This window comes from Cydia fagiglandana, chromosome 26, assembly GCF_963556715.1.
Source record: "Cydia fagiglandana chromosome 26, ilCydFagi1.1, whole genome shotgun sequence".
Classification (NCBI taxonomy): domain Eukaryota; kingdom Metazoa; phylum Arthropoda; class Insecta; order Lepidoptera; family Tortricidae; genus Cydia; species Cydia fagiglandana.
In genome coordinates, this window is record NC_085957.1 from 691,287 (window position 1) to 827,415 (window position 136,129).

At 40.0% G+C, this 136,129-nt stretch overlaps 7 protein-coding genes across 7 annotated transcripts; 4 read left to right on the forward strand and 3 right to left on the reverse strand.

Annotated features, from left to right (window-relative positions):
* Window positions 1-1,874: 1,874 nt before the first annotated feature.
* On the forward strand, window positions 1,875-22,566 carry LOC134677252 (leucine-rich repeat-containing protein 15-like). Its single transcript, XM_063535684.1, has 5 exons — window positions 1,875-1,879; window positions 11,502-11,650; window positions 17,168-17,651; window positions 17,764-17,969; window positions 21,740-22,566. Exons 1-5 carry the CDS (start codon window positions 1,875-1,877, stop codon window positions 22,564-22,566), a joined length of 1,671 nt encoding a protein of 556 aa, XP_063391754.1.
* Window positions 22,567-30,726: 8,160 nt separating this feature from the next.
* Window positions 30,727-31,371, reverse strand: LOC134677253 (uncharacterized). The gene has a single exon (XM_063535685.1). It carries the CDS (start codon window positions 31,369-31,371, stop codon window positions 30,727-30,729), a length of 645 nt encoding a protein of 214 aa, XP_063391755.1.
* A 3,132-nt stretch (window positions 31,372-34,503) lies between these two features.
* On the reverse strand, window positions 34,504-66,669 carry LOC134677537 (zinc finger protein ZFP2-like). The gene is made up of 17 exons (XM_063536004.1): window positions 66,437-66,669; window positions 65,258-65,392; window positions 63,166-63,288; window positions 62,562-62,744; window positions 52,990-53,121; window positions 52,206-52,334; window positions 50,111-50,238; window positions 45,448-45,522; window positions 44,494-44,623; window positions 43,188-43,297; window positions 42,559-42,655; window positions 38,972-39,034; window positions 38,582-38,674; window positions 37,820-37,921; window positions 36,831-36,914; window positions 36,082-36,177; window positions 34,504-35,514 (listed from the first exon to the last, which is right to left on the reverse strand). The coding sequence occupies exons 1-17, from the start codon at window positions 66,569-66,571 to the stop codon at window positions 35,368-35,370; spliced, it is 1,962 nt and encodes a 653-aa protein (XP_063392074.1). The 5' UTR covers window positions 66,572-66,669; the 3' UTR covers window positions 34,504-35,367.
* Window positions 66,670-67,407: 738 nt separating this feature from the next.
* LOC134677254 (uncharacterized) lies at window positions 67,408-70,319 on the forward strand. Its single transcript, XM_063535686.1, has 5 exons — window positions 67,408-67,584; window positions 68,557-68,691; window positions 69,267-69,590; window positions 69,672-69,797; window positions 70,143-70,319. The coding sequence occupies exons 1-5, from the start codon at window positions 67,456-67,458 to the stop codon at window positions 70,317-70,319; spliced, it is 891 nt and encodes a 296-aa protein (XP_063391756.1). The 5' UTR covers window positions 67,408-67,455.
* A 1-nt stretch (window position 70,320) lies between these two features.
* On the forward strand, window positions 70,321-79,739 carry LOC134677255 (zinc finger protein 771-like). The gene is made up of 11 exons (XM_063535687.1): window positions 70,321-70,468; window positions 73,790-73,923; window positions 74,426-74,500; window positions 76,851-76,980; window positions 77,439-77,531; window positions 78,270-78,506; window positions 78,652-78,738; window positions 78,876-78,962; window positions 79,100-79,186; window positions 79,321-79,407; window positions 79,545-79,739. Exons 1-11 carry the CDS (start codon window positions 70,352-70,354, stop codon window positions 79,737-79,739), a joined length of 1,329 nt encoding a protein of 442 aa, XP_063391757.1. The 5' UTR covers window positions 70,321-70,351.
* Window positions 79,740-84,183: 4,444 nt separating this feature from the next.
* Window positions 84,184-87,059, reverse strand: LOC134677626 (gastrula zinc finger protein XlCGF57.1-like). Its single transcript, XM_063536087.1, has one exon. It carries the CDS (start codon window positions 87,031-87,033, stop codon window positions 85,273-85,275), a length of 1,761 nt encoding a protein of 586 aa, XP_063392157.1. The 5' UTR covers window positions 87,034-87,059; the 3' UTR covers window positions 84,184-85,272.
* A 13,545-nt stretch (window positions 87,060-100,604) lies between these two features.
* Window positions 100,605-103,321, forward strand: LOC134677541 (gastrula zinc finger protein XlCGF57.1-like). The gene has a single exon (XM_063536007.1). It carries the CDS (start codon window positions 100,632-100,634, stop codon window positions 102,537-102,539), a length of 1,908 nt encoding a protein of 635 aa, XP_063392077.1. The 5' UTR covers window positions 100,605-100,631; the 3' UTR covers window positions 102,540-103,321.
* The last annotated feature ends 32,808 nt before the right edge of the window (window positions 103,322-136,129 follow it).

The window sequence follows — 136,129 nt, forward strand, 5'->3', positions numbered from 1 at the left end:
TTACTTACAAAAATATTAAATATCCGGCAAGCTTCCAAATGTATCTCCTGACTTAGAATAAAGAAAGTGTTTAATAATTATCAAAACTTAATTTAAACATGAGACGTTTTTTACTGTATTGCGAGACAAAAATAGACTTTACCTATTTTGTTTTAAGGTTAAATAAATTAATAAGATTGACCGTAGCTCCTCTCCTTTTATGTCGCCACCTGTAGCTCGTCCCCTGGGTGACGCACCAGTCTCCCCGGGGGACAGCAGCCATTAGCGAGTGTCTGCTGAGTTACAATAGAACATACTAGCTACTTAGTTTTAGTGGCCTTCCCTTTGTTGTATTGTGTTATTCTGAACAAGGATTTCATCGCACTGATTTAGACTTTCACGATTATTAAACATTATCAAACTGCACAACGGGACTTAATCGCGTATTTAAGTTTTAAGATTCCAGAGGTTTTTAGATTTTGAGGTTGTCTTCTCCGAGACCACGGGGACAACGCCGTCCTCGAATCGTCGGAGATAAATCTTAAAACTTAAATACGCGATAAAGTCCCGTTGTGCAGTTTGATAAGGATTTCATCGGCCGTAATGTGGGTGTGGTGTGTACAGATTTGCTTAATTGTCGGTAGTGTCAGTATGTTATTTAAATGTTCTACATTTTATTAAATTAATAATATAGGACTAATACTTATTTAGAACATACAAGCGAATCACAACTCAACTATTTACTTAGACTCTGAAAAGAACAGAAATGCAGATATTTGCGACAATATCTCGCCCGCGAGATATACTACCCTAATTACTTACTGTATTAACTAATTAGATAGGGAAGAAACGCTGGTGGCCTAGCCTAGCGGTAAGAGCGTGCGACTTTCAATCCGGAGGTCGCGGGTTCAAACCCCGACTCGTACCAATGAGTTTCTCGGAACTTATGTACGAAATATCATTTGATATTTAAATACCAGTTGCTTTGCGGTGAAGGAAAACATCGTGAGGAAACCGGACTAATCCTAATAAGGCCTAGTTTCTCCTCTGGGTTGGAAGGTCAGATGGCAGTTGCTTTCGTAAAAACTAGCGCCTACGTCAATTCTTGGGATTAGTTGTCAAGCGGACCCCAGGCTCTCATAAGCCGTGGCAAAATGCCGGGATAACGCGAGGGAGAAGAAGATTAATTCAATAAAGTAAAATTTGGTAAAAAGCTGCGTAGTTGGCCCATCGAATAGAGGAGCCATTATCCATTCAACGCTAATTTTATTTTATTTTTTATTATTTTATTTATTTCAACACAAGTCTAATCACAACACGTTGTCGTTTTGCCTCTACTAAGCATTGTCGCGACATACCGGCAAACCCGTGTTATCTGCTACGACTACGACTTAGCGCCACAACCGTAGCTCAGCGGTGAATGTGTTAGAGCTAACTGTCCGTATTAGGTACCTACTCAATTTGGCACCGATTGGAAAAAAGGAAAGTGATTAAGATTATAAACGTAATACATATATCCATAGAAATTGGACATTAAGAATGACATTACCACACTTTGTCACTGCAAATCCCTTGCAGAGTTAGCTTGTTCTCTAAGACCATTGTAAACTTATTACCATGCTATGAAATATTTCTGATTCTGATTTCCCGTTTAAGCTGCTAATACGCCAAATAATTAGCCATAATATACACAAACTTAACCCTTTCCCTGCAGCCGCTAATCCCCGGAGCGCGCACCTAACCCCCCCGCTGCAATATTGATGCAGCTATTAACCGGCGGCGTTGAGAGGATTAACCCGTTCTCATTACAAACAATCTCGGTTCAACTGACCCCGTTCAGGTACACCGCTTTAAGGTTTATCATCATCATTTATATTATCTACATATACCGTACAATGGGGTGAGTAGGGTCAAAACTGAAATTCAAACCTAGATAACATTTTATTTTTACATATGAAAACTGAATGGTGTATATAATAAGTGTTCCGGACGTTTGTATTTTAGTTTTTATTTTATTTTGTGTAGTTCCTTTTCATAACTTTGACGATAAAGAGGAAAACCCACCTCACCCCGTAGTGCCTCGTATTTGGGGTGAGACGGGTTTACAAACAAAGGTGATTTTGGAAGATTGTTGGATCGATTTTTTTTTAATTATGCGTATTACTATAGCTCCATTTTAAATTGGAATACATTATTTTTGTAGCAGTAGCTTTAAAATCCCTTCTCACCCCTCTCTCAAACCTTCTCTCCCCGTTCATAACCCACCTCTCCCCGCGAAACCTACTCACCCCGTTTTACAATACACGGTGGCTAAAAAATAAGTGCATTTTCGTTGCCAGGTTGGGAGTATACTGAGCAACTTTTACTATTGGACCAACCTCGAAATTACGAAAAAAATTACCCTCCCATAAAAAATTAACCAGCTAAAATGTATGAAACAGCCAAATTTTTTTTTCCGCGTTTCGCTTTTTCGGTTTCGCTTTCGGTGTAAATACCTGCTAGAAAATGCCCTATCTATAGCATCAAGTCCAAGCTCAATCTTCAGCCGTCGACAAACAGTAATGTTAGCAGCCGATTTGCAGCTTAATTAATAAAACAGCCGTCTCGGGCTCCCCGGAGGCCCCGGGCCCGGGCCCCTAGTCGAGGGCTCTCCCGATCCAAAACCTTGTATATTACTTTTTTGAAATGCTTTTCTTGCTGGCGTCTGTTTTGTTTTATTTCTTTTACATGTGTGCAGCACATACTCACAAAGTATATAAGTACTTATTGGCAACCGTATTGTGATATGTATAATAAAAATCCGCCAAGAGCATGTCGGGCTATGCTCAGTGTATGGTTCACAATTTAGAGTGGGGATAGATGGTAAAAAAAAATTTGTTGTTTTATTTTACCGTTCTGTCACCATGAATGATTTAAGTATATCCAATGTAAAATTGAAGCTCTCTAGCAACTAATAATCACGGAGCAAACCCACGGACGGACAGACAGACGGATATGGCGGAACTACATAATATGGTTCCTAGTTGACTACGGGACCCTAAAACCCTGTATGAATTTTCTTAAACTCCCTCTCTAATCTTAAAGATGACATATAGTTTATAGACATACAGTGACGGGCACTCGCAATTCTTTCAACGACTGTTACCTGGTTTTAGTTTCAGTCAGCCGCTTGTGCCCCAAAGTCCCGGAATCCCGGGCTGCGCTTATTGGCGCCGGCAAATATCCCGCGGGTAATGGATACTGTACTTAACAACCCCTTGTTCGACGCTCAAATATTTATGCAGGGGCGGGGACGCTTTGTTTTGCAAACTTCATATTGATATCTTGATTATATTCATAATAACTATCGGTACAAAGTACGTAAAGTCGGTAACCATTTAGAGATTTAACAGCAATACAGGATACAGATCTTAAGGACGACTCGTGCTAGACCGGGCCGGGGCCGGGACGGAGCTTCCGGCGCTTCGTTTTCTATGAAAAGCACCACGTGATCTTCAATCAGCCGTCATAGAATATGATATGTGACTCAATTTTGTTGGTCGAGCTAATCTTCAGCCAGTGGCGGATTTGCAGTCTTTGCCCTAGGCCCCAAGCCTTGTAGCCGCCCCTTTCTCAGCATCAGCACCCATCATATTGAGTACATTTAGATCAGGCAACGAAAAGATATAGGTATTATAGAGGGAAATGCTTGGGACACATTTTTTACTTAGTAACGTTTTTGGACTCGTTAGGTGGTGAACATTTCAAAAGTAGGGGGGTTTGGTTTGAAGGTCACATTTTTCGGTTTTTCGCTTATTATATCTCAGAAACTATAGGTACGTCCTTGTGACATGATCATAGGAACATAGGTTTTACGAAAAAAATAAGCAAATACTTATTCATTTTAAGTGACAGTTTTACCAATAACATTGACTTTTATGTACCTACAAAAGCATACAAATAATCTAAAAAAGAAACATAAGAAAAAAATTTTTTTTTGCCTATTTTCTTGAATAACTGCTAATGCTAAACTATTTATCCTAAAATTACTAAAAAAAATATATTTGAGATTCTTACACAATGAGCTCTTTGATTTGATACACGATATATAGTTTGAAAAACTTTATTTTTAATTTTTCTCATTTACCCCCGAAAAATGGCCTCCATATTTAAAATTCATTTATTTACGTTACACGTTCATCTTTGGGTCACAAACTTACATATGTGTGCCAAATTTCATCTTAATTGGTCCAGCAGTTTCGGAGAAAATAGGCTGTGACAAACGGACAGCCAGACGCACGAGTATAAGGGTTCCGTTTTTTCCTTTTGAGGTACGGAACCCTATAAACGGGGAACAAGGCGCGAAGGCGTCAACAATATGCGAAATCGACGCCATAGTCGCGTTCGCGGCTTCGCGCCGCGATTCGCGCACAAGTGTGGAGGCCCCCAGAGCCCTCCAGATATCGTAAAAATTGTAGCTTGTAGCAAATTTAACCAACTTTCACTTTGTATAATGATCATGTCGTTAGAACGCATAGTTTCCGAGATATAAGTGAAAAACTGAAAAATGTGACCTTCAAACCTCTCTTCCCCCGGCTCAAGGGCTACGGCCGGGGACCTTTGATATGTTCACCTCCTAGATAGCCCAAATAAAGTGAGGTACAAAGTCAAAAATTGTGTTTCAAGCATTTCCCTCTATAGGTACCTTTTTTTGAGAATTCGTTGCCTGGCCTAATTTTGTGTTATTTTTTGTTATCATCAGCGAATTTTTTGTCACAATTTGCCGCCCCTAATATCTCGCCGCCCTAGGCCCGGGCCTACTGTGCCTTATGGGAAATCCGCCACTGTCTTCAGCGGCGTTTTTGATGGCATTGAGTGTGCAACTGATATTTTTTACGTCAAACTTCTATGAAATTATGACGTTTAAAATAACACATGCACTACCTCTACCTTCCATAACATGCACACTCTGTGCTATATATCAAAAACGCTGCAAGTAAGCTTAGCGTAACCAGAGATATATATAACTTCGTATAAGATAAATAAAGTCTAAGAAATAAACGTGCCTCGGAAATCAAGAAAAAGTCATTCTCGGATAGATGCCGAACACACCTTTGGCCTATCCTCGGCTAGATGGCGTGAGGACATCGTTTGATATTTAACAATTTTAACACATATCACTATCAGTGAAGGAACATGGGTCAGTATGGAACAATAAAAATTAAAAATCATTTATCCGTAAACATATTTTGATTAATTTACTTAGATGGCAGTAAATGTACCGTGACTACAAAATCTACTTTGGCAATAGCCCTCTATACTGTCTATTCTCTTTGGCGTAACTATGATCAAGAGTTTATATATACAGTATTTTTTGTATAAATCACAATGTGCGAATGATGACATACTAAATAGGATTTCAAAGAAGTACAGAATCCGTCTTAGCTAATATAGGAGTATTGTATTCATTGTAATTTCTATGCGAAATTAGTTTGGCCTGTCTAATGTCTGCCTTGAATGACAGACCAAATTAAATGAAAATAGGTACAATCACGGATTTTAATTGTTGAGCCATTACAGCGTTTACTTTACATTGGACATCATACCGATAGTATTGACAACCAAATTAGCTTGAACCTTATACATATAGCTAAACAAATAAAGTCTGTGACCGTACAATACTACCTATACCTAGTTCGGTTTTTTTAGCATTAGAAATAAGGTAAACAATCTTGATTTATCTTTTAATTGAAAAACACATTTTAAAAATAAGTTACGGCAAATATGTAACAATTATGAATCTAATACGATAATTTATATTCTTCTGCTTTCATAAGTAATATTTGTTGATTTTTAAAAAGCGTATTTCAATTAGAAGACTTGTCGATCTTCGCTTACCTTCTTTCAAGTTCTTTCTAATGCTAAGAAAAGCGAACTATAGAAGTTTCAACTGACTTCAATTATTTTTTTATCAAATAAATAATAATTCTAACCGAAAAGTCGCCGCCAGAAGCGAGATAATAGTTAAATGTTGTTATTGTTAGTGAGTAACACCGCACGTCGCTACAGGTGGCCAGTCCTCGGCCCCCTGCGTGCCCTCATTATGTTATTGCCCGAGTGTTGACACTCAGGGGTGACAATTTGACCTAAAGGGATGATCGGGACTTTCACTAGTTAATGGGTAAACTAGTTTCCTATTTTAGACGTATTAAATTGCTTCGCAGCAATCAACTAGACTTATTCATAATAATTATAATAATAATGGCTCACGAGATAACCGCCATGTGGGATGTTGATTCGACGATCATTGTCCCGATAGTCGTTTCAGTGGACGGTTTATTAGCAAAGAGTCTCGACCAACATCTTGAGAGACTCTCGCTAGGTGGTTGAATCAAGGGACAGATGCAGAAGGCGGTGATCTTGGACACGGCGCGGATAGTCCGCCGGTTCCTCTCTCTGCAGCCCTGACCACCGGTAGCTTGGGCCTTGCCCCGCTGCTGGCGGCACCCTAGGTTAGGTTTTTTATAATGTGTTTATATGTATTTTTTATTGTTTTGTAACTGTTTTTATATTTTACTTTTATATGCATATTATAAAAACCTAACCTAAGAAAAATGATGAATAAAGGAAAAAAAAGAATAATATTAATAATACATGAAAAAGTGAGGTAAATATGTATTATGTTTTAATAAAGAAAGTTAAAACTAGGAACGAACAGCCACACAATTAGTATCTGTAGGTAAGATAAACGTACTAGTGTTCGATATGCTAATGCCCAGTAGATGACACCTTGCGGTCACCTCTATTTGACAATGTAACTGGCAAACACATAATATAGTAGAACGTAACTTTCTCATTTACCTAGTAGAGATATACAGGGTGTTTGGTACATCGTTTGCCAAATTAAAACGGCAGATAGGTTGAGTCATTTGCTATCTTCTCATGCCTGGAAAAACAAAATTGGCCATGGTTTTTTATTACTACTACGCACGTAAAAATTTGAAATTTACGAAAAACTGGCATTGAAGTGCAAAAATAATTTGCGCCAAATTAAAAATTTCTAGGCACGAGAAGATAGCAAATTACTCAACCTATCTGCCGTTTTAATTTTGCAAACGATGTATCAAACATCCTGTATATGTTTATATTTCTCAGTGTATTTTAATTTCGTTAACCTCTCAACCTGTTCAGCATAATATTCGTCTTTGATCGTTTTTCAATCTTTGCCCGCCATATTTAATACGCTAGCATTTGCGAGCGACAGTTCATTCGCGTGTCGCCCGCCCGTCGCCCGTCGCCTGTCGCTCGCCTGTCGCCGCCACAAAGCACACCTGCCGAGGCTCTTTGATGCCGCCCTATCTTACACGACAACCGTCTTTGCGGCTCGACGACCCCTCTTCTTATAATGTAAACCTTATGATAGTAGTTATAAGATCACGATTAGAGTATTTTTACTGAGCAGCCGCATTGATAAAGTGGTAGATATTGCGACATCGATTTAATTTGCGGTTGGGAAAATGGTGGTTAGCGTTTATTATAATGTATTAGGGTATATTTCTGTATAAATTTTGGTGTTGTAGCTGTTTTCGAGCGTGGTAAGATAGTAGCAAATTATTTGGGAAAATTGCACTGACAATAAAGATCTTATTAATGTTATAATTATGAAAAATCGTATTTAGAGTAGGTATGATGAGGTCAATAGATTTTTCACCTCAGCAGCTCGAACAAGGGTACTTTGCTTCTTAAAAACAGTGAGCAAAATGCGATTTTGCTCACTGAGTGAGACAAAATGACTCAGTGAGCAAAATCGCATTTTGCTCACTTAGTGAGACAGTATGAGTGAGCAAAATCGTACTTTGCTCACTGAGTGAGACAATAGTAGATTGTTAACCAAGGGTTGAAAGGCACCCATTTCTGTCGAGGTAGTTTGGCGCTCGAACGCAGTGAGAGCGCCAATAGTCCGAGACAGAAATGGTGCCTTTCACCCGAGTTAAACACTCTACTTTTCATATCGAATGCGAGGAAACCAAACAAGACAAGGCAATGTCGCAAAATCAGTAATGGAAGTACCTAATAGATCTACGGCCATGATTTATTTTCCTTAGGACTTATACTTGCAATCGGAGACTTTACATGCGTGAAGATTAATAACCCCTAGCGAAAATCATTTAGATTGCAATATTTACGAAAACAGAAATTTTTTAACAAACTGCAGTAATTTTAAGATGATTTGTTCATTATAGTATGAAAATCAGCGGGATTGCCCCTTACTTTTTAATTTTATACTTTTTCGTTCTAAAAGCCCCAACAGACTGTCGGACCGCACCGCGACCTTGGTGCGCCGCGCCACGTAATTACATAATAAAAGTATTTTAAATATTAAATAACAATTTAATTAATAATATAAGTGATTTTTATCTTGTATTTTATTTTATTTTCATGAATATAGTGCTAAATAACATTAAAAATCAATTTAATATCGTACAAACGTTTAAATGTGGCTGTATAAGATTCTGCCTTTGCTCATTTACGCAAGTGTACGGTTTAAAAATATTTTTTGGTGTATTCCTTTTGGTTCCCGCCCTATGAAATCGAGTAAATAGAATTCAACGAAAGAAATCAAGAATAATTTGTTTTTAACAATTCACTAGCCACAAGTAACCAAGCAGGTGCGGCGGCTAAAGCGGCCGAAAAGCTAAAATCCCAGAAGTACAGGGGTCTCGGCCCCGAGTATATTTTTATGCCATTTGGGGTTGAGACCCTTGGCCCGTGGGGTCCTAATGCTGTACAGCTTTTTAAAGAGCTCACAAAAAGGCTTAAAGACTTCACTGGTGACCGAAGAGCTGGCAGCTTTCTCGCTCAACGTATTAGCTTAGCAATACAGCGAGGAAATGCTGCCAGCGTCCTCGGCACCATGCCAAAGGGGCCCAATTTCCTAGACATTTTTTAATTATATTTTATTTTATTTAGTTTTAGTTTTTAGTTTTAATTTAGGTTTATTTTATAGATAAGTTAGTTTATTTTTATTTTTAACGTTTGTATCTGCCACAATTCACTTACATCATTTTTTTATAAAAATAGGATCAACGTGGGATTAGTAAAATTAAACAATTACCAATTGTTCCAGGCGAGGAAATAAATACACTATTTTTCCATTTTGTTTCCACCCAGTTGTTCGTGGGACGGGGACGCAGAGGAGTACAACACTTTTCTGCACTAGAGCATAAACGTATCACTTTCTGCGCACCTTTTAGAACAACAACGACCCACTTTCAGAGCATGAAATATGAAAAATGTCATTCAAGTGACTTTTATAGTCAAATGTCATTTCAACATGAAAAATGTCATTCAAGTGACTTTTATAGTCAAATGTCATTTCAACATGCGGGGTCTAATACAAGTTCGATATACTTGGGTTCTATTATCTCTGTCCCTCTAGGTATGTTCTCACTGCTTAGGGTGAAAAATTTTGTGTACTACACGAGATCAAAGTTATTTATATCTCGTGCGCTTTTGAATCCCTGTAATCGTAGTAATACGATCAAGATTTTTAATCTTTCGCTTGCACGGGACTCAAAATAAGCACTCGAAGAAATATCAAACTTTGATCTTTTGTTGAACAAATAACTATTAAAATCGGTTAACTAAAAATAACTTAATACTATTATAATCTATGTTACCATTTACTCAATAATAAAACACATGCGTTGGTTGTACTCGTATAGTCAAGTGTAAAAATATGGGTGTAGACAATTTACTCAAAATTATTATTATGGTTTTTTTATTTTAAAAAATGTTGTTTCCCATAAAGTTTTAAGTCATAATGTATTGTTTTGTTTGTTATATTATCGTTAGTCATAACATAAAACTGAAACCGTTAACTTTTCAGGATTTTCGTTATGTTATTCTACGAGCCCCGATGCATATGTTTTCGTCAGGTGACCCCATTTTTTGAGGTTCTCGCGTTTGTTCAAAAATAATGTTTTTGTTTAAAAATTACTAATATTTAATGCTTATACTAATGTAATTTAATTTTATATGGTAATACTCTGCAATAACTAAATCCAAATACAAGAAATACCGTTTGTATTGAAAGAAAAAAATAATGATTTTTTTTTTGACGGGTAGTATTACAACATATGTGAAAAGTGCCATTACCAGGGAAAGCAATAGGGCTCTGCCAATGTACTGACAATTTTGTTTCGAGCCCATGCATGCAGCAGTGCTGTAAGAGAGGACAATATGATTTGGACAACGTTTTTGAAAAGTCCTTTTTTTCAGCAATAAAAGTCTCATGCAATTTTATTATACGATCAAAATAAACTACATTAAACATTGCTATTATGGTTCCCATTACTGGGTCATTATATGATCATGTGCAAAATTTATTAAAATAAAAAAAATTGTTGCGCGTAACTAGACGAAATCATTTGCATCGGGGCTCGTATAGATAGGTTAGGTTAGGTTTGTTTTATGGCAATCCTGAAAAGCTTCACGTTTCTGAGAAAAACCAATTATGACTAACGAAAATTCAGACAAACAATACATTATGACTTAAAACTATTTGAGAAACAATAGAGACCCCCCCATTAGTACTGATTTAAACTTTCACGATTATTTAACATTATGAAACTACACAACCAAGACCTAGTGCGGGTAGTTCGAAAAACTCGCGCGGCTAGAAGATGTTGATGTCAACTTAAGCCAGTTTTCTCCGAGACCACGGGGACAACGCCGTCCTCGAAACGTCGGAGGTAAATCTTAAAACTTAAATACGCGATTAAGTCCCGTTGTGTAGCCCCCCATAAGTAGTTCTTAATTCACTGACGTATGAGCTACGGGACGTATTTTGAGTATATTTGTGCACCCATATATATAAGCTCAGCTCCGATATATCTTATGGGGATCATGGTGACTGTTTATCCCTTCGGGTGGCAGCACCTTCGGTTGACCGGCGGAAGAAATGGCGCGGCCATTTTTTTAAATATGCCTTTGCGTGGCAGAGGCCGCGAGAAGGTTCGGTCATAACAAGCCCGTAATTGGCAGAGACCGTCTCGCGGCATCTGTGCGACGCTGCATTTCGCGCCTAAAATAAAACCGTTAAAACTATGCCTTGCTTGCTCACTCTTGCAAGATGCATTCGTCAATAAACAAGGATAGTATTCCCTAACGGTCGAATTCCCGAGTAAAACAAAGTCACGCGCCAAATTTGCGATAATCACCCGTTGAGGCCCCGCCACCTGACGTATATTTTTCCAAAATGGCTGCGCCACTCAACCGGCTTGTCATATCTGTCCGTCTCGCGGCCACTGCCACTTACCGTAGAGACCTCGAGGAGGACAATGCCACTCGAAGGGTTATTTGAATTGAATTGAATTATCACAATCCAATTCAATTTCGCAAAATCGTAGCTCGTTTACTGAAGATATATTTTTTCCTGTATGTGAAAAAGACTTACCACGATTTCTCCGTGAGCGTTTTCACACCACTACACTTTGTCACTTATCACTTGTCACTTATCGTATCACTATCACTTGTCACAGACGTCCGTTCACCCGAGCGGGCGGGGAGGCTCTGCGCGCGGAGGCGTGGCCAGCGGACGAGGGGCGTGGCTTGAATAGCTGGGGCGTGGCCATGGTGGGAGGGGCGGGGCTGCTTAAATATTTATCCGACATAATGGAAGAGGGTTTTGGTACCGAGGGAGTTTTGACGAGATTTAGTGACATGCATTCGCCGCTAAAATTTTCACGGAAATGTGAGTTTTCGCTGTTTACATAATAATATAAATACTTAGATTAGAGATAGATAAAGGCAGGGACAGACTTATCCCACGTACGCAACGTTATGCAATGCATTATGACATCTGAACCCTGAAATTTGTATGTACCTGACAAAATTGACATGAATCATATTTTTCCTGACATTCATATTTTTGACAATGACGGGGGTGACGGGGGACGGACTAGCCGTTAGCGATAGCGTCACGGCCCTAAAAGCATGAGTAAAGAAGTTAATTAATAATTACGAAGTTATTGATAAGTTAAGGGGATCTCATACTTATTATTTTTTTACAATGTTTTTGGATTAATTTAAAACAGTACTTTATATCAATTCAAAAAATTCCTGACATTTGCGTGTTCCGTCCACATTCCTGACAAAAGGCCAAAATTCCTGACATGTCAGGAAAATTCCTGTCATCTGGTAACCCTAGGTAAGACGGTACCTAGCGGTCAGTTTGTTTACGTTCTTTGTCTTGTCTCTTTCGGCCTTACTCTGCGTGCTCAGTTGGATAAAGATAAGATAAGATAAAGATAAAAAATAGTTTATTCAAGTAGGCATATTACAATGCGCTTATGAACGTCAAATAAATTTACCGGCTCCAACCGTACACCTCTGCCCCGAGAAGATTTAAATCCCCCCTCAATTGGAGGAGGGTATCCCAATATGGGACCGGCAACAAACTCGGCGGGACACATCTTTTCAAAACATTATTACATCTTATAATTAACATGCATTACGAGTAATTAAGAAAAATACAATTTAAATTACTATAGAATTCTTGCAATTATACTCAGTGAGTACATAACTTTATAGAATTTGATATAAAAAATAAACATATATGTACATGAAATCACAAATACGTAACTCTTTCAGAAAACAAATCAAATCTTACAAAAGGAAAAGAAAATAAAATCAATAAAAGAAATGAGAATACATATTATATGAATCTAACTGATTGTTATGAGATGCTTTCATACAATTTGATGTGCTTTCTTACCTGAGCTGAGTCACCTATAAACCAGCTGAGATATAAACCAACAGCCCTATTCAGACTTATCAACTTGTTATGCTTTTGATTGACCGAAGCGTTAGCGAAGGTCTCCGTTTTGACACGGGCAAACTAGTTTTGTATGTCCGGATGTTCTCCTCTATTATTTTTCATTTCTCATGCTCTGAAAGAGGGTCTTTGTTGTTCTAAAAGGTGTGCAGAAAATGATACGTTTTCTGCACAGCATTTTAGGGTCCAAGTACGATTTTATTAATTTTATACGATAAGCAATTGAAATTTGGGTATAAATGGATTTGTTATAAGTACAATTTCCATTCTGATATTTGACTCCCCATTCCATAAATAACGATACTTTTGCCTAATTTGTTAATTGAAAGTACCTACCCTAAAAAATACTATAAAAATGTATACTTTCATGTTTAAAAAAAACACATGCATTTTATACTTTCCTCCTATTCGGAACGAAAAGTAGAGAGTTTAACTCGGATGAAAGGCGTCATACCAGCCTCGGACCAGCCAAACTACCTCGGCAGAAATGGGTGCCTTTCAACCCCTGGTCACAGAATAATTAATAGTACTGCCGTACAGAAAGGAAACTTCCTACAAAAACGAAGTTTGATAGCGGTTCAGGGTCGAATCATGCTGTCTCTTTCTAATATATGGCACTATCCCTTTCGGCTATTTAGGGTTGTCAAAAATCAAGTGATTATCTTATCTGTGGTCGTGCAGGCAAAAGGAAGTCAAGTGGTGCCAACCCTAATAATTGCTCGGAGCAATGCTGAGCCGAGCGGAGCCGAGTTTGGCCGAAGTCAGGAGTTTCGCACCCCTGCCTTGGTTAACTGTCTACTATATTTATAACGCGAGGTCTACAGCTCATAGAGCCACTAGTCATACTTAATAAGACGTAAGATGCTCGCCAATCACCAAGACGTTCGTCAAGGTACAGAATAAATAATAGTACTAGGTACAGAAGACTCACTCTCTAACAAAACGCGTCTGTTACGATCAGGACAGATATGGCCGCTAGGTGGCGACAGCGCCACGCGCGGATTATGGCCAGCCACCAAAATTGGTGTGGAACGGATGTACTTGTAGCTACTTGTTAAGCAGGCCACTGACGAGCCTTCCAAATGGATGCCGTTACAATGGATTCATCCAAATGGAAGGCATCCTAATATTAAACATTGTACGTTTTTGACATTCACGGACCGATTTTGGATTGCAGCCACGCTATTTAGACTGTTGGAAGGCTCGTCAGTGGCCACCTTTACAAAGCGACGAAATCGCGGAGTGAGCCACGCCTGGTCAAGGTCGTGATAAAACCGGATCAAAACAAGTTCAAAACGACAACAAATTGTTAAAGAAATTGGAATTCTCTGTTTATCTTAAAGTTGACCTTGCGTGAACTATAACTACACCCAAACAATTCTCGCGAAATTATCACTATCACGAATACTTACCTACAGTCTACAGTTAATTATAAAAACCGGGCAAGTGCGAGTCGGACTCGCGCACGTAGGGTTCCGTACCATAATGCAAAAAAAAAGAAGAAAAAAAGCAAAAACAAAACGGTCACCCATCCAAGTACTGACCACTCCCGACGTTGCTTAACTTCGGTCAAAAATCACGTTTGCTGTATGGGAGCCCCACTTAAATCTTTATTTTATTCTGTTTTTAGTATTTGTTGTTATAGCGGCAACAGAAATACATCATCTGTGAAAATTTCAACTGTCTAGCTATCACGGTTCGTGAGATACAGCCTGGTGACAGACGGACGGACGGACAGCAGAGTCTTAGTAATAGGGTCCCGTTTTACCCTTTGGGTACGGAACCCTAATAAAAACAACATGCCAGTTCGAACCAAATATTTGATATCAAGAATTATGTCATTTTATTATCATTCGCCTGTGCGTCTCGCTCGCTCCAATACATGTACGAACGCGCCATCACACGCGCAAATGATATGTATTTGACATCATATCAAAAGTAAGATCGAATGGGCTTCGGGCCAGGCCCTGGTTAATGGTTATATTATATACTGTCACGCCCAAACTGTCTCGGTCAGTTGGATGTCGGCATTCAGCTGCATAGGGTCGAGTTCGTTTATAATTGTTTATTTCCAAAACCATTGTTAGGATGCGAGCTGTGTCTACTCTAATAGGTGAGTTTAATCATATGTTTGCTAGTATCTTTTCTGGTAGTGAAGAAATTTAGTTATAGCCCAGTCAAATTAGACCCAAAAAAGCGTTATGAGTAATTAATTCCCAGTTCAGCATCCGTTTGTTTGCAACATCCAAGGAGGTGTGGATACATTTTGAGAGCCTTGGGAGACACATTTTACCATGGATTGACAAACCACTCGATACAATGTAGAAGGAACGCACCATCAATTACAATGCCACTACCAGCAAAGTTGTTGTGGATCAGAAACTAGTGAAAAAAATCGGATTTTAACACGATTAAATAATACCCAATAAAAGAAATTTAAAGTGGCGGCCATTTTTTACAATATTTGACTACGAATTCATATTAATAAGATATATACAATGTGGAAAGATAAGTCGGGCCCTGGAGGGAAATTACCTTAAATCCTTAAGCTGGCTCATTTTACTTAAGGGAGACATTCCTTTATTTTTAAAAAGAAACAACACTGCATTCAAAGATTTTCTAAAACTCGCTTACCTAGCCCGGGACTCGAACCGACTAAAAATTCCAAAAAATAAAAACTTGCAATTTTATTCTACTAGTCGATACAGTTAATGTTAATGATAAAATTTCTCAAAGAAAAATTAGGTCTCACACTCGTATGTCGTACAAAATATCCATAAAATCTAATATTTAGTACTCAAGATTTTTTTCGACAAGCCAAATTGAAGAAAAGAATAAAAATACTTTTTAGTGCAGTTTTGTTTCTTTAAAAAAATAAAGGAATGTCTCCTTTAAGTAAAATGAGCCAGCTTAAGGATTTAAGGTAGTTTACCTCCAGGGCCCGACTAATCTTTCCACACTGTATATCCTATTTATTATCCTGTTGTAAATCCAGTCATATTGCGTATAATCATTTTACAACTATTCGTAGCTTTTCGGAGCGTTTCCTTACACTTTTTGTAGCCGAGTGTATATAAATCTAAATTTGCGTTGAGCCTAGCTGTAGTATAGAAAAGGACCCAGAGCAATGAAAAATCTCATAGAAAAAGCATAACTTCTAAGAATGTTTTGTGGGCAAACAATATCTTTGCGTCTGTTGTTAGTATATTCAGTGCTGTAAAGGGTTGCAGCTTGCTGTTTTAAAACAATTTAGAACCAAATGAACATATTAAGACGATTTCCAGCTTGCTGGGAATTAATTCCTAGAAAAAATCTGATTTGACTGGCCTATTAGTTACATGAAGGATAATATTCAATGCAGTGTGTAAATCCAATACGGGCGAATATTTAAACGGTGGTTAGCATAGGACCTAAACAAGTAGAATATTGAGATTAAGTTTGCTTAGAAATACAATAAAAATATTAACCATGCAAAATAATTCATACCGAAATGTAAAGCAACACACAAGTTACGAGATACGAGCTTATTTAAAGTTACTGTCAACACTTGTTGACAGTTACAGTAGTTAGTTTTAGTTTTTGTGTTTAAGTGTTTTTTTGAAATTGAAATTGAAATATGTTTATTGTGAGAACATAGTGTGTATTGTATGGAACTGGAAAGAATAACAAAGCAAATAAAGAATTTACCATATCGGTTCGGGCATGTTCAAGTAATCGGGAAACATACGTTAAATAAGTTTTTGGCAAAAATTTCATTTTTGGTAGGTACAAGCTTTTATCTCTAACTATACTTTTCTTACGACAGACAACTACTTAATACTCATTGAGGCAATATTAAAAACCCCTAACACAATTAGGTTTGCGTTGTTTAATCACAGAGTTCCTATGGCCACCTCCTGTCTACATCATCAGATCAGCTCGATGGTACCATAATATTGCATTGTCATCCGATTTATACACGCAAATTTAAGCTCAATCGGAAACCGGGATGTGGATTAAATTTAACTTGCAAGATTTGATTACAGACAGACAGACAACGGTCAGGTGGATGTAAATAAAAGCTTGTAAAAAAGATTCCAACGAATTGAAAACATCCTCCTTTTTGAAGTCGGTAAAAATTATAAAATAACAAAAGATCCGAAAATTTCACGGTCTTTCAAGTACAATTTGTAATGTCCCTATAGGCTTTCGAGGTCAGACACTTGCATTTAACAATATCATGTTGTCACTTTTTAACCGACTTCAAAAAGGAGGTTCTAGATTCGTCGGAATCTTTTTTAACAATCACCGATTATAACATAAAAAATAACGTACTCTTATTTAGGCTCAGCCCTTATTTCAACGCGTTATAAAGTGGTGTGTCGGTAGCAGGGTTGGCGTCAGCATTGCTGCTGGTGGTGCGGCTCGGCGCGTTCGATGATATCGTCATCACGGAGCGCTGCCAATATGACTTCGTATTTTACCGACTCCGGAGATACCCCGTCGACGACGCCATCGGCTTAATTATGAGCCAATGCGGACTAACCGAGTTAAACCCTATCGACATAGCTAATCTGACGAGACTAAAGATGTTGGTTATAGACGACAACGCGATTGATTACATAGACCCCGCTATATTCCGTTCTTTGCCAACATTAAAAACTCTGAGAATTAGTAATAATAAGATACGCGAGCTGCCGATCTTCCCCGTGGACTCCTGTCCCAGCTTGTTCATCTTAGACTTAAGCGAGAACCAGCTCACGGGAATAAACGACCCGAGGACGTTTGCGGCATGCACGAGGTTAACGGACCTTGACTTGTCATCTAATAAAATATCGTACATCCACCCGGACGTATTTCACATATTTAATGTTAGGTAACAACAAACTGACATTTATTCCGGAGAACATGTTTGCTCAGAACCCGCTTGAAAGTCTACATCTTTATAACAACAGCTTAACTCATTTGCCGCATGATTTCGTTGGCAGTCTCAAGCGTCGCAACAACGGGTTTCATTTTTTTTACTTCTACGACAACCCCTGGCACTGCGCTTGTCTGCTAGAGCTGCTGGTCGACGTGCGCAGAGCGAACTTTTACTATACAAATGCACTGTATGAGTATGACGGCAAAGTGCCGATGTGTGTGTACAGTGGCCCGTATCCGTGCCACCGCGCGCGCCCCTCTAGGCTGTTGCGTTTGTAGATTAGGTATGTGCTATGCCTCACTCGTATGCATAGCTAAAATATATGTATTTGGAGTTTTTGAAAAAAATAGAAAAAATACTCGTGCAAAAGTTAAGTTAGTAAAGTGAAATAAATAAAAGTTTAAAAAAATATTGCAGGTTATATTTAATTAATTCACACATTTTCATGATAGATTATGGCAATTTTGTAGATTTCATATATTTTTGCTATTTAATGTTTGAGAAAAACATAATTTATCTACACACATATCATAAACTGTCTATGATGCCTTCAAAATTCGTAAATAATGGCCCACATTACGATAAACTATTTTGTTACAGCAAATTTCTTATCTGTGAAAATGTGGTAATAGCTTCATTACTATATCAAAATCGATTTGGTAATGCATTTCAAATTTCGAACATCTCTGAAAAAAAAGCAATTTGATTGGACCCCTATTTTCATATCAGTTGAGATGACGTTTTATTCGAAATCAAATGACAATTGCATACAATATTGACAAATCTCGCATGTAAGTTGGTATCGGACGATATGGTAATCGACCCCGACTCTAGTTTGTCTTTGAATTAAAAAAAACTACGGATGCGTGACGTGCGTGAAAAAAGTTTTCATTTGCCGCCATTTGACGTACAGTTTATCTTTTAATTAGTTAATAAGTAAAAAATAATTTGTTTTGTTGTTTTTAAAAGAACTATAACAAATGTTTCGTGTAAAATGTGCGATAAAGATATTTGGGAGACGCCATCGCATATCCGCGAGTTCCGCCAGAGAGCGAGAGAGGCTGTAGTATGAAGTTAGTGAATATATCATAGAAAGTTTATAATATGTGTGTAGATAAAGCAGTGTATGTAACTGTACATAATTAGGCATTAAAACACTCGTGTGATACTATTATGAAACTCATTTCATTCGTTTCATAAACCCACACTCGTATTTTAATGCCTTTCATTATGTAGCAGTCACATAAACTACTATTATAGATCCATGCATTCAAGATTATATTGTAATCTTATTAAATAAATAAAGAAATACATGTATATATTCCATTATTTGTAATATTCCTAATTATATGGTAATTCGCCAGTAACTGGCCGGTTTTAGTAGGTAACTGGCAGCTCTAAACTAAAAAGGTTTCAATCAAATATTCTAAAATTAATTATATTTATAGGTGAATAGATTTCATTTTTAGTTTCGGGCGGCCAGTTACTGGCGAATTAACCTAAATCCAAACAATTCTCGCGAAATTATCATTATCACCTACCTACGGTTAATTATGAAAACAACTTCAGATATTTTTTATCTTTGGTCGCGAGTGTCGCGACCCGAACAGGAGGCCAGTTCAAACCTAATTTTTGGTATCAAAAATTATGTAATTTTGATATCATTCGCCTGTGCGTCTCGCTCGCTCCAATACAAGTACGAACGCGCCATTACACAAATGATTAAGTATTTGATATCATTTAGATATCAAAAGTAAGATCGAATGGGCCTTCGGGCTAGGTCCTGGTTATATCGGATATATACTGCCTCGCCCAAACTGTCTCGGTCAGTTGGACGTCGGCCTTCAGCTGCATAGGGTCGAGTTTGTTTATAATTGTCATTTCCATAACTGAAGTTAGGATGCGAGCTGTGTCTACTCTGCTAGGTGAGTTTAATCATACGTTTGTTAGTATTTTTTCTGGTAGTGAATAAATTTAGTCAGTTACATGAAGGAAAAATTAAATAGGTAGGTATATTAAACCGCATACATCTGCGAAGAAATTCAAAGGTGTATGTGAAGTCCCCAATCCGCATTGGGCTAGCGTGGGGACTATAGCCCAAGCCCTCTCGCGCTCGAGAGGAGGCCTGTGCCCAGCAGTGGGACGTATATAGGCTGAGATGATGATGATGATGATATTAAACCGAGTCACTCACGTATTTTAAGTCGACATGTTTCGACATGTTTCGCTCCGTAACGAGGGCCAGGTTTAATATTATTTGCACCACACTAGCTCGGAAAGGCTTACTTTGCACTTCAAAAACTGATAGCAAAGTTGCATTTTATTCACATGAGAGGCAAAGTAATCAAATGCAAATTTTGAGTTGTTTTCTTATGTTTGCTGGTAGAATTGAGTTATAAATGATGATTTTGGATGATAAATATGTAATAACATTCATTTGGATTTGATTTTGTTTGATATGTTACATTTAATATTTGCTTCGGGTTGGTGTGGTGAAAAATTTTCTGTTTTACAAGGGGGCAAAGTTGGCAAGGGGGCAAAGGTGACAAATTGCACCGGACCCATTTGATTTAGGTACCTACACGTTAACATTTGACAACCTGTCTGGCCTCTAGTATACAGTGGGTAGTGATAATATTCTTAAAGATGGAATGTAAGCGAGCTGTCACTGTTACCACTTTTGTTTCATGTACGATTAACAATGTGAATCCACCTGGCTGTGGCCATGTCGATAAAGTCATATCGATAAACTATCGACATTTCTTGCAATTTTAATTTTACTTCAAAAGTTTAAACTAATCGACATTTCATGCAATTTTAATTTTACTTCAAAAGTTTTCGATACCTAAAATGAACAAAAACGCTTTTATTCTATTGTGGTTATCAGATCATGATTTTATCGTCACGCCCCAGCAGGGAACGCAGGTACAGTTCAGGTTTTTAATTACAATACATAAATACCTACTACAATATGTGCTCCGCAATAATTGAATTATATTATAATATACATATTCATTATCCATTAGCATTTCAATTATGTTTATTTTTAACGAAGATATCGAAGCTTTAACTAATCGCTATTTCGTTTCGCTGTGTAGCGTTTATCGATATATAACATGATTAAAATCGACTTTTCACATCCCTAAAAGAGCACGCATACACGTTTTTACGCACACATACACAACTTGACACCAGCAAAAACGGTAACACTTTGATTTAAAGTTCATCTTGTCAACAGTATGGTTGTCCTTTTTTGACAAAAGAGATTTTTAAAAGAGAGAGGAGAGAGAAGTGATACTAGTTGCTGCGCCGTCAAAGAGAACAGACAACGTTGGGGCCTTGGTAGTACCCAGCCTACGAAGCTATGGTCCTGGTCCTGTGATAAAGACATTCCTGAGTCGTGGGGTTTTGTATGCATCTAAGTAAAAAAAAAAGTAAAAAAAAAAGTAAAAGTAAAAGTGCATCAAAAGGATATATCGTCGCCTTAGTGCAGTCACCTGCAATAATATGTTCAACAACGAAAGCCGCACAAATATCTGACACGATCTTATTGTAGAGCCATAAGAGCGTGTCACATATTTTTGCGGCCTTCGAAGAGTAACATATAATTGCAGGTGACTGTACCCGTAGTACAAGCTTTGCTTATAAATCATCATCATGATTTATAAGCAAAGCTTACAACCCGTACCCGTACCCGTAGTACAAGCTTTGCTTATAAATACTACATAAAAAAGAATTTACCAAATCGGTTCAGGCGCCTTCGAGTAGGTAAGGGTAGGTACGTGAACATACACAAAAAAAGATTCAAACGAATTGAGAATCTCCTTTTCTTAAGTCGGTTAAAAATGGGCAAATAACAAAAAATCCGAAAATGTTCATGGTCGTTTTAAGTATTTGTAACGGGTGGTCTTTCGAGGTCGGACACAAGAACTCAGCAATACGAGTAGCATGATGTCACTTTTAACATAAAGAAAATAATGGAGTCTTATTTGGGATTACCCCTTATTTCAACGTGTTATAAAGTGGTGTGTCGGTTGCAGGGTTGGCGTCAGCTTTGCTGCTGGTGGTGCAGCTCCGCGCGTACCCGGACGTCGTATCCACGCAGCGCTGTCTTAATAGCACCTTTATGCGACTCCGGAGCTACCCCATCGACGACAACGCCACCCACTTATTTCTAGGCGACTGCGGATTAACCGAGTTAAACCCTATCGACATAGCTAATCTGACGCGACTAGAGGTGTTGCATTTGGACGGCAACGCCATTGATTACATAGACCCCTATATGTTCCGTTCTTTGCCAACATTAAAATCTCTGAGTATTAGTAAAAATAAATTACACGAGGTTCCGATCTTCCCCGTGGACTCGTGTTCCCGCTTTATCGACTTAGACTTAAGCAAGAACCGGCTCACTGGAATAAACGACCCGAGGACGTTAGCGGCATGCACGAGGTTAATTTGGCTAAGCTTGTCATCTAATAAAATATCGTACATCCACCCGGACGTATTTCACTCCTTAACTAGTTTGATAACTTTAATCTTAAATAACAATCAACTGAAGTTTATTCCGGACCACATGTTTGCTCAGACCCCGATTAGCTTTCTACTTCTTAATGAGAACAGCTTAACTCATTTGCCGCATGATTTTGTTGGCAGTCTTAAACGTCGCAATAATGGGTTTAATGATTTTTACTTCCACGACAACCCCTGGCACTGCGCTTGTCTGCTAGAGCTGCTGGCCGACGTGCGCAGAGCGGACGTTTTCAATACAAATGCAGATTATGAGTATACCGGCAAAGTGCCGAAGTGTGTGTACAGCGGCCCGTATCCGTGCCACCGCTCGCGCCCCTCTGGGCTGTTTCGTTTGTAAGTATGTGCTATGGCCTCACACACATACCTATACCTAAGCATAGAGTCAGACAAAGTATGTATTTGGAATTTTTTGGAGAAAACTTTTGGGGATAAATATTAGGTGCGGCCTAAAAAAGTGTAAGTTGAGTTATACTTCATTAACAAGTTTTCTTGATACATGACGATGCTTAAATATAGAATTGGGAGAGACAATTTATTGTTTTATAAATAAATTGTTTACTATGTACCTAACGTTTAAGAAAAACTTAATTTTTACATCAATGCAAGTTCATATGTAATTTTATTAATAATAAATAATGAGATTATCTCTATTGCATTATATTCATATTCCTAATTATTGTACTAAATCATGAATGTAAATAGGTATATGTATAGTTATGAGTGAAAATACAACATGTTCGTTGATTATTTATTTCCTTACAATTCCTTATAAATATCTTTGTACAATCAAATATAAATACTTAGGCTAATTCAGTTATCTTATCAAATATCCCGAAGTGGCATGTAAATACTAATTTTAGAAATAATCTAACAGAATTTACAGAAATCTGTCTCGCGCAGCCCACAGCGGTGCACGCTCCCCACTGTCGGCATCAAATAGATAGTGACGGCCAAATTTAGTAATATAGCTGGCTTAAACCGGCGAAGGGTAAGTTGTATGTCAGTAGTGCGTATGTCAGTCGGGCTTGTCGCGCTTGCCGCGGTTGCGCGGCGGCGCGGGCAGCTTCTTGTGCACGTACTTGACGTGCGTGTGCACGGAGCCGGACTGCGTGAACGCCTTGCCGCATATGGTTTCGCACCTGTGTGTACCTGCGCAGATTAAGTTTAGTTAAGACTTCTGTTAATAGAAATGACTTGTGATATCACAATTGGCATCACAAAGTAAATAAATAGTCAAAATTCAGTTCAAAACTCGATACATTTCAGAAGTTTGTAGCGATACGATAAGCCTACAGACAATACACAGACATATTATACTACTCACGTACTCAAGCCAGCGATGTGCATGTAATATATGTATGTATGTGATGTGTATGCCCGCCTGATGGTAAGCAGTACGGCTAGCACCTGATGGGCGCGACGGTCGACAGGCGACAAAACGCCGCGACATAGAGCTCTCTCGCGAATCAGTAGCATAAGGTAAACGGCCCCAAGTTCGTGTTAGTACGTTATTTCGTTAGTTTTATTTTCTGGCGCAAATAATAAGGAATTCAAATATCTTTTATTCAAATTATACATATGAAAAAAATCTGTATTATTTAATCTCTTCAATAAAATGATAACCAATATTTTAGTGATTAAACTAAGAGTAATACGACGGTCGAAACTGTTAGACGGCCGCGAATAGCTGTGTTGTATGCGTGCACTTTTTTTAGGCGTAAGGTGCGCGCTCTCACTTGTTAAGCTTATAGGAAGGAAAAGCTAAACCCATTCGAATAAAAGTTTTTGGGAGTGTTTCTGTGGGTTCCTTAGTAATTGATTTGATAAGAAAAAAGATTAAATATATGCATAGAAATAACATAAAATTGCAATAAATCGACTCACGAAATAGCGGTCATTTTATCTTACGTGTGTCTCCTATTTCGTGCCACTAACGAATCAAGGATTTTCTAGATACATTTTGAGTGCTTGTTTTTAAATATAACAATAAAGATAATTAAAAAATAAATTAGAAAACAATTAATGTATTTCATGAAGTTTCGTATGAGCGAAATTCGGTATATGTTTTTTTCACTAGAATTCTCATAAAACGAGATTGAATGTGACCCGAGTTAAACATTTTAAGGTATGTTCCACGTATATTCTCATATTAACTACTAGCACAATTTTATTTATTATTGAAATTTGATTTATTTTTGTGTATGTTTATTTTTAACGTATAGTAAATTATTTTTTGTAAATATTTTTTTTTTTATTATTTTTTATTTATTTTATTTTATTTTTTTATTTTTTATTTAAATTAAATAGTTTGACTTAATCAAGTATTAAAGTACCCATATGGTTTACCTAAGTCTTAATTCAACCATTAAAGTCGACGAGTACAAAAAACTCAATTTAACATTTTTTTTTATTATTATTTTTAATTTGACCTTACAATTATTCGTAAGTAGGTAAGACCGTTAAATATTCAAAATGATTATCAGCAAATTATCAATTTATCACCAATTACTCTAAGAAAACTTTATGCCGAAACAGGGGACACGAATTCACGAATTTAGGAGCTGACCTAAATTTGTATCACGAAATGGGAGCCAAATAAGAGGTTCACGAAAAAATTTATATAAAAAAAATTTTCAACTAAAACCCTACAGTTTATACATTAAATTATTAACAAAGAACTAATATAACATATTCAAAAGCTTTCAAGGTATTGATATGCTTAGTAATATTAAAAAAAATACACAAACTCTCAACTCACTCTCAAGAGCCTTAACCTGCCGAAACAGGGGCCCTTTACCTTAAGAGCCGCACGACAACCCGCTGTCTCGCGGACAAATGTCAAAGCGACTTAATTTTGTCGCTTGACAGTTCCACGCGGGATACTATCGAAAATTATTAGTATCTCGAAAATAATTAATAGACATTTTTGATTTTGATTATCCCGCGTGTAATCATGTGCCAGCCGTACAGTTGGGATCTGCTCTAGATCTAGACCTCAACAGCTTGTTATACTTTTGATCATAATAAGATACGACTTTGAAGATCGCTCACGCTGTTTGGTGCATGTGCAATGAAGCGAAGGTCGTGCGTGAGACGCGCGCCAACCACCAACACGATCGTCTAGATCGTAACAAAACCTGAGAACCTACCGGGAACCACTTCCGACGTGTTGCCTCTCTGTCGCACATGTAAATTCGTACGTAAGTGTGATATAGGCAACACGTCGAACGCGGTTAGCGGTAGGCCCACAGATCAAACCCATATCAAATTGTTACATTGGAATCGACTCAAATGGGGGACAAATGTTACTCGCGTCCGCAGGAAGTACCCACCACTACCCTGCACGTGTCCCCTGGGTGGTGCTAAATGAGTAACGCCTTTTTAAAGGCAACAAGGCAATCAGAGGCTATCAGAAACGACCTACACAATGGCGAATACATGCGATATTTCTACACCGAGAAGATGCTCTACCCAGAGCCCTCAGACAAGGGATGTCGGACCCTCAGTACGCATTCTGCAACTAAATATAGAAGGTATAAGTTTAGCCAAAAGTGACTACCTGTCAAAGGTACTAAAGGAGTGTAGAATTGACGTTGTTAACATCCAGGAGACACACACAAAGGATGACGCGGATCTTGAGAGAAGAGCAAAATTACCCGGGTACGCCTTAGTTAAAGCCATACACCATCCCAAACATGGCATATCCACCTTTGTCAGGTCAACCATCTCAGATGTGCGGTTTGTCACCGCCGGCGCTGAGGACTGTGTCTACTACATCGTCATATTGGTGGAAAACATCTCTATAACAAATGTTTACAAATCCCCGAATGCTTCATGGCCTACGGTACTACTTCCTGTCCAACCACATCCGTCCGTGTACGTCGGCGACTTTAACAGCCACCACACAAGCTGGCGATATGCAACAATAGACGCGAATGGTGAACGCGTAGTTCAATGGGCTGACATGCACAATTTGCACTTGATCTTTGACGCTAAGGATAAAGGCACTTTCCATTCTGCTAGGTGGAAAAAGGACTACAATCCGGATTTGGTGTTTGTGTCCAGGGATCACCTCGACCGTCCACTCCCCTGTAGCCGCTCAGTATTGTCGAATTTTCCCAACAGCCAGCACAGGCCCGTGTTCGTGGAGATTGGTGCAAAGATACCTCTAAAACGCTCGATGCCCCTACCGAGATGGAATTTCTCTCGGGCGGACTGGAACAAATTTAAGGAACACTTAGACCTGAATCTGTCCTCTGCTAATTTGGATCCGGTAGCCTCCAACTACAGCTTTTTCAGTGAACTCACTTTCAAGGCGGCAAAAAGTAGCATACCGAGGGGTTTTCGGAAAGAATACATTCCAGGCTGGAGCCCTACAAGCGAAGACCTCTACAATGAGTTTCAGACTTCAGGCCTCCCTACCACTGGCGCCAAACTCCTTGCTTCCTTAGACGAGAGTCGTAAAGCTAAATGGGAAGCTGCTGTGGAAGGCATGGATTTTAAGCGGTCCAGCAGAAAGGCCTGGAGAACTCTGAACAGCCTCACTGGAAAGCACGCGCCTAATGGCACAGTATGCCCGAGTGTTCATCCAGATTCCATTGCATCCAGAATGGTTGAGCTCACGCGAGCAAAACGTGATGATGTCTTCACTAAAAAAATTCGGAAAGAACTCACAACGCTCAAGAAGAGCTCACCACTAAACCATGAACTGGCTGGACCCTTCAGCATAGACGAAACCATCAATGCCATCAAGCAACTCAAGAACAATAAAGCTGCTGGCCCTGACAAGATGTTCAATGAGTTTTTAAAGCATATGGGACCTGTCGCAGTTAGCTGGCTTGCAGCTATGTTCTCAAACGTCCTGGAAAATAATATCCTGCCAAAGGAGTTTAAACTAGCAAAAGTGGTCGCAATGCTCAAACCAGGTAAACCTGATCACCTTACCGAAAGCTACCGACCTATTGCTCTTCTTAGCTGTACGTTCAAGCTGCTGGAACGCCTTATCTTAACACGGATAGAACCTTTCGTGGAGCCTGTAATTCCACCTGACCAAGCTGGTTTTCGAAAAGGCAGAAGCTGCGTCGACCAGGTCTTGTCACTCACTAACCACATAGAAGCCGGTTTCCAAAAACGCCTAAAGTGTAGTGCAGTCTTTATCGACCTCACAGCTGCCTACGACACCGTGTGGAGGCAGGGTTTAATCTACAAGATGCTAACAGTAATTCCTAGCAGACAAGTGGTCAACCTAATTTCCAATATGCTGTCTGAAAGAGTTTTCGAGGTTTTCCTGGGTAGCAAAAAGAGCCGAAAACGCAAGCTTAACAACGGCCTCCCACAAGGCTCAGTCTTGGCACCAATACTCTTCAATCTGTATATCTCTGACCTTCCACGTACAGACTCTGCCAGGTTTATATATGCCGACGACATCGCACTCGTTACCCAGAGCAAAGACTTCGAGTCGGGAGCCCAAACATTGACATCGGACTTAAGAGCCCTGGCCGCGTATTTTAGCGCATGGAGACTCATGCCAAGCACGTCTAAGACCGAGGTGTCCTGTTTCCATCTCAGTAACCAGCTGGCCGGCTATCAGCCAACAGTTTATATGAATGGCAAAGCTCTTAAATACAACCCCTGCCCCAAGTACTTAGGCGTCACCTTGGATAGGTCATTGACATTTAAACACCACCTATCAAAACTCTCTCAGAAGGTCGCCACGAGGAACAATCTTCTCCACAAACTATGCGGCACGAGCTGGGGAGCTTCAGCTGATTGTCTACGCACCTCCGCAATCGCGCTTGTGTACTCGGCAGCAGAATACTGCGCACCAGTGTGGCTTGAAAGTGCACATACCCATACAGTGGATGTTAAGCTCAACGAGACCATGCGTTGCATCTCTGGCACTATCCGACCCACACCCGTCCACTGGCTGCCGACATTGAGTCACATTGCCCCTCCTCACCTACGGCGACTCCAGGCGCTGAAGAGGGAGGCGGAGAAGATCACTAATAATCCCGCAATGCCTGTCCACGAGGAATTCTGCCGCCCACCCCCTAGGCGACTGAAGTCCCGGAACCCACCCTGTGCCGCAGCTGAGAGCCTAAGCAGCTTTAACGTTTCGGATAGGTGGAAAGCGGAATGGTCTGCTTCGGCAACCCTGAATAGCCTTATATCTGATCCGACTAAAAAACCTAAAGGATTTGACCTTCCTCGAAAAATCTGGTGCCGCCTGAACAGGCTGAGAACTGGACATGGCCGCTGCAATTCAGCCACACACAAATGGGGATGGACGGCATCCCCACTTTGCGAATGCGGAGAGGAAGAGCAGACCACCGAACATATCTTTCAACGCTGCCCACTCCACTCATACCCTGGGCCTGCTGAGGATCTGAACACCGTAACGCCTGACTTGGTTGCTTGGCTTGGCAACCTCAAGGCTACACTTTGATTGCCCTTAATGCACAAAATTGCCATACGATTAAATAAAACTCACGTACCTATAGATAGGTACACGGTTGATTAAAAAAACAACAGATATTTTTATCTTTGGTCGCGACCCGAACAGGAGGTCAGTTCAAACCTAATTTTTGGCATCAAAAATTTTGTAATTTTGATATCATTCGCCTGTGCATCTCACTCGCTCCAATTCATTCGCCATCACACGCGCAAATGATAAGTATTTGAAATCATTTAGATACCAAAAGTATGATCGAATGGGCTTTCGGGCCAGGCCCTGGTTATATACTGTCACGCCCAAACTGTCTCGGTCAGTTGGACGTCCAGGCTTTCAGCTGCATAGGGTCAAGTTTGTTTATAGTTTTCTATTTCCAAAACCGAAGTTAGGATGCGAGCTGTGTCTACTCTACTAGGTGAGTTTAATCATACGTTTGTTAGTATTTTTTCTAGCAGTGAATAAATTTAGTTAGTTACAGCGAAGATACATTGATTGAGTAAGATGCGTAAAATCGAATGGTTACATGAAGGAATGTAGGTAAAACTAGTTATTAAAATATAATGAAGGAAAATCTAAAAAAATCCTCACTTCCTTATCTCCGCAGTTTGCACCCAAACAACTGATTACACCTGTACTGTTTACATTTGACGATTTGGCCTGTCTGGCCTAGTGGGTAGTGACCCTGTCTATGAAGCTGATGGTCTCTGGTTCGAATCCCGGTAAGGGCATTTATTTGTGTGATGAAGACATTTGTTCCTGAGTGGGTGTTTTGCATGTATCTAAGTATGTATTTATCTAATCTATCTTAATACAGAACAAAAAATAATTTACCAAATCGGTTCCGGCATCTTTGACTAATCGGGAAACATACGTTAAAAAACGATTACGACGAATTGAGAACCTCCTCCTTTTTGAAGTAGGTAAAAAATTGTAAAATAACAAAATCCGAAAATTTCACGGCCTTTCAAGTATTATGTAATGTACCGGTGGCCTTATTCGAGGTCAGACACTTGAATTTAACAATAGCATGTTATACTTACTTAATACTTAATTTTAATAATAGTTTGTATAAGTTTTGTTATTAAATTTGATATACGGTGAAAAAACAATAGCATGTTGTCACTTTTAACACTAGTTCGTTGAGCCCTTATAACATTTATAACAGTGAACGCACAATGGGCTTCAGCGCCACAGACCGTATACGTGCTTAAGTACCAATTTCCAACTTTTAAAAAAATCCACAAACTAAATCAATTAAAAGAAACCTGGCAAGTGCGAGTCGGACTCGCGCACGAAGGGTTCCGTACCATAATGCAAAAAAGCCAAAAAAAAAACGGTCACCCATCCAAGTACTGACCCCGCCCGACTTGCTTTACTTCGGTCAAAAATCACGTTTGTTATATGGGAGCCCCACTTAAATCTTTATTTTATTATGTTTTTAGTATTTGTTGTTATAGCGGCAACAGCAGTACATCATCTGTGAAAATTTCAACTGTCTAGCTATCACGGTTCTTGAGATACAGCCTGGTGACAGACGGACGGACGGACAGCGAAATCTTAGTAATAGGGTCCTGTCCCTTTGGGTACGGAACCCTAAAAAAACTCTATTTCATCATACAATCTGACCACAAAATTTCACTAGAATCGGTTAAGAATTTCGACCTGTAGATCTAGAGGACAATATCCGGACATACGAAAGCAAAAATTGCCAGTGACTAAACGGAGACGCTTCGGTTAATTAACGGACTCCTTATTTGGGATCACCCCTTATTTCAACGTGTTAAAAAAGTAGGGTGTCGGTTGCAGGGTTGACGTCAGCTTTGCTAGTGGTGGTGCAGCTCGGCGCGTGCTCGGACATCGTAACCACGCACCACTGTCATTATAAATTAAATTAAATTAAATTAAATTAGATTTATTTAAGACCAACAAAGGATCAATTTCGTTAGTGACACATTTTAATCTTACAATTAATGTTAGTAGGTATACACACACAACTTATTGACTATCTATTACATATATATTTACATAATAATATAATTAATTAATTTAATTTAAGCACATGTGGAGTGCACCACAGTGGTTCAGGTAGGCCCCATCAAACCTATCTGCATACATGGCCAGGATGCTGTTGGTGCTGTTCCTCACTCTGCATAACAGTGAAGTGGCTCTTTTGCGCATAATGGCAGCAAAACTATCCACGCGCGCCTCCGCAAACATTGTTGACGCGCTGCAGTAGCGAGGGAGCCCCATCAGCACCCTAAACGCATTATTATACTGTACGCGCAGGGCACTGTACTGTTTTTGCGTGTAGTTCACCCACAGACTACTGGTGTAAAAAGATGTACAAAAGGCTCGGAACAACGTAATCTTTACTGCCGGTGAGCTACACGCAAACCTGCGGGCAATCATGTTCGCCCTTACAGCCAGTGCCCTGCGCTCCCTTTCGACGTCGGAACCGTCCTTGAGGTCAGAGGTAATCATATGTCCCAGGTATTTAAAATTGTCTACCAACTTAAGCGGGTTATTGTTTAGTTGTAATACTGGGACTGTTGATGGACATTTACCTCTGACTCCAAACACCATCATTTCGCTCTTTACAGAGTTGTATTTAAGACCGTGTGCGGCAGCGTACTGCTCGCAGACCGTTATAAGCCTCGCGAGACCACAGGGTGACGCGCTCAACAGCACCATGTCGTCCGCGTAGCTAATGTTGTTAATGCAAACGCCCTGCACATGGCAACCGACATGTGTGCTGCTGAGCTCGGCAATAAGTCCATTTACGTATAGATTGAAGAGCTTCGGGGAGGTTAGCCCTCCCTGCCTTACCCCGCACTCCAAACTATACGGTTCCGACAACGCTCCCGCCCATCGAACGCTATTGACCTGTCTTGTGTACCAAAATTTGAAAATGGATATAAGATCTGGAGGTACCTCCATCTCCTCAAGCTTTCTCCATAGTATATCATAACAGACCAGGTCAAAAGCCCTCGACAGGTCGAGAAAGCATGCGTAAACAGGTGTGTCTCTATCAGTATAATACCTAACAGTCTGCTTTAAACACAATATAGCACTTTCAGTCGACAATCCGGGCCTAAACCCGAACTGATTGTCGTGCAGCTGTATATACTTATCTAGTTGTGTATTAAGCAGACTGTCAAGTATTTTTGCAACAACAGTGGCAAGTGAAATTGGCCTGTAGTTGGTCTTGTCCGACGTATCTCCAGTCTTGTTTTTAACAATCGGAACAACAACGGTTTTCATTAGTTCGGCCGGTAAATACGAATGCCCCAGACATAATGTATATAACATTGCCAGCACTCGAGGTAGGTGTGGGCCCGCACATTGCAGGTGTTCGATGCTGAGACCATCGTGACCCGGGGATTTGCCTCCAGACATTTTCTTTATCGTTTTAGTGACCTCCTCGGCGGTTATTTTAGTCCCGATCGTAATGGTCTCAGCCTCGCACCCTGCATGTGATGGTCCTAGTGGTGAGCGAACCAAAAATTGATCTTTAAAAAGTTCAGCAATCTGTTTGGGGTCACTTATACCATCGACACTCGCGGGACGACCAGGTTTAGTATTCATTCGATTCGTACACTTCCAAAATTGCTTAAAGTCTTTTTTAGAGTGAAATGATGCCATCCTATCAAGCTTAATTTGATCCTGGTTTTTTTGGCACCATTTCAATCGGGATTTAAACAACTTTCTGCTCTCGATCATGGACTCGTATACTGGACCCGAATTAGGTCTATTGTACCACACCCATGCTTTAAACATACGTCTGGCCTCCCCGTGAGCCTCGCGGACATGTTTATTCCACCCTATAACAACTTTATTTCTATTACACTTCGTATTAGAGCTACTAATTACAGCCGAACGTCTCAAGGCTTCTATGATATTCATATACAAGTTATCGATAGCAGCCTTATGCTCATAATTTGTACATAATTTATTTGCAAAAGCACATTCATGGAAACAAGCAGGAAGATCTATGCTACTTAATCGCTTATGACATTCACTTGTGAACAAGTCCCTCTGTTTCACATCCCTGTTACCCCAAATCACCTTATCTTTAACTATTATATCAAAAGACTGGATGTTTAAAACATTAAAATCGCATTCAATGATGAGCGGGTAGTGGTCCGACCATAACACGATTATGATAGCACCTTTACCCGACTCCGGAGCTACCCCGTCGACGACAACGCCTCCGTCTTATATATAAACGACTGCGGATTAACCGAGTTAAACCCTATCGACATAGCTAATCTGCCGCGACTAAAGGTGTTGTTTCTAGACAACAACGCCATTGATTACATAGACCCCGCTATGTTCCGTTCTTTGCCAACATTACAAAATATTAGAATTTGTAGTAATAAGTTACGCGAGCTGCCGATCTTCCCCGTGGACTCCTGTCCCAGCTTGTTGGACTTAAACTTAAGCAAGAACCAGCTCACGGGAATAAACGACCCGAGGACGTTAGCGGCATGCACGAGGTTAACGGACCTTGACTTGTCATCTAATAAAATATCGTACATCCACCCGGACGTATTTCACTCCTTAGCTAGTTTGTCATTTCTACATATAGCTAACAACAAACTGACATTTATTCCGGAGAACATGCTATTTACTCAGAACAAGCTTGCATTTCTATATCTTAATAACAACAGCTTAACTCATTTGCCGCATGATTTCGTTGGCAGTCTTAAAAGTCGCAACAAAGGGTTGTATTTTTTTTACTTCTATGCCAACCCCTGGCACTGCGCTTGTCTGCTAGAGCTGCTGGCCGAGGTGCGGCGAGTGGACCATTTGCATACAAATGCAGATTATGAGTATGACTATGACGGCACGAAGCCGAGGTGTGTGTACAGCGGCCCGTATCCGTGCCACCGCTCGCGCCCCACTGGGATGTTGCGTTTGTAGAGTGTGCTAATATCGCACACACATATACCTAAGCCACAGAATAAGTAATACTAGGAACAGAAGACTCACTCTCTAACAAACCGCGTCTGTTACGATCAGGACAGATATGGCCGCTAGGTGGCGACAGCGCCACGCGCGGCTTATGGCTGACCAAAATTGGTGTGGAACGGATATACTTTTAGCTACCTGTAGCAAAGCGACGAAATCGCGGAGTGAGCCACGCCTGCCTAAGCATAGAGTTAGACCAAGTATGTATTTGGATTTTTCGGGGAAACTTTTAAATAGGTGCTGCCTGTAAAGGTGTAACTTGAGTTTCTTATCGACACGTATACGTACGTACGGTATACTTCATCAACACGTTTTGTTGACACATGATTATGCCTATATATAGCCTTGGAAGATACAATTTATTGTTTCTATAAATTGTTTACTATGTACCTATAGTTCGTTTTTTTAGCATTAGATAGAACTTACAAGAAGGTAAGCGATATTGACATGTCTTTTAATTAAAAACGCTTTTTGAAAATCCGTAACTATTACTTATGAAAGCAGAAGAATATGAATTATCGTATTAGATTCATAATTGTTACATATTTGCCGTAACTTATTTTTAAAATGTGTTTATCAATTAAAAGACACATCAAGATTCCTTAGAGACCTTATTTCTAATGCTAAAAAAACGAACTATAACTAATGTTTATGAAAAACTAAATTTTTACATCAATGCAAGTTCATACTGTATTTTTATTAATAAGAAATAAAAAGATTATATATCTATTGCATTATATTCGATATTCCTAATTATTGTACTAAATGATGAATGTAAAATGTAAATACATATATTTACGAGTAAAAACAACATGTTTCTTTGATTATTTATTTCCTTACAATTCCTTACAAATAACTTTGTACAATCAAATATAAATAAATACTTAGGCTAATTCAGTTGTCATGTATGGTATTAAATATCCCGAACTTACATGTAAATAAAAAATTTAGGATTAAGCTTAATATTTACAGAAAACTGTATAGTCATTGATAAATATGTACCTACGCATAAATTGCTCACTCATCAGTTTTCTTACTTAATAATTATTAAGTTGTATGGGAGGTATGCCTAATACTTAATAATTATTAAGTTGTATGGGAGGTATACCTAATACTTAATAATTATTAAGTTGTATGGGAGGTATGCCTAATACTTAATAATTATTAAGTTGTATGGGAGGTATGCCTAATACTTAATAATTATTAAGTTGTATGGGAGGTATGCTTAATTCTTATTAAGCTTAAATATTATAAATAAGTTTTCGCAAAGCTCGGTTAAAACTTCTCATAAATAGGTTTTTATCTTTGTATGGAGTGAGCACTTTATTGTTACTTATTTCTCTACGGTCTAGCACAGTCCGCAGCTGCTTCAAATATATAGTGACGGGCAAAGTGGCCAAATATATGACACGTCTTAATTTCTATAGCCCCCCAAGTCCCACAAGCTTAAGATTTGTATTTTAATTTAAAACTGTGTTATTTAATAAAAGTTTCAATTCAATTGTCCTTGTGGAATAAGTCCTTTATAAAGGCCTCTGGGACTCAGGAGGATAGTAACAGGTATGTTGGTGTGTGTGGTTAGATAAATCGCAAAAGTATGTCAGTCGGCCTATTTAAATACAGCGCTATACAGTTCACAAGACGGGGCGATGTTACTTCAGTAATATAGCCGGCTCAAATCGGCGAAGGGTAAGCTGTATGTCAGTAGTGCGTATGTCAGTCGGGCTTGTCGCGCTTGCCGCGGTTGCGCGGCGGCGCGGGCAGCTTCTTGTGCACGTATTTGACGTGCGTGTGCACGGAGCCGGACTGCGTGAACGCCTTGCCGCATATATCGCACGCGTATGGTTTCTCACCTGTGTGTACCTGAGCAGATTAAATTTAGTTAAGATGTCTGTTGATAGAGATGACTTGTGATATCATAATTGGCGTCACAAAGTAGATAAATCGTCAAAATTCAGTTAACACATCGATACATTTTGGAGGTTTCAAGCGGTATGCCAGTACAGATATATAATACCTACTCACGTACTCAAGCCAGCGATGTGTGTGTATTTATGTGTCGTGGTCAGATCTTAGAATTGATCATTTCACGATGTGGCAACAATTCCGTGAAATTATCGGCTGGCCACTTCATGAAAAAGTCAAACCAAACCATATGAAGTAACCGATTTTAAACTGTTGACTTGTGAGACATACTAACATTGAATAATTTTACGGTTTAGACCCACTTGTTTTTAGTCACTCGCGCGACATGTTTCGGAGAGCCTAGAGCCTTTCTCAAGCACTAACAGTGCGAGCAGCGTTCACGACGGCCGTGTATCGCGTACTGCGTCTCGCCGCGTCGCAAACAAGTGACAAGTGAGTCTAAACCGTAAAATTATTCAAAATCATGAAGTAATCAATCATAAAATGGCTTTTCATGAAACTCACTGTTTTATGTTTCTGCAACATGGTCTTCTGCGTAAAGGCCTTCCCACACAGCTCACACTTGAACGGTCTCTCACCTGTGTGCTTGAGCAGATGAGTCTGTAAACACCATTCTCATTAACAGGGTGTTCAATGTCGCTAGTTTTTATAAGGGTGCTTATTTAACTTATTAACAAAGAATTATTATCTACATTTTACAAAGACATTCATTGTACAGATTTGAAAAGTTAATGTTGTGATATCTACAGATACATCACGTTCGAAACGTCAGGCCATACATAATTTTAAGCGAAGTCCCGTGTTAATTATAAAAGTATCTACAGATAGACTAAAAAGTTTTTGACCCGGATGAAATTACGTGTCAAAAATATCTACTTTTCAATAATAATTTTACAAAATGTCAGTGTGTGGTAGATATTTCTCAACACGAAAGTGCATAATTTAGGTACTATAAGAGGGAGACTGCATCTGGGTCAATCAACTTTTAGAAGTTAACTCGGGATACAATAGGTTAAAATATTCACTAAACTATCTGCATATTTTTCAATAACTGTGAACAAAATTGTCCAAAACTATTACGTTTATAGAAACACTTCAATCCCTACGTAGGGTAAACTCAACGGACTTGATTAATGCTTAATTCTCATGATTTTGGATTGTACGTATAAGCTTCGGTCCTACGCTTTTAAATGATACATTGTTGCCCAGGAGACATGAGCACGGCCGCTAGTGGTGAGAGTTGATTGGCCCACCTGCAGTCCCTTGTGAGTGGCGTAACGCAGCGGACAGTGCGGGCACGCCAGCGGCTTGTCCCCCGTGTGAGACCGGATGTGGTACTGCGCAGAAACGGGACACTTCAACATTTCGTAGGTACTTCATTATTTCGTTGGAGGTTTTGTTTTATTAATTTTTTTTTATTAATACTGTAATTAAATAAACTATATCGTGTGACATATCAAATGCAAAATCATTGTGAGAAAATCAAATATACTTTTTTTGTAAATTTAATATAATTTTGTAGTTGTAATTTTTTATTATATTTCCGACTGTACAGAGTTGAAAGGCACAAGTAGAATATCTTACCTTTAGCGACCCCCCGTCCTAATACTAGTACTAATTACCTACAATGAAATTTTAATCATTATTAAATACAACCGACCTGCTTTTGTTTTAATTAAAATAAAACGAATTTAAATTTATTTTCTAATACCACTGATTCAATTTCGGCTGCCAATTTTCATATCAAACTGTTCATAATAAGTCAAGTGAAGTGTACCTGCAGGGCGACGGGCGTGGAGTAGTGCTTTGGACAGTGGGGCAGGCGTGCGGCTTCTCCCCCGTGTGTGAGCGGATGTGGCACTTCAGAGCGATGTACAAAGTCAAGTGAAGTGTACCTGCAGGGCGACGGGCGTGAAGTAGTGCTTCGGACAGTGGGGGCAGGCGTGCGGCTTCTCCCCCGTGTGTGAGCGGATCTGGCACTTCAGAGCGATGTACAAAGTCAAGTGAAGTGTACCTGCAGGGCGACGGGCGTGGAGTAGTGCTTCGGACAGTGGGGGCAGGCGTGCGGCTTCTCCCCCGTGTGTGAGCGGATGTGGCACTTCAGAGCGATGTACAAAGTGAAGTGTACCTGCAGGGCGACGGGCGTGGAGTAGTGCTTCGGACAGTGGGGGCAGGTGTGCGGCTTCTCCCCCGTGTGTGAGCGGATGTGGCACTTCAGAGCGATGTACAAAGTGAAGTGTACCTGCAGGGCGACGGGCGTGGAGTAGTGCTTCGGACAGTGGGGGCAGGCGTGCGGCTTCTCCCCCGTGTGTGAGCGGATGTGGTACTTCAGAGCGATGTTGTTCTGTAACAAACGCATTTATTCAATGCTTCAGTTTGGCAACTCGCAGTTGCCGTATCTCACAGACAAAACATCCTCCAGACTGAGCATAGTCGCGCTACCCCCTCTGCCACGCAGACGGTAATTTTACTCCATGTTCGAGTCGATTGTGTCTTTGTGTGACGTCCGTGTCTTTGAACGGGCCAATCACTGCACGGGACTTCGCTCACCTCGTCCCGCGCACCCCCGCATTTTTGGCATCATCGGTTGCATGAAATAATTGCTCTAAACTCGGTCTAGAGGATTCCTAGTCTATGGCGTATCTACGCATTGGCGTAATTAGAGCTAGATTTAGAGCTGAATAATTTATTAATCGGATTTTATTTCGTTAGATTTGGATACAATTTGGTAAGTTTGAAGAGCTGTCCTTATTCAGGTTTGTTCAATTACAAAACTTCAATGAGTCCCAAAAAATGTACCTATGGAGCTTTGAGTTGCGAATAGCAACAACTTTATCGTAACTCAGAGAAATACGTTTTTAGGACATACGGTGAAATTACGCATAAATGGTGCAGAACAGAAAATGAACTGAAGAATAAAAATCAGACTAAAAGTTAAAAGAATTAGAAAATCTAGAGATAAAATATTTTTTTATACAGGTTGTGTTGTGTAGGGTGTACTGACCTGGCACTTTTTGCCGCACATCTCGCACATGAAGTGGTCCCCGTAGCGGTCGTACTTGCGCCCCGTCTTGGGCAGGCAGCGGCGCACTTTCACCTATTAAAAAAAAATAGTTTTGACTATAGTCAGTCCAGCATCATATAAGGTCATTGCGCTAGTTTTCGTCCGGCTCTAGTTTTCGACCACTTTCCGAAATTTTAATATAGAATTATAGACCTTCATTGCTACACAAATTTGGACTTATGTTTTATATCTAAACAATTTATCTATTTAAAATACATATCCTCCTCCTCTGTCCTCAAAGCCTAGGATATTTTTTGTGGATTTAAATCTGTGCCGTGTCCTGCGGATGCACATAATATAACTTGACCTGGTCTCAGACAAATAAAATACCTTGAGATGGACTCGCTCGTAGTGCACGCTGCGGGACGCCTCGCTCGCGAACGTCATGTCGCACTGCAAGCAAATTATTAATATACACAGTTAACAAGCACCTATTAACCCTACGTGTTACAGATAGCCCCCTCTGCAGAGCATGCATGGAGGCAGAGGAGACAGCCGCCCACGTCATTCTCGAATGCCCAGGGGTGGCAAAATACCGGGCACAACACCTCGACTCACCGGGGTCTCTCCCAGAAGTCGTCGGCAACCTCAAGGGTCTGCTAGGCTTCTTGGTAGAGTTGGGTTGGCAAGAATAGTACCGCCAACCCATCACGCAAAATAGGCGCAATAATATGACGTCGAGTTGCGGAAACCAAGCCCGCGAAAACCTATTACCTATATATATACCACCATTTGTACCATTTCTTTTGTAGTGTGCAATAAAGCATTTTATTATTATTATTATTATTATATACAGTCTAACAAAGCCAATTTTGTTAGTAGAAACCGCGGCAAATTTGAAAATAGGGAGTATTTCAGTAATATTCTACCGCCAGAGTGCAGCACTAGCACATATTGTAAACCATCTTCTACCACCAGAGTGCAGCACTAGCACATATTGTAAACCATCTTCTTCCTGGCGTTATCCCGGCTATTTTGCCACGGCTCATGGGAGCCTGGGTTGCGCTTGACAAATAATTCCATGATTTGACGTAGGCACTAGTTTTAACGAAAGCGACTACCATCTGACCTTCCAACCCAGAGGGGAAACTACGAGCCCCGATGCACATGTTTTCGTCTAGTGAGACAATTTTTTGAGGTTCTCGTGTTTGTTCAAAAATAATGTTTTTGTTTAAAAATTACTAATATTTAATGCTTATATTAATGTAATTTAATTTTATATGATAATACTCTGCAATAACTAAATCCAAACACAAGAAATACCGTTTGTACTGAAAGGAAAAAAAACATGTTTTTTTATTTTTTTATTGACGGGTAGGATTACAACATATGTGAAAAGGGCAAAGCCAGGGAAAGCAATAGGGCTCTGCCAATGTACTGACAATTTTGTTTCGAGCCCATGCATGCAGCAGTGCTGTAAGAGAGGACAATATGATTTGGACAACGTTTTTGAAAAGTCCTTTTTTTCAGCAATAAAAGTCTCATGCAATTTTATTATACGATCAAAATAAACTACATTAAACATTGCTATTATGGTTCCCATTACTGGGTCATTTTATGTTCATGTGTAAAATTTATTAAAATAAACAAAATTGTTGCGTGGAACTAGACGAAATAATTTGCATCGGGGCTCGTAGGCCTTATTGGGATTAGTCCGGTTTCCTCACGATGTTTTCCTTCACCGAAAAGCGACTGGCATATATCAAATGATATATCGTACAAAAGTTCCGAAAAACTCATCGGTACGAGCCGGGGTTTGAACCCGCGACCTCCGGATTGAAAGTCGCACGCTCTTACTTCTAGGCCACCAGCGCTTTTAGGGTTTTGTACCCAAAGAGTAAAAACGGGAACCTATTACTAAAACTCCGCTGTCCGTCTGTCTGTCACCAGGCTGTAACTCGAGAACCGTGATAGCTAGACAGTTGAAATTTTCACAGATGATGTATTTCTGTTGCCGTTATAACAACAAATGCTAAAAACAAAATAAAATAAATATTTAAGTGAGGCTCCCATACAGCAAACATGATTTCTTTATCCTTTTATGCCACGGAAAATGAATATGGTACGGAACCCTTCATGCGCGAGTCCGACTCGCACTTTGTCGTATATAAAAAATGATATTGTTGTGTATAAGAAATAATAAGGTTTTTAAATGTTTAAATAATTAATGGGAGTGATGCCTCGGATAAGATCCGCAGTAAAACATTGGACTATTGGAGTACAAGGGTCCTCTTGTTACTCTAACCTGGTTAATGGGAACTTGGTAGGATATTGAAAAGATAAAACCAAATATATGACATGCAATTTAATACACTTCGCTAACTACTCACAATGCACTCCGCTTTAGGGCGGGCGCTGCTCGAAATACAATTGGTTCCTCTAAACTGTCGGCGGTTATGGGGTGACACTATAGTAAACCTTAATCTACGATCGCGAGATGGACGAGACGCGGGGTTTTGGCCAAAACCTGGGATAAAAGTCTAGTGCACTCACGGGTACCGAACGTAGCTATCATCCACAGGCCCGCTGGTATTTAACGCAGCAGGCGGATCGCTGACGGTGGGCGGCGGGCGTTCCTCAAGCTCCGGCTTTGGCAAGCCCGGGCGAGAACAACCCGCGGCGCTCGGAAGTTCCGCAAGAAGGACCCGCGCGATGAGACCTTGGGGTCGTCGGACCGCGGCAAGGCTGTCCGACACACGGCTCGCGGGTCAAAGCCGTGCCCTACGGCTTGATGGTGGCGCCAACATGACGCTCAACGAAGGCGAGGGCGCGCAACGACGCTCGGGGAAACACGGCCATCGGCCATGCTTGCGCTCGCCGATGACGTGGAACGCACGCGGTAGCTTGTGCACTTTTCGCGCACAACACACACTCGGCGATACGCGCAACTTAACATCCCAATCTCTCCCCGGCCGAGCCAGGCGGCGGAAGGAGACGAAAATGGTTTATTTCAACCTTTACATGATTAGGAGCGATATCAATGCTAGCGAGCCAATTCCAACCCCCCAAGTGAAGTGACAGTTCGAAATCATCCCCTCCCGGACACGTTGCGTTTCGGTTCACATCAACACATTAAACGTCAAACCAACTTAAATCTTTTTTAAATCGAATGATTCTCGAAAAAATATCAATGCTCATTAATACTTGTAATACTTTAAGTGGTTAATAATAATTACTAATAATTATATTTTTATCGTACGTTTTCTACCTTGTTTCATTCAGAATACCTTCTTTCCGATGCGGTAACTAAACGCATAGTCTACTCTCTGACAGTTCTCCTGTCAAAAATTTCAACCTTTTGACACCTTCATAATCACTATTTATGTTTCATAAAAATTCCGAAAATGATTCTAAAATACTAATTAAATTAGGATGTGACCTATTTGAGCAGTTAGGGTAAACCAGGAGGATCATTTTGATATGCATGAAGCCAGGTTTGGTTCAACAACCTCCGCGCAATCTGGGTGACAAGTTCCGTTCAAGTGGCATACTCTTTAGACTTGTTTCTTCGAAACCAGTTAACCAGGAGGCAGGATATGCTAATCAACCTACAGCTGAGAAGGTACATTATAGTTTTACATAAGTGTCATACTCTGGTGTATGTTATTTTGTCCAAAATGCGACACTAATGTTGTACAGGTCACATTGTATGAGAAAGTACCTGTTTGGTATAGGAAATTATGTAGCATCGCTACAACTTATTATTATTTATTTATTTACTTGGCCGGTTTTTTATTAAAATTCAAATAGGCATGTCCGGTTGCAGGAATTGGCCACGGAGTGGAATAATTTGTCCTACTTTGTTTATTTACAACTTTCCAAAATGTATTAGCAAAATAAAATTTCTATTTTTCTACTCGCTTATCTAGATGTATGTAATAAAATCGACAGGTGTCATAAACCATAATCCCTCTCACCTCCTGGCACTGCGTCTGCCGGTCCTGGTGTCTCTCTCTAACATGTGCCTGCAGTGCCGGTTCGTCCTTGAAGTTCTCTCCGCACAGCGCACATGCTCTGTAAAGCATTCCATCAAATTACACTCTTGTGGATAAAATGCAATCCGACCGTTTTTGAAGAATAAAGGGAACCTTTACGAGGTGGTGCATAAATCATGCGAGTTTTTTTCGGCTATTTTATTGACCACCCTTTCCATCCCCTTGGTGATATTTGGTGAAGTTCTTGGCTACACAGCCCTCCCCCTCCCCCCCCCCACACTAAACCTCACGTGTTTCTTTTTATTTTTTCATTCAACCTAATTTTCAGATAAAACACTTGAAACTCACAAGTGGCAACACTGACGCAATTTTTTTTTACGTCCTGTTTGCACAAAAAATATTTAGTCGTTTGAATTTGAATTGATGATGACTTTATCCCTCTTTAGGGACATAGGGCTCGCAGAAGTATCCTCCATTAGTCACGATCTTCAGTGAATTTGATTTACTACGTGACATCTAGAGAGGGGATCTTGGCATATACAACGGGCGGTCACCGAGGGGGAGGGGGGGAAATATGTGGCACGTAGTATGGACATGTGTCCTATGCCCACCTGGTGTGCTGGCAGCCCCGCACCGCGAGCGCGGCGTGGCGCGCGCGCGCGTATTCGCTTTCGAAGCACACGCCGCACACCGCACACGGCGCCGCGCCCGCCTCGACCACCTAATCATATGTCACATTATCTATAAAAAAGTTATTGGCATGGAAATCATTTTTGGTACAAGCTTTTATCGCTGACTATACTTTTCTTACGACAGACAACTAATACTCATCGAGACAATTCTAAAAACCCCTAACACAATTAGGTTGCGTTGTTTCATCACAGAGTTCCTATGTCCACCTCCTGTCTCCATCATCAGATCAGCTCGATGGTACCATAATATTGCATTGTCATCCGATTTATACATGCATGCCAAATTTCAGCTCAATCGGAAACCGGGAAGTGGATCAAATTTAACTTGCAAGATTTAATTACAGACCGACAGACAGACAACGGGACAGGTGAAACTAAATAAAAGCTTACATGTAAAAACTTTAAGACCTTATTGTCGATGGCGCTTACGCCATTATTAACGATGCTCTGTTATAAATAGACTGGCGCGCGACACCATGCGGCATAAGCGCCATCGACAATAAGGTCCCTTTTCATAGATAATGCCCCATATAAATACATATAATAAGTAGGCTTTTTAAGGTGTTTAGCTATGGAACATTATAGTGTTTTGCAAACGGGAGGGGTAGGGTGACATTTGAATTTTTTTCATTCCACGCCATTGACGTCTCAGACCAATCATTTATTAACTAAAATAACTTGAATGCAGAATATCTCATTATAATAGACACAAATCACCAAACTATATAATAATATGTTACAAGGAGTTACCTGTCGATGAGGGGGTTACCTGTCGATGAGGGAGCTACCTGTCGATGAGGGAGTTACCTGTCGATGAGGGAGTTACCTATCGATGAGGGAGTTACCTATCGTTGAGGGAGTTACCTGTCGATGAGGGAGCTACCTGTCGATGAGGGAGCTATCTGTCGATGAGGGAGTTACCTGTCGATGAGGGAGTTTCCTGTCGATGAGGGAGCTATCTGTCGATGAGGGAGTTACCTGTCGATGAGGGAGTTTCCTGTCGATGAGGGAGTTACCTGTCGATGAGGGAGTTACCTGTCGATGAGGGAGCTACCTGTCGATGAGGGAGTTACCTGTCGATGAGGGAGTTACCTATCGATGAGGGAGTTACCTATCGTTGAGGGAGTTACCTGTCGATGAGGGAGTTACCTATCGATGTGGGAGTTACCTGTCGATGAGGGAGTTACCTGTTGATGACGGAGTTACCTGTCGATGAGGGAGTTACCTGTCGATGAGATTTCTTTTTATGTAGCGCGAGCCCGAGTGCTCCTAGGAACGTTTCTCCGCACACGTCACAGGACTTGTTCTGGTTGGGATGCTGGATGCGGACGTGGGTGCCGTACGTCGACCGCTTTCTACAATACACATACAAATATTATAAGAGGAAAGGGGCGGCCGCTTCTACATACAAACATAATCCACAATTTCCTCTATGGATATTGTCATTATGAAAATATTTTTTACACTATTTGATGTATATTAACCATATATAGTGTCCACCATAGTAGTGTCAAATATGTACTAGGTATGCTCCTACTTTTAACGTTTTTCGATATTCTGATTGTTGTAAAAATTTGGAGCGAAAAACAGATTTCATACAAATTCTTAAATGCTCGTAACTCTTATAATAATTAAAAATTCGTAAAAAATAACAAACGTTGGGGCATAATAATTGATAATGAGTTAATGGGCATAATTAGTTCATAATTGATATATAAAAAAACCGGCCAAGTGCGAATCGGACTCGCGTTTCTAGGGTTCCGTACATAAGTCCGACTCACGCTTGACTACACATTTCTAATAGGTTTTCCTGTCATCTACAGGTAAAGAACTATTTTGTGTATTTTTTCCATAATTTTAGACCCAGTAGTTTCGGAGATAAAGTGGGGAATGGTAATTTTTTGCCTATTTTCTTAAATAACTTCGAACCTATGTATTTAAAAATTATGATAAAAAAAAATGTCCATCTTTGGGTCACTAATTTACACATGTGTACCAAATTTGACAAATTTCCACTTAATTGGTCCAGTAGTTTCCGAGAAAATAGGCTGTGACAGACGGACAGACAGACACAGGTTCCGTTTTTTCCTTTTGAGTTACGGAACCCTAAAAATGGATCAAAACATTTTCAATGATGTTAATATGCAGAGTAGGTAATGTATGTGACGTGAGCACTTACTTGAAGGTGTCTCCGCAGTACTGGCATTCGTACCGCAGCCCCTTGTGCTCTTTCGAGTGAGTCATGGCGTGCGACCTGCAACCGTCCGGTCGTGTCAACCAAATATCTTCTGCTCTTTCTAGTAAAACCCTTTTAAGAGCCCTTCAACGTGCACACTAGCGCCACAGCTAAATAATCGTGGTTATTTAAATTTAACGAAAGATATTGAAAAAAAAGGGGGCCGCTCCGTACTGTAATTGTGTATTTAAGTACCTTTTGAATACATCAAACTAGTTTTTGTGTTGCTGGTTTCGTCGATTTAGGAACTCAAAACAAAAACGGCCGTTTTAACTTTGGACGCATAGATTGACGAATCCAAAATAAAAACTAGTCTGATGTATTTAAAAGGTTCTTAAATACACAATACAGTACGTAGCGGCCCCCTTTTTTCAATATCTTTCGTTAAATTTAAATCCCACCAAAAACATAAATGTAAAAAAGGAGAGCCAAGTTCAATACAAAAATTATGCTTGGCTGTGGGGCTCGCCGCAAAAAGAATGGAGATCTAAATGAGTGCCACTGCCAAGTTCTATGCAAAATCCAAATATGTATTTATAGGAACAAAATAACATTATAAACAAGTATTAAACTCTATTTCTTTGCTTTATTGGATACCTATAACAATTGCTGTTATTTTAAAAAATGTGAGAACTTAAAGTAGGTTAGATTTGGCTTGGCCAGGTTTTATCAGAATTACAATATATATAAAATGATTGATGTAATGAAAACTGGCCAAGTCAAATCTAACCTACTTTAAGATCTCACATTTTTTTAAATAACAGCAATTGTTATAGGTATCCAATAAAGCAAAGAAATAGAGTTTAATACTTGTTTATAATGTTATTTTGTTCCTATAAATACATATTTGGATTTTGCATAGAACTTGGCAGTGGCACTCATTTAGATCTCCATTCTTTTTGCGGCGAGCCCCACAGCCAAGCATAATTTTTGTATTGAACTTGGCTCTCCTTTTTTACATTTATGTTTTTGGTGGGATATCAATACTTTTTGTAAAGAAAACTAGGCAGGTATTGAGATTTAATGTTTTTTCTTGTGTTTCCGCTGTATGGTTTTTACTTCTGTTCTTTGTATAATTATGTGGTGCCGCGCGCCGCCGACGACACACCGTTGGCCGGTTGTTTAGAGCGTATTACAAGTTTTTTGTATGGGGACACCACTTATTTTTTGACTTAACTTTATTTTAATATAGCAAATATAATAATACATATATTGGGGTAGTTTCAAATATCTGCTTGTAACGGTTCCAACGCTACAATAAAAAAATATTTTTTGTATGGGGACCCCCCTATTTTTTAACTTTTTTTAATTTTTAGATTTTTCCCTACGCTTACACACAATAACCGAGCTGGATTCCAAATTTCATCCTTCTAGGTCATCTGGAAGTAGGTTAGGTTTAGGTACTTATATGTCAGTCCCAATAAAAAATGGTTTTTTTGTATGGGGACCCCCCCTATTTTTAAACTTTATTTTATTTTTAGATTTTTTCCTACGGTTACACACAATAACCGAGCTGGATTCCAAATTTCATCCTTCTAGGTCATCTGGAAGTAGGTTAGGTTTAGGTACTTACATGTCAGTCCCAATAAAAAGTGTTTTTTTTGTATGGGGACCCCCCCTATTTTTAAACTTTATTTTATTTTTAGATTTTTTCCTACGGTTACACACAATAACCGAGCTGGATTCCAAATTTCATCCTTCTAGGTCATCTGGAAGTAGGTTAGGTTTAGGTACTTATATGTCAGTCCCAATAAAAAGTGGTTTTTTTGTATGGCGACCCCCCCTATTTTTTAACTTTATTTTATTTTTAGATTTTTTCCTACGGTTACACACAATAACCAAGCTGGATTCCAAATTTCATCCTTCTAGGTCATCTGGAAGTAGGTTAGGTTTAGGTACTATAAGTCATAAGTCAGTCTTAAAATTTACGACTTTTTGACCTTCATATCTTTATAACCGTTTGAGCTAGCTTCATGAAATTTGGGCTTCTAGATGTCCTTATGGATATAATTAAACACACGTAGTTTTATGTGTTTACGTCAAAGATGTTTTGAGTTATAGAAGGGTCAAAAGTGGCACCAAGTGGTTCGTGTAATATTACACTCGGCGCTGGCTAGCCAGTTCCTTTGCTTGAACTTGGCTTGACACGCTGCCGCGTGTCTAGATAATCACGATTATTTCGCTGTGGCGCTAGTGTGCACGTTGAAGGACTCTTAAAAACGTTTTCATATTGTCCGACCCGATATCGGATGTCGGGTACGAACCTAAGTAAAATGTCATGGTATAATAATATACTCCGCCTGGTATTCCCTTCCGAACACGTGACTGACACAAGCCTACGTCATCATGCGACAGCGCTATACAGGTTGTTTCGTACATCGTTTGCCAAATTAAAACGGCAGATATGTTGAGTCATTTGATATCTACTCATGCCTAGAAAAACAAATTTGGCCATGTTTTTTTTACTACTATGCAAGTAAAAATTTGAAATTTACGAAAAACTGGCATAGAAGTGAAAAAAAGAAATTACGCCAAATAAAAAATTTCTAGGCCTGAGAAGATAGCAAATGACCCAACCTATCTGCCGTTTTAATTTGGCAAACGATGTACCAAACACCTTGTATAATAGTATGCAATAGCGCTATATAAAGTGGCAATGTTATTGTGACGTAGGCTTGTGTCACCCTGGGAAGAGAAGACCGTGTTTTATTAGACTATGTAAAATGTTTGATATGTTTCTGGCAAAATAGTACATTTCGTTGCTAGTGCGGAAGAATGACATTTCCGCACGTGTATCGAACGACGTTTTTTAATACAGTTGCGAAAAAATAAGAAAAACATTGTTAATCGTACACTAAACAAAAGTGGTAACAGTGACAGCTCGGTTAGACGTCGTCTTTAAGTATATTATATCTATGGGCGTTTGGCAGCTATTCCGTTCCATTCAGTCAACTTATTAAGAACGGAATTTTCAATATTGAATATTAAAAAATAAACGTGTTATAATGATGAAGAGGTAAGTAATTAAATATGAAATATGTAATATTGTTCGTATTCTTACATTAACGGTAGGTTTTTATGCTGATTACGACGTTTAAAGGAAACTAATATTAACACTCATCAATAAGTAGTCGTGAATTGGAACAAGTATAAATTTAAAAAAATTGGAAAAGTAAAAAGCACTAGTTCGAGATAACCAACTTTCCGCACGCTAAACAGCTACGTAAAGTAGCACTTTTTGAGCAACTGTATTAAAAATTAATTTTTGGTACAATACAAGCATTTATCGCTGACTGTACTTTTCTTTCCACGGGCAACTAATACTTATCAAGACAATTCTAAAAACCCCAAACACTATTAGGTTTCGTTGTTTTATCACAGAGTTCCTATGGCCACCTCCTGTCTTCATCATCAGATCAGCTCGATGGTACCATAATATTGCATTGTCACCCGACTTACATATGCATGCAAATTTACAGCTTCATCGGAAATTGAGAAGTGGGTCTTTAACTTTGGGCTTGTGCACAAATCACGCGAGGTTCGACAGGGGGAGGGGGGGTCACGAAAAAAATTACGATAGTTCACGTTGGGGGAGGGGGGGTATAAGGAAACCTCACGTGTATTTTTCTACAGTGAACGAAACTAAGAAAACAAACCTACCACATGAGTAGATACTTTTTCTCGGTTTCGATAAACATAAATCTTCACTCTGCACTTAAAACTAGCGAGTCTATTTAACGAAAATAGAAAAATAAACAAGATTTTCTATATACAATACTATTTATTTTAGAATTAGTTCTAATGAAAAAATTACAAAAAAATATACGTGTAGTTGTTCACCAAGGGGAAGAGGGGGTCAAAAAGTAGCCGAAAACACCTCGCGTGATTTGTGCACAATCCCTTATTTATTTACCCTTCGATAGGCGTTTTCTATAAACGACCGTCATGTTGGCTAGGCCCCTAACGTATATATCTAGCTAGCATGGTATAATATGCATATCGTTTGCATATGATAATATGCAATAGCGTTATATAAAGTGGCAATGTCACTCGTATTGTGACGTAGGCTTGTGTCACTCTGGGAAGATAATACCATGTTTTATTAGACTATGCCCAGCTAGTATACCAGGCGGTCGAGACTAGAGATGCACCGGATATTCGGTACTATCCGGTATCCGGCCTATCCAGCCATGATTTTAATACCCGGCCGGATACCGGATATTTACTTACTATCCGGCCGGATACCGGATAGTAACATTGCTTGATCTCGGAGTAAATTAATTTGGATTTAAGAAACAGTCATGGTCATAATCGTACTTGTTTATTATTTTAAAACAATTTAAACATTCCACTGACGAGCACGCGCACATGACCTAACCTAGAAACCTAGAAATCCCAGCTAGAAATCGAACCTAGAAATGTGTCCGCGCGAACGTTCACTAGGAAACAGGTCAGACCTGCAGAATGCACCTGAAAAACCGAAATGTAGGTATAGTTCCGGTGGCCGATTATTCGGCGGCCGGATACCGGATATTCGTCCGATGGTCAGGCCGAATCCGGTATCCGGTCAAACAATCCGTTGCATCTCTAGTCGAGTATGTCTCACCTGTCTCTCGCGGTGAAGCCGCAGTGTTGGCACACGAATCTTAGCCGGTGCGTGGCGAGGTGGCGGCGCAGGATGGCTGGTATACGGAACCGGCACAGGCAGAGCTCGCACGAGTGCGGGCCCACGGCCTGTCAAACATCGTTTCGATAAATTGCATGTTAATTATAAGATGTAATAAATAATGTTTTGAAAAGATGTGTCCCGCCGAGTTTGTTGCCGGTCCCATATTGGGATACCCTCCTCCAATTGAGGGGGGATTTAAATCTTCTCGGGGCAGAGGCGTACGGTTGGAGCCAGTTTAGGTTTATTTGACGTTCATAAGCGCATTGTAATATGCCTACTTGAATAAACTATTTTTTGTCTTTTATCTTATCTTTTTAAACAAGTGTGGACAGTAAGCAATTCCTTACAAGCTACTATACTAAACTGAAAATTATAGTTCAAGATCAAAAAAAGTAAGACAACACAAAAACAGTACAGTAGTGGAAGGAACAGAACCTTCTCATCTCGCGTGTATGTCGGCGGCCGATCGTAAGATCAGGCATATCGTGAAATTCCTAGGCATATCGTAAAACGTGAAAATCTTTGACTCGTTCCCTGACTTGACGGAGCCCCGCTACGCGGGCCTCCTATTTCTGGGCAGTTTGCCCTTCGGGCATCTGAAGCAACCTAACGAGCCTATCCTACCTATATATGGGGCATTATCTATGAAAAGGGACCTTATTGTCGATGGCGCTTACGCCGCACAGCGTCGCACGGCATTGAAATTATATCGGAGCGTCGCTAATAATGGCGTAAACGCCATCGACAATAAGGTCCCTTTTCATAGATAACGTCACATATTGGTTTAATGAGACTATCGTCAAAACATTACAGTAGGAACATTACGATCTGCCTGATCTTACGATCGGCCGCCGACATGTACAGTCACCTGCAATAATATCTTACTCTTCGAACGCCGCAAAAATATGTGACACGCTCTTATGGCTCTACAAATAAGATCGTGTCAGATATTTATGCTGCCTTCGTTGTGTAACATATTATTGCAGGTGACTGTACAGCGGACATTAAACTTTTACTATGCGGGCAAACCCAAAATGAAATTTTTTACAAAAACTTTTTTTTAAACCACTTTTGCCTCTTAATTGAATTCGTACCTCGTCGTGGTGTTTGTCGTCGTGGTTGGCGAGCGTGGCCTCGGTGTAGAACCCCTTGCAGCATTCCTCGCATGTGTCCCACACTGCCGTGCTACAAGCCCCGCGCTGTAATACTGTGTTGTATAGTGTCGTACCTCGTCCTGGTGTTTGGAGGCGTGGTTGGCGAGCGTGGCCTCGGTGTAGAACCCCTTGCAGCATTCCTCGCATGTGTCCCACACTGCCGTGCTACAAGCCCCGCGCTGTAATACTGTGTTGTATAGTGTCGTACCTCGTCGTGGTGTTTGGAGGCGTGGTTGGCGAGCGTGGCCTCGGTCTAGAACCCCTTGCAGCATTCCTCGCATGTGTCCCACACTGCCGTGCTACAAGCCCCGCGCTGTAATACTGTGTTGTATAGTGTCGTACCTCGTCCTGGTGTTTGGAGGTGTGGTTGGCGAGCGTGGCCTCGGTGTAGAACCCCTTGCAGCATTCCTCGCATGTGTCCCACACTGCCGTGCTACAAGCCCCGCGCTGTAATACTGTGTTGTATAGTGTCGTACCTCGTCGTGGTGTTTGGCGTCGTGGTTGGCGAGCGTGGCCTCGCTGTAGAACCCCTTGCAGCATTCCTCGCATGTGTCCCACACTGCCGTGCTACAAGCCCCGCGCTGTAATACTGTGTTGTATAGTGTCGTACCTCGTCGTGGTGTTTGTCGTCGTGGTTGGCGAGCGTGGCCTCGCTGTAGAACCCCTTGCAGCATTCCTCGCATGTGTCCCACACTGCCGTGCTACAAGCCCCGCGCTGTAATACTGTGTTGTATAGTGTCGTACCTCGTCGTGGTGTTTGGCGTCGTGGTTGGCGAGCGTGGCCTCGCTGTAGAACCCCTTGCAGCATTCCTCGCATGTGTCCCACACTGCCGTGCTACAAGCCCCGCGCTGTAATACTGTGTTGTATAGTGTCGTACCTCGTCGTGGTGTTTGGCGTCGTGGTTAGCGAGCGTCGCCTCGGTGTAGAACCCCTTGAAGCATTTCTCGCATTTGAACTGCGAGTTCATGTAGTTGTCCTTCTCTTTCCGCGACGCCATATCTTCGATCTGACAATAAATACAATGATGATGTATTTTTGTGTAATTAAATATGTGTACAAACTGCGAGAGCTTAAAGTTTTATATGTCAGAGCTTAAGTGTTGTATGTTTCAGATTCAATAAAAGAATATACAGGCTGATTCAGGAGACGTGAGCATGACTAACACTGGGCATCTCGTAAATTATAAGCAACTGTTTCGTATCAGTATTAGTGAGGTTAACGTTAATTTTCTAGTCGTGTTGAAAAAAAAAAGGTATTTATTTACGACATGCATGGTCACCCTACAATTAGAATACTAAACTACCGATATTCTGTGTCAAATTGAATGTCATCACGGTCTGGTTACTTTTGAAAACTCGCATCTCACTCAAGTTTGACAGTTTATTTTCTTCGTAATCAAAATGCTGTCATGACGGTTAAAGAAGTTTTATGTTTATTAAGTAAAGTGACCAAGATTGTAGAGAATTAAATTTGCCTTCACCAAAAAGTTAAAAAATAGGAAAAAGTGTGTGGTTTTTTCACCTAAATACGAAAGTGATCGATCAATTATCAGTTACTGAGTGTGCAGGATTAGTCCTGCTCGTCTCATGAATCACCCTGTAGTATGTAGTATAGTTTAGTGCAGTGGTTAGTGGTTGTGTATTGTGGCGTAGTGCACCCACCTGTTGCTCCCTGGACAGTATGACCACATCGAAGTTGTATTCCTTCTCGAAAGCGGGGAAGTCTTCATCCCGTATCTTCTCCGTCTTTTTCCGTTCTCTGCTCTTCACTTTCTCAGACTTTGTTTTTTTCGTCTGTGGATACAAAATCCTATTTTAATTCTTGATTTTATATGTATTCTAGATACCTACTAAAACTGGTAAGATTGCCGCAATTTTTCCAACAAGTAAGTAAATACCACCAATAAATAAACTTAGTAGGGTATTTCGCCAGTAACTGGCCACCGGCCAATAACTGGCCACCCTAAACTAAAAATGAATTCTATTCACCTATAAACAAATTTCATTTTAAATGAAAACATTTATTTTTATGTTTTCATTAATTTTAGTATAAAGTTTCAATAACTGGCCAGCCTTCAATAACTAGCCATCTTCATTGAATTATGTTTATAGGAGAATATAATTTATTTTTAGTTTAGGGTGGCCAGTTACTAACAGGTGGCCAGTTACTAGCGAATTACCCTATTGCACCATTAAATAAAATGAAGTGTGACGTTTTCAACCACATAGTCGGTTGTCGATAAGGTTGGTTTCAAATTGAAGCTAAATGGAAATAGCGTCTTACTGGCGACCGACAATAAGTACCATATTGTTTGAGAATGGTACAAATGTAAATTAGATGGCACCAGGCGGTTTTATTACTAAGGGATATCTTTCAGACAACCTTGTGTAGCAGATGAATGAGAACTCAAAACAGCTTCGAGCAACACGGAAGGGAGGCGGCATTCGCACTATTTCCCCTCTGCCGAGGTACAAGATTAGCGCGTCAAAATAATCTAGCGCGGGTAATAAAACTAGTTGCACTTGGATTTTTCACTAGACCGAGTCCAGACGCGCGCGTGAACACTGCTGCACAAAAATGCCTGTTTGCTCGGTTTTTTGTTATAAAAAGAGGTCGGGGACATCAAATTTACAAAAAGAAAGTGTTACGTTTCACATGTAATTTTTTTTTTACATATCATACGTTAAATTACATTTAAATACAATTACTATATTTTAGTCTCAAGTAATTGTTGGATTTATCGATTTTGCTCGCTCAGTACAAATTGCGGATCGGTCGAGCGACAAATCCGACTTCTCATCTCTCAGAATACAATGACATACTTCAACGAAAATGTGTTAGTGTGCGTGTTGTGACACTAGTCACTCGTCCGTACATAAAAAGAGATCGAGGTTTGCAAGATTTGTCTTTGACGTGTGTCATTTTCTATGTATTTGTGTCGTCATTACAGATTGGATTTTGTACGTAAGTGTGTGAGAAATGCGACTGTGTGCACCTTTCCCCCCGCGAAAAATGGCAGAAAGATTTGTACGGCGAGATATCGCTTGGGCCCCTCCCTTCCGACGTGTCGGAAGCCGGTGTTGCTCGAAGCAAAACAGTAATCACTCATCAAATTGTTAAGCCTTAGGGGTCATCCATTAATTACGTCACACGAATTTCTAAGTTTTTTTACCCCTCCCCCCCTCCTTGTCACACTTGGTCACATTTGGCAAATCCCTCCCCTCCCCTAGTGTGACGTCACATTTTTTCTACGAAATCGCCAAATCGAATTAAGTAAGTACCTAAGTATTATTAATATTTTATCAAAATATTTTTGACGGTATAAATATTAGTAATTTTATAACCCAAAACTGCTTAGGAAAGAAAATTAAACGAATAAAAACGATTATCGTTTTTAAAACTTGTTATTTAAACGTACAGCGAATAAAATAATTTAAATACATTTTCGGTTACTGATGAAGTTAAAGTGACGTCACAAAGTTTGTGTCTGCCCCCTCCCCCATGTCACAGTATGTCACATTTTCTTGACCCCCTCCCTCCCCCTAAACGTGTGATGTAATTAATGGATGACCCCTTATTAGATGACAAGTTACTAGAGGTATATTTGCAAGAAGTATTTCAAACAGAGTTTTGTACAGTTGTAGTGCATATACTGTGTAGCTTTCAAATAGAGCTCGACGGGTAATCCTATTGTCTATTGTTAAGTAAAACCGCACGTGCTACTTACCTGCGAAAAAGCGTCTTAATTATTCTATTTGGCACCTGAGCGCGGGCTAGTCCAACGCTCAAAAAAACATTGTAGGTGCGCTCTCCGATAACGCGCCTTTGTTACGCATCTCGATGACACATTTTAGACTGGTTCTGTAGTGTTCGACTCGCCGGCACTCAGTAACCGAAGTACGTATTTTTTATGCAGGTGATTGTGGCACGTGGCACGAGCGGTTTTACTTAACAATAGACAATAGGATTAGCCGTCGAGCTCTATTTGAAAGCTACACACTATAATTATATTAATTATGCTCCATCGTATTTTCACGGAAACGTACGAACGTGTCCTGCTATTTCAGTCAGTCTCGATACGAACCGAACGAATACGAACGTTTCCGAGAAAATACGATGGAAAACAATTATGCACCACATCTACCTGTGTCTGACCATGGGGCTTTAAATCCAGGGCTTGATTTTACTTGCTAAACTGAGCTACTTTTACTATGGGACCGACCCTAAAATCGGGAAAAATCTTTTGGCTTTTCCATAGAAAACGTCGACATCTGATCAGCCAAAATGTATGAAAAAGTAAAAATTTTTTTCGGGATTTCGAGCTTGGTGCCATAATAAAAGTAGCTCAGTTTAGCGAGTATAATCGAGCCCTGGATTTAAAGCCCCATCAGGTCAGACACACCCTGTATTCAGTGGCCAGATAAAACCATACACCTGCGAAAGAAGTAGCGTAGAAGTAGCTGCATGCTGCAACCCAGCATTGTAGGTTATGCAGATGACAGTACGGTTGTTGAGAGATATTTGGCTAGTGCAAGGGTCAGCAGGGAGGATATACGTTCACAGAGAGAGGCCATGGTTGAGCGAATGAACTTGACCCTTAGTCTCGTTTCCCAGTGGGGTGATGACAATCTGGTCACGTTCAATGCCTCCAAAACGCAGGCGTGTCTATTTTCCGCTAAACGGAGTCCATTCGACCTGACTCCTTCTTTCCGGGGTGCATCTGTACCTATTACCGACAGCCTGGAACTCCTCGGCATGGAGCTGAGTTCAGTCCTCGGCTTCGGCAGCTTCATTGAGTCTAAAGCACAAACTGCGGCCAGAAAGCTGGGCGTCCTAAATAAGGTGAGGCGATACTTCACACCTGGACAGCTTCTAACACTTTACAAAGCTCAAGTCCGGTCGTGTATGGAGTATTGCAGCCACCTGTGGGATGGCTCAGCTAAATACCAACTCGCCGCTTTGGACTCAGTGGAGCGCAGAGCCAGGAGGATGATTGGCGACAAGAAGCTAACGGCTAAGCTTCAGACTTTGGCCCATCGGCGGAAAGTCGCCAGCCTGTCGGTATTCTACAGGTTGCACTTCGGGGAGTGTGCCCAAGAGCTACACGAGCTCATTCCACCGTCCCCATTCTACCATCGGACTTTGTAACGGTGCGTGTAACGAAGCGTTACACTATCGACCTTCATACTATTTCTGGCACCATACAAATTCTAAATTCCCTTTTGAAATTCAAATCCTATTCCAAATTCCATTCAATGATTTTGATTTTCAGTTCGATCACATACTTTGATCGATAAACATCATTTTATCTAACGGACTGTACTTCCCAAGTTTCTAAACACGACCGTTTAAGTGTGATTTTTATTAGTAAACGTAATAATTCATAAGTGCGTGCAGTTCAGTATAGTGCTCTTTTTGTGGCCCTGCACACCTTCCAGATATATATCTACATCATCACCAAGGCACATATTGTAAGTTATTTGATTTCTAACCTTCTGAATTACGAAAGTGTTTTTATATATACCTATCTGTTAACACGTAACCTGTATTGTTACAGGTGCCTTTTTATATAATTAATAAATACCCATCATCGCCCTGGTTCCCGACTTTGATTACCTTCCATCATCCTGGTGAGGCTCCCATCTGCCCCCTCACACTGGCGCCACCAACGTGATCGAATCCAGAACACCCCTACGACGAACCTACCCACCCACCCTACGACGCAGAGCAGCCCTTCTCTTCGTGCCTCCTCCGCTACGCTCGTGCTCCTACACCACGCCGACGCCTACTACTTTTGACGACATTTTTTTTTTATCAATTTTATATATCTTGTAATAGTTAGCATAAGATCTTTTCAAAATTCTAAAAGGTTATAGTCGACCCAACTCAAATTTTCGCAATATCTCTCGGCCTAACATCATTTTATTTAATTTTCTATTTTACAACCAACCTTTTATCTAATCCACAACCGTTTAACTAAAATTCCCCCCTTAAATAACCAATTACATATACATCTATCATCATTCATCATCTTATACCAATTTATCTATATCTATTTTCTAATCCCTATTATGCCAGCGTCCTACGCTTTTTGTCGCGCCACGTAACAAAACTCTTAACATAGTGATTACACAAAACATCTATCACATACAATTACACAATCCAAGATTTCCACTGAAATCTCACAAATTGGTTTCAATCCTAAGTGTTTTTAAAACTCCTTGGAGTCACTGAAGTGCGAACCAATCCTGACTTACGGCAGTACTGTTGGAGATAATCCGATAGCTTATCCTTCACCCGATTAAATAAATATACACAACTAAGCCTAATATCACAATAAACTTCTCCTTTCGATTCAATAAAAAATAAAATTTAATAACTACATATTTTATTTATAATGATAACATCAATTATTCTCTTCGTGATAGGTATCCACTTTAATAAACAATGAATCCAGCACTATTAAATAAACCTGAACTCATCTATGAGCTCAAACTCAGGAACATTCAGTTCCCAGCCACCGCGCAGGCTGATGATTTAAGACAGCTCCTCACTCCAAATTTATTCGCGGACCCGTGTTCGAATCTCTCCAGCCCATATGATCTTGAACAGGATATCACCGAAATTAGCAGATGCCTCACAATAGTTTCTTCTCAGCTACAGCTTGCGACCACCAACCAAGCGAAGCACGATAGAATAGCGGTTTTCTTATTTCATTTATATAACAGAATAGAACGTCTCCATATTACCACTGAATTATCTCCAGAAATTATTGACAACTATTCGAAAACATGCGAATTTTTGTCAAAATGTCAAACAAAATTTAACATGTCACAACCGTCAACAACAACGTCAACTTACGCGTCAGCAACCTCTTTGATAGATGATTCCACAAATTTAGACCTACTTGCTCGAAAATTAACCAACCTCTCTGAAGCAAAACCAAACCCTTAGGACGAACCCACCTCATTGAACATCACATAGATACCGGTGACCATCCACCAATCAAACAGCGATGCTATAGGCTTTCTCCAGAGAAACAAAAAGCTTTATGCAAAGAAGTTGATGAAATGCTAAAGCTTAATGTTATCGAACCCTGTGAAAGCCCATGGCTAAACCCTGTCATAATAACTCCTAAAAAAGATGGAACGTGGCGTTTTTGCATCGACAGCCGTAAACTAAATTCGATTACGCGCAAAGATGCCTACAAACTCCCACTCATTTCTGACATTTTAGATAATCTAAAAAATGCTAAATATCTATCATCGATAGACATAGCAAAAGCATTTTGGGAAATACCCCTACGCCCTTCTGATAGACCTAAAACTAGTTTCCATGTACCCTCAAAAGGCATGTACATGTTTCGCGTAATGCCTTTTGGATTGACTAATGCCCCTGCTACCCAACAACGCTTTATGGATGCGTTATTCCCTTCTGAAAACCTTGATAACTCAGTATTTACCTACTTAGATGATATTATCATCATAAGTAATACTTTCGATGAACACATCACTTTACTTAATAAAGTTTACCAAAGGCTAGTACAAGCCAACATTACTATAAACTTCCCCAAGTGTTCATTTTTCAAAAAAGAACTTAAATATCTTGGTTACATAGTTAATGAACACGGCTTTCAAACAGATCCTGACAAGGTTAAGGCAATACTTAACATCCCACCTCCCACAACTCCTCGAGAAGTTAAAAAGTTCCTAGGTACAGCAAGTTGGTATAGACGCTTTATCCCCGATTTCAGCACAAAGGTTGCACCACTAACTAAACTTACCTCCACTTCCAAAAAAGCACCACCATTTAAATGGACATCACTAGAAGACAATGCCTTCAAATCCATTAAAGAAGCTCTAGTCTCTACCCCTGTTCTTGCTTGCCCAGACTTCTCAAAACCCTTCGCAGTCCACTGTGATGCATCCAGCTTCGGCATCGGTGCCATGCTGACCCAAGAATTTGATGGCGTTGAGAAACCCATTGCTTATATGAGCAAATCCCTAACTGGTCCCCAAAGAAATTACTCAATTACAGAAAGAGAACTCTTAAGTGTCTTACTAGCCCTAGAACATTGGCGTTGCTATCTTGACAACGGCTTAAAGTTCACAATCTACACAGACCATTCCGCATTACAATGGTTTCTCCATCTAGATAATCCAACCGGACGTCTAGCCCGCTGGAGTATTCGTCTATCTACATTTAACTTCGAAATTAAACATAAACGTGGTAAAGATCATCTAATCCCTGACGCTTTATCACGCTTACCTTCAGTAGACGTTATTAACTACAATAGTTCTAATACCAATGACGACTGGTATAATAATATCTACGCTAAATGCAGTTCTAACCCCAACACCACTCCAGATTACATAATACATAATAATAAATTATACCGATACTCAAAAACCCCTTCGTTACTCCAATCTGAGTATAATTGGAAAGAAGTTATCCCACTAGAGTACAGAATACCCATTATCACAGAAAATCATTCCACCCCAACTTGCGCTCATTTCGGAACATTTAAAACATACAATAAAGTTAAATTGAAATATTTTTGGCCAGGAATGTACAAAGATATTTCAAATTTTATTGCCAAATGCGAGACTTGCTTAGCTTGCAAACACCAAACCCAACTAAAACTTGGCCTAATGGGTAAACCTAAGCAATGCTCTCGACCCTTTCAATGCATTTCAATAGATTTGATCGGCCCCTTGCCTACTACACTAAAACACAACAGATTCATCTTTGTCGTTACTTGCTGTTTTTCAAAATACTGCCTCCTCTTTGCGATTAAACGTGCTACGTCATCAGTAATCGTTCATATTCTAGAAAACCTAGTTTTCCTAGTGTACGGAATCCCACAGACCATAATTCTTGACCATGGTCCCCAATTCGTTAGTCAAGAGACAACGGATTTATTCCACTCCTATCAGATCCCAAAAATACACTATTGCGCAATTAAATGCGCCCAACCAAATCCCGTGGAGAGATATAATAAAGTTGTTACCACAGCAATATCCTCATTCATACAGGATGACCACAGGAATTGGGATACCAACCTACATAAGATACAATTTGCTATTAATACTTCCGTAAATGAAACAACAAATTATACTCCTTCTTTCCTTGTATTTGGTCGCGAATTAGTCACATGTGGATCAGCATATGATAAATCTGATCTCACAGATGATATTATATTCGCGCCCAGAGACGAATACGCTGATAATCTTGGTCTTCTCCAGCCTGTCTTCTCCGAAGTACAAGCCCGTCTTTGGAGAGCGCACCAAACCAATTCTTCATCGTATAATAAACATCACCAACATTTCGAATTCAACGAAAATGACATCGTCTGGAAACGAAATTACGCAATTAGTAATTCTCCTAAACACTATTCTGCTAAACTTGCACCCAAGTTTATTAAATGTTCTATCCTAAAAAAAATATCACCCTTAGTATATGTCCTACAAGACATGTCCGGCAAAATGCTCGGACGATGGCATATTAGAGACCTTAAACCTCTCCCCAAAATTCTAAAATAAATAATATACTGTTTTTCCTTAATTAGATTCTTATTTGGCTCAAACTTAGCTACTTTTCTCCTAAGCTCCTAACTTGTAAAATATTGTATATAATGTTATACATTTATAATTATATCTCATCCCCATTATACATTTCGGACTCATTACATTTCGTACATACCTACTTAGTACGAATTTATACGTTCATTTATACTATTTAATTTATATAACGTTATATTACGTTCATATAACGTTATTCAAAGCTAACTCTACCAGAGTTAGAACAATACTTATTTATATATTTCTTCCCTTGACATAACGTTCATATTTACGTACTTAGGTACATACGTACCGTACAGTACATTTATTAATTCCATTAAGGAATTATCTTATGATATTTTGTAGTAATCCTACATTCCATACGGCATTATTTTGTTGAATAAATTTCAACAATCGTACTCTTTGTAGGTACACATTATTGTAGATATTATATTTAGATTCATTAATATTCAGCGGGTGGTTACTGATTAATAAGCCTTAATACCAATGGAGAGCGATTTAATGAGTACGTCCTCTACTTAAAGGAGTACTCTATTGAAACTTATTTTGGTTAAACAATTAACCAAAATTTTATAAGATGATGTATGAATGACCTTTGGTATGCATGTTTAAATCGCCTCTCTTGTATGATAAACATTGTATATAACATCCCCACCTTCTAAATTTATCACTCATACCCATATTCATTACATTATATTTACATTACGGAAAAATCCTTTAGCCATAAGCCCCAGGATTTTCCCTTCCAGGGCGACCCCGGTAGTGTAACGGTGCGTGTAACGAAGCGTTACACTATCGACCTTCATACTATTTCTGGCACCATACAAATTCTAAATTCCCTTTTGAAATTCAAATCCTATTCCAAATTCCATTCAATGATTTTGATTTTCAGTTCGATCACATACTTTGATCGATAAACATCATTTTATCTAACGGACTGTACTTCCCAAGTTTCTAAACACGACCGTTTAAGTGTGATTTTTATTAGTAAACGTAATAATTCATAAGTGCGTGCAGTTCAGTATAGTGCTCTTTTTGTGGCCCTGCACACCTTCCAGATATATATCTACATCATCACCAAGGCACATATTGTAAGTTATTTGATTTCTAACCTTCTGAATTACGAAAGTGTTTTTATATATACCTATCTGTTAACACGTAACCTGTATTGTTACAGGTGCCTTTTTATATAATTAATAAATACCCATCATCGCCCTGGTTCCCGACTTTGATTACCTTCCATCATCCTGGTGAGGCTCCCATCTGCCCCCTCACAGACTTTTAGACGCACGGCCGGTTTCCATCCTTACTTGGTAGATATTCCGCCAATTCGCACTAAGCGCTTTGCTTCTACTTTCCTTATGCGCACTGCCAAGGAATGGAATTCCTTGCCGGCGTCTATATTTCCGTGCTCTTATAACCCGGCAACCTTCAAATCAAGAGTGAACAGGCACCTTCTGGGCGAGCTCGCTCCATCGTAGGCCACGTCTACGCCTCGGCTAGTCTGTGGCCATGAGTAAACCCATGCATAATAAAAAAAAAAAAGCGTTATGATAGCCCTTCCAATCCATCGAACACCACTCCCCTTCGACTTTCTTACTATTTTCCTCCGTCTCACTCTAACTATCGACGACCAGAGAGAGACGACTAACCTTCGATTTCCTCATAACCTTTTTCCTCTTCTCCTTATGTGGGGTAGGCCTCTCCTGCAGCTCGCTCAGCGCGACGTCGTCGTTGGACTCGTACTCGCAGGGCAGCTCGTCCTTTACCACGATGTCCTCTTTGGGGGAGGGGAGGGAGGGCAGCGGGGAGGGGGAGAGGAGGGGGATCTCCTCCTGTAACCATTGGGTGGTTAACGTTTTATTAAAGTTTTCTTTTATTAAAGTTTTAAAGTAATCCGCATTGGGCTAGCGTGGGGACTATAGCCCAAACCCTCTCGTGCTTGAGAGGAGGCCTGTGCCCTGTGCCCAGCAGTGGGACGTATATAGGCTAAATTATTTATTTTTTATTTTATTTCTTTTTATTTTTGAAACTATTGAAGTATTTAACTGAATTGTATCTTTCTTAATTCAAAATAATGTTACCAGAGCACCTATGTTACCTTTTTTTTCTACTGTTAACTAAAATAAATAAAATAGGAAGCAAACAACCAGACTAATCGCCTAATGGGAAGCGATTACTGTTGCCCATGGACCTCGGGTTGTACAATTCAAAGGCAGAGTGTGGAAAGTCACCATTAAAACACAAATCACTTACTTTTATAAGATCGTCGTTGTCATCATGTTGGAAGAGTACAGGTTCAGGACAGACAGAGATGGAGAGAGGCAGATTGAGGCCCTCAGCTATACGGTCCACTGTACGAATGTAGTCTGTCGTTATCTGAAAAATAAATAAGTTTTTGGCAAAAATTTCATTTTTGGTACAGGCTTTTATCGCTGACTGTACTTTTCTTACGACAGACAGCTAATACTCATCGAGACAATTCTAAAAACCCCTAACACAATTAGGTTACGTTGTTTCATCACAGAGTTCCTATGGCCACCTCCTGTCTCCATCATCAGATCAGCTCGATGGTACCATAATATTGCATTGTCATCCGATTTATACATGCATGCAAAATTTCAGCTCAATCGGAAACCGGGAAGTGGATCAAATTTAACTTGCAAGATTTGCTTACACACAGACAGACAGACAACGGTCAGGTGAAAGTAAATAAAAGCTTGTAAAAAAGATTATACGACATTAGACACAAAGGGAGTATTACTGCAATGTTTGGCCGCCAGAGCGCAGCACCAACGCCTTTCGTAAACCATAGAGTAGGGGTCATCCATTAATTACGTCACACGTTTAGGGGGAGGGAGGGGGTCAAGAAAATGTGACATATTGTGACATGGGGAAGGGGGGAGACACAAACTTTGTGACGTCACTTTAACTTCATCAGTAACCGAAAATTTATTTAAATTATTTAGTTCGCTGTACATTTAAATAACAAGTTTTTAAAACGAAAATATTTTTTAATCGTTTAATTTTCCTTCCTAAGCAGTTTTGGGTTATAAAATTACTAATATTTATATCGTCAAAAATATTTTGATAAAATATTAATAATGCTTAGGTACTTACTTAATTAGATTTGGCGATTTCGTAGAAAAAATGTGACGTCACACTAGGGGGGGAGGGGTTTGCCAAATGTGACCAAGTGTGACAAGGGGGGGGGAGGGGTCAAAAAACCTAGAAATTGGTGTGACGTAATTAATGGATGACCCCGTAAGTTATACATACTGTGCCTTAAACTGTTTTTACAAGCTTTTATTTAACTTGCAATGTACCTATACTGGGTCAAGCAGATTTTGTCAGTAGAAAAAGGCGGCAAATTTGAAAAATGTAGGCGCGATAGGATATCATAGATAATTTGAATTTCGCGCTTTTTTCTACTGACAAGATTTGCTTGACCATCTATAGTATGTATGTAGTTAACTAGGTTTGTAGCCTAGCTAGATTAGGGTGCGATTTAATTTTAAATTTGCAAGTGCACTACAAACTGAAATGGATTGGGAGCCCCTGGAATAGAAAAAAATCATAGAGGTACAATAATATAGAGATGACACGGGGGAGGGGCCAAACGACCGAACGAGATGCACTTATGGAAATTTCAGTAGGAGTAGCAGAGAAAGCGGTATTATTGCTTGTCCTTGTCACAGCCTCACTTTTTGTTTGTTCCCCACCAAAAATTTAGTATGGTTTATGGTGGGCAACAAATAACCCAACCGAATTACGTAGATTGTTTTTGGTACCTTGTCAGGAATATTAAAACGTGTTTTTAATATTGTCGCTTTGCGTATGTTTTGTCCCTCACGGAGGCACGCGTATAGCTCATCTATGTAATACTATTGTAGGCGCCAAAGGATCGTTCCGATGAGGCCATAAATCTTTAGGCGGGCCCCGCCCCTTTTACTACCTGCTTGTAGGGATGCGTGTCGCAACCTTCGCAGATTATCGATGGTGGTATTTATAATAATAATTGGTTATGTTAGTTTTGAACTCATTGTATGCAAATAAACCATAAAAAGTAGGTACCATGAAAAGAAATAACATAATAAATATCTATGCATAAAAACTTAAACAATAAACTTCGGTATCACTGTTATCTTGTCAACTTACCAGACTGTTCTAAAATATTAATGAAGCCATCGGTATACTATAAAAAATGTAGATGTTTCATCGAGCAAGCGTAATCATCGATAAGCATCAATATCGACTTTAGCCGCATCCTTGTTGACAGCTGGGTTTATTACCCTATCGGAACGATCGTTTGGCGTCTATTATAGGTCTATGAAAAAAATAGAGTAACCGTATGTTGTAGCATGAGGATCCTCTTGAGTGCTCGGTGCGCGCGGCGCGAGCGGGCGCGGAGGGCGCTCGCGCGGCGCAGCAGCGCGCGGCACGGCACGCACAGGTGCTGCGGGTAGCCGTCCCATGCCGACAGCTGCAAAAACATTAAAACTAGAGGTGCACCGTATATCCGGTTACTATCCGGTATCCGGCCTATCCGGCCATTATTTGACTATCCGGCCGGATACCGGATAGTGACCTACTATCTGGCCGGATACCGGATAGTGACATTGCTTGATTTCGGAGTAAACAAATTGGAATTATGAAACAGACACGGTCATAATTGTACTTGTTTATTATTTTAAAACAATTTAACCATTTCACTGACTTGCACGCGCACTCATTACGAACCTAAAAATGATTCCTAGCGAATGTTTACTAGGAAACAGGTCAAACCTGCAGAATGCGCACCTGAAAAACGGAAATGTAGGTATAGTTCCGCTGGCCGGATATTCGGCGGCCGGATACCGGATATTCGGCCGATGGTCAGGCCGAATATCCGGTTTCCGGTATCCGGCCAAACAACTATCCGTTGCATCTCTAATTAAAACACATATAGTCTATATCATTCAGACCTTACAAGCAAAATAAATTTAAAGACCCAGCTCATTGAAACAGATGAATGGATGAACATGTCTTAGAACTACTGCTAGAAATCTAGCTTTCAAATAAGACATTGATAAAACTGTTTCTACTGTGGTTAGCTCTTTGTAAGTTAGCTCCTTCCTGATGTAGAAAATGTTGTATTTGGGTGGCTTTTAACCACAACACGTACGTAAATAATGTTTTAAATGTAACTTTTAATGTTAATCAGGTGCGTTAGCTACTTTAATCATTAAAACTAGATACTAGAAGAAACATATGAGTCGCTTAACTTCAAACTCGGGTAAATCCATCTGTCAGATTATGTGATTTTGGTATTAAGAAAACGTAATACGGTAGATATTTGCTGAAAGGGTCCAGTGGATTTACCCGAGTTTGAAGTTAAGCGACACATATCCGAAAAACTCTAGCAATATAGGAATATTAAACTGACAATTCCGTAATTAACAACTAAAACTCTGCATTAAAACCTATTATAATATAGAAGACAAGGATATGAACTATAAGCTTGTATAATTTATTATTTTGAACTCACGGTGGTGCCTGTAATATCAATGAAAGCATTCTCTAAGCGGTGCTCCAAAATCCCATACAAATGAGTGTCCGTCGCGAGACATATGCGGCAAGCTAGCAGCTCCTCCGCACTTTCCTGCTTCAAGCTTTTCAACATTTTGAGCCGGCTACCGCATTTAGAATGGGTTTTGTGTGATTATTGTTGTAAAATCTGTGTAATACGTAAAATCGATATGTAAACACAGTTATATATAAAGTGACATGTCAGTACTGTCGTAGTTATTGGATAATCTTTTTTTTGTAAAGTATATTAACCTTTTGCTAAATTAAACCTTATGAACCGATAATAGGGTCTATTTCAGAATTTTAGTTACGTCACTAACTCTACTAATGCTCTACAGTTAACAAAATTAGCATCTGATCGAATGTGAAATGTTGCCAGGTGTGAGTACACTTTTCTACCATGATTAAAGAAGTTTGAAAAACTTATACACGATGTGACCCAGAAATGAGGGTAGGTTATTCGTTCATCGTTTGAGGAGTAGAATCTATGTTTTAATTATTTGCTCATATTACAGGACACACCCGGTATTTAATAAATAAATTATAAAAACTAGAATGTAAGCTTATTATAACTTGACGCTTTAGGTGTATACAGAAATTCTCTTATTACTATTAATTTCATAATTATCTTTACAGTACCATTCAAATACTTCCATGGAAATTTAACTATACTAGTAGAAAATTACAAAGCACGGCAACATTACGGTCCTTTCTATTCTACGCTATAAAACATAATGTCCTTTTTATTAGTAATTTAAAAATTCTAAAATAGAATGTATTTTTAACGCAGTAAGTTTCAAAATGGTGTAATGTTTTTATAACTATATAGTACAAAACTTAAAAAATATGAAAATTACTTTCAACATAACGTAAATGGGGTGTCAACTGTCAAAATCTTGAACAAAAATTTGTTGTTATGGCGTTGGCGATCTCGTATGTATTTAAATCATGAAATAAAATTGTGATTTATCAAGCAAAATGACTGCTATTAAATTAGAAACAGATGAGTTACTGGCGTGCCGCATTTGCCTGGCCACGGACTTGAAACTCTTCGGAATTATTGAGAGTAAACTGGAGGACGCATTTGCCGATATCCTGGGTACTCCTGTAAGTAAATTTACATTAAATCGAGTTATATTGATGTCTATACAGGGGTTTTAACGATTTAGAATTTGATTAAATAATATATTGAGTTAAAGCCCAAGTGGGATATGAGTGACATGACATAGTAAATGTGTGCAATAAGATTTAATAATTATAGAAAATGAAATTTATTTATTAAATACAAGTGTATTAAACATCTGTCATGATAATGGCTGATGCAGACTTGTTCATGCATGTAAACTCCTTGAATAAATAACACTGGGATTTATTGTGACTTTATTATTTATAAAGTAATATAACAATAATAATTCAGCCTATATACGTCCCACTGCTGGGCACAGGCCTCCTCTCGAGCGCGAGATGGCTTGGGCTATAGTCCCCACGCTAGCCCAATGCGGATTGGGGACTTCACATACAACTTTGGATTTATTCGCAGATGTACGCAGGTTTCCTCACAATGATCTATAAAGTATTTGTTTTATTTTAATAATGATGAAGTTAAGATTTCTATGTGTTTTATTTGTTAGCCTGTTGTGTCCCACTGCTGGGCTAGGGCCTCCCTCTCTTTCTATCCACATGTCTTGTTCTATGGCAATATTAGGCCATTATTACCATGCATTACATTAGTAATAATAAATAATGTTTAATTTTGAATCTAATTTTATTTGCGAACTGTATGAGAAAGCATCATTGTAGCCTGCATCAGCTCCGCTCAGCTCAGCATTGCTCCGAACAATTATAAGGATTGGCACCACTTAACTTCCTTTTGCGTGCACGACCACAGATAAGATAATCACTTGAATTTTGACAACCCTCAATAGCTGAAAGGGATAGTGCCATACATTAGAAAGTGATAGCATGATTCGAACCTGAACCGCTGTCAAACTTCGTTTTTGTAGGAAGTTTCCTTTCTGTACGGCAGTACTATTATTTATTCTGTGCCTACATGTAGGTACATAATATTTGTTGGTACAGGTGTCATCTGGTGACGGACTGCCGGATCGCGTGTGCGGTTCGTGCCGCGCGGCGTTGTGGCGCAGCGCGGAGCTGCGCGCACGCGCCCGCGCGGCCGTCGACGTGTTGCGGCGGCTGCTACTGCAACAACATTATGTAAGGGGCCTTACAGACGAGCGACAGTACGCCAGCGACCGCCCGTGACAGCAATCGGCGATGTGTGTGTGTGACACATCAACGAGTGCGCGCTGCTACATCGCCGATCGCCGCGGCGTATCGGCGACAGTCAATGGCGCGCAGGCGGTCACTGGTGTTCTGTCACTCGTCTGTAAGGGCCCTAAGTCGCACTGTGTAGATTGTGGAGGTGCATCCAGATTTCCTGAATCCTCCGCGAGTGTGCATGTTGGTTAGGATGAAGTATCATTTGATATCTCCTTCTTGGGCAGCTGTATCGAGATGTAGAAGGTGCTGTCAGCAAAACTCCTTTTTTTTACAGTTGCTATTCCCATATTTTAGCTACATGGAACATAGCTTGAAAAAAATACTAAAAATATTACCATAATGAAAATGAAATGAAAAACTGTGATTTTTTTTAATAAATTATTGAATTGAATTGAAAATAGCTCCAATCAAAAACAATGTACAGTATATAATAAACAAAGTTGACTTTAATACCAGATTTTTATGGCCTTTGTAGTAACATTCTGTTTTATCTGTGTTTTATTTTACAGATTACCACTGATGTCATCCGTGCTATCGACCGCACAACGCTTCGCATCGACGACAAGACACACATACTTACCGACTACCCCACACATACAGAATACCATGAAACTGACTACTGTCAGGACTCAGTCAGCGATCATGACGACAAAAGCGACGTAGATTTAGTTGAAAATAGTATGGTAGAAACAAAGGACGTGGTAGATAATGGTAGAAGTATAGAGGAAGTGAAAATAGTAGAAACGGAAGTGATGGTAGAAAATAGTAGAAATGAAGATGTGAAGAAAGAGAAGAGGAAAAGAATTAAGAATGAGAGGAAGAAAGTTATTAAGGTGAGTTTTATGTTCTTTTCACATAATATATTTTATATTAAGTGTATTATATTAATCAAAGTAAATTATATTAATTTCAAGGTAAAAGCGAAACCGGAAGTGGAATGGGTGGTGAAAAAGAAGCCGGTGAGGAAGAAAAAAGGTTTTAAGCGATATTTCATGTGCGACGAGGATTATATCAAGTTTGAGGAGAAATACAACATACAGGTGAGCTTGTGTTTCAGCCAACTTAAGGTGCCGTGGGTTTAGCCAGCAGCCAACCAGCCAGCAATCAGCCAACCAACCAGCCAGCAATCAGCCAACTTTATTTCGTTAAATCAACGTTCCCGGGCACGCGGGCAGTGCCCACTTCTCATCGAGCTGCGTACGGAAAAAGACCTGAACTCACTGCACCTTACAAACGTCGATAAATACCTATAAATTTCTTGTTTAAGAGGATTGAAGGCAGTTAGACTACCGCTTCTATGGTTGACATTATGTAAAATACTTAGGTAATTCGTTGTATATTATATTGATGGTGATGTAGATTACTTTGTGTTATGTTACTGTCAGGTGATACGTCTATCGGAAGAGGAGCAGGCGGCCGAGATGGAGGCGCGGCGACACGCGGACAGCTACAGGAACGCGCTGATGCGCTGCGAGAGATGCTGCAAGGGGTTCTTGTCCGCCTTCACCTATGAGAACCATCTGAAGGTCCACGATCCGGTGAGTCTTGTTATTGTCTGGTGATACGATTATCAGAAGAGGAGCAGGCGGCTGAGATGGAGGCGCGGCGACACGGGGGCAGCTACAGGAACGCGCTCATGCGCTGCGAGAGATGCTGCAAGGGGTTCCTGTCCGCCTTCACCTATGAGAACCATCTAAAAGTCCACGATCCGGTGAGTCTTGTGATTGCAAAATGTGTCGTTTACAGGTAAGAAGGCGAAAAATAACGAATATAGGTAAACACTAGTAAAAATCGTATTGAAATAATTTGGCCAAGCCCGAGATAGCTCGAGGCATTTAGTGTTCCGTACGGCTACCATCAGTTTGGCATTGACATAAACGATATCGTGAACGTAATTTACTTCCTATAGGTATATCTCTTTCGCACTAATATGTCAGCACGAGCGAGATGCATAAAAAGTAAATTACGTTCACGCCCACGGTAGCGTTTATGTCAATGCCAATGCCGTACCGCTCGCATCGTTACATTTTACAGAGGTTGTTTGCCTGTTTTTAGGATAGCGTATTCAACTACACACACAGAATAATAGTACAAAGTGTCCTAAGTGCGAAGGCCGAAGGCCGAGCTTTAGCAAAATGTCATCGCTTTAGCACAGAGCAATAGTACAAGTGTCTAAATGCGAAAGCCGAAGGCCGAGCTTCGCGTAGGGTCGAAGGCCCGAAGCGTCCAGCCAGGCTGTCAGTTCTGTGTTTAACCACTGACATCTTGCAGGCTTCGGGCCTCCGGCCTTCCCATTTAGACACTTGTATTAATTACCTGTGTTTAGAACTGACCTCCTGGATGCTTCGGGCTTTCGGCCCAATGCGACTTCAGCCTTTGGATCTTGCGACTTAGACACTTGTACTTAAAAATACTTGGAAAAGTTACGGGAGGCGCGCGTCTGTCGGACGCTTCGGATCTTCGAATCGCTCCTTCGGCCTTTGCATTTAGTTAGATTCTTGTACTATTGCTTTGTGTTTGAATACTGAAGTCGAGCATCTCGCGAATGCTTGATGTATTATAATAATTTAGAGTAAGGCCAAGCGCGCACCACGATTTTTTGTCCTGCGATAATTTTGTCGCAGAAATGCAACGTATGTGTTTATATGTTAGTGCGCGCATATGCGACAAAAAAATCGCTGCGATTTTAAAATTGTGATTTGTCACATTTTTCCGCGATTGTTCGCGACGCGATTGTCGCAAAGTGAATTGCAGCATGCGGAGTTGTATGGCCCCGCGCGCACTATGATAATAAAATCGCACCCCGGCCGGACCTTAGTCGGCATTTGGCTCTCCAAACCCCAACATCTCGGCACCTGCATCTCCAATGGAGTCTCAAAATGAGACGCTAGATGTTGACTATTTAATTATGGAAATAGACGGGGATCACCTTTGTGTTATAAATGCTCAAAGTCATACAGCAATGGCATATTAAAGACACGTTTCATAACAAGCGACTGCTACGAAATCCATGTTGAGAATGAACAAATCGTCGAGTTTTTCATCGCAGTGCGCGCAGTGAATTTTCTGCGATATATTACAGCGCGATTCTAAAATCGTGTCGAAAAATTTAAATCGTGGTGCGCGCTTGGCCTATAATACCTTACATGTATACTCCTTCAATTTGAATTTAGAACTCATTACCTTAAATGTATACTCCTTCAATTTGAATTTAGAACTCATTACCTTAAATGTATACTCCTTCAATTTGAATTTAGAACTCATTATTTTTTTATGCCATATATATAGACTTTAATATTATTTAGAACTGCTAAAAAACAAGATCGGCTTACTTTAAATATTTCGTCAATTTTACCTTTGTTTCTAAAAACTGTGACATTTAACTGTCATATACTATTATCGCTTCCAAAATTATTTTCTCGTAACAGGACTGAGGGGCTACCGCGAAAACAGAAATTCGCAATTTGCGGGGATCTTTTACTCCAATGAAGGCGTAATTAGAGTGACAAAGAAAAATGCTCGCAATTTGCGAACTTCTATTTTCGCGGTTATAGCCCTGAATCTTGTTGCTCACCGATCCGTTCAAAAATATACATAAGTACTGAATATAATTAATAGATATTATAATTATACAATTAATACAGAAATGTAATGATACTTAATGAAAAGGAATATTGTGTATATTGTTTCGACGAATCAGATACTCTCAATAAAATCTATACATGAGGCCAAAGCTGTTCATAAATATTAAATGATTTTATTATCTCTATACGCCTTACTAACTCTATGTGTCATATTGTGGAAAAAAAAACACAACGACAGTCAAGAACGGAATTCTTAATTTGAATTTTTCAGATTTTTGAGATGCCTAGTCCATTGGTTGGAAAGCCCGTTCGAAATTGAAACTTATTTGCAATATAATAAGGTCGTATTTTGTAGATGTCTCTCATACTTATAGTAGGCTATTGAAATAAAATTAAATATCCCACAAAAATAAGCAAGCAGGATTAAACTTTGTGTCAAAGACATAAGTCATAAATTTCAATGCCAAAGTTTTAACTAAGGATGTTTCTCGCTAAATATGAATTGACCAGTGTAAGCATCAGTTAGCTAGCCCTAAGCAACCAAAGGTCAAGCTGCAGTTGAAAAACTAATAAAGATAAAGTTAAGCTGATAATTTTCCCGCCGTCTCCATGCTTCTTTAAGTTGGGTATTGACTGGTCAGCTGCCTGTTAGCTATAGTTTTCGCGAAAATCGCCAGGACAGAGGTGAAAATTTTTGTATGAAAACTTGCAACTTTAAATGCATTTTTTGACGAAACTATTGCAGTCTTAAATGAAGTCAAAATCAGTCCATCGACTCAATTTTTTGCAAGCTTTCTAATGGTACCCCACACGATTCTTACAAATGAAAAAAGTTTCAGCCTACCCCTCTCAACCCCCTAAATTTCCCCCTTTAATAAGAATTAAGCAGTTTTGACTTATTTACAATATGAGTGGTGGTAATTGCTATAACTGTTCCAAATTTTAGGTATCTATGTCAAACGGTCTCTGAGAAAAACGTATTTAAATGATTTGCAAGACCGAAGTGATCCCATAAGTGTTCCGTGAACAAAGTTTTGTACGGAACACTAAAAATATTGTATTTATTATATAACAGCGTTGATGGTGTCAGGCAATGTTGGTTTGTCTTTTGACTCTAATATTGATATAGATATATTAGAATTTTAATTCCCTAATTTATGTCTGGAAAATATTTTGTTTTTAGTAGCCTATATTGTGTCCCACTGCTGGGCGAAGGCCTCCCCTGTCTTGCGCAACTCATCACGGCTTTGTGCATGTTCCCGCCAGTCGCCACAGAATGAGTCCAGGTCGTTTCGCCATCTCATTTTTGGCCTACCTCTCCCTCGTGCTTCCTATTTTGGCCCATCTATCTGGGTGCACCTACATAATTCTCTTAAAATCTTAATTTCTCGAATTAGAAATTTATATTCTTAGATTCTTACATCTATTTGTGTATTATTTAATATCAGGCGGTGTCAGGCCCGAACGAGTGTCGGTGGTGCGGCTGCCGCTTCAAGTGGCCTAACAACCTTCGAACACACTTGATAGAGACACATCAACTCAAATACGTGTGCAAGCAGTGCCAACGCGTCGTTAAGGGAAGGTAATGTATTTTTGTCTTGCTAGCATTATGCTGAGGAATTGGAACGTAGACGTTAGAACGTCCTTCAGTCTAATATCCCAATTCCTAACCCTTCAGTCCGTTAGTGCCGTACTAATTGCTATAGTATAAACAAGAAAAATAGTAGAAATAGGATGGGATAAGAGAATTAATGTGACTTTTTAAAAAGTAATGTGCTATATCTATAGTGTATACGTAGCATAGTTAAAAACAACCTTTTTCATAAAATTGATTTAAAAAGATATTAATACCCGTAGAAACCGAAGTGTCTTAGAGCGACATCTACTTCAGCTGTCAAATTCGTGGCATGATGTTTTCTTACACATTAGACTATTATTATAATAATTCTTTGGTAGAAATAGACGGTTCAAAAGACCTTGTCGCTAACAATAATTTGAATTTAATCAAAATGTACAGCATGGTAAATTTAGAACATGGTAGAAACGAGGAGGATGGTAGAAATGACAGTCGAGTTGCATTCCAGGCACGAGGCGCTGCTGCACGCGGAGTACCACGCGGGCAAGACGTGGGAGTGCGGACACTGTGCGCGCACTTTCAAGTAACAACATATGTGACGTTATCTATGAAAAGGGACCTTATTGTCGATAGCGGTTACGCCGTTATTAACGATGCTCCAAACATCAAACATCAACATTTATTCAGCAAATAGGCCACAAGGGCACTTTTACACGTCAACATTGAATTTACATAAAAGCAAAAATAATAACATCAACAATTTTATAAAATAAAACTAACAATTCAATCTAACGTATTTCAATTACTAAGAGATGTATATGGTCTCTTAATGTCGAATTACATACAAAATACAGATAAAAAAACACACACAAAAAAAAATCTATAATATTTAGAGGTGTAAATGTCTCTAGTAGTGTAGTAAACGAAGCAAGTTGTTGTATGAAGACCCATGCATTAATTCCTCAGTCGATGAAATTTTGCTTGGTTATTGTATAGTATGAGCCGAAACTAACATTATAAATATCCAAAAAAAAACTGGCCAAGTGCGAGTCTGACATGCGTTTCTAGGGTTCCGTACATAATTCCGACTCACGCTTGACTGCACATTTCTAATAGGTTTTCCTGTCATCTATAGGTAAAGAACTATTTTGTGTATTTTTTTCAAAATTTTAGACCCAGTAGTTTCGGAGATACAGGGGGAATGGTCATTTTTTGGCTATTTGTATTTTCTTAAATAACTTCGAACCTATGTATTTTAAAATTATAAAAAAAATACGTCCATCTTTGGGTTACTAATTTACATACGTGTACCAAATTTCAACTTAATTAGTACAATAGTTTCCGAGAAAATAGGCTGTGACAAACAGACAGGCAGACTCACGAGTGATCCTATAAGGGTTCCGTTTTTCGTTCTGTTTGAGGTACGGAACCCTAAAAACACTCCTAAGTTATGTATTTATACGTAAAAATACAAATCTGTTCATATATTTAACCGAGTAATTCCTCTGTCCAAAATTTTTTTACCAAATAAGTTATTGGTATTTCTGCTGGAATTATTTTTTTTGATATTTCATATATTGTTGCAATACGTTACATGAATATTTCCGGTGAAGACGAAAGTTTGAACGCAGCATTTTTCCTAAAAAAATAATAACGATTTAAGACTTTAGGTATTTACTTAAACACTATCATTATTATTCTTTGGATATTTATACAATACTTTTTGTTTATTGATACTTTATCATATTGTAAAGTTTTTTCTGGCTGAGGAATTACTGCGGGGTCCACTACCTTTATTTACTACACTATAGGTGTCAGAACTATAAGATTATATAGTTTATCAAGTTATCCTTAGAGATGTATAGGGTCTCCAAGAGTCAATATCCTGTATAACTAATAGGTACATTCATTAAAAGAAAAGAAAGATACGAGAACAGAATGAGGCGTCTCACTGTAATTAATTAATAAAAATTAAGTTACTAAGTATAATAGCTCGTGTTAGCTTAACAGACCAGTCTCCACAAACAGCACCCGTTCACGAGTATGACGCGTATCTCAGCCATCTGTATCTCTCCGATATAAATACAATGCCGCGCGACGCTGTGCGGCGTATGCGCCATCGACAATAAGTTCCCTTTTCATAGATAATGCCGCATATACTTTTTAAAAGCTCGTTTTTAGGGTTCCGTACCTCAAAAGGAAAAAACGGAACCCTTATAGGATCACTCGTGCGTCTGTCTGTCCGTCGGTCACAGGCAATTTTTTCGGAATATACTGAACCAATTAAGTTGAAATTTGGTACACATATGTAAATTAGTGACCCAAAGATGGGCATGTTTTTTATAATTTTAAATACCGAGTGTGGCCTGTAATATGTGCAAAAAATTAAACCGTAGGCTGTACTCCTCATATTGACCTACATTTGTTTAGCGACTTTTAAAAATTACTTGTGGTCTGGTTTTTAATACACTTTAAAGTTTATTCTAAGACGCAATGTATTGCGAATTTTGTTATGTTTAAGGCGTGACAAGCAACGTCAAGCACAATGATATGGCGTGGCAATGGCGTCCATTGAAGATAATATTTATTTGTATGAAAAATAGGGAGTCTAAATACTTTATAATTTTTAAAAGTTGTTGAACAAAAGTCTCACCGTTTGAGGAGTACAATCTATGTTTTAATTATTTGCTCATGTTACAGGCCACACCCGGGTATATAGGTACGAAGTTATTTAGGAAAATAGCCAAAAAATAAAAATCAACCCTAATACGAACTAGACGCATTTGAAGGATGTTGGTAGTTTAGTTGGTAAAGCGGCCTGGTATCCTACAGTACAGCGACGAGTTCGAGTCTCACCTGAGACAATGGATTTTTCCAGTTTTCTTTATTTCTAAGCATTGTTAAACCTTCGCAAATGTTTTATGTGCTTCTAGGAAGAAGTCGACATTCTACACGCACGTGCGTATGAACCACGCGACGTCGGAGCCCGCCTCCAGCACTTGCGAGCTGTGTGGCGAGACCTTTAAGGGCCCGCCCGGACTGAAGCTGCATCAGATCAAAAAGGTAACGAGCAATTGACTGAATTAACCAATGTACATCAGTAACACACGATATTTTACTTGTGTACACCTTATAAGCTATTTGGCCGCGGATGATATAATTATAAAATTGTGTCAAACTTTTGCTGTACAATTTAATTGAAAAACGCTTTTTAAAAATCAGTAACTATTACTTATGAAAGCAGAAGAATATAAATGATCGTATTAAATTCATAATTGTTACATATTTGCCGTAACTTATTTTTAAAACGTGTTTTTCAATAAAAAGACACATCAAGATTGTTTACCTTATTTCGCGACAAGCTGGATTATGGAAGTGGAACCTTTAAAGGACCTTGACTAAAATACGTGACTAGGAAATATTCCTTCAACTTGTGTGGACTCTGTGGACATTCTTGCATTAACTATCTATGTTTTAATTTTCCTCTTTTATAATTTTAAAAGTAGTTTCACTGTGTATAGTGCAACAAGAACATGAAGGCGCAGGAGACGGCGGCGCCGACTATCGTGGCTAAAAAGGGCTTCATCTGCGAGGTCTGCGGTAAGAATTGTACGGTGAGTCCCCAAATCAACTATTTGTTTTCATTACGACCGTGCGTTTTCCCAGGAACCTCCTGCCATGCTTATTTATTATTATTATTGTGGTGTTGTGGGCCTTTGAGTGTCGCATCGACCAGCATTGATCTATTGTGACGGCCCTTTAAAGTTCATTACTAATGCCCGTTGCATCCAGAAAGTTCCAGATTCTTTGGGCCGTAATGTTCTGTACCTCATAGGGTTGCACTACGTGTCGCCCTAGGTAGGTACTTCTTTTTGACATTAGTGGTCCACATGAGCAGAGAATGTGCATTGCAGTCTCCTCTGACTCCTGACAGAACCTGCATGTCGCTTAACTAAACTGTGGAATGAACTGTCGCCTGTGGTATTCCCGGTCCGATACGACCTTCAAACCTTCAAGAAAAGAGCGTATTACAATCTTAAAGACCGGGCGTATTACAAACTCCTGTAATTGCTTATTATCGGGCGATTTGTCTGCTCGTTTGCCACAAACATAAAAAAGCAGTGAGTGAAAATTGAATGGTCGATTCGCTTTTGTGACCCGCTCCAATATTATTGTGGTGAGGCGTAAGCGCCAGCCGCCATAAGGTACCTTTTTCCAAAGAACGTCAGTTATCTCCTAAAATATACAAGTAATCGTCGACTCCTTATTTTCTAGTGTTTGTGTGCACAATGGAAACACAGTGAAACCTTAAGGTTTTAATTTTGATATACATAATTAATATATTTTGCCAGTCGCTGTCAATCCTGGCGGTGCACCTGCGGGCGCACACGGGCGACCGGCCGCACGCGTGCCCCGGCTGCCCGCTGCGGTTCGCCAAGAAGGACAACATGGAGAAACACCACCGAGTGGTGAGTCTGTCTGTCTGTCTGTCTGTCTGTCAGTCACACACGGGCGACCGGCCGCACGCGTGCCCCGGCTGCCCGCTGCGGTTCGCCAAGAAGGACAACATGGAGAAACACCACCGAGTGGTGAGTCTGTCTGTCTGTCTGTCAGTCACACACGGGCGACCGGCCGCACGCGTGTCCCGGCTGCCCGCTGCGGTTCGCCAAGAAGGATAACATGGAGAAACACCACCGAGTGGTGAGTCTGTCTGTCTGTCTGTCTGTCTGTCAGTCACACACGGGCGACCAACCGCACGCGTGCCCCGGCTGCCCGCTGCGGTTCGCCAAGAAGGACAACATGGAGAAACACCACCGAGTGGCAAGTCTGTCTGTCTGTCTGTCAGTCACACACGGGCGACCGGCCGCACGCGTGTCCCGGCTGCCCGCTGCGGTTCGCCAAGAAGGACAACATGGAGAAACACCACCGAGTGGTGAGTCTGTCTGTCTGTCTGTCAGTCACACACGGGCGACCAGCCGCACGCGTGCCCCGGCTGCCCGCTGCAGTTCGCCAAGAAGGACAACATGGAGAAACACCACCGAGTGGTGAGTCTGTCTGTCTGTCTGTCAGTCACTCACGGGCGACCAGCCGCACGCGTGCCCCGGCTGCCCGCTGCGGTTCCCCAAGAAGGACAACATGGAGAAACACCACCGAGTGGTGAGTCTGTCTGTCTGTCTGTCAGTCACACACGGGCGACCGGCCGCACGCGTGTCCCGGCTGCCCGCTGCGGTTCGCCAAGAAGGACAACATGGAGAAACACCACCGAGTGGTGAGTCTGTCTGTCTGTCTGTCAGTCACTCACGGGCGACCAGCCGCACGCGTGTCCCGGCTGCCCGCTGCAGTTCGCCAAGGACAACATGGAGAAACACCACCGAGTGGTGAGTCTGTCTGTCTGTCTGTCAGTTACTCACGGGCGACCAGCCGCACGCGTGCCCCGGCTGCCCGCTGCAGTTCGCCAAGAAGGACAACATGGAGAAACACCACCGAGTGGTGAGTCTGTCTGTCTGTCTGTCAGTCAGTCACGGGCGACCAGCCGCACGCGTGCCCCGGCTGCCCGCTGCGGTTCCCCAAGAAGGACAACATGGAGAAACACCACCGAGTGGTGAGTCTGTCTGTCTGTCTGTCAGTCACACACGGGCGACCGGCCGCACGCGTGCCCTGGCTGCCCGCTGCAGTTCGCCAAGAGGGACAACATGGAGAAACACCACCGAGTGGTGAGTCTGTCTGTCAGTCACTCACGGGCGACCAGCCGCACGCGTGCCCCGGCTGCCCGCTGCGGTTCCCCAAGAAGGACAACATGGAGAAACACCACCGAGTGGTGAGTCTGTCTGTCTGTCTGTCAGTCACACACGGGCGACCGGCCGCACGCGTGTCCCGGCTGCCCGCTGCAGTTCGCCAAGAAGGACAACATGGAGAAACACCACCGGGTAGTGAGTCTGTCTGTCTGTCTGTCTGTCAGTCACACACGGGCGACCGGCCGCACGCGTGTCCCGGCTGCCCGCTGCGGTTCGCCAAGAAGGACAACATGGAGAAACACCACCGAGTGGTGAGTCTGTCTGTCCGTGTGTTTGTGTTCATCTGGAAAACCATCGAGTGTTTATTTGTGCGAGAAAACACGATGGCATATTCTGTATCCATCATTCGCATGAGCCGTAGCAAAATGCCGGGATGAAGCGAGGAAGATGATGAGACTATCTGTCCTATTTGGAAACGATATGGATTAGATGTGTCAGTGTCAAAAGTGACGTTTTTGTTTGAAGAAACGTCACATTTGACACTGACATATCTAATCCATATCGTTTCTAGATCTATTAACTGACGTATCTTAAAGTTCGAATTGGGCCGTATACATGGTGTGTCTGACCATGGGGCTTTAAATCCAGGGCTTGATTTTACTCGCCAAATTTTTACTATGGGACCAACCCTAAAATCGGGAAAAAGTTTTTGACTTTTCCATAGAAAACGTCGACATCTGATCAGCCAAAATGTATGAAAAAGTAAAAAATAATTCGGGATTTCGGGGTCGGTGCCATAATAAAAGTAGCTCAGTTTAGCGAGTAGAATCGAGCCCTGGATTTAAAGCCCCAAGGTCAGACACACCCTGTATTGCAATCGGCCCCTGTATTTGTGTGCAGGTGCACCTGGGGCAGAGGCCGCAGGTGGCGTGCGGCGTGTGCGGCAAGCTGCTGGCGCACGCGGCGTCGCTCAAGCTGCACGTCCACACCGTGCACCTCAAGCTGCCCGCGCCGCCCCGCGCGCCCCGCCCGCCCCGGACCCGGAGGAAGGACAACACTTGTTAATACTAATAATTATACTGCTAAACGTGATTCAAGAACAAAAAAGCGGCCAAGTGCGAGTCGGACTCGCGCACGAAGGGTTCCGTACCATAATGCAAAAAAAAAAACGCCCATCCCAGTACTGACCACTCCCGACGTTGCTTAACTTTGGTCAAAAATCACGTTTGTTGTATGGGAGCCCCATTTAAATCGTTATTTTATTCTGTTTTTAGTATTTGTTGTTATAGCGGCAACAGAAATACATCATCTGTGAAAATTTCAACTGTCTAGCTATCACGGTTCGTGAGATACAGCCTGGTGACAGACGGACGGACGGACGGACGGACAGCGAAGTCTTAGTAATAGGGTCCCGTTTTACCCTTTGGGTACGGAACCCTAAAAAGCGGCCAAGTGCGAGTCGGACTCGCCCATGACACAGAATAAAATAATAGTACTAGGTACAGAAGACTCTGTCACAAAACGCGTCTGTCACGATCAGCACAGATATGGCCGCTAGGTGGCGACAGCGCCACGCGCGGCTTATGGCAAACCCCAAAATTGGGGTCGAACGGATGGACTTTTGGCTACCTGTAGCGAAGCGACGAAATCGCGGAGTGAGCCACGCCTGCCCTGCCCATGAAGGGTTCCGTAACAGCCAGTAACATAATAAAATAGCGGTTTACGATTTATGACGATTAAAAAAACTACTTACTAGATCTCGTTCAAATCAATTTTCGATGGAAGTTTGCATGGTAATGTTCATCATATATTTTTTTTTGTTTTATCATTCTTTTATTTTAGAAGTTACGGGGGGGGGACACATTTTACCACTTTGGAAGTGTCTCTCGCGCAAACTATTCAGTTTAGAAAAAAATGATATTAGAAACCTCAATATCATTTTTGAAGACCTATCCATAGACACCCCACACGTATGGATTTAATGATTTTTTTTTTTAGTTTCAGTTTTAAGTATGGGGGACCCCCAAAATGTATTTTTTTTTTCTTTGTGTGAAAATCTTAATGAGGTTCACAGAATACATCTACTTACCAAGTTTCAACAGTATAGTTCTTATAGTTTCGGAAAAAAGTAGCTGTGACATACAGACGGACAGACAGACAGACATGACGAATCTATAGGGTTCCGTTTTTTGCTATTTGGCTACGGAACCCTAAAAAAGTAAGACAATGTTGCCACTTTTTACTAGCGCGTCTTGTATTTATGTAAAAATAAATAAATAAAAGTACTTTTTAAATTGTAGGAGTAAAATTACTAATAGGTAAATAAATTAACTTAGCGTGATTATGCATCAAAAGGAATTTACTATTTTACAAACAAATTACTGCAGTGGCAACACTGTCTTACTTTTTTTGGTCTTGAATTACGTTTTGCAGTTTAGAGATGCCATGAATATCCAACAACTAATCGGTATTTGGCCTATTCGGCCATTTTGCCGAGTATTCGGTGTTCGGTCAAATGTTGCCTACTATCCGGCCGATTACCGAATATCTGTTGCACCTAAAGAGAAATATTACACAAAAAACCGGTCAAGTGCAAGTTGGACTCGTGTTCCAAGGGTTCCGTACATAAGTCCGACTCACGCTTGACTGCACATTTCTAATAGGTTTTCCTGTCATCCATAGGTAAAGTACTATTTTGTGTATTTTTTTCAAAATTTTAGGCCCAGTAGTTTCAGAGATAAAGAGGGGGGGGGAATGGTCGGGCAGACAGACAAACGCACAATTGATCCTATAAGGATTCCGTTTTTTCCTTTTGAGGTACGGAACCCTAAATACGAAGTAAGAACTAGTTAAATACGAAGCGACCCTTTTTTGAGCATTTGTTGATTACAAAATATTTTATTTTTATCATGGGTCTGATTTGATTGACAACTACATTCATTTATTCTGTTCAACAAAAAAATTCATAATACATAATTGTGACTCAAAATGATCTCATGTCACCGGCCGAGAGAGGGGCCGAATATTCGGCCAAAACCACTATTCGGGGCATCTCTAGATTAAAATAATAGAATAAAAATAATGTATTCGTAAGCACAAACACAGAAGAGACACAAAAGAAAACATGGGAAGGGGTCATCCATTAATTACATCACACGTTTAGAGGGAGGGAGGGGGTCAAGAAAATGTGACATATTGTGACATGGGGGAGGGGGGAGACACAAACTTTGTGACGTCACTTTAACTTCATCAGTAACCGAGAATTTATTTAAATTATTTTATTCGCTGTACATTTAAATAACAAGTTTTTAAAACGATAATCGTTTTTATTCGTTTAATTTTCTTTCCTAAGCAGTTTTGGGTTATTAAATTACTAATATTTATATCGTCAAAAATATTTGGATAAAATATTAATAATTCTTAGGTACTTACTTAATTCGATTTGGCGATTTCGTAGAAAAAATGTGACGTCACACTAAGGGGGGAGGGGTTTGCCAAATGTGACCAAGTGTGACAAGGAGGGGGGAGGGGTCAAAAAACCTAGAAATTCCTGTGACGTAATTAATGGATGACCCCGAAGGAGAAAGTGTCACGAAATGGTCTGATTAGCAATCATTTTAATTGTGGACTTTACTTCGAGCTAATTTTACGGTTTTACACCTGTTTTTAGTTTTTTAGTGATTTGCGCGAGCCTAGGTCTCCATTTTCAAGCACTAACAGAGCATGAGTGAGTAGCACTGTTAGTGCTAGTGAAGTTCTAACACTATTATATAACCTACCTTCTAAATTCTGTACCTATATGTGATGTGTATGCTTGCCTGCAATAAGCATTCTAGTCATTCGTAATAAGTTCGTAATATATGAACCTGGTGTGAGCTAGATGATAACATTAACTACACATTTTGTGTTAAAAAATATATTCAAAATGTCGCATAATGTACTGACATTGAACTTAGCAATAATGTAAATAAAGTGATATACTATATTTTAGATTTTTTATACATTCTGTGAAGTTTTCACCTAGATCTTGTAAGCTGAAGCCCTATTGAGAAAAAATAAATCGAAATTTCTTTGTCCGTTTCTCTATTGTTCGAATATGCAAGAGCGATAGAGACGCTATAACCGCGAATATCTAAGATCGCAAATTGCGGGCATCTTTCTCTGTCAATCTAATTACATCTTCATTGGAAAATCCCTGCAATGTGCGAATCTCGTCTTTCGCGGTAGGCCCTCGGATTACAAAGCATCGCATTAGAAGTAAGAGAGAGAGAGAAAGACACGTGGCGTCGAACACCAAAGAGAATATAATCACTACGTTGGAACACCTCAGGGCCATAACAGCGAAAATCGAAGTTCGCAAATTGCGGGGATTTTTCTCTGTCACTCTAATTACGCCTTCATTGGAGTAAAAGAGAAAGATCCCCGCAATTTGCGAATTTCTGTTTTCGCGGTAGCCCCTAAAGTAAATTTGTATCCAGACGAGACAATTTTTCGCCAATCTGATGAAATGATCACATCAGCACGAGCCAATTTTCATAGTAGAATGCAAATTGGTGATTTAACTTGTGTACGTGTGGACGCTAGATGAGATTGACCAATTATTTTCCTGAACAAATCGACTGATTTCGTCAGTCCCGTCTGGATACCCCTTACCTTACCTAGCAGTGGCGGCGCGTCAAACATATTCATAGGCAAGCCGGGGCTAATTTGGCTTACATATTTCCTTTACAACTCTGCTCAAACGTCCAAAAACAGGCAAGCCGGTAGGAATCGGCTTTTATGGACGCGCCGCCACTGTTACCTAGTCGGTCCATAAATTCTGTTACCACGTTTTTACTAAAAATGTTATAGATACATTTCCCTGATTATTCACATACATTCTGATTCGATCGGGCAATTTTACCGGATTAGCGAACAATTGACTAGTCTGGATACGCCTTGAATATTTGTATAGTCTGTCAAGCCATTTTCGTCAGTAGAACGAGAGCGGCAAATTTAAGAAAAGTAGGCGCGAAGGGTTATCGTGGCATAGAAAATCTGAATTTTGTGCTTTTTACTTCTGAAATACCTCTTTCCCGCTCTCACTTGTGGGTGCGGCACACCATGGACGCGGTTCGGTGCGGTAGTGTGTTACAGCTTTAAAATTTGATAGAAGATCTGAGGAGCCCTTACGTTGAGCGCATTCTTTTCTAATCTGTAGCTAGAGCAAGGCCTTAAATTAAATTTAAAGAGAAGTAAGTAACACTTAAATTATATGTTTCTAGTTTCAGATTTAAAAATATGAAAGTATGTCACCTAATATGTTACGACTTTTAACCATACAAATTTAATGTTTAACTTTTGTAGATTAAGTTTATTTTTACTTCGAATTTTACATGTGTTTTTTAATGATGATATTTAATATTGTATTAGAGTAGACATTTCTTTATACTTACAAGGATTTGACATAAGAAACTAACAAAATAATGACTTTTATACTAATGGATATGACATTTTAAATAAAAGGAGGTATTATAAAGTATAGTATTGAATTGAACTAGGATTAGGAACAGAGTTTGTGGGTATTCGGTATGTTTAAAGTATTAGATTTAAAAAAAATGATGTCTTTGTAGGTGCTGTTTCAGGCTGCACTTGTAGTCGCTATTGCTGCGTTGTCAGGCTTCGGCCCAGCATGCGCCTTCTGGTGCCTTTGTAGGCTTGATTTATCACGGCCTTTATAATCGCAGTGACTGCACCGAAAAGGCTTCTCCCCTGTGTGTATTCTCTGGTGTGTTAGCAATTCTCCTTTCCGCCTGCACCTGTAGTCGCAGTTGCTACATTGAAATGGCTTCGCCCCAGTGTGTATCATCATGTGTCTTTTTAGGGCTGATTTTTGACTGCATTTGTAATCACAGTGCCTACACTGAAAGGGCTTCTCCCCTGCGTGTGTGCTCTGATGTACTAACAAGTCTCTTTTCTGCCTGCAACTGTAGTCGCAGTTACTACATTGAAATGGCTTGGCCCCAGTGTGTATCATCATGTGTGTTTCTAGGCCAGATTTTTGATTGCATTTGTAATCACAGTGACTACACTGAAAACGCTTTTCCCCTGTGTGTGTCCTCTGGTGTACTAACAAGTCTCCTTTCCACCTGCACCCGTAGTCGCAGTTGCTACATTGAAATGGCTTCGCCCCAGTGTGTATCATCATGTGTTTTTTTAGGCCTGATTTTTGACTGAATTTGTAATCACAGTGACTACACTGAAAAGGTTTCTCTCCGGTGTGTGTCCTCTGGTGTATTAGCAATTCTCCTTTCTGCCTGCACCTCTGGTCGCAGTAGTTACATTGAAATGGCTTCGCCCCAGTGTGTTTCATCATGTGTATTTTTATGTTAGATTTTTGACTGCATTTGTAATCACAGTGACTACACTGAAAAGGTTTCTCTCCGGTGTGTGTCCTCTGGTGAAGTAGCAATTCTCCTTTCCGCCTGCACCTGTAGTCGCAGTGGCTACATTGAAATGGCTTCGCCCCAGTGTGGTTCATCATGTGTAGTTTTATGTTTGATTTTCGACTGCATTTGTAATCGCAGTGACTACACTGAAAAGGGATCTCCCCGGTGTGTGTCATCTGATGTATTCGCAGGTTCACTTTCTGCCTGCACCTATAGTCGCAGTTGCTACATTGAAATGGCTTCGCCCCAGTGTGTATCATCATGTGTCTTTCCAGGTCGGATTTTAGACGGCATTTGTAATCGCAGTGACTACACTGAAAAGGGATCTCCGCGGTGTGTGTCATCTGATGTAATCGCAGGTTTACTTTCTGCCTGCACCTGTAGTCGCAGTTGCTGCATTTAAATAGCTTCTCACTAGTGTGTATCATCATGTGTCTTTTCAGGTTTGCTTTTTGAGTGAATTTGTAATCGCAGTGACTACACTGAAAAGGCTTCTCCCCGGTGTGTGTCCTCTGATGTACTAGCAAGTGTCCTTTCTGCCTGAACCTGTAGTCGCAGTAGCTACATTGAAATGGCTTCGCCCCAGTGTGTATCATCTGGTGTATTTGTAAGTATGATTGGTTAAGGTTAACATGGATACGGTGACTCTTTATATGGATCCGCAAACTCTTCTTGGAACTTGTTGAATACTCACATTCAGCACACATGAAATTTGTAACACCGTGTTCACTTTTTTCATGCTCTATTACAAGCAATTTAGTTTGAAATATAGAACTACAAAAATCACAATTAAATTTCTTGGATCCAGATGATAAGTGAGTACATTGTATGTGTTCTCTTAAAATAGACTTATTTATAAAATGTTCGCCACAGTGTTCGCAGCCATATGGTTTGCCTCCACTGTGAACAGTCGCGTCGTCACGGAGGCGTTCGAGCACCACGGAGCAACCCATCGCGAGCTGTTCCCTGGCGCGGGCGGCGCAGCTCTCCGAAAACACTGAAACACAAATTATTAAAACAAATTAAACTGATATTACAGCTTATTAATGAATTTTTCTGCCCTCCGGCCAGAAACCGCCAACTTTCGGCCCGCTGGGCCAAACGAAAGTCACAGAAAAATAGTTCACACAAACGGCCAGTATATAGGAAAGCATCAGATCATATGTAACAGGGGGTATTACTGCAATGTTCTGCCGCCAGAGTGCAGCACTAGCGCCTATTGTAAACCGTAGAGTAACTTATACATACTGTGCCTTATACATATTATAGCCCAAACCCTCTCGCGCATGAGAGGAGGCCTGTGCTCAGCAGTGGGACGTATATAGGCTGAAAGGATGAGGAAGGACTGTGCCTTAAACTGTTTTTGATAAGTTTTCACAGAGAATAAAATATGACATTGAGAAATATAGTATCATAAGATAAGAATGCTCACTCCATACATTAGTTTTGGTACCAAAAAGACTATTATATTATTATAGGACTTTCTTACACAGATTGACTAAGTCCCACAGTAAGCTCAAGAAGGCTTGTGTTGTGGGTACTCAGGCAACGATATATATAATATACAAATACTTAAATACATAGAAAACACCCATGACGCAGGAACAAATATCTGTGTCATCATACAAATAAATGCCCTTACTGGGATTCGAACCCAGGACCATCGGCTTCGCAGGCAGGGTCACTACCCACTAGGCCAGCCCAGTCGTCAGTCGTATTATTTTCCAGTTGACATCTAGCATCGAGTAGCGAATTTATCAGTACTGCTACTTGACAATAGATGTAGCACCGACTGGAAAGTGTTTATTATTATTATGATTTATTTCCAAATATGCAAGTTTACAGTTCTAAACCAAAGCACTTACATACTAGATACAATATCACTTCATAAAATTAAATTACATTATATTAATACATGCATGTCAAACTATAATCTTATTTCTAAAAATATATACAGCCATATTATTAAATTACATTATAAATAATTCACGAGTTTCAAATTATAAATTAGACCTAACCTAATGTACTAAAAATTATTTATTTTATTTTATATAAGTCAAAATTAAATATAATACGAGGTCACCATAATAATATATAAATCATATCAAGTTTAAATTAATTGCCTACCTATATTGCTCTGTAATTGCCAAGATACAGCTTAACACGTTTCACGAAAGCACCCATACTATCGCGGAATATTTGTTCAGCAGCAGATGTGCTCTGCGCGTGGGAGCATTATCACCCCGTCGAGTGCGCGCAACGCTCCGCGCGAACGGATGCGGGCGTCGCCGGGGCTCCAACGCAGCGCCACCTCCGCGCTTTAGAATGGAGACGTGCAGTCCTATCTGCCCCAACACACTCGGATTGTCAACACTATTATTTAGGCGCTGATTAGGGTTTCTGGTTTCTCGACCTTTTTAATTTCTCGAGGCACGGGAATTCTCGACCAAGATTTCTCGAGTTTCTCGAGTATCTCGAGAAATTTTCAAAGCTCAAAAACACACCATGTTATTAAATTTTTTTTGCTTTTTTCCAAATCAGACTCGTAGGAATCTTAGGTGAGACCAATAATCAAACATATGCTACATTTTTAGTCACCATAAATTGCACTTAATAATCAAAAATACAACAACAACAAAAGACTATAGGTGCAGGCGTGCGCACCGGCGATGTGTTATGCTATAGTGTATTTCTTTAGGTGTTCAACAAAATGTAAATAAACTACAATAAGGACTGTTCATTTTATTAAGCGGACACACAAAAAAGTATAAATTACATTTTTCTAATTCTGGAATCGCTTTATTTAGATAAATATAATAAAAACGGAAACCAACGCAAAACATTTTAATATAAATATAGTATAATATAATAACATCGGTAAGATTTTCGTACTTTTGCACGGTTGCGCCGTTCAAGTGCCTGCACATCAGTTTTTGACACTTTTTGACAAGTTGTAAACAACATTCGTTTGAATTCTTTCAATGTTTTAGCTTCTCATCTACCCTTTTTTAAGCGCATCTTCACATTAGTCTAGTGCCACTCGATGGAGTGGAGTTCCGGGCAATTAGATGAGTTGACTTGTTTTTGAACGAAATCAATGTTTTTCAAATTCAGTAGCTTCACTTTCTGACCAGCATAGTGGGCACTTGCCAAATCAGGCCGAAATGAAGAGGTGACATTATGCGTCTGATAGACGGAAAGTACTCGTTATTAGATGCATTATTTTCTGTAAATGTCGCAACCAAAGTTCATGTCGCAAAATAGAACAAACTTTTTAAGGCCACAGGAACCAATTGCCTGCCAGACAAGGACTTTCTTCATGAATTGGTCAATTTTCATGTTACTCTCCTCGTCGAATATATGATCTTCTACAACGGCATGGTAGCATCAGGGCCATTGGTAACGTCCTACAGCAACATTTTACGCATTTTCCGTTGTCCATTAAAATGCTACGAAATTTATCTTAATGTAAAATGTAGTACAGTTTGACGCTTCTTTTTTTCGATTGCTTTCGCTGCTCTGTAATTCTTTTGTCCATTTTTTTCTTTTTATGGGTCCATTTATTGTACATACTTCTTATATTTTAATCTGTGCCTACTCTAACGCCTGCTGTCTTAGGAATTTCGCGAACCGATAAGTAATTTATTGATTTTAACAGCCGCATGACAATACTTTTGTTTCTGGATTGGCCGGGCCGCTTCTGTGCCGGGATTTTCTAAAATCTTCAAGCATATGATGCTCTCCAAATGTTTTAATTATTTTATTCACGTTTAACTTGGAAAATATGTACATATTTACGATTTTTCGCAGTGAATACTAGCCTGTGCATCCTTATTGCAGAACTAACTTGCTATGTTCCAAATTTGTTCGGTCCTTCGGGAAAAATATTTGACTATTATGGGAACAAATATGTAGCAATTGATAAATAAGGGATTGTTGATTATATTGTTATGAGCTGTACGTCAATTGATTTTAAATTCGCCGATTAAAAGAGGTGTAAGAGTGTCCGCTTAGTAAACTGAACAGTCCTTATGGTATTTTACTAGGCAGCAATATTCAAGTCAATAAATTTAACTCGATGTGACAAAACTTACAGAAGTTTTACTACGTAATATTAATTACTCGTACTTACTCAACGTAACAAAAAAGCTGCTAAAATAGTAATGATTTGATTTATCAATAGTAATTTAGTTTTGTAATATTTGTTATTACACTTATTACATGGTCCTGTAATTCGTAACAATTTTTTTAAAGCGTTTTTCAAGACACTACATGAATGTCATGAATCATGATAGTTCAAAAGTTTCAAAACATGAAAATCGGTTAAAGCTAGAACGATAGGGGACGGATCAAAGGTAGTTTTTTATTTGGTTGGTAATAATTTTTTTAAGTAGGTTCCTACCTGAAAACGTAAAATAAAACATTGTTCATATTTATTTAATACCTAAAGAAATACATTATAGACACATCATGTGTGTTTTCTTTTTACTTATCACAAGAGATTTATTTCTCGAGTTCTCGAGGCATGGAATATTTTTTTCCCGTCTCGACTTAGGACAAATTTCTCGAGATTTCTCGCCTCGGGAATTCTCGAGCAGAAACCCTAGCGCTGATAGTAGTGTACTATAAACAGCAACTTCCTTCTCAATTCCAGAGTGTCCAATCCCACCATAGCCGAAACAAATAGTGACGGATACATATAGGGGTAGTATCCATATTTACGTCTGTATATAAACCTAACAAATTTGCGCTGTATTTTCTCTATATTTAGGATATATTTTGATTCGTGGGGATCCCAAACTATAGTGCCAAATTCCAGCCTGCTGCGAACGTAATAATATAAGCCTTTTATTCAGACAAATTACAGTTTAAGAGTTTACATATTATTGTACATAACTTATCAAAATATATAATTTACTTTATTACTATTTCAGACAACATCGGTTTGGTCTGTATGCCGTTTGGCAAAGGCCTCTTCCATCCCTTTCCATTTTTCCCTGTCTCTCGCTAGTCTAGTCCACTGTCTCCCTGCGAATTCAATTTCGTCTTCCCATCTCATTTTTGGTGGTGCTTGTTTTCTTTTTCTATCTTTCAGGAACCACCATATAATTCTCTTGCTCCATTTCTCTTTGCCTCTGATCATATGTCCTGTCCACCTCCATTTGAGTGATTTAACTTTAATGGTTACATCCTCTACACGTGTTTTAGATCTAATCAACTTATTTCTAATTCTATCTCTCAATTTAACTCCAATCATACTTCTTTCCATGGACCTTTGACATACTTGTAGTTTTTTAGGTTGCTCTTAGTTAAAGTCCAAGTTTGGCTACCATAGGTTAAGACTGGTAAAATGCATGTATTAAATAGCTTCCTCTTCGTGGCTATATTAATTTCCTTATTCTTCATTACTTCTCTCAGTGACCAGTACCGTTTCCATGCGTTTGTTGTTCTTCTAGCAATCTCTTTCTCCATCTGGTTATCCATGGATATTGTTTGTCCCAAATATATGTATTCATCGACATACTCAATGGTTTCTTCATTTCCCACTATAGGTGTCTTTTTGGAGTTGGTCATTGTTTTTGTTTTTTCTGCATTCATTCGAAGCCCCAGCCTCGCTCTCGCAAGCTAGTTCCTTTAGCATATTTTGCAGGTCTTCAGCTGTTTTTGCTATCAGCACTAGATCATCTGCAAATCGTAAATGTGTAAGAGTAGTACCATTAATTTTAAGTCCGTATTTGGGATTCCCATCCCATTTAAGATTACGAAATATTCCCTCAAGCACTGCAGAGAATATTTTTGGAGAAAGAGGATCCCCTTGTCGTACTCCTTTGTTTATTTTGATCTCTTCTCCCTTACTTTCTAGCTGTATTCTAGCAGTGCTTGCTTCGTATATATTTCTTATATATATGCGAACGTATGCATTGTAAAGCCTTATGGCAACATTAGGATTAGGAAACTGGTCTTATGTTGTTGAGCATTAAATTTTCCGGCCGGTGCTACATCTATTGTCAAGTAGCAGTACTGATAATTCCGCTACTCATAGCTAGATGTCGACTATGAAAATAATAGTATTTTTTGGTACCAAAACTGATATATCGAGTGAGAAATCAATGTTTTTTTTCTATGACAAGGGCTTACCGGGAAAGCCGAAAATCGAACTTTAGTCTGCCTCTTTATCGCTCAAATATGCAAGAGTAATGGAGAGGTTAGATAACGAAATTTCGATTTTCTTGTTTCGCGGTAGACCCCCAGATTGTGATAGATTGTGGTAGTGGCGCCTCTCTGCGTGTTTCGCGTAAGAATTTCTTGCCAATTTTGATAAATGATAATGTACAAAGGTAAATATCCATACCTGTCCGTATACATATGTATATATATAAATAAATAGTGAATAGCTCAGCTTCATACAAACATTATTATTTTTAAATAATAAACTGACCTTGTAATGGGAGCACCCTAGGGCGGTGCCACTCCTCGGGGCCCAGCACGAGCTCGTCCTTGACCTCATGGTCGATGTACAGTGCAGCCTCTGCGGCCGCCGCGCTCACTCCGCGCAGCACGCTGTCCTCGCACTCCCGCTCCTCCTTCATGCACACCTCTCCATGTTCCGTTTTCACGCACACCTCTCCGGGCGCTGTGTTCACGCACACCTCTCCGGGCTCTGTTTTCACGCACACCTCTCCAGGCTCTGTTATCACGCACACCTCTCCAGGCTCCGTTTGCAGGCACACCTCTCCAAGCTCCGTTTTCACGCACACCTCTCCATGCTCTGTCTTAACACACACCACCTCTGCCTCCTCAAGATGTGCTGTCCCTAGTGACATGTTGTGCACTATAGCTGTAGTAACTGGTACCGGCAGCACCTGCAATGTTGCAACATGATTACACAACAACTTTGCCCCCTTGCAGAACAAATAAATATTTTTCAGAATACAAGATAATATATATGTCGGCGGCCGATCGTGAGATCAGGCATATCGTGAAATTCCTAGGCATTTCGTGAAACGTGATAATCTTTGACTCGTTCCCTGAGACAACGGAGTCCCGCGTAGCGGGGCTACTATTTCTGGACAGTTTGCCCTTCGGGTATCTGAAGCAACCTAACGAACCTATCTTACCTATATATTGGTTTAATGTGACTATCCTCAAAACAATACACAGGAACATTACGATCTGCCTGATTTTTCGACCACAGATCAGCAGATGTGCAGCTCCACAGATCTATCAAATGTTAAGGGCGTAACACACTACCGCACCGCACCGCGCCCCTGGTGCGCCGCTTCCAAAGGTTATGGATCTCGTTGGGGCCTTGATTCATGCAGTTGACACAATTCCTGATGCCGGCTGTACACTATCGGCGAGACACCCCGAGACAGGCCGAGAGAGAGTGTGTACAGACTGCTCTCTTCTTGTCTCGGTCATTCTTGTCTCGTCTCTCCGTTCTCCGATTGCGGTCGGTTCTTTGCGGCCGAGTCAAAGGGTCTCACTGCTCCCGTGAGGGCAGCGAGGCAGAGCATGTACACACTCATTGTTAAAACATAGATTTGTGTAACTACCGACAAAAATCTATGAACAAACAAACAAAGAAACAAGTGTTTCTGTAAAGACACGTTTTGGTAATAAGCCGTTAAAATGTGGTCCAACAAGACTGAATTGCAGTTTTTAGATTTTACCAAATGGAACCAGTCCTATGGAACCCAAAAGGTGTGAAACATAAAGATAAGCTGCTTAAATACAATGCTTGGGTCCGAATAAGTGAGCGGTTTCAATTTGGGTTCTTTTGCGGTGCATAGTAACCAAGGTAACCATCCACCACCTCCTTCTGCTCCATGGCTTAGTATTTTTTTTATGATATACGCCTAAATCATTATAGTAGCTAGCAGCACCGAGGCAAATCGCAGCAACAATTTCTTGTTCATCGTGGCGGGCATCCGCGGTTTAAAATATGATTCAACGAGTGTGTACATGGTGTACACGGCGAGACCGTCTCGCCGAGCATGTACAGCCGGCATGACAGTGGAACAGCTCGAGCTCTTGTAAACTATGAAGACTACGAATATTTGTATAGTCAGTCAGTCAGTCAGTAGAAAAGAGCGGCAAATTTAACAAATGTAGGCGCGAAGGGTTTTCATCCTTCTATTATATAATAATTCTCTTCTTTTCTGTTCTGTTGGTCTAAACTAAATGAATAAACTATCTAATAAACATTTCTTATTCTTTCTCGCTCTCACTTATGGATGCGGCACACCAAGGACGCGGTACGGTGCGGTAGTGTGTTACGTCCTTAAAATTTGATTAGATCTGTGGAGCCCTTACGTTAAGCGCATTATTTTCTAATCTGTAGCTAGAGTGAGAAAATGTCAAAATGTTTGGGGTTAGTTTAGTATTCATATTTATTTATTGTTCTAAACGAAATCTTATTATTAGGAATTATATTGTAGTCAAGTAAATCAATTACCGCACCCGCGGTACTGTCGCGAGCCCGCCCGAGTCGTCCCCGAGTCGTGTTGGTCGTGTGTTTGAAGATTAAGGCATACATAGGTGTGTATTAGTGTATATCTTTTATAGCTCTTTATCTGAAAATATAGACGTTTTTTGCTATGTACCTGTACCTTTTGGTTGTCTGGAAGAGATCGCTTTTAAGCGATAAAACCGCTTGTTGTTACTTGGTTAAATATTTCCGTTAAAACTTCTTTGCAGTTTTACGTATGTAAAATGTATAAATGCATAAATTATTGGTGCAATAAAGAATATTTACTTACTTACCTACTAAACTGACGCTGCATCACCGAGACCCGACTGCGATTTCGTAACGCGCCTATTTCCTCGGGTTTACGCCTACTGTGATTTTATTAAACTTGTCTTAGAAACTATCCAGGGCTAGTACAGTCGCTACCATATATATTGGAGCGGCCGAGGCGCTCACAAATATCTGAACCCGCCTCTATTGTCAAGGTATTAGAGTGCGTATATCTGATGGCGACTGTACTACTATTTATCCTGTGCCAGGGCTCGGTAACCTCAAAAAAAGTAAAAATCGCAAAAAAAACTGTTTTATTTTTCTAACCGGTTTCATGAAATCCTGGGAATGAAAAGGATTTTCTTAAAGAACTGTCCGTTCGCCTTTTGTTTTTGTGGAACGAAATTAACCAGTTAAATTAAAAATATTGAAGCAAGATAGGACAAGTTATTGCTGTCTCTTTCACATACGACAACAAGTTTAACTGAGAGTCTCTGAAAGCCGGGAGTGTGACTCTACCTCTGCTTATTTTTCAAATCTGTCCTGTGCTCAACCACCGATTACGAATAATATGTATATGTATTGTGTAATGAAGTAATTTTAGATAGTCGTGGCACAGTTTTGTGACACAGGGATATTAATAGTCAGTGGCATACCATGAACTAGTATTCTAGGCATGGATGAAGTTGTTTCTTTTTAAAAATAAATGAATGTCTCCTCTAAGTAAAATGAATCGCTAAACTTATGCAAGTGGCAGTGGGCAGGGTACATTGTCCGTAGAACCGATGGCCATTGGGGGGTAAAGTTTCTCGAGTGGCGACCACGTACCGGAAGGCGTAGCGAGGGTAGACCCCCCACAAGGTGGACTGATGACCTGGTAAAGGTCGCGGGAGTCCGCTGGATGCGGGTGGCGCAAGACCAGTCATTGTGGCACTCTGTGGTGGAGGCCTGTGTCCAGCAGTGGATGTCCTCTGGCTGATATCATGATGATGATGAAGTGAAATGAGCTAACTTAAAGTTTTAAGGCACTTTCCCTCCAGGGCCCATAAATTTCGTCCACCCTGTATAATATTGTTCACTTTTTTGACCTGAGGAATGTATGATTACAACCCTTGGGGTTCCCAGTGCATCTTGTATAAATCATATAATTTCGTGACTTGTTGTTTTGAAGCAACACAGGTAATCATGTACATACATTGCAGGTGCTGCCGGTACCAGATACTACAGCTATAGTGCACAACATGTCACTACGGACAGCACATCTTGAGGAGGCAGAGGTGTGTGTGGTGACGGAGTCCGGAGAGGTGTGCGTGAAAACAGAGCCCGGAGAGGTGTGCGTGAAAACGGAGCACGGAGAGGTGTGCGTGAAAACGGAGCACGGAGAGGTGTGCGTGAAAACAGAGCCCGGAGAGGTGTGCGTGAAAACAGAGCCCGGAGAGGTGTGCGTGAAAACAGAGCCCGGAGAGGTGTGCGAGAAAATGGAGCCTGGAGAGGTGTGCGTGGAGGAGCGGGAGTCCGAGGACAGCGTGCTGCGCGGAGTGAGCGCGGCGGCCGCGGAGGCTGAACTATACTTGGACCATGAGGTCAAGGACGAGCTCGTGCTGGGCCCCGAGGAGTGGCACCGCCCTAGGGTGCTCCCATTACAAGGTCAGTTTATTATTTACGTTCGTTATTTATTCACTACATACATAGTATAATGTAGTATTTAAATATCGTGACTGTATTATTTTTGCATGCTGCATGGTAGGTCATAAGAATCTAGTCATAGTTTTAGGTAATATTCAATATTTCTATGCCATTCTGGCAGGATGTGCTGTTCAGAAATTGTATTTTACATCTTTATTGTACCGCATTCAAGAAATAAATAAATGATTATTATGATTATTCTCTTTATTTATTTTTCTTCTTAAGTTAGGTTAATTATAATATGAATATAAAAGTAAAATATAAAAACACTTACAAAACAATAAAAAAACATTATAAACACATTATAAAAAACCTAACCTAGGGTGCCGCCGGCAGCGGGGCAGGGCCCAAGCTGCCGGTGGTCAGGGCCGCAGAGTGAGGAATCGACGTACTATACGCACCGTGTCCAAAATTACCGCCTTCTGCATCTGACCCTTGATCCAACCACTTAGCGAGAGTCTCTCTAGGTGTTGGTCGAGACTCTTCGCTATGAGACCGTTCGCTGACACGACTATAGGAACAATGATCGTCGAGTCAACATCCCACATGGCGGTTATCTCGTGAGCTAAGTCTAGGTACTTGCTGGACTTGTCCTTCTCGGCCTTCACGAGATTCTCATCATGGGGGATGGTGATGTCAACGAGCACGGCCCGACGTTGCGGTCAATCTATTATCACAATATCAGGCTTATTGGCTACAATAGTCCTGTCAGTGATGATAGATCGATCCCAATAGATCGTGGCACGACCATTCTCGAGAACAGGCGCAGGTGAGTACTTGTAGTACGGTACTTCGCGGTCCACAAGGCCATATAGAAGGGCAAGTTGCTGGTGAATAATCCTGGCTACGAGATTATGTCTGTGCAAGTATGTATATTTGTTATGATAAAGATAAAAAATAGTTTATTCAAGTAGGCATATTACAATGCGCTTATGAACGTCAAATAAATTTACCGGCTCCAACCGTACACCTCTGCCCCGAGAAGATTTAAATCCCCCCTCAATTGGAGGAGGGTATCCCAATATGGGACCGGCAACAAACTCGGCGGGACACATCTTTTCAAAACATTATTACATCTTATAATTAACATGCATTACGAGTAATTAAGAAAAATACAATTTAAATTACTATAGAATTCATGCAATTATACTCAGTGAGTACATAACTTTATAGAATTTGATATAAAAAATAAACATATATGTACATGAAATCACAAACACGTAGCTCTTTCAGAAAACAAATCAAATCTTACAAAAGGAAAAGAAAATAAAATCAATAAAAGAAATGAGAATACATATTATATGAATCTAACTGATTGTTATGAGATGCTTTCATACAATTTGATGTGCTTTCTTACCTGAGCTGAGTCACCTTTAACTCTACACATAATACAATGTTTTTAATTATTATATATTATGAATGTGATTATTAATTTTATACTTTATTCATCATTTCTCTTAGGCTAGGGTTTTTATAATATGAATATAAAAGTAAAACATAAAAACACTTACAAAACAATAAAAAATACATATAAACACCTTATAAAAAACCTAACCTAGGGTGCCGCCAGCAGCGGGGCAAGGCCCAAGCTACCGGTGGTCAGGGCTGCAGAGAGGAACCGACGTACTATCCGCGCCGTGTCCAAGATCACCGCCTTCTGCATCTGTCCCTTGATCCAACCACCTAGCGAGAGTCTCTCGAGATGTTGGTCGAGACTCTTCGCTATTAAACCGTTCACTGAAACGACTATCGGGACAATGATCGTCGAATCTGTCTGTGCAAGTACTCGCCGTTAGCAAGATGAGAACAACCGGAAATGATATGCCTGAGTGACTCTCCAGGACGGCGGCATGCCCGACAAATGTCGACCGTACCGTCCTTCAGGATATATTTCCGATAGTTGTTCGTCATCATCACTTCGTCTTCTTTATGATTATTATTATTATGACTATTTATTTATATATACATTATACGGGTATGATTAGGTTAAATTATGTTCTAATGTATGGAGAAGACAAACAAATTATAGCCAGCATTCAATGAATGTAGTATGATACCTTTGGGTGTGGTGCTTTACGCACACTAGCGTCTCTCGCCCTCCCCCTGACGCAACCTCCCCCTTTTAGCATGAAATATGTCCCGGTTGACGGTTTTTTGAAGTGAAAACTTCTTTAGCGGCGCTGAGTACTTTTTGAGCTGGGGAAAAAATTATTCAGCGTAACGCGTAACGTAACGCTGACGTCATGATAGTGCTGCAGACATTTTTGGACTAGTCATTGAGTTTTCACTTCTGTGGGCACTCCCGGAGTGCAACCCTTTTTTTTTTAGAAAAGTATTAGAGTTAGGAAAAAAGTGTCAAGGTAAGATATTATCCTTAATAAATTTAAAACAAAAAAGGTTATTTACAACTTTTTGGTAAGATTCACCATATTCATGTATTAACTTGTTGAAGTTCAATATAAGTTAGTACGTGATACTACTGAAATAAATCATATACGGAGAATAAGCTTGCAAGGTTATTCTCCTGTATGATTTCTTTTAGTACTATCGCGTACTATGTTATATTGAACTTTAACAAGTTTTTCAACGGTAAAATTTTGTCGAAGTTCATCTAGCCATAACATGAATATGGTGCGTCATATCAAAAAAAAATATAACCTTTTTCGTTAAGAATTTAATAAGGAAACCTCACCTGTATTTTTTTTTGTACAGTGAACGAAACTAAGAAAAAAAACCTACCACATGAGTAAATGCTTTTTCTCGGTTTCGTTAAAAAACAATCTTCACTCACTCACTCACTTCAAAATAGCGAGTCTATTTAACGAAAATAAACAAGATTTTCTATATACAATACTATTTATCTTAAAATTAGGTCGAATGAAAAAACTTCAAAAAAATACACGTGTGGTTGTGTGGGGGGAGGGGGGTAGCCAAAAACCTCACCATATATCACCAAGGGGGAGGAGGGGGTCAAAAAGTAACCGAAAACACCTCGCGTGATTTGTTCACTACCCCATATCCGTTTAAATTGTTTTGGTAATTTGTGTTTCAGTGTTTTCGGAGGGCTGCGCCGCCCGCGTTAGAGAACAGCTCGCGATGGGTTGTTCCGTGGTGCTCGAACGCCTCCGTGACGACGCGACTGTTCTCAGCGGAGGCAAACCATATGGCTGCGAACACTGTGGCGAACATTTTATAAATAAGTCTTTTTTAAGAGAACACATACAATGTACTCACTTATCGTCTGGATCCAAGAAATTTAATTGTGATTTTTGTAGTTCTACATTTCAAACTAAATTGCTTGTATTAGAGCATGAAAAAAGTGAACACGGTGTTACAAATTTCATGTGTGCTGAATGTGAGTATTCAACAAGTTCCAAGAAGAGTTTGCGGATCCATATAAAGAGTCACCATATCCATGTTAACCTTAACCAATCACACTTACAAATACACCAGATGATACACACTGGGGCGAAGCCATTTCAATGTAGCTACTGCCACTACAGGTTCAGGCTGAAAGGACACTTGCTAGTACACCAGAGGACACACACCGGGGACAAGCCTTTTCAGTGTAGTCACTGTGATTACAAATGCATTCAAAAATCAGCCCTTAAACAACACTTGATGATACACACCGGGGAGAAACCTTTTCAGTGTAGTCACTGCGATTATAAATGCAATCGAATATCAGTCCTAAAAAGACACATGATGATACACACTGGGGCGAAGCCATTTCAATGTAGCAACTGCGACTACAGTTGCAGGCAGAAAGGAAGCCTGCGAATACATCAGATGACACACACCGGGGAGATCCCTTTTCACTGTAGTCACTGTGATTACAAATGCAGTCGAAAATCAAACATAAAAATACACATGATGATACACACTGGGGCCCAGCCATTTCAATGTAGCAACTGCGACTACAGGTGCAGGCGGAAAGGAGAATTGCTAGTTCACCAAAGGACACACACCGAAAAGAAGCCTTTTCAGTGTAGTCAGTGTAATTACAAATGCATTCAAAAATCAGTCCTAAAAAAACACATAATGTTGCACACTGGGGCCAAGCCATTTCAATGTAGCAACTGCGACTACAGTTGCAGGCAGAAAGGACGCCTGCGAATACATCAGATGACACACACTGGAGAGAAGCTTTTTCAGTGTAGCTACTGCGATTACAAATGCAATCGAATATCAGTACTAAAAAGACACAACATGATACACACTGGGGCGAAGCCATTTCAATGTAGCAACTGCGACTACAGTTGCAGGCAGAAAGGACACCTGCGAATACATCATATGACACACACCGGGGAGAAGCCTTTTCAGTGTAGCTACTGCGATTACAAATGCAATCGAATATCAGTCCTAAAAAGACACATGATGATACACACTGGGGCGAAGCCATTTCAATGTAGCAACTGCGACTACAGTTGCAGGCAGAAAGGAGACTTGTTAAAACACCAGAGAACACACACCGGGGACAAGCCTTTTCAGTGTAAGCACTGTGATTACAAATGCAATCAAAAATCAAACATAAAAATACACATGATGAGACACACTGGGGCGAAGCCGTTTCAATGTAGTAACTGCGACTACAGCTGCAGGCAGAAAGGAGACTTGCTAGTACACCAGAGAACACACACCGGGGACAAGCCTTTTCAGTGTAGTCACTGCAATTACAAATGCAGTCAAAAACCTGTCCTAAAAAGACACATCATGATACACACTGTGGCGAAGCCATTTCAATGTAGCAACTGCGACTACAGTTGCGGGCAGAAAAGACAACTGCGAATACATCAGATGACACACACCGGGGAAAAGCCTTTTCAGTGTAGCCACTGCGATTACAAATGCAGTCGAAAATCAAACATAAAACTACACATGATGAGACACACTGGGGCCCAGCCATTTCAATGTAGCAACTGCGACTACAGGTGCATGTGGAAAGGAGAATTGCTTGTACACCAGAGGACACACACCGGGGAGAAGCCTTTTCAGTGTAGTCACTGCGATTACAAATGCAGTCAAAAATCAGGCTTAAAAAGACACATTATGATACACACTGGGGCGAAGCCATTTCAATGTAGCAACTGCGACTACAGTTGCAGGCAGCAAGGACGCCTGCGAATACATCAGATGACACACACCGGGGAAAAGCCTTTTCAGTGTAGCCACTGTGATTACAAATGCAGTCGAAAATCAAACATAAGACTGCACATGATGAAACACACTGGGGCGAAGCCATTTCAATGTAGCAACTGCCACTACAGGTGTAGGCGGAAAGGAGAATTGCTAGTACACCAGAGAACACACACCGGAGAGAAGCCTTTTCAGTGTAGTCACTGTGATTACAAATGCAGTCAAAAATCAGGCCTAATAAAACACATGATGATACACACTGGGGCGAAGCCATTTCAATGTAGTAACTGCGACTACAGTTGCAGGTGGAAAAGAGACTTGCTAGTTCACCAGAGAACACACACCGGGGAGAAGCCTTTTCGGTGTAGTCACTGTGATTACAAATGCAGTCAAAAATCAGTCCTAGAAAGACACATGATGATACACACTGGGGCGAAGCCATTTCAATGTAGCAACTGCGACTACAGGTGCAGGCGGAAAGGAGAATTGCTAGTACACCAGAGGACACACACAGGGGAGAAGCCTTTTCGGTGTAGCAACTGCGACTACAGGTGCAGGCGAAAAGGAGACTTGTTAGTACACCAGAGGAAACACACCGGGGAGAAGCCTTTTCAGTGTAGTCACTGTGATTTCAAAAGCAGTCAAAAATCCGACCTAAAAAGACACATGATGATACACACTGGGACGAAGCCATTTCAATGTAGCAACTGCGACTACAGTTGCAGGCGGAAAAGAGACTTGCTAGTACACCAGAGGACACACACAGGGGAGAAGCCTTTTCGGTGTAGTCACTGTGATTACAAATCCCGTGATAAATCAAGCCTACGAAGTCACCAGAAGACGCATGCTGGGCCGAAGTCTAACAACGCAGCAATAGCGACTACAAGTGCAGCCTGAAACAGCACCTGCAAAGACACCATTTTTTTTCTTAATCTTATCTGTTTATTTCAGTTCAGTGGTGTTTGTTTCAGTACAGTCAGAACTCAGTTAAAATCTCTAAATTTGGAGATTATCTTAACTAAGATTTTAGCCTTATTTATACATATATGTATGTATGTATTGTATAGTTTTAGGTTAATGCTTACAGTTAAAAATACTTACTACTTGTTTGGGTAAGCTGTTCAGGATATTAGGTAGGTATATTGACTAGAGCCTTTTCACATATTCATTGGTACTTTTAGGGTATTATAAAGTATGGTTCATTGGTTAAGGTCCGGAGGTGGGATGGCCTCTTATACCTGACCCGCCCCAACAAGTGTTTATATTCTAACATCACAGCAAGTTTTGCTTTATCATATACACTAATGTAATATTCTACAGTACTTAAATCATTTATGATAGTTTCACCTGTCCCGTTGTCTGTCTGTCTGTAATCAAATCTTGCAAGTTAACTTTGATCCACTTCCCGGTTTCTGATTGAGCTGAAATTTTGCATGGATGTATAAATCGGATGACAATGCAATATTTTGGTACCATCGAGCTGATCTGATTATGGAGAAATTGAATTTTTTGCCAAAAACTTAATATAATAATATTGAAGTGTTATTTTCAAAAGAACAATAGTTTTTAGCAATCTTAGTTGAATATATTTCGTTTTGTAAGTATGTATTATATGTTTTCCCGTAGCTAGAGATACCATAGTGGTGTATGTACATAGTTTTAACATTGGGTGAGTGAATATACATTATCTTGGTTGTTTATTGTTTAAGGATGGTCTTAGTTTTTGTTTACCGCTTATTTTCTGTTTTATTTGTGTTGTTTTCTGTCATGAGGTGTGCAATAAATAGAATTTGTATTGTATAGGGGGTCCCCTTGTTTCCCATAAAGTTTTAAGCCATAATGTATGGTTTGTCATGATCCTATGAAGTAAGGTCTTCGGAGCTCTTAACTGAAACTCACTTTCCAGGGGCAGGACAGTCGCACGAGGCCCAGGTGGTCAGAGGCCTGCATAAGCCTCGCCCGGAGGACTGGAGGCAGGCTGCCCTCGTCATAAGGCCCGGGATAGTGAAGTGGGCTATAAACTCCTTTAAACCTTACAAGACGTGCGGCCTGGACGGAGTAAGCCCTGTGTAATGCAGCGAGGAGCTGAAGTCCTAATCCCGCTTTTGGTTAGAATCTTCAGAGCTAGTTATGCCTGGGGACACTTACCAGAACAGTGGAACAAGGTGAAGGTATTATTTATACCGAAGGCTGGGGATTACGCTTTAGCCAAGTCCTTCAGACCAATCAGCCTGACAAACTTAAACTTAAACCGCTTGATTTGAATGGTAAAGCTATTCCGTTCTCAACAGAGGTCAAATATCTGGGGGTAACACTGGACCAGAAACTGACCTGGAACAACAATGAACATAAACACAACAAGTCTATCTACTAAATACCAGGAAACTTTGTAATGTCGCTATAGTAACAACTGAATTGTTATTTTAAATGGGGTAATGTTATTCCCGCGAAATCGTTTTTTAGGGTTCCGTAGCCAAATGGCAAAAAACGGAACCCTTATAGATTCGTCATGTATGTCTGTCTGTCTTTCTGTCCGTCCGTATGTCACAGCCACTTTTACCCAAAACAAATAAGCACTATACTATTGAAACTTGGTAAGTAGATGTATTCTGTGAACCGCATTAAGATTTTCATACAAAAATAGAAAAAAAACCGGGCAAGTGCGAGTCGGACTCGCGCACGAAGGGTTCCGTACCATAATGCAAAAAAAAAAAACGGTCACCCATCCAAGTACTGACCAGTCCCGACGTTGCTTAACTTTGATCAAAAATCACGTTTGTTGTATGGGAGCCCCATTTAAATCTTTATTTTATTCTGTTTTTAGTATTTGTTGTTATAGCGACTTTGTTTAATGCCCCATTTACTAAAGTCTGTTTGTGGAATTAGATTTAGGATTACTGAGCTGTTTGTAGAAATAAATAAATTTTACAGAAATAGTGAAACTTCCATGATTATTACTAAAACTTCATTTATTCCCCCAGTACAGAACTATTTTTTAATTCCTGATGATGATTTTTCTCTCAGTGCTATATAGAGTATGTGCTGAAAGACAACAGTCGTGAAATGTATGGGATCCCATACATTCTATAGTCCCACCAAGAAAAGTCTGCAGCGGATTGGATAGCCCTCACAGTGAAAGTGTTATTTATATAGGTACGTCATAATTTCATAGAAGTTTGACGTTTAAAACGACACTTGCACTGCGTGGGCTATTAAAATCGCTGCAGACTGTTCACGGTCTGACTTCTACGGCTTTTCTCTTTCCGCACAGTCCAACAATAGTCGATATAAAAACAAATAATTTGGCCAAGTCCGAGATAGCTCGAGGCATTTAGTGTTCCGTACGGCTACCATCAGTTTGGCATTGACATAAACGATATCGTGAACGTAATTTACTTCCTATAGGTATATCTCTTTCGCACTAATATGTCAGTACGAGCGAGATGCATAGAAAGTAAATTACGTTCACGCCCACGGTAGCGTTTATGTCAATGCCAAACTGATGGTAGCCGTACCGCTCGCATCGTTACATTTTACAGAGGTTGTTTGCCTGTTTTTAGGGTACCGTATTCAACTACACACACAGAACAATAGTACAAAGTGTCTAAGTGCGAAGGCCGAAGGCCGAGCTTTAGCAAAATGTCATCGCTTTAGCACAGAGCAATAGTACAAGTGTCTAAATGTGAAGGCCAAAGGCCGACCTCCGCGTAGCCCGAAGGCCCGAAGCGTCCAGGATGTCAGTGCTTTAACACAGAACAATAGTACAAGTGTCTAAATGCGAAAGCCGAAGGCCGAGCTCCGCGTAGGGCCGAAGGCCCGAAGCGTCCAGGATGTTAGTACTTAAACACAGAACAATAGTCATCATCATCATATATTTAAGAGTATGACTCTTGTCGGTGGAGCAATTTCCATGTTTGGCGGTCCTCCGCCTTCTCTTTGACAGCCCGATACGACACGACGTTGATCTTTTCCTTTATTTGATCCATGTACGCTCTCCTTGGCCTTCCCCTCTTCCTGTTTGCTTCAACTTTCCCTTCTATGATATTTTTGATGAATTCGTCGTGTCGTATCAGGTGCCCAAGCATCCTTCCTCTTCTATTGTCTATAGTTCTTAACAAACTCCTCCTCTCTCCTACTATGCGTAAAACCTCTTCGTTAGTTTTCTTTTCAGTCCAACTGATCTTTGCCATTCGACGCCAGCACCACATCTCGAAAGCCTCCAGCCTCTTCCTACAGAACAATAGTATAAGTATCTAAATGCGAAGGCCGAAGGCCGAGCTCCGCGTAGGGCCGAAGGCCCGAAGCGTCCAGGCTGTCAGTTTAACCACTGACATCTTGCAGGCGTCGGGCCTTCGGCCCTACGCGGAGCTCGGCCTCCGGCCTTCGCATTTAGACACTTGTATTAATTACCTGTGTTTAGAACTGACCTCCTGGATGCTTCGGACTTTCGGCCCAATGCGACTTCAGCCTTTGGATTTTGCGACTTAGACACTTGTACTTAAAAATACTTGGAAAAGTTACGGGAGGCGCGCGTCTGTCGGACGCTTCGGATCTTCGAATCGCTCCTTCGGCCTTTGCATTTAGTTAGATTCTTGTACTATTGATTTGTGTTTGAATACCGAAGTCGAGCATCTCGCGAATGCTTGATGTATTATAATAAGTTAGAGTAAGGCCAAGCGCGCACCACGATTTTTTGTCCTGCGACAATTTTGTCGCAGAAATGCAACGTATGTGTTTATATGTTAGTGCGCGCATATGCGACAAAAAAATCGCAGCGATTTTTAAATTGTGATTTGTCACATTTTACCGCAATTGTTCGCGACGCGATTGTCGCAAAGTGAATTGCAGCATGCGGAGTTGTATGGCCCCGCGCGCACTATGATAATAAAATCGCACCCCGGCCGGACCTCAGTCGGCATTTCGCTCTCCAAACCCCAACATCTCGGCACCTGCACCTCCAATGGAGTCTCAAAATGAGACGCTAGATGTTGACCATTTAATTATGGAAATAGACGGGGATCACCAGTCATACAGCAATCGCATATTAAAGACACGTTTCATGACAAGCGACTGGTCGACTTTTTCATTTTCATCGCAGTGCGCGCAGTGAATTTTCTGCGATATATTACAGCGCGATTCTAAAATCGTGTCGCAAAAATTTATATCGTGGTGCGCGCTTGGCCTATAATACCTTAAAATGTAACATAACTCCTTCAATTTGAATTTAGAACTCATTATTATTTTTTATTTGATTTTGTTTCTAGTTCTATGCCATATATATAGACTTTAATATTATTTAGAACTGCTAAAAAACAAGATCGGCTTACTTTAAATATTTGGTCAATTTTACCTTTGTTTCTAAAAAACTGTGATATTTAACTGTCATATAGGTACTATTTATTAATGTCTTCCAAAATTATTTTCTCGTAACAGGACTGAGGGGCTACCGCGTAAACCGAAATTCGCAATTTGCGGGGATCTTTCTCTTTTACTCCAATGAAGGCGTAATTAGAGTGACAGAGAAAAATGCTCGCAATTTGCGAACTTCTATTTTCGCGGTTATAGCCCTGAATCTTGTTGCTCACCGATCCGTTCAAAAATATACATAAGTACTGAATATAATTAATAGATATTATAATTATACAATTAATACAGAAATGTAATGGTACTTAATGAAAAGGAATATTGTGTATATTGTTTCGACGAATCAGATACTCTCAATAAAATCTATACATGAGGCCAAAGCTGTTCATAAATATTAAATGACTTTATTATCTCTATACGCCTTACTAACTCTATGTGTCCTATTGTGGAAAAAAAAACACAACGACAGTCAAGAACGGAATTCTTAATTTGAATTTTTCAGATTTTTGAGATGCTAGTCCATTGCTTGGAAAGCCCGTTCGAAATTGAAACTTATTTGCAATATAATAAGGTCGTATTTTGTAGATCTCTCTCATACTTATAGTAGGCTATTAAGATAAAATTAAATATCCAACAAAAATAAGCAAGCAGAATTAAACTTTATGTCAAAAACATAAGTCATAAATTTCAATGCCAAAGTTTTAACTAAGGATGTTTCTCGCCTAATATGAATTGACCAGTGTAAGCATCAGTTAGCTAGCCCTAAGCAACCAAAGGTCAAGCTGCAGTTGAAAAACTAATAAAGATAAAGTTAAGCTGATAATTTTCCCGCCGTCTCCATGCTTCTTTAAGTTGGGTATTGACTGGTCAGCTGCCTGTTAGCTATAGTTTTCGCGAAAATCGCCAGGACAGAGGTGAAAATTTTTGTATGAAAACTTGCAACTTTAAATGCATTTTTTGACGAAACTATTGCAGTCTAAAATGAAGTCAAAATCAGTCCATCGACTCAATTTTTTGCAAGCTTTCTAATGGTACCCCACACGATTCTTACAAATGAAAAAAGTTTCAGCCTACCCCTCTCAACCCCCTAAATTTCCCCCTTTAATAAGAAATGAGCAGTTTTGACTTATTCACAATATGAGTGGTGGTAATTGCTATAACTGTTCCAAATTTTAGGTATCTTTGTCAAACGGTCTCTGAGAAAAACGTATTTAACTGATTTGCAAGACCGAAGTGATCCCATAAGTGTTCCGTAAACAAAGTTTTGTACGGAACACTAAAAATAATAGGCCCAGTGCGAGTCGGACTGGCACAAAAAAACTCGTTTGTTGTATTACGTTTGGAGCCCCAATTAAATATTTATTATGTACGTATATTATGTTTTTAGTATCTATCTATATTATATAAAGCCGCAACCCGAAGACTGATTGACACGATTGTTCTCCCAGAAGGAGTTTCGTGAGGTATTTGAGTTTGGTACGGTCGCATAGAGGGCCAAATGACCGATAAAAAACTTAGACTACTAGCAAAAAGAGTAGAAGCGTCCCGTTCTCTTATATACATTGATCTGAAAGGGGCGACAGCGACACTACGTTTTAATTTCTATTCTTTTTTGCCAGACTGTACATTACTACGAAGCAACCATGAACAGTGGCCCATTTTATAAAGCTACAAGTTACAATTTACAAGCGGAAGTCTCTTTCTAACCCTATGTTTTAGAACGAGACTTCCGCTTGTAAATTGTAACTTGTAGCTTTATAAAATAGGCCACAGCAAGTAGAAAAGAGCTGCAAATATTAAAAAAATATGCGCGAAGGGTTATCTTCCGCTTCGGGTTAGAAGGGTTCATTTCGCGCTTTTTTTCTTCTGACAAATCTCTTTCTCTCACTTTTGGGTGCGGCGCACCAAGAACGCGGAGCGGTGCGGCAGTGTGTTATGGCTTTAAAATTTGGTAGATCTATGGAGCCCTTACGGTAAGCGCATTCTTTTCTAATCTGTAGCAAGAGTGAGAAAATGTCAAAATGTTTGAGGTTAGTTTAGTATTAATATTTATTTATTATGTTCTAAACGAAATCTTATTATTGGGAACTGTGTTGTAGTCAAGTAAATCAATTACCGTACCCGCGGTACTGTCGCGAGCCCGCCCGAGTCGTCCTCGAGTCGTATTGGTCGTGTGTTCGAAGATAAAGGCATACATAGGTGTGTATTAGTCTATATTATCATGTATAGCTCTTTATCTGAAAATATAGACGTTTTTGCTATGTACCTGCACCTATTGGTTGTCTGGAAGAGATCTCTTTTAAGCGATAAAACCGCCTGTTATTACCTGGTTCAATTTTTCCGTTAATGTTTCTTTGCAGTTTTACGTATGTAAATGTATAAATTATTGGTGCAATAAAGAATATTTACTTACTTACCTACTAAACTGACGCTGCGTCACCGAGACCCGACTGCGATTTCGTAACGCGCCTATTTCCTCGGGTTTACGCCTACTGTGATTTTGTAAAACTTGTCTAAGAAACTATCCAGGGCTAGTACAGTCACCTGCAATAACATGTTACTCTTCGAAGACCGCAAAAATATGTGACACGCTCTTATGGCTCTACGAAAAAGATTGTGTCAGATATTATTGCGGCCTTCATTGCGTAACATATTTTATTTTATTTTATTTATTTATTTAACCAACTTTACATTAACAGTTAAACCAAACATGCAAGTTATGGGTTACAAATATATGTACTTAAAACTAATTATAATAGACTTATCACTAAATTTACCTAATTAATATTAATAGTTGTGGGCGTAGATATTGACTCTAGATAGCGGGTTGCCGTGGCTAGGAATTTTGGTTCTGTTTGTGAGAATATGTCAAGAGTGGGATTATGTAAAATAATATTATTAATGTGGTTAAGTGCGACGTATAGTGGACTAGTGACTTGTGTCATTGTGCTGGTCTTGGGAATTACGAATAGGAGTGAAATGTGAGGTCTGAGAGTAGTTCTAATAAATAGGGATGGTACCTTAAAATGAATATATTCTAGTAGCAAGTTATTGCTGGTGACTGTATAGTCTCTACCATATATACGGTGTAACATGAGGAAACCGAATAATTTTAACCACGCATTTCTGAGGTCAAAAGAAGTAAAAAATGTAATATGAGTTAAGGTCAATTCGGCCAAAAAAAATTTTTGTTTTTTTGTTTTTTTTTATCACGTTTTTGAATGTATTTGTACTTAATAAATAAATGTTATCGGTAAACTTGTCGCTTAAAATTGATTTTTACATTTTTTTTTTCGTAAAACCCACTTTTTGCAAAGTGTTACTTGTCACTTTTTGACATCTATCGATAAGGATATTTGGACTACGTCCCATAGCAGCAACATCAGCATCAAAAAGGCCTTTTACACTATGTAACGATAAAATCTTGTTTTTTTTTTAATTAATAATATCTCTGAAACTAGGCGAATTTCAAAAAAGTTTACAGGACATTTTCGTCTCTAAATATGATCAGGAATACGCTGTTAAAATTATTCGGTTTACTCATTACACCGTGTATATTGGAGCGGCCGAGGCGCTCACAAATATCTGAACACGCCTCTAATGTCAAGATGTTAGAGTGCGTATATCTGATGGCGAATGCACTATTATTTATCTTGTGCTAGGGCTCAGTAACCTCAAAAAAAAGTAAACTTCGAAAAAAAACTGTTTCATTTTTCTAACCAGTTTCATGAAATGACAACAAGTTTAACTGAGAGTCTCCGAAAGCCGAGAGTGTGACTCTACCTCTGCTTATTTTTCAAATCTGTCCTGTGCACAACCTCCTTACGTGTAATATGTATATGTATAATAAGATGTGGTAATGAAGATTAGAATGTAGAGGTTTATTCATAAACATTATTGGTAGGTACATTCAATGTCAATGAATGTGGTAATGAAGTAATTTTAGATCCCACCAAAAACATAAATGTAAAAAAGGAGAGCCAAGTTCAATACAAAAATAATGCTTGGCTGTGGGGCTCGCCGCAAAAAGAATGGAGATCTAAATGAGTGCCACTGCCAAGTTCTCTGCAAAATCCAAATATGTATTTATAGGAACAAAATAACATTATAAACAAGTATTAAACTCTATTTCTTTGCTTTATTGGATACCTATAACAATTGCTGTTATTTAAAAAAATGTGAGATCTTAAAGTAGGTTAGATTTGACTTGAGAAACTAGAGTTTAATACTTGTTTATAATGTTATTTTGTTCCTATAAATACATATTTGGATTTTGCAGAGAACTTGGCAGTGGCACTCATTTAGATCTCCATTCTTTTTGCGGCGAGCCCCACAGCCAAGCATTATTTTTGTATTGAACTTGGCTCTCCTTTTTTACATTTATGTTTTTGGTGGGATATCAATACTTTTTGTAAAGAAAACTAGGCAGGTATTGAGATTTAATGTTTTTTCTTGTGTTTCCGCTGTATGGTTTTTACTTCTGTTCTTTGTATAATTATGTGGTGCCGCGCGCCGCCGACGACACACCGTTGGCCGGTTGTTTAGAGCGTATTACAAGTTTTTTGTATGGGACACCACTTATTTTTTGACTAAACTTTATTTTAATATAGTAAATATAATAATACATATATTGGGGTAGTTTCAAATATCTGCTTGTAACGGTTCCAACGCTATAATAAAAAAATATTTTTTTGTATGGGGACCCCCCCTATATTTTAACTTTTTTTTATTTTTAGATTTTTTCCTACGCTTACACACAATAACCGAGCTGTATTCCAAATTTCATCCTTCTAGGTCATCTGGAAGTAGGTTAGGTTTAGGTTCTTATATGTCAGTCCCAATAAAAAATTGTTTTTTTGTATGGGGACCCCCCCTATTTTTAAACTTTATTTTATTTTTAGATTTTTTCCTACGGTTACACACAATAACCGAGCTGGGTTCCAAATTTCATCCTTCTAGGTCATCTGGAAGTAGGTTAGGTTTAGGTACTTATATGTCAGTCCCAATAAAAAATGGTTTTTTTGTATGGGGACCCCCCCTATTTTTTAACTTTGTTTTATTTTTAGATTTTTTCCTACGGTTACACACAATAACCAAGCTGGATTCCAAATTTCATCCTTCTAGGTCATCTGGAAGTAGGTTAGGTTTAGGTACTATAAGTCATAAGTCAGTCTTAAAATTTACGACTTTTTGACCTTCATACCTTTATAACCGTTTGAGCTAGCTTCATGAAATTTGGGCTTCTAGATATCCTTATGGATATAATTAAACACACGTAGTTTTATGTGTTTACGTCAAAGATGTTTTGAGTTATAGAAGGGTCAAAAGTGGCACCAAGTGGTTCGTGTAATATTACACTCGGCGCTGGCTAGCCAGTTCCTTTGCTTGAACTTGGCTTGACACGCTGCCGCGTGTCTAGATAGTCGTGACACAGGGATGGGGCATAGTATTTGAGATTTCAAATGGATATTAATAGTCAGTGGCATACCATGAACTAGTATTCTAGGCATGGATGAAGTTTTTTCTTTTTAAAAATAAATGAATATCTCCTCTAAGTAAAATGAATCGCTAAAGTTATGTAAGTGGCAGTGGGCAGGGCACATTGTCCGTAGAACCAATGGCCATTGGGGGGGGGGGGGGGGGGGGAAGTTTCTCGAGTGACGACCACATACCGGAAGGCGTAGCGTGAGTAGACCCCCCACAAGGTGGACTGATGACCTGGTAAAGGTCGCGGGAGTCCCTGGATGCGGGTGGCGGAAGACCAGTCATTGTGGCACTCTTTGGGGGCGGCCTATGTCCAGCAGTGGACGTCCTCTGGCTGGTATCATGATGATCTTCTTCTTCTTCTTCCTGGCCATTATTATTCCCATCTCTAGTTGGGGTCGGCCCTCCTTATACCATTCCGCCACATTATGCGGTCTGCTGTCATACTTTATCTATGCCTGCTGCCTCCATGTCTCTTTTAACGGTGCTGCTCCAAGTTGTGAGGGGTCGTCCTCTGCCTCGGATGGATGTGGTGGAGTGGATGTCCTCTGGCTGATATCATGATGATGATGAAGTGAAATGAGCTAACTTAAAGTTTTAAGGCACTTTCCCTCCAGGGCCCATAAATTTTTTCCACCCTGTAAAATATTGTTCACTTTTTTGACCTGAGGAATGTATGATTACAACCCTTGGGGTTCCCAGTTAGGGTTGCCAGATGGTCGGGATTTGGCGGGATTCTCCCGATTTTTAGCATGTGTTCCCGATTCCCGACAAAATGTAAACTGTCCCGAAAAACAGCTTCACGTTATAATACAATAATTTCAAGCTCCGAACTGTCGTCGAACGAGCGAGCTGACATAGTGCCAATAATGTAAAATATCGTTGTTTCTAATACAATTACTATAATTTGAACGTAAAAATACATTCCCGACTTAAGGCCCAAAATCCCGAAAAATTGATATTGTTTCCCGATAATAGCGCCTTTCGATCTGGCAACCCTATTCCCAGTGCATCTTGTATAAATCATATAATTTCGTGACTTGTTGTTTTGAAGCAACACAGGTAATCATGTACATACATTGCAGGTGCTGCCGGTACCAGTTACTACAGCTATAGTGCACAACATGTCACTACGGACAGCACATCTTGAGGAGGCAGAGGTGTGTGTGGTGACGGAGTCCAGAGAGGTGTGCGTGAAAACAGAGCCCGGAGAGGTGTGCGTGAAAACGGAGCACGGAGAGGTGTGCGTGAAAACGGAGCACGGAGAGGTGTGCGTGAAAACAGAGCCCGGAGAGGTGTGCGTGAAAACAGAGCCCGGAGAGGTGTGCGTGAAAACAAAGCCCGGAGAGGTGTGCGAGAAAACGGAGCCTGGAGAGGTGTGCGTGGAGGAGCGAGAGTGCGAGGACAGCGTGCTGCGCGGAGTGAGCGCGGCGGCCGCGGAGGCTGAACTATACTTGGACCATGAGGTCAAGGACGAGCTCGTGCTGGGCCCCGAGGAGTGGCACCGCCCTAGGGTGCTCCCATTACAAGGTCAGTTTATTATTTACGTTCGTTATTTATTCACTACATACATAGTATAATGTAGTATTTAAATATCGTGACTGTATTATTTTTGCATGCTGCATGGTAGGTCATAAGAATCTAGTCATAGTTTTAGGTAATATTCAATATTTCTATGCCTATTGAGGCAGGATGTGCTGTTCAGAAATTGTATTTTACATCTTTATTGTACCGCATTCAAGAAATAAATAAATGATTATTATGATTATTCTCTTTATTTATTTTTCTTCTTAAGTTAGGTTAATTATAATATGAATATAAAAGTAAAATATAAAAACACTTACAAAACAATAAAAAAAAAATTATAAACACATTATAAAAAACCTAACCTAGGGTGCCGCCGGCAGCGGGGCAGGGCCCAAGCTGCCGGTGGTCAGGGCCGCAGAGTGAGGAATCGACGTACTATACGCGCCGTGTCCAAAATTACCGCCTTCTGCATCTGACCCTTGATCCAACCACCTAGCGAGAGTCTCTCTAGGTGTTGGTCGAGACTCTTCGCTATGAGACCGTTCGCTGACACGACTATAGGAACAATGATCGTCGAGTCAACATTACACATGGCGGTTATCTCGTGAGCTAAGTCTAGGTACTTGCTGGACTTGTCCTTCTCGGCCTTCACGAGATTCTTATTATGATTATGTCTGTCTTTTACAAATTCTCGGGACCATGGGGTCCCGGGCATTTGGAAGGCGTACGTGGGGCCGAAGCCAACACGTAGAGGCCCCTTGTAATAAGACAATTTACTCTAAATGTAATGTGACACCAACCGACGATTATCCGTGTTTGCGCTATAGTAGTGCACCCAAGGACAAGCCCCGGTTAGTGTAGGACTATTGTAAGAAAAGGTACAAAAAGAAACCGGGCTATTGCGTTGAGTTGCTAGTGGGCTAGTAACCGGGACTATGGAGGAGACTATGGCACCTGCCCTGCTCATATGTTAAAAAACATGAAAAAATGGGCCAGGTGGTGACTCGCCAACTCACAATATGGGTCCCCGAAAACGGCCGCTCGCACGGAGCGACAAGGGGACAACATCACGTGAGCGGCTCAGGGCGTGGAGAGGTGTGCACCGCTTTCTACCCAGTGGCTGTAAGCAGCCACTGTGCCAACTCGCGTCTTAGGCATGTTTCACTTCCGCCCTGCGAGCATATAGCTCTGACTCATTATGATTATTATTATCATGACTATTTATTTATATATACATTATACGGGTATGATTAGGTTAAATTATGTTCCATTGTATGGAGAAGACAAACAAATTATAGCCAGCATTCAATGAATGTAGTATGATACCTTTGGGTGTGGTGCTTTACGCACACTAGCGTCTCTCGCCCTCCCCCTGACGCAACCCCCCCTTTTAGCATGAAATATGTCCCGGTTGACGGTTTTTTGAAGTGAAAACTTCTTTAGCGGCGCTGAGTACTTTTTGAGGTGGGGAAAAAAATATTCAGCGTAACGCGTAACGTAACGCTGACGTCATGATAGTGCTGCAGACATTTTTGGACTAGTCATTGAGTTTTCACTTCTGTCGGCACTCCCGGAGTGCAACCCTTTTTTTTTTTGAGAAAAGTATTAGAGTTAGGAAAAAAGTGTCAAGGTAAGATATTATACTTAATAAATTTAAAACAAAAAAGGTTATTTACAACTTTTTGGTAAGATTCACCATATTCATGTATTAACTTGTTGAAGTTCAATATAAGTTAGTACGTGATACTACTGAAATAAATCATATACGGAGAATAAGCTTGCAAGGTTATTCTCCTGTATGATTTCTTTTAGTACTATCGCGTACTATGTTATATTGAACTTTAACAAGTTTTTCAACGGTAAAATTTTGTCGAAGTTCATCTAGCCATAACATGAATATGGTGCGTCATATCAAAAAAATTAATATAACCTTTTTCGTTAAGAATTTAATAAGCAAACCTCACGTGTATTTTTTTTTCTACAGTGAACGAAACTAAGAAAAAAAACCTACCACATGAGTAGATGCTTTTTCTCGGTTTCGTTAAAAAACAATCTTCACTCACTCACTCACTTCAAAATAGCGAGTCTATTTAACGAAAATAAACAAGATTTTCTATATACAATACTATTTATCTTAAAATTAGGTCGAATGAAAAAACTTAAAAAAAATACACGTGTGGTTGTGTGGGGGGAGGGGGGTAGCCAAAAACCTCACCATATATCACCAAGGGGGAGGAGGGGGTCAAAAAGTAACCGAAAACACCTCGCGTGATTTGTTCACTACCCCATATCCGTTTAAATTGTTTTGGTAATTTGTGTTTCAGTGTTTTCGGAGGGCTGCGCCGCCCGCGTTAGAGAACAGCTCGCGATGGGTTGTTCCGTGGTGCTCGAACGCCTCCGTGACGACGCGACTGTTCTCAGCGGAGGCAAACCATATGGCTGCGAACACTGTGGCGAACATTTTATAAATAAGTCTTTTTTAAGAGAACACATACAATGTACTCACTTATCGTCTGGATCCAAGAAATTAAATTGTGATTTTTGTAGTTCTACATTTCAAACTAAATTGCTTGTATTAGAGCATGAAAAAAGTGAACACGGTGTTACAAATTTCATGTGTGCTGAATGTGAGTATTCAACAAGTTCCAAGAAGAGTTTGCGGATCCATATAAAGAGTCACCATATCCATGTTAACCTTAACCAATCACACTTACAAATACACCAGATGATACACACTGGGGCGAAGCAATTTCAATGTAGCTACTGCGACTACAGGTTCAGGTTTAAAGGACACTTGCTAATACACCAGAGGACACACACCGGGGAGAAGCCTTTTCAGTGTAGTCACTGTGATTACAAATTCAGTCAAAAAGCAAACCTCAAAAGACACATGATGATACACACTAGGGAGAAGATATTTCATTGTAGTAACTGCGACTACAGGTGCAGACGGAAAGGAGACTTGTTAGTACACCAGAGGACACACACCAGGGAAAAGCATTTTCAGTGTAGTCACTGTGTTTACAAATGCCGTCAAAAATCCGACCTAAAAAGACACATGATGATACACACTGGGGCGAAGCCATTGCAATGTAGCAACTGCGACTACAGGTGCAGGCAGAAAGGAAGCCTGCGAATACATCAGATGACACACACCGGGGAGATCCCTTTTCAGTGTAGTCACTGCGATTACAAATGCAGTCGAAAATCAAACATAAAACTGCACATGATGAAACACACTGGGGCGAAGCCATTTCAATGTAGCAACTGCGACTACAGTTGCAGGCGGAAAGGAGAATTGCTAGTACACCAGAGGAAACACACCGGGGAGAAGCCTTTTCAGTGTAGTAACTGTGATTACAAATGCAGTCAAAAATCAGGCCTAAACAAACACATGATGATACACACTGGGGCGAAGCCATTTCAATGTAGCAACTGCGACTACAGGTGCAGGCGGAAAGGAGACTTGTTAATTCACCAGAGGACACACACCAGGGAAAAGCATTTTCAGTGTAGTCACTGTGATTACAAATGCTGTCAAAAATTTGACCTAGAAAGACACATAATGAGACACACTGGGGCGAAGCCATTTCAATGTAGCAACTGCGACTACAAGTGCAGGCAAAGAAGAGACTTGTTAGTTCATCAGAGGACACACACCGGGGAAAAGCCCTTTCAGTGTAGTCACTGTGATTACAAATGCAGTCAAAAATCAGGCCTAATAAAACACATAATGATACACACTGGGGCGAAGCCATTTCAATGTAGCCACTGCGACTACAGGTGCAGGCGGAAAGGACAATTGCTAATACACCAGAGAATACACACAGGGGAGAAGCCTTTTCGGTGTAGTCACTGCGATTACAAATGCCGTGATAAATCAAACCTACGAAGTCACCAGAAGACGCATGCTGGGACGAAGTCTAACAACGCAGCAATAGCGACTACAAGTGCAGCCTGAAACAGCACCTGCAAAGACCCAATTTTTTTTCTTAATCTTATCTGTTTATTTCAGTTCAGTGGTGTTTGTTTCAGTACAGTCAGAACTCAGTTAAAATCTCTAAATTTGGAGATTATCTTAACTAAGATTTTAGCCTTATTTATACATATATGTATGTATGTATTGTATAGTTTTAGGTTAATGCTTACAGTTAAAAATAATTACTACTTGTTTGGGTAAGCTGTTCAGGATATTAGGTAGGTATATTGACTAGAGCCTTTTCACATATTCATTGGTACTTTTAGGGTATTATAAAGTATGGTTCATTGGTTAAGGTCCGGAGGTGGGATGGCATCTTATACCCGACCAGCCCCAACAAGTGTTTATATTCTAACATCACAGCAAGTTTTGCTTTATCATATACACTAATGTAATATTCTACAGTACTTAAATCATTTATGATAGTTTCACCTGTCCCGTTGTCTGTCTGTCTGTAATCAAATCTTGCAAGTTAACTTTGATCCACTTCCCGGTTTCTGATTGAGCTGAAATTTTGCATGGATGTATAAATCGGATGACAATGCAATATTTTGGTACCATCGAGCTGATCTGATTATGGAGAAATTGAATTTTTTGCCAAAAACTTAATATAATAATATTGAAGTGTTATTTTCAAAAGAACAATAGTTTTTAGCAATCTTAGTTGAATATATTTCGTTTTGTAAGTATGTATTATATGTTTTCCCATAGCTAGAGATACCATAGTGGTGTATGTACATAGTTTTAACATTGGGTGAGTGAATATACATTATCTTGGTTGTTTATTGTTTAAGGATGGTCTTAGTTTTTGTTTACCGCTTATTTTCTGTTTTATTTGTGTTGTTTTCTGTCATGAGGTGTGCAATAAATAGAATTTGTATTGTATAGGGGGTCCCCTTGTTTCCCATAAAGTTTTAAGCCATAATGTATGGTTTGTCATGATCCTATGAAGTAAGGTCTTCGGAGCTCTTAACTGAAACTCACTTTCCAGGGGCAGGACAGTCGCACGAGGCCCAGGTGGTCAGAGGCCTGCATAAGCCTCGCCCGGAGGACTGGAGGCAGGCTGCCCTCGTCATAAGGCCCGGGATAGTGAAGTGGGCTATAAACTCCTTTAAACCTTACAAGACGTGCGGCCTGGACGGAGTAAGCCCTGTGTAATGCAGCGAGGAGCTGAAGTCCTAATCCCGCTTTTGGTCAGAATCTTCAGAGCTAGTTATGCCTGGGGACACTTACCAGAACAGTGGAACAAGGTGAAGGTATTATTTATACCGAAGGCTGGGGATTACGCTTTAGCCAAGTCCTTCAGACCAATCAGCCTGACAAACTTAAACTTAAACCGCTCGTCTTGAATGGTAAAGCTATTCCGTTCTCAACAGAGGTCAAATATCTGGGGGTAACACTGGACCAGAAACTGACCTGGAACAACAATGAACATAAACACAACAAGTCTATCTACTAAATACCAGGAAACTTTGTAATGTCGCTATAGTAACAACTGAATTGTTATTTTAAATGGGGTAATGTTATTCCCGCGAAATCGTTTTTTAGGGTTCCGTAGCCAAATGGCAAAAAACGGAACCCTTATAGATTCGTCATGTATGTCTGTCTGTCTTTCTGTCCGTCCGTATGTCACAGCCACTTTTACCCAAAACAAATAAGCACTATACTATTGAAACTTGGTAAGTAGATGTATTCTGTGAACCGCATTAAGATTTTCATACAAAAATAGAAAAAAAACCGGGCAAGTGCGAGTCGGACTCGCGCACGAAGGGTTCCGTACCATAATGCAAAAAAAAAAACGGTCACCCATCCAAGTACTGACCAGTCCCGACGTTGCTTAACTTTGATCAAAAATCACGTTTGTTGTATGGGAGCCCCATTTAAATCTTTATTTTATTCTGTTTTTAGTATTTGTTGTTATAGCGACTTTGTTTAATGCCCCATTTACTAAAGTCTGTTTGTGGAATTAGATTTAGGATTACTGAGCTGTTTGTAGAAATAAATAAATTTTACAGAAATAGTGAAACTTCCATGATTATTACTAAAACTTCATTTATTCCCCCAGTACAGAACTATTTTTTAATTCCTGATGATGATTTTTCTCTCAGTGCTATATAGAGTATGTGCTGAAAGACAACAGTCGTGAAATGTATGGGATCCCATACATTCTATAGTCCCACCAAGAAAAGTCTGCAGCGGATTGGATAGCCCTCACAGTGAAAGTGTTATTTATATAGGTACGTCATAATTTCTTAGAAGTTTGACGTTTAAAACGACACTTGCACTGCGTGGGCTATTAAAATCGCTGCAGACTGTTCACGGTCTGACTTCTACGGCTTTTCTCTTTCCGCACAGTCCAACAATAGTCGATATAAAAACAAAAAATAATAGGCCCAGTGCGAGTCGGACTGGCACAAAAAAACTCGTTTGTTGTATTACGTTTGGAGCCCCAATTAAATATTTATTATGTACATATAATTATTATGTTTTTAGTATCTATATTATATAAAGCCGCAACCCGGAGACTGATTGACACGATTGTTCTCCCAGAAGGAGTTTCGTGAGGTATTTGAGTTTGGTACGGTCGCATAGAGGCAGTGGCGTAACTAGGGGGGGGTTGGAGGGGGCACGTGCCCCGGGCGCCGTCCAACGGGGGGGCGCCAAAATGCACAAGACCTTTCGTTAGGAGGGAGGGGGGGGGCGCAAATTCGGTGCCTGCCCCGGGCGCCATATCCTCTAGCTACGCCTCTGCATAGAGGGCCAAATGACCGATAAAAAACTTAGACTACTAGCAAAAAGAGTAGAAATTAAAAAGCGGCATTAATGTAGTGTCGTCCCGTTCTCTTATATAAATTGATCTGAAAGGGGCGACAGCGACACTACGTTTTAATTTGTATTCTTTTTTGCCAGGCTGTACATTACTACGAAGCAACCATGAACAGCAAGTAGAAAAGAGCTGCAAATATTAAAAAAATATGCGCGAAGGGTTATCTTCCGCTTCGGGTTAGAAGGGTTCATTTCGCGCTTTTTTTCTTCTGACAAATCTCTTTCTCTCACTTCTGGGTGCGGCGCACCAAGAACGCGATGCGGTGCGGTAGTGTGTTATGGCTTTAAAATTTGGTAGAAGATCTGTGGAGCCCTTACGTTAAGCGCATTATTTTCTAATCTGTAGCTAGAGTGAGAAAATGTCAAAATGTTTGAGGTTAGTTTAGTATTAATATTTATTTATTATGTTCTAAACGAAATCTTATTATTGGGAACTGTGTTGTAGTCAAGTAAATCAATTACCGTACCCGTGGTACTGTCGCGAGCCCGCCCGTGTCGTCCTCGAGTCGTATTGGTCGTGTGTTCGAAGATAAAGGCATACATAGGTGTGTATTAGTCTATATTATCATGTATAGCTCTTTATCTGAAAATATAGACGTTTTTGCTATGTACCTGCACCTATTGGTTGTCTGGAAGAGATCGCTTTTAAGCGATAAAACCGCCTGTTGTTACCTAGTTCAATTTTTCCGTTAAAGTTTCTTTGCAGTTTTACGTATGTAAATGTATAAGTTATTGGTGCAATAAAGAATATTTACTTATGCAGTTTTACGTATGTAAATGTATAAGTTATTGGCGCAATAAAGAATATTTACTTACTTACCTAATAAATTGACGCTGCATCGCTGAGACCCGACTGCGATTTCGTAACGCGCCTATTTCCTCGGGTTTACGCCTACTGTGATTTTGTAAAACTTGTCTAAGAAACTATCCAGGGCTAGTACAGTCACCTGCAATAACATGTTACTCTTCGAAGACATTACAGGACATTTTCGTCTCTAAATATGATCAGGAATACGCTGTTAAAATTATTCGGTTTACTCATATTACACCGTGTATATTGGAGCGGCCGAGGCGCTCACAAATATCTGAACACGCCTCTAATGTCAAGGTGTTAGAGTGCGTATATCTGATGGCGAATGTACTATTATTTATCTTGTGCTAGGGCTCAGTAACCTCAAAAAAAAGTAAACTTCGAAAAAAAACTGTTTCATTTTTCTAACCAGTTTCATGAAATGACAACAAGTTTAATAATATAATAATAAATCATTTATTTCAAGTAAGTTACACTCATATCTTGGTTAGTAAAAAATATTCTAAAATATTCTAATATATTCTAAACCGCGCTTGCTTGAATTTCTTAACTGAGAGTCTCCAAAAGCCGAGAGTGTGACTCTACCTCTGCTTATTTTTCAAATCTGTCCTGTGCACAACCTCCTTACGTGTAATATGTATATGTATAATATGATGTGGTAATGAAGATTAGAATGTAGAGGTTTATTCATAAACATTATTGGTAGGTACATTCAATGTCAATGAATGTGGTAATGAAGTAATTTTAGATAGTCGTGACACAGGGATGGGGCATAGTATTTGAGATTTCAAATGGATATTAATAGTCAGTTGCCACTGACACAACAATTGATTAACATGAACTGGTAGTCTAGGCGTGGATGAAGTTTTTTCTTTTTAAAAATAAATGAATATCTCCTCTAAGTAAAATGAATCGCTAAACTTATGTAAGTGGCAGTGGGCAGGGCACATTGTCCGTAGAACCGATGGCCATTGGGGGGGGGGAAGTTTCTCGAGTGGCGACCACATACCGGAAGGCGTAGCGTGAGTAGACCCCCCACAAGGTGGACTGATGACCTGGTAAAGGTCGCGGGAGTCCCTGGATGCGGGTGGCGGAAGACCAGTCATTGTGGCACTCTTTGGGGGCGGCCTATGTCCAGCAGTGGACGTCCTCTGGCTGGTATTGTAGTGTTTGTCTATGCCTAGATATAGTGACAGCTATAGCGCTGTCTCGAGCACGCGGATGTGGGTAGGCAGTCCGATGACAGTTACGGTCACGGACGGGTGTCTGCCGAACATTGGTGTGGTATCGAGCCAGTGAACGTAATTATCTAGTACTTAGGGGAGTACTACAAGTGGCGACGAGGGTAAAGGTTAGTGTAAAATCAATTATACCAAACGAGATTAATTATATGAAAAAGAAAAGAAAATATGAGGGTGGTAGGTAGCTAACTACAAAACCTCAAAGAGAGTGGGTAATACTTACAAAGTTACTTGCTACGCAGATAAGGTAATTGAACAAAACATAAACAACCGCGGTAGATACTTAAAGTTACATAGAACATTGTCGATTCAGTAACAGAAAAAAAAACTATTCATACTTATTGCTGGGACTAAGACAGGTACTTATTACCAGAATAAGGGTATTTATGAGTCCTTTTAAAATTAAATAAAGTTAACACTTGTCGGATCTTGCCAGTACCATAGAAGTAAAATCCTAAGATAAGTTTTATTGATACCTAATAGACTTACCTAGTGTGAGTAGTGTGTGTCATATTCTTACGTTACCCGTTACATACTTACCTAGGTTAACCGTGATACTCGTGTAACTTGTGGAAACGATAAGAATGAATGTTTATTATATATATATGCATGAAAAAATATATTTGTTGTAGCTGTGGGTACCAACCTACCTAGTTATGAATTTAGTAATTGAAAGTAGAAATTTGAGAATTTAGAAAAATGTACTGTATGTGTGTATGTAATGTATGTAATGTATGTATGTGTAATGTATTCTGAGAATGATTATAGGATTTTAAGTAGGTATTCATACAATAATCAAATCATTGAGCGTTTGTGTGAGGTGGGGAAAGTATGTGAGGCGAAATTGGTACTTAGGTATAGTAGGCTTTAAGTACTAAGTTACCCTGATGAATAGAGAATTGAGAAAAACAAGATAAAGATGGTATTCATGTAGGCATGTTACAGTGCGCTTATGAACGTCAAATAAAGCTGCACCGGCTCCAACCCTGCACCTCTGCCTCGAAAGGATTTGAATCCCCCCTCAATTGGAGGAGAGTGTGCATATGTTTGTTATTATTTATACTGGGTTGATATTGCAGGTGTTTATTTATTGGCTAAGCTACATCTGACAATAATGTAACAATAGTTATTTGTTTTACAAGGGGGCAGAGTTGGTTAACCGCTCGTGCAAATTTTGATACCGGGGGAAGCGAAAGGTTTCACATTGAACCACGAGCGTACCGAGTGGTTCATTGAAGGGTGAAATTTTGAGCGTTGCGAGGGTTTCAGGGCATGAGGGTTGGACGGATTTTGCCACCGGGTGAAACACAGACTTTTTCACCACACTCACGCAAGGAACATAGTAACTATAAAATATCAAACAAAATTAAACCAAATGAAGTCCAAATGAGCGTTATTAAGTATGTTATCATTCAAAATTATAATTTGTAGATATGTCCAAAATAAGGAAACCAGTTTGCATTAGGTTGCTTTGCAGCTCTTGTGGTTGAAATGCAATTTTCTCATCAGGTTTTGAACAAACAAGAGAGCCTTTGCGAGCTGGTGTGGTGGAAATACAATTATATTGGTTATTATTTAAGGTACAAAGATAGTATATAATCTACATTACATGTGAACCATGCGTGAATGTTTTGCGGCAGTATGGGCCTACATTACATGTGAACCATGCTTGAATGTTTTGCGGCAGTATGGGCCTACATTACATGTGAACCATGCGTAAATGTTTTGCGGCAGTATGGGCCTACATTACATGTGAACCATGCGTGAATGTTTTGCGGCAGTATGGGCCTACATTACATGTGAACCATGCGTGAATGTTTTGCGGCAGTATGGGCCTACATTACATGTGAACCATGCGTAAATGTTTTGTGGCAGTATGGGCCTACATTACATGTGAACCATGCGTGAATGTTTTGCGGCAGTATGGGCCTACATTACATGTGAACCATGCGTGAATTTTTTGCGGCAGTATGGGCCTACATTACATGTGAACCATGCGTGAATGTTTTGCGGTTGTATGGGCCTACATTACATGTGAACCATGCGTGAATGTTTTGCGGTTGTATGCTTACATGACAAGTTGTGCATATGTTTGTTATGATTTAAAATGTTGCAACAGCGCGAGAGAGTTTAGACTTTGGCTGCAAGCATGAAGGAATAACCAGCAATGGTTGTTTCCAGGTCACCCCGATTCAACTCCATCATGGCGAATCTTTTACCTCCACCTGAAAAACTTGACATCGAAGGAGATAGCGCATCGATTGCGGTTCGATGGGAAAAGTGGAAGAGGTCATTGAACATATACCTTGAAGCTTCAGCTATTACGGACGATGGGAGAAAAAGAGCAACATTGTTACTCCTTGGGGGGCCAGGGCTACAGGAAATTATTTATAATACGCCTGGAGCAATGGTAGAACAAGTCGAAGGGGTGAATGTCTATGAGACGGCCGTAACTAAATTGGACAGCTACTTCAAGCCAAAGCAGAATAAGATTTACGAGAGATACGTCTTCCGCCAAATTAAACAAGAAGAAGGGGAGCGATTTGAAAAGTTTGTCATAAAATTAAGAAATCAAGCGAGTAAATGTAAATTTACAAATACTGATGAGCATTTGATTGATCAGATTGTAGAGAAGTGCGCGACCTCCGAACTCAGAAAGTAAATATTGACTTTAGGAGATGACGTGACATTGGATAAGATTATTACGGAAGCTAATACGTTAGAAATAGTAGGACAGCAATTAAACGGATATGAACAGAAGAAACAATTAACTGAAATTAACAGAATCAGCCATTTTAATCAAGACCCAAGTTCAAGGAAAGGAAATATACGAGAAAAGAGAGATGGGGTTAAAGGCAAAACTAACAAATGCGAACGATGTGGTCTTGTGATACTTTCAGCGACAGAGCATGAGTGTCCAGCGAAAGGGAAAAAATGCCATTCATGCGGAAAATTGGGGCATTTTATTGCGCTTTGTAGGAGCCGACCTGAGAAACGGAAATTCGAAAACTACCAAAACGATAACAATAAGTTAAATAAACGGCAAAAGAAAGAAGTGAATCTGATTACCTCGGGAAATGAGCCTAAGGACACAGAGGAAGTACATTATGTATTTTGATCATAATTTATTAGAATTCCTGTTCAGCATGGAAACCCAATCTTGATTATGTGATTACCACGTTGCACCATAAGGTCAATAATTAAACCTATTGTATAGAACCACGTTTTTATAAATATAAATACATTCAGATTTAGATTAATGATAAATATTAACACTATATAAATCTCCATCATGTCAAAATTATGTTTCCCTTCTCATCATCATCATACATCCTATACATTACACAGTAAAAATAAAAATAAAAATGTCTCTCACAATTAAGGATCGTGATGTACGAGTATAAAGAAAATGTATCAGTCAATTAAATATATTTATATAAGCCTATACGGTGTCCCACTGCTGGGCAAAGGCCTCCCCCCTTGATTTCCATTCGTCTCGATTTTGGGCAATCTCCGGCCAGTCGTTAAGGTATGCGTCCAGGTCGTTCCGCCATCTCCGTCTGGGCCTACCACATCCTCGCCCGTCTTGCGGCACCCATACCGTGGTTATTTTGGCCCACCTCTGTGGGTGCATGCGGCAGACTTAAATATAAATCAAGTTAAATTTAAAATAAGTAAATTTCAATGTATACAATACAATGTCGTCATTCGTCAATACAATTCCAAATAAAAATAAAAGTACCTATCACAAAAGAAATTAATAAATGTCATTCAAATTACAACAATATCGAGCGAGTAAAGCAAAGCAAAGTTCTTACATTTAACTAGGAACAGCCGTGTGGCTGGCTATCTAGTAAGCACGTCTCAGCATTTCGATGTTTTGACTGAGCTATCTGAGGATAATTAGCTTAGTTATCACGCTATAACTTTAGTGAAATTGTTCTAACTATTGAATATGAAATTATTAATTATTTGATTCATTATATTATGATCAGGCTCGTTTATGGAGTAGAAGAAAGCTATTTAGGAGGGTTTTTGCTATTCTGGTTATCATGTTTGCAAGAAAGTATGGTAGCGTTTGGTATCAAATGAAAGTACTCGGTTTACACATGAAAATAATATTGTATAAAATTACCATTTTATGATAAATAGTAAGAAAAAAAAACGAAATAAAATGAACATAATATAGGTATTTGACATTTGACATGAAAGATTATGGCTTACCACGATACAGTTTGTTTAAATCTCTATGGTGACTTAAATCACAGACCTTGCAATAAATCGCATGCGGTTTTCGATCCATTGCCAACTTAGTAGGTGCAACAACTTCGACCGATCTAGCTTTTTGGCGAACTGCGTGTTCTCAGTTCGGGGCAAACTAATAGTAACATAAAATAAATTTACTCGTTAACGGAATACGGAGGGTTATCCAACAAAAGATTTCTCAAATCGCCCTGAATACTGGCCCATTTTTCAAATCGTTGTTGATAGTAAGTCGGCCGATGACTCGTGGGTTCTTTTTTGAGAATGCCGTGCGACGGGGAACCTTCCCAGATGCCCTGTAGCTCAATTAGAAAAAAAAAGGAAAGGAAATAATAGGAGGGAAACAGGACAGTACCTTAGTAGAAGAGGAGAAAGTTTATATAAAACAGATGGAAAAAGAAACAAACTAACGCCGACTATTCACCCTAGACCTCATGTCGTGGAACAAGTAACAGGAGGAGACGTAGCTACAAGAAATGAAGAGACAGGACAAAGTCTTGACGGAATGTAGTACACTTAAAGAAAGTAAAGGCGAATAGACAATTAATCCAATGAGTGTATTCAGATCATAATCAGATTGATCGAAATAAATAAATTATACTAAGGAAGGGATGTAGTGTTTGTCTATGCCTAGATATAGTGACAGCTATAGCGCTGTCTCGAGCACGCGGATGTGGGTAGGCAGTCCGATGACAGTTACGGTCACGGACGGGTGTCTGCCGAACATTGGTGTGGTATCGAGCCAGTGAACGTAATTATCTAGTACTTAGGGGAGTACTACAGGTATCATGATGATCTTCTTCTTCTTCTTTTTCCTGGCCATTATTATTCCCATCTCTAGTTGGGGTCGGCCCTCCTTATACCATTCCGCCACTTTATGCGGTCTGCTGTCATACTTTATCTATGCCTGCTGCCTCCATGTCTCTTTTAACGGTGCTGCTCCAAGTTGTGAGGGGTCGTCCTCGGCCTCGGCTACCCTCCCTTATGTTTAGTACAGCTCTTGTCATGTGGGTTTCATCACGTCTCATGACGTGGCCGTACCAGCGTAGGCGGCCTTCCGCCAATTTGTCGCCAATGTCGCCAATGATGATGAAGTAAAATGCTAAGTTAGCTAACTTAAGGTTTTAAGGCACTTTCCCTCCCTTCACTTTTTTGACCTGAGGAATGTATGATTACAACCCTTGGGGTTCCCAGTGTATCTTGTATAAATCATATAATTTCGTGACTTGTTGTTTTGAAGCAACACAGGTAATCATGTACATACATTGCAGGTGCTGCCGGTACCAGTTACTACAGCTATAGTGCACAACATGTCACTTCAGACAGCACACCTTGAGGAGGCAGAGGTGTGTATGAAGACGGAGTCCGGACAGGTGTGCATGAAAACGGAGCACGGAGAGGTGTGCGTGAAAACGGAGCACGGAGAGGTGTGCGTGAAAATGGAGCCCGGAGAGGTGTGCGTGAAAACGGAGCACGGAGATGTGTGCGTGAAAACAGAGCCCGGAAAGGTGTGCGTGAAAACGGAGCACGGAGATGTGTGCGTGAAAACAGGGCCCGGAGAGGTGTGCGTGAAAACAGAGCCCGGAGAGGTGTGCGTGGAGGAGCGGGAGTGCGAGGACAGCGTGCTGCGCGGAGTGAGCGCGGCGGCCGCCGAGGCTGCACTATACTTGGACCATGAGTTCAAGGACGAGCTCGTGCTGGGCCCCGAGGAGTGGCACCGCCCTAGGGTGCTCCCATTACAAGGTCAGTTTATTATTTACGTTCGTTATTTATTCACTATTTATTTATATATACATTATACGGATATGATTAGGTTAAATTATGTTCTAATGTATGGAGAAGACAAACAAATTATAGCCAGCATTCAATGAATGTAGTATGATACCTTTGGGTGTGGTGTTTTACGCACACTAGCGTCTCTCGCCCTCCCCCTGAGCAACCCCCCCTTTTAGCATGAAATATGTCCCGGTTGACGGTATTTGAAGTGAAAACTTCTTTAGCGGCGCTGAGTACTTTTTGAGGTGGCGAAAAAATTATTCAGCGTAACGCGTAACGTAACGCTGACGTCATGATAGTGCTGCAGACATTTTTGGACTAGTCATTGAGTTTTCACTTCTGTCGGCACTCCCGGAGTGCAACCCTTTTTTTTTTAGAAAAGTATTAGAGTTAGGAAAAAAGTGTCAAGGTAAGATATTATCCTTAATAAATTTAAAACAAAAAAGGTTATTTACAACTTTTTGGTAAGATTCACCATATTCATGTATTAACTTGTTGAAGTTCAATATAAGTTAGTACGTGATACTACTGAAATAAATCATATACGGAGAATAAGCTTGGAAGGTTATTCTCCTGTATGATTTCTTTTAGTACTATCGCGTACTATGTTATATTGAACTTTAACAAGTTTTTCAACGGTAAATTTTTGTCGAAGTTCATCTAGCCATAACATGAATATGGTGCGTCATATCAAAAAAATTAATATGGGGCATTATCTATGAAAAGGGACCTTAATGTCGGTGGCGCTTACGCCGCTCAGCGTCGCGCGGCATTGTATTAATATCGGAGCGTAAGCGCCATCGACGATAAGGTCCCTTTTCATAAATAACGTCACATATAACCTTTTTCGTTAAGAATTTCATAAGGAAACCTCACGTGTATTTTTCTACAGTGAACGAAACTAAGAAAATAAACCTACCACATGAGTAGATGCTTTTTCTCGGTTTCGTTAAAAAACAATCTTCACTCTGCACTTCAAAATAGCGAGTCTATTTATTAACGAAAATAAACAAGATTTTCTATATACAATACTATTTATCTTAAAATTAGGTCGAATGAAAAAACTTCAAAAAAATACACGTGTGGTTGTGTGGGGGGAGGGGGGTAGCCAAAAACCTCACCATATATCACCAAGGGGAGGAGGGGGTCAAAAAGTAGCCCAAAACACCTCGCGTGATTTGTTCACAACCCCATAATCCGTTTAAAATAGTTTAAATTGTTTTGGTAATTTGTGTTTCAGTGTTTTCGGAGGGCTGCGCCGCTCGCGTTAGAGAACAGCTCGCGATGGGTTGCTCCGTGGTGCTCGAACGCCTCCGTGACGACGCGACTGTTCTCAGCGGAGGCAAACCATATGGCTGCGGACACTGTGAAGAACATTTTATAAATAATTCTATTTTAAGAGAACACATACAATGTACTCACTTATCGTCTAGATCCATGAAATTAAATTGTGATTTTTGTAGTTCTACATTTCAAACTAAATTGCTTGTATTAGAGCATGAAAAAAGTGAACACGGTGTTACAAATTTCATGTGTGCTGAATGTGAGTATTCAACAAGTTCCAAGAAGAGTTTGCGGATCCATATAAAGAGTCACCATATCGATCTTAACCTTAACCAACCATACTTACAAATACACCAGATGATACATACCGGGGCGAAGTCATTTCAATGTAGCAACTGCGACTACAGGTTCAGGCTGAAAGGACACTTGCTAGTACACCAGAGGACACACACCGGGGAGAAGCCTTTTCAGTGTAGTCATTGTGATTATAAATGCAGTCAAAAATCCGACCTAGGAAAACACATAATGATACACACTGGGGCGAAGCCATTTCAATGTAGCCACTGCGACTACAGGTGCAGGCAGAAAGGACACTTGCTAGTACACCAGAGGACACACACCGGGGAGAAGCCTTTTCAGTGTAGTCACTGTGATTACAAATGCAAACAAAAATCTGGCCTAGAAACACACATGATGATACACACTGGGGCCAAGCTATTTCAATGTAGCAACTGCGACTACAGGTGTAGGAACAAAGGAGACTTGTTAAAACACCAGAGAACACACACAGGGGAGAAGCCCTTTCAGTGTAGTCACTGTGATTACAAATGCAGTCAAAAATCAGTCCTAAAAAGACACATGATGATACACACTGGGGCGAAGCCATTTCAATGTAGCAACTGCGACTACAGATGCAGTCGGAAAGGACAATTGCTAATACACCAGAGAATACACACAGGGGAAAAGCCCTTTCAGTGTAGTTACTGTGATTACAAATGCAGTCAAAAATCAGGCCTAAATAAACACATGATGATACACACTGGGGCAAAGCCATTTCAATGTAGCAACTGCGACTACAGGTGCAGACGGAAAGGAGAATTGCTAATACACCAGAGAATACACACCGGGGAGAAGCCTTTTCGGTGTAGTTACTGCGATTACAAAGGCCGTGATAAATCAAGCCTACGAAGTCACCAGAAGACGCATGCTGGGACGAAGTCTAACAACGCAGCAATAGCGACTACAAGTGCAGCCTGAAACAGCACCTGCAAAGACACCATTGATACAGTCAGAACTCAGTAAAAGTCTCTAAATTTGGAGATTATCTTAACTAAGGTTTTAGCCTTATTTGTACATATATGTATGTATTGTATAGATTTAGGTTAATACTTACAGTTAAAAATACTTACTACTTGTTTAGGTAAGCTGTTCAGGATATTAGGTAAGTATATTGACTAGAGCCTTTTCCCATATCCATTGGTACCAATGGATATGGGGAAAGGCTCTAGTACCAATGGGTTAAGGTCCGGAGGTGGGATGGCCTCTTATACCTGACCAGCTGCCCCAACAAGTGTTTATATTCTAACATCACAGCAAGTTTTGCTTTATCATATACACTAATGTAATATTCTACAGTACTTAAATCATTTATGATAGTTTCACCTGTCCCGTTGTCTGTGTGTCTGTAATCAAATCTTGCAAGTTAACTTTGATCCACTTCCCGGTTTCTGATTGAGCTGAAATTTTGCATGGATGTATAAATCGGATGACAATGCAATATTTTGGTACCATCGAGCTGATCTGATTATGGAGAAGAATCGAGCTGATCTGATTATGGAGAAAAATGAAGAATAGAGTCTGGCTACTGAAATTTTACCCAAATGTTTGTCACACTTTGTGTAGTAGTAATTATAGTTTTGATACTAGAAAATATTTTTGATTTTCTATGCACACTTAAGGTACCTAAAAATATAAGTAAAATATACGTTGACGTGCACTCGAAGTCAGCTCACATAATTTCTACCACTATGTAAAGTACAGTCAACGATAAACACATATGTTAACACTTTCTCATATCATACCATTGTAACAAGGCGAAAAATGAAATGTAGTGTAAATAAGCCCTAGCTCGGTAATACCGTAATATTAAACCATCACCAAAAAATACATAAGTACTATGCTAAATGCTAAGTATTAAAAATATTTATAGAGCACCAACCTTCTAATTTGTTTACATTTGTATGGGAGTTGTAAACATTGCAGTTTTTCGTTATACAACGCTACACATCGACTTCCCACATTGTCGTAATTATTTACGAGCTTAAATAATAGTTTGCGAACCTCACTCAGTATAGACATTATTAATATTATTTAAAATAAACCACTTATAACCCGCAAACAATTTGAATGACTGACGTGAATTGACAACTGACTTTTAGCTTTTTTTTCAAATCATAGACAATTGGTGATACAACAACGAAATATCTGTCAACAAATTTTGGCTAACCAGACTCTAGTTTTTAGCAATCTTAGTTGAATATATCTCTTTTTGTAAGTATGTGTCATATGTTTTCCCATAGCTAGAGATACCATAAATAAATAAATAAATAAATATTGGGGACATCTTACATGGATCAACCTAGCCCCAAACCACAGAATAAATAATAGTATTATCATACAGAACGGACACGCACCGCCCCGCCCCGACTCGGATTACCTCGCCCCGCGACTGAGTTCTGACGGACTCCTGACATACTCTCAGTTCGGCTAGCAACGCCGCGGCGCAATGACGCAACGTTCAAAATGCCGATGTATTTTGCGATGTATGGTTGTTTTTCAAATTCACGAAATAAAGAACATTTATTTTTATTAATTATTATACATATATTAAAAAGTAGCGTTTTGTAATTATTTATATTTAGTCCACGCTAATTGTGTATCGACAATTCGACATGACATTTTTGGTAATTTATTGCCGCACCATACTTTACGTAATATTTTACGGCCTTTACGGGTTACGGGTGAGTTCGCATATACGTTCAAAAAATATTAGCTGTGACCTGTGAATAGAACAGTTTATTATAGCAAGGATCTAGGAGAAAATACCATCTTGTAAATTATGTTTGTTTCTTTAATTTTAAGAATAAAAATGTTTGATATTTACGTTACAAGTACAACGATAACGCTCCGTGAACTCAAAAACATGTAAATAGTAGCCCTAAGCGACTTACTCACACAATGACGCGTGTACAGACGTGCCGTTCACACATATACACGCAAACGAGTTTTGATGTATGGCGTGTCCGCCCTGTGCCCAAACTAAGCAAAGCTTGTACTATGGGTGCTAGGCGACGATATCTTTATATATAAACGCGAGCGGCTCTGACGGTAAAACCGAATGAAATTATGCTCAATCGAAAGAGCTTGAAAAAATATCACTTTTGAATCGAGAACATGTATCCGCAAAATTCGTATTGTCGAGTATTTTGCATTTAAAAGTGAAAAAATTTCGACAAAGAATGCAAATGTTCAATTTGTTGGTTGTCATTTGACAGCGTTTGTTGCGTTTAGAAACTGCAAACATGCTTACAAGTTAGGTTGGTCGTTTTTTTTTTTAAATAAAAACCAAGACGAATATTACTGTTTATTTGATGACTCCGGTATGTATAATGGTTATTATTTGCATTAAGTTTCGTTTCATATGGATATGTATACCGGTATAATTATTACATAATTTTTTTTAAGCCAGAACGTGCGATAGTCTGTTACGGCTTTTAAGACGATTGCAACACTGCCTAGACGTCCAACCATTCGGCTTTGGGGTGTTTTGAATTACTAATTTATTCGAAAATACGTGATAAAAACCTGTTAAATAGTGTATTGTGTGTGTTAACAATAAAAAATAGTCACCGAACATAGTGCAAAGTGCAAACGCCATCGTAACGTAACGAGATTTGAACTTCAAAGCGTTCCATGGGAGTATTGTGTTTAGTATAACCATCGGTCTCTCAGTTGTATTTTAATATTTCAGAATGCATTACTAGCTACCTGGAAATGCAACCTTGAACCAGCTGTGATAAACTAATAAGTGAGCGAGATGAAAATGACGTTGTTCAAAGAAACTTTGAGTTTAATTGCCAGCTGACTGTAAACAGTGTGAAACAGTGAAAAAGCTACAGTGTATTGTGGACATATTTAATAACTGTGCTTTAGACTATGAATCAAATTTTAGGTGTATCGGTGAATTGGAAAGTGAACTAACTGCATAAAGCTAATAAGTTATCTCCGGAGTCAATGTAAGTTGAATATAAGATTAAATATAATAAGATATATAGATAGTATATATGTCGCAGTCAAAAGTGTGATCTGGTCAAAAGAACTTTTAACCGACAAAAACAGGCAAAACTGCTTTTGACTGAGCGTGTTGGTCAAAAGTGGTTTTACCTGAAAATCATTGGTTAATAGTAATTGTGACTGTTACTATCAGTCAAAAGTACTCTCAGAGATAGGTAGGTTAGGGTTATTTTTTTTGCTACGCTCAAAAAACCGGGCAAGTGCGAGTCGGACTCGCGCACGAAGGGTTCCGTACCATAATGCAAAAAAAAAACAAAAAAAAGCAAAAAGAAAACGGTCACCCATCCAAGTACTGACCCCTCCCGACGTTGCTTAACTTTGGTCAAAAATCACGTTTGTTGTATGGGAGCCCCATTTAAATCTTTATTTTATTCGGTTTTTAGTATTTGTTGTTATAGCGGCAACAGAAATACATCATCTGTGAAAATTTCAACTGTCTAGCTATCACGGTTCGTGAGATACAGCCTGGTGACAGACGGACGGACGGACGGACGGACGGACGGACGGACAGCGAAGTCTTAGTAATAGGGTCCCGTTTTACCCTTTGGGTACGGAACCCTAAAAATGAAACTGTTCCCAGAGTTTGGTAGGTTAGGGTTATTTTTTTTGCTACGCCCTAAAAACGAAACTGCTGCCAGAAATAGGTATGATTTTCAGGTAAAACTACTTTTGACCAACATGCTCAGTCAAAAGCAGTCTTGCCTGTTTTTGTCGGTTAAAAGTTCTTTTGACCAGTTCACACTTTTGACTGCAAAAGGTTGGGCTGGACATATGGCAAGGGAAGGTAAAGATAAGTGGGATAGAGAGGTAGCGGAATGGTATATATCCTAGAGATGGAGAAAGGAGAGAAGGAAACCAATAATGAGGTGGTCAGATGACATAAAGAAGCATGCGGAGCCGAATTGGATAGGGACGGCAAGGGATAGAGAGCTGGGGGAGGCCTATGCCAAGAAGGCAGACTGAAATAATTATTAAAAAGCAATGTCATAAAAATTATTTAATAAAGTTACTAAGGAAAAAATATTGAAAAACTAATTGATATAAATGAAATGTGAATTTATTTAAATGTAATATGTACTGAAATTTAATTTTTTGGGCAATAAAGGCTATTCTATCCTATTCTATTCTAATTTGACAGGTGACAGCAAAAAAAACATTAATACCTGCTAAAATTTCAGAGTCATAGTTAAGCGTAGTACCAAAACAAGGTTGATTTTTAGGGTTCTGTAGCCAAAGGGTAAAAACGGGACCCCTATTACTAGGACTCCAATATATTATTAGAACAAAACAAATTATTTTCAGAAAATATTCAATAAGCCTTCAGTAAGTAGTGCATAAGTATACTTGGAAAAATCCGACCTATGCCGCCGTGGATGGCCCGGTGGCAGAATGGCACAGGCACCTGCTGCAATAGCAGAGGACGCTGCTTTGATTCCAGCCTGGGGCACTGGAGGCCTTGGTCACTCTTTAGGGTTCCATACCCAAAGGGTAAAAACGGGACCCTATTAAATACTAAGACTGCTGTCCGTCTGTCTGTCACCAGGCTGTATCTCAAGATCTCATGAACCGTGATAACTAG

What these genes read in the sequence shown, in the direction of transcription:
- LOC134677252 (XM_063535684.1), top strand. An exon ending in CATAATGGAAGAGGGTTTTG is followed by an intron (nt 11,651 to 17,167) that starts GTACCGAGGGAG and finishes TGTCGGTAGCAG; the next exon opens with GGTTGGCGTCAGCATTGCTG. An exon ending in GCGCCCCTCTAGGCTGTTGC is followed by an intron (nt 17,970 to 21,739) that starts GTTTGTAGATTA and finishes TGTCGGTTGCAG; the next exon opens with GGTTGGCGTCAGCTTTGCTG.
- LOC134677253 (XM_063535685.1), bottom strand. Translation starts at nt 31,371, where the DNA reads ATGGTGCTGTTGAGCGCGTCACCCTGTGGTCTCGCGAGGCTTATAACG.
- LOC134677537 (XM_063536004.1), bottom strand. Translation starts at nt 66,571, where the DNA reads ATGTTGAAAAGCTTGAAGCAGGAAAGTGCGGAGGAGCTGCTAGCTTGC. An exon ending in TACTGTCCAGGGAGCAACAG is followed by an intron (nt 52,335 to 52,989) that starts GTGGGTGCACTA and finishes ATTTATTGTCAG; the next exon opens with ATCGAAGATATGGCGTCGCG. An exon ending in GGCTTCACCGCGAGAGACAG is followed by an intron (nt 45,523 to 50,110) that starts GTGAGACATACT and finishes GGACGGTTGCAG; the next exon opens with GTCGCACGCCATGACTCACT.
- LOC134677254 (XM_063535686.1), top strand. Translation starts at nt 67,456, where the DNA reads ATGACTGCTATTAAATTAGAAACAGATGAGTTACTGGCGTGCCGCATT. An exon ending in TGCTACTGCAACAACATTAT is followed by an intron (nt 68,692 to 69,266) that starts GTAAGGGGCCTT and finishes TTTATTTTACAG; the next exon opens with ATTACCACTGATGTCATCCG. An exon ending in AGGAGAAATACAACATACAG is followed by an intron (nt 69,798 to 70,142) that starts GTGAGCTTGTGT and finishes TGTTACTGTCAG; the next exon opens with GTGATACGTCTATCGGAAGA.
- LOC134677255 (XM_063535687.1), top strand. Translation starts at nt 70,352, where the DNA reads ATGGAGGCGCGGCGACACGGGGGCAGCTACAGGAACGCGCTCATGCGC. An exon ending in CAACGCGTCGTTAAGGGAAG is followed by an intron (nt 73,924 to 74,425) that starts GTAATGTATTTT and finishes GTTGCATTCCAG; the next exon opens with GCACGAGGCGCTGCTGCACG. An exon ending in TGGAGAAACACCACCGAGTG is followed by an intron (nt 79,187 to 79,320) that starts GTGAGTCTGTCT and finishes TCTGTCTGTCAG; the next exon opens with TTACTCACGGGCGACCAGCC.
- LOC134677626 (XM_063536087.1), bottom strand. Translation starts at nt 87,033, where the DNA reads ATGGGTTGCTCCGTGGTGCTCGAACGCCTCCGTGACGACGCGACTGTT.
- LOC134677541 (XM_063536007.1), top strand. Translation starts at nt 100,632, where the DNA reads ATGACACACACTGGAGAGAAGCTTTTTCAGTGTAGCTACTGCGATTAC.